Source organism: Coloeus monedula, assembly GCF_965178545.1.
Source record: "Coloeus monedula genome assembly, chromosome: 18".
NCBI lineage: Eukaryota > Metazoa > Chordata > Aves > Passeriformes > Corvidae > Coloeus > Coloeus monedula.
Genome location: NC_138798.1, coordinates 12702118 through 12843449, shown reverse-complemented (window position 1 = coordinate 12843449; position 141332 = coordinate 12702118). Strand labels below are relative to the sequence as shown.

Below are 141332 nucleotides of genomic sequence, written 5' to 3'. Positions count from 1 at the left end.
CAGAGCAGAGGGGCTCCAGCCCTTGCAGCATCTCTGTGGCCTCCTCTGGACTCTTCCAGCAGCTCCAGGTGCTTCCTGTGCTGGGCCCCAGGGCTGGGGCAGCTCTGCAGGTGGGGTCTCACCTGAGCAGGGCAGAGGGGCAGAATCCCCCCCTCCCCTGCTGCCCACGCTGGGGATCAGCCCAGGGCAGGGGGGGTCTCAGGGCTGGGGCAGGTCAAGCTCTCACCCACCAGCACCCACCTCCTCCCAGAGCTTCTCTCCAGCCATTCCCTGCTCCTTGTGGATTGCCCCAGCCAGGGCCCTGTGGCCGAGCAGAAGGAAAAGTCCTCCCAGAGGGGAACGAGTTTGGGGCTGACCCGCTGCAGGTACAGAGCAAACGCTGCTTTTTCTCTCTCTTGCTTTTGGCCCAGAGAAGGGCTCTTGAGTGGGCACAAGGGCACCTCTGCTGAGGATCTCATGGCTGGGTGATCAGTGCATTTCACTCCTGCCTGTCCAGACTCTGGCTTTTCCTACCACCTCCATTTATTTGTGGGCTCAACTTCCTTTCCTGAGTTATCCCCCCACACCACACCTTCCCCCACAGCGTTTGTTCCTCTGGACAGATCTGCCTCAATAAAAGCAACAGTCGGAGCGTTGAGCGCAGCCCCGGCAGCGGGAGAAGCTCCACACAAATTCCAAAATGTCACTTTGGAAGTTCGCACTTCATCTTTTTTAGCTGCGGAGGGGAAAGATCCTCCTCAATGCAAATTAGCACTGCAGCAAAGATGCCAAAGCTTCTTTGCCTCCCCCAGTCCTGGTGAGATTCAAGACTGCTGCATGATTAAGCCCTGGCAGCTTTGCCTCCCCTCCTTTTTCTAAAACAAACATTAAATTATGAAAATAAATGTAAAAAATCCCTTCTGCTCCCGCAATCTGGATGTTAGGGATCCAATGGACCGGAGTCAGAATATAGAAATTCAAAAGGTTACAGAGAAATATCAGCTCTTCATCCTTCATTTCACAGCCTTTAAATCAGGATTAAATGATTGCATTAAGGCAGCCGAATATTAGAGAGGGAATTGGCTGAAATTTTGCAGGAATACTTCTAGTCAGGGAAAATGGAAATGCGGGAGCAACAAAATGTTTTGCAAATCCGTATTTGTTTTGCAGCTCGTGCATTTATTAGAGACACTTGGGCAATGTCACATTCCTTGGGTTCCCATCATTGTGCTTTTGAGAGTTTGAGGTTAATTAAAAAAGGAGAGAGAAAAGAGGATGTCCCAGTTTTCAATTGAAATGTTTGTGGTTTGTCAAACTAATTTTCACTTTAGCCATAAGAAATTCTTCTTTGAGTTCCTGCTTTTCCAAAAATTTCAGTTTGGCTTTAGCTTGGAATTGAGTTCTGGGATTCTGTGAAAAATCTGGGTTTGTACAGAATTCAAGTTGCCACCAGATCCTCTCCTTTTGTGTTTTCCAGCTCCTCAATTTGCATCCCAACTTTGGGGAGCTTTTGTCTTTAATTGCTCCAGTCTATTTTAATAAATACTCACTCAGCAAATCCGTCCGAGGCTCTCCTCCTCCCCTTCTTCTTCCTTTCATCTGCAAAATCCAGATGAGATCTGCATCAGGGCTGGGAACTGAAGGACACAGGAAGGGACGTTCGCCATTCCCAGCTACTTTTTCCTGATGAAAGCCGTGGAAAATTGTCACGTTGGACATTTTGGCCTTTGCTGGGGATGGGCCATGGGTGGGTTGTTGTCCTCCCTCCCCAGAGGTGCTCAGCATCTCCCTGTGCTTGGAATGCTGCCCATGGATGGACCAGAGCTCCATGGGGATACCCTCCATGGAGACCTTCCTCGGAGAGCCGTGGGCGTGAAGGGAAATCCCAGTGGAAAATGGGAGAAGTCGGAGGTTTTGGAGGAGGGGGCCAAGGGGATGGACACAGAAATTCCCAGGAGCACTTTTCCATGTGCTGTTCAGTGAGGGAACACCACAACCAATCCATGGGAGAAGGCCAAGGGCCTCAGTTCTCCCTCCCAGGCAGGAAGGAAGGAAGGAGAGATCCCAGAGTGTGGAACACAGCAGGTGCCTCCCATCTCTTCTTAGAAGATCTCCATCACCCAGGAAGGCAGGAGAGTGTTTCCATTTCCTGGGCAGATGGTAATGGAAAAGAAAAAAAAAAAAAAACAATGGAAAAGAGAAGGAAGGAGGTGTGTAATGCCTGACTGGGTGAGCAAAGCCTCTGGAGCATATCCTACATTTATTGTGGGAATAAAGTAAATATTTCTCTTTCCCAGGAGAAGACAACCTTCATTCATGCTCCCATTTCCAGGTGGGAAACCCAGCAGCCATGGCTGGGATTTGGTGAATCAGCCACCAAGGGGTGGAGGAAGACAAAGAGCCCCCAAACCCTGGCTCCAGGTGGGATCCTCCAAACCCTGGGTCCAGGTGGGATCCTCCAAACCCTGGATCCAGGTGGGAGCTCCCAAACCCTGGCTCCAGGTGGGAGCTCCCCAACCCTGGCTCTAGGTGGGATCCTCCAAACCCTGGATCCAGGTGGGATTGTTTTGGGACTGGAGCTGCTCAGTGCCTTTGCTTTGTGCTCCCCACTCCTCTCTCAGCTCCAGCTTCGCTTTGCAGAGACCAAGGACAGCCTGGGAGGGTGGATTTGTGAACTGGACACCAAGGCCACTGCAGGCTTTGCCTTCCCGAAGAAATTTCCCTCCTTCCTGACCTCCAGCTGTGCTCAGTTCTTCTTTCTTCCGTCCTTTTCCAAGTTCAGCAATTCCCAAATGCCCAAGTGTTTGGTGAGGTTGGCACAACCCTATCCCAATGGCTGCCCACAGTGGCCATGTCCCAGGGCTGGGGAAAACATTGCTAAATCCATGGATTGTAGTAGCTGAGGGAAAATCTGCTTCCAAACGTGGATTGTGGAGCCGTGAGGAGCTGTAGGTGCAAAGCTGGAATGGGAGGACCTGGACGAGGAGCAGCTTCTGCCTGTGCAGAGCAGCCCCAGGGATGGCGGTGACCGTGCCCCTCACCCTCCACCCAGGGTGTTCCTCCAGTCCTGCACCCGCTCCTCCAGGAGGAAACTGGAAATTGTGGGAGGAGTGAGGAAAGGAGAAATTTATCAGCCCCAATTTATCCTTCAACAGCCTCAGCACATGGAGCCTGCTGGAGACAAATCCAGGTTTCAGCAGGAAAATCACTGCTTTTCCCTACGTGGAGATGTCCCTCCTGGCAGCGTGGATGGATTGGTGGATTCCTAGCAGGGAGGATCCCTCACTGCTGACCATGACGGGACTCTGGATCATTACGGGGATGGAGACTTCCCCACTCTGCCCCGGTGCCTGTGCAGACGGATCCTGCTGGGCTCCTGATCCCTCTGACACCTGCGGGCATCCAGGGGGAGCCCCATCCTCCCCCTGTTAGGAGAGTCACATCCCATCCTCCTTACTCCCCTGCTCCCCATCCGTGTTCCCAGAGCAGCTGGGGCTGCCCCTGGATCCCTGGCAGTGTCCAAGGCCAGGCTGGACATTGGGGCTTGGAGCAGCCTGGGACAGTGGAAGGTGTCCCTGCCCATGGCAGGGGCTGGGAATGGGGTGAGCTTTAAGGTCTCTTCCAACCCAAACCATTCCAGGATTCTGTGCCTCCTCCCCATATCTCAGAGCAGGCTGTGCCCCTGCAGCCTCTGGGTTCCCATCCCAGCTCCAGCATGAGCCACGTGAGCAGCTGGGGACTAAAACTCCCCCTTTCCTACAAATCATATTAAAACTAACTCCCCCAGTACAAAACAACCCAATTCTTGTCCGAGAAAATGTTTCGTTTGGCATTTTACCCCACCAGGGGCCGTTTCGCTTCACCAAAATTTCTGTAAAGCTGTAGTTTTGGGTCAGCCTCACACTACTGTTTTTTTCTGGATCACTGGCCAAATCCAGGGAACAATTCCTTGCAGATCCCTGCTCCTGACAATCCGACAAGGCAGCCTTGCCCCACACTTGCAAAGAGCAGAAGGAGGTGGAAGATCTGAGCTGTCACCACCACACCTGAACTGCTGCCAGCTCCAGCTCCCAGGGCCCACAAAACCAAGGGATTTTACAGGAAAGGGAATTATTTTCTGAGCTCCTTTGCCCGGAGCAGTGAGGGTGGGATGGGGCTGTGATTCAGAGAATGGATGTGGTTCGGAGATTCATGGAAAAGCTGGGGTGAGGGAAGGGGAATGAGATGCAGGCAGAGCCCACGTCAGAGGCAGCATTGATGTTTCCAGGAAAGGGAGAGCAGCCTCAATGAGAGCCCAGCACCTCCATTCAGGGCTGCTCCCAATTAGACTGATTACAGAGGGGATCTAATCATGACAGATTCTGGCCTAGAGCTATCGATAATTAAATATTTGCAGTTTCTTAGCGACATCCTGGGAATTTTTTTCCACTGCAGGACAGCTCTGTGCTTGTTGCTGCCATTGCTTTCAGCCAACAAGGGCACATAAATCTGGGAAATTCAGAAAACTGGAAGAAATTACATTGTGAGTTCAACATAACAAAAGAAAAACCTTTTCCAAGGATTTTTGTTGCAGGTCCCATCTTTTTTCTAGCAAATCCCACGTCCCTCTTTCCCATGGGGGGATTCCCAAGTGCAGAGAGCTCCGTGTCTCTTCAAGCCCTGTCCCCTGTACAGTGACAATGGGGATGCAGATTCCAGGCAGGATGGATGGAAGGTGGGTTTTCCTTTTCACGGCTCATTCTTGGATTGATTTCCAGTGTTTTCCACAGTGTCCCTTGGGGTTTTTAGTGTCATTTCCATCTCCATGGAAAGGGACAGTCTGAGGAACCAAAGCACGCCTTGGAAGGAGGGACTGACACCAGCATCTTCTTGTTTTTATATCCATGATCAGGAGCTAATTCCTCCTGGATTGTGGAATGCTCCCAGTGAGCAGGGAATATTTGGGATTCAGAGTTAGGGAAGCAGCCTGGCATCTGACACAGCATGACCTTGCTCCTTCTGCCTGAAATATGAATTTATGGTAGAATTCCCTCCTTCCTTGAGCAAACTGAAGGATTGGGGTCCACCCATGAACACGTGGGTGGCCCTGCCTCAGGCTGTAATTCAGGAATATCCAAAATTTCCTAAAACGCCATCTCAGGTTGCTGCCTAAAACATCTCTCACTCTGGGTTCTGTGTAGCCCCAGGGCTCTGGATTTCTCTGCAAGATCCAGCCCTTCCAACCTGGAGCCCACAGTGTGGAGTGTGTCTCGTTTTTAGAGGTTCTAACAAAAGATCCCGAGCTTTTTAAAGAGTTCCCATTATCAGGAATGGAGTCCCTGCGTCATTCCCAGCCTCAGCCTCTCATGCCTGCAATTTCCTACCCCTGGATCTTGATCTGTGCTTATCTGCAAAATTAGACATTGTTTTGCTATCAGGAATCTGCACCCTCTGGGGGGAGTTTTGTTCTGTGCTATTATTCACAAACTTCACTTTAATAAACTGGAGGATGGAGCTGCTTCTGTTTGGCACACTCAGGTTTTCCAAGGCTCGACTCATCCTTTCGAGGCTTTGTCTCCCTGTTTCCAGCGTGACAACCAACGTGCGTTAACAATGTGGATATCAGCTCGAGGGGCACAGTTTATCTCTCCCCATTGTTGGATGCAGAAATCACAGCACGTCTTTCTCTCCACTTGGCATTTCCCTATGAATAAATTCCCGGCTCCTGTTCACCATCCCCATTTCCTTATCTCAGCGTGAGCTCCCATTAAGTTGTTATCTCTTTTCATCTCCCAGTCATTTGTGGGGTCATGCCTTTATCATTCCTCATATCACAAATCTGATCGGTGCTGTCTGTGCCTTGATTGAGGCTCTTGTGTCTGGTGGGTTCGGATGCACATCGTTCATGGAATCACAGGATCATGGAATATCCTGAGCTGAAGGGACCCACAGGGACCATCCAGCCCAGCTCCCGGCCCTGCCCAGACACCCCAACAACCCCACCCTGGGCATCCCTGGCAGCGCTGCCCAAACGCTCCTGGAGCTCTGGCAGCCTCGGGGCCGTGCCCATTCCCTGGGGAGCCTGGGCAGTGCCCAGCAGCCTCTGGGGGAAGAACCTTTCCCTGCTCTGCAGCCTGAGCCTGCCCTGGCCCAGCTCCAGCCGTTCCCTGGCTGCTGTCCCTGGCCCAGGGAGCAGAGATCGGAGCTGCCCCTTGGGAGGAGCTGTGAAGTCACCCCTCACTCTCCTCCAGCTGGACCTTCCAAGTATCCTCAGCTGTCCCACAAGGATTTGACTCTTCCCACCTGACCTAGATCTCTCCAGTATTTCTCCTGTAGCTCCTTCCACGTCAGTTGGGAAGGAGTTGAAAGGTTTGGGGCTGGAAACATCCCCAAGGCAGCAGAGGGTGGGCGGCAGCTCCCAGCTGGGGCTGGGCAGCTCCGTGGGGATTTGCTTCAGCAGATTTCCTGTGTGGAATGACACCACGGGAAGGAAGTGACTCCTCTTCCTCAGTGAGAGCAGGATTTTAAGTGATTCCTGTGTGCATCGAGAAGAAGCTGCCAGTTACTCATATCACACTTCTGCCCTACCCTGCCCTGTGTTTTCCATCATGGCTTCTGCCAGGATATTCCATTCTTCCCCTGCCAATGGAAAAGAGTGAGTCCCAGAGCACCTGGCCACTTTCCTCATGGCCTCCCAGGCTTCTGGAGGAGGAAGGAGCCACTTGACAGCTCAGAAGTGACATCCAGCCCCTGGAGCTGCAATCTCGTGCCTGTGGGGCTCACAGGGAGCTGCTCTTTTCCAAGGATAAAGCCACGGGAGCCTCAGCGTGGGCTCTGCTCCTCGCCCAGACCAGGACAGGGCTCTGCGTGCACCACAACCCTGGGAATGCTGCGCAGAAAATCCACCCAGCAGCTGCAGAGGTTCCAGAGGAATTCCCAGCTTTGCTTCAGGTGGGATATCGGGACAGGCTGTGCAGCTTTGCTGAGAGCATCACCTCCGGGGTTTGATTCCCGCGAGTCCAGCTGTGCTGGGACACACACGGGGCTCAGGCGGGCACAAAAACACCCCAGCAGTGCCAAGAAATGCAAATCAGCCAGGCCTCCTGAATGACCACTTGGAAAGGGGCAACGAAACAGCGGCTACCTGGGAGAGGCTTGAGCAGGAACAACAAAGGGGAGGAGAGAAGATCTGGGGTAAGGGGTGCAGGCGGGGCAGCTCTGTCCCCTCCAGCTGCAGCAGCCCTGCAAACCCAGCTCCTGAGACCAGAACCACACTGGGACAATGTTTAAATCATAATCCCATAGCATCGGGGAAGAAATTTGCTTTTAAGCACAATTATGTGGTTTAAAATAGAGGAGAACTGGTTTGCAAGAGCCCCCGTGGCCAAGGCGCGGGTGGGGCAGCAGCTGGGGGCACAGTCCCAGGGCTTTGTCCCTCATCCCGTGGCTCCTCCTGCCTGGCATCTGCCAGAGGAGAGCCGTGACTGGAGCGCTTGTGCTCCCTGCCACAGACTCCTCCCCGCAGGGGACACTAATGCTGATCTTTCCCGGTCTCCTGCTGATCGCCAATGGCCATCCAGCCCCTTTTTATGGCTGAGGGAGAACAGATGTTCCAGCAGGATGCTAAATCTCCCCCTAAATGCTCTGTCTGACAGAATCCTGCACCTCTGGAGCCTGGGGGATGAACTTTGTGCCTTGTTATAGGGGGGAGCTCCTGCTGCCCTGCTCTTTGCTGCTTTGAGGGGCTTTCTGTGCCCCCACAGAGCTGTGCCCAGCATGGCAAAGACACCCCGACACCCCCAGGGCTCCTGTGCTCAGGAGAATTTAGTGCTGTGACCCATTCCCACTGGGCTTTCCTCACTTCCCGTGATTTCCAAGCGCTCTTCCTCCAAGGAACCCAAACCAAGAGGTTTCCTGCTGCCTTCCTGCTCCCCATCCCTCCCCACACAAGCAAGGCCTCACGAGCATGTCTAATCCCCATGAATAATTTATGCAAAGGAATAAGTTCCTGATAGCAATAAACAGAATAAATACAACTCCCAGAGACCACATTACTGAGCAGAATTCATTTTTACACAGATATAAAACTGTTATGATCGAGTAAGGGGAGAAATAATCTCCATCAATAACATTCCCTTATTTCCTCATTGTTTTATTTGCATGGGGCTCCATCTCCGTGGAGTGCCCCATCCATCCAGCTGTCCAGGGGATGCCTGCGAAGCTATTCCAGCCAGGATTGGATTAATCATTTCTCATCAGCACCCAGACGGTGGTGGAGGCTGGTCTTGTTTTCCTCTCAACATTAGATCACTTTGAGAACAAGCAGGGTGAGGCTTAAACTTATTTTCCAGGGACTGAAAACCAGCCTTATTTATAAAAATCCATATTTTCCCGGTTAATTCCACACTGGCACTCAGTGCACAAGACATAAAGCGTCATTACTGGACACCAGGAGTGTTTGAATTCCGAGCTAAAAGTCACTGGAAATGCTCAGTGTCACTTGTGGCTTGATTAGATTTTTGCAGATGGCTTTTTCCATTTGGGTCCAGATTATCTTTTCCCATTATTTCCCAGCTTTTTCCATTTTATAATTCACTAAAGGGTTTGAGAGGCTCAACAGACACCTTTTGAGGCAGCATTTACTGAGCAGTGGCTGCATCCTGTGGATAACTCTAATATCCTTCCTTTCCATAACAACTATTCCCTTCAAATGGATGTGGGGAAGGAGGCCTTCCCTGCTACCTGCTGCTTCTCCTCATTGCTCCCCTGATTTTCTAAACTCTGAAAAGCACAGACTGGGCAGCAATCGCCTGAAATTTATGCGTTTCATATTTTGACAGAGATTTGGGACTGGCAGGAGATAAAAAACCAAAACCAATTGAATACTTTGCAACTTTTTAGCCTGAGCTCAGATTCCAGCAAGGACAACATTTCCTCATCAGCACAAATGAGATCCCTCGGTGGGAATCTCTCTCCTGCTCAGCATGGAAAACATCAGGTCCCTCCGGAGGGGAAACACCTACCTCGGCAGCTCTTAATTGCCACTGTTAATTGCCGGGCGGGAAGCGCTGCCTGGCCGCGGCTGATAAAGGAGAGATGAAAAGAGAACAAAGGCAGCGGCAGAGTGCAGAGCCGGGGGGCTTTGGGGATGGAGCCATGGGGACACAGCCGGGGGGCTTTGGGGATGGAGCCATGGGGACACACAGCCTGGGGACACAGCAGCTGCTGGCAGAGCGGCCAGGCCCAGGAGGATCGGGAAAGGCAGGAGGAAGATGTGGAAGGGCTGTGTTTGGAGCAGAGGGTGAATCAGCGGGCTGGACCCAAAGCATCCGGGGGCTGCAATTCCTTGGCTCCCTGTCGTGTCCTTGGCTTCTCTTCCCACACTTTCAAGCAGCAGCTCAGGGATCAGCTCTGCTGAAGGTTGTTGTGGGAAGGTGAGGAACATGTTGGTGGCACAGCCCAGCTGGTTCTGACCCCACAAGGAATGGAATCACAGAACCGCGGAGTCATTAAGGCTGGAAACGACCTCCAAGGTCACCAAGCCCAACCTTCAACCCTGTCCCCGAGTGCCACCTCTGCTCCTTCCTTGGACACCTCCAGGGATGGGGACTCCAGCACTGCCCTGGGCAGCCCCTGCCAAGGTCTAACCACTTGTTGATGAAGGAATTGTTCCCAAATTCCACCCTGCCCCTCCCCAGCCCAGCCTGAGGCCGTTCCCTCTCCTCCTGTCCCTGTTCCCTGGGAGCACAGCCCGACCCCCCCGGCTGCCCCCTCCTGTCAGGGACTTGTGCAGAGCCACAAGGTCCCCCCGGAGCCTCCTTTGCTCCAGGCTGAGCCCTGGAATCGCCCAGCTCTGCTCCCTGGGTTATTCCCAGACCACCCTTCCAGGGTTTAATCCCACGTGGCAGCAGGGAGGTAAATGTGATTTAATGCCCAAAGCTGTGGTGCCAAAGCAGGCTTTTCCCAAAATCAGAGGATTCCACAGCAATTATCTGGGATGCCTATCAGGATCAATTCGCCACATTGTGCAGGTGTTGGGAATAAATTTTCCTTGGTTTGTCTCCACCAGGAGTCAGAGAAAAATCTTGGAAAATGGCTCAGAGAGATAAAAACACTAAAACTGGTAAGAAAACCGAGGTGGCCTCTGATTGGTTTTTTTTTTCAATTACAGCATTTTCAGGAAGCAAAGAAACCTCTTTATAGTTCCTTTCACAGGAAGATTTCATTTTCCCACCTGGAATTTCCCTCTCATGTGAACTTTGTCCAGTTCAAAACCATGGGCAAGCAGAGGAGAGCACCTCGTTTTTAAGAAGTGACATTTTGGGTTTAAATATTCAGGATTTCATAAAGCTACCCTTGGAAAAAAGCTGCTTTTATCAGGTGGGAGCCAATATCCATAGGAGCTGAGTTTTCTCCTTTCTCACAGGGTTTTCAGTGGCCAAAGAGAAGAAAAACCCCCACACTCAACAAAATGCACTTTCAAAGTCTTATGAAGTTTTGTTTCTTAAACATTTTGCTTAAAATAGAAGCAGAGAATGAAAAAAAAAGCAATTGAAAATTAGTGTCAGTCCCTCAAAGCAATTTCCTTCAGAGAAACACTGGCTCTTGAATTAAAAAGACATTTATTTTGGGAATATTTTCATGCTCCTCTGATTAGCACCATCTAAACAAACACTTGTTCCTGAGTGCAGGACAAACCAGGCAAACCCACAGATATTGGGGTTTTTACACCCCCATTTTACAGCACTGGATCTGGCTCCTCTCTGTCCTCAGCCACTGTTTGAAAATCCCAAGGGCATTTTCCTGGGGGAATTGTGTTCATGACCCACCTCAAACCAAAGTTCTGTTCTTCTGGGACATTTCCCGATGCCACAACTTTTCCGTGTGGAGCAGGGATGGATTTAACAGCTCCTGCCAGGAATCTGTTCCCAGCCCTTTGTACTTCCTTCCCTCCCATTTTGAGGAGCTCATCTGGGCACTGCTTTTACTGCCAAGGAAGCCTCGGCCACTTTGACCTTGGGTTCCTCCACACCAGGATTGGCTTCTGGATGGTTGTATCTCAAAATAGGGCCTAAGAGGATTGGTCTGTGTTCTCTTCTGGAGGTTGCCAGTGCTCTGGGTTCCTCTGAAGGAGCAGCTCAGGTTTGTGTGGCACCTTTAGTTCCTCACCTCGTTAGCAGCACTTCGAGGGTGTGACAGGTTGGGAGAGCTGGGGGTGCTCACCTGGAGAGGAGAAGGCTCCAGGGAGAGCTCAGAGCCCCTTCCAGGGCCTAAAGGGGCTCCAGGAGAGCTGGAGAGGGACTGGGGAAAAGGCATGGAGGGACAGGACACAGGGAATGGCTTCCCAGTGCCAGAGGGCAGCGATGGATGGGAACAGCCCTTCCTGGTTTTGGGAAGGAATTGTTCCCTGGGAGGGTGGGCAGGCCCTGGCACAGGGTGCCCAGAGCAGCTGGGGCTGCCCCTGGATCCCTGGCAGTGTCCAAGGCCAGGCTGGACACTGGGGCTTGGAGCAGCCTGGGACAGTGGGAGGTGTCCCTGCCCAGGGCACTGGATGAGCTTTAAGGTCCCTTCCCACCCCAACCATTCCATGGTTCTGTGCTCCCAAGGCTCCTCTGCCCTTGCAGGTCTGTCTGAAGGGCAGGATGGGAACAGGGCACGCTCCCTCTCCCCAGACAGTCCCACACCTGCCCAGGGGCTCTGCCCCAGGGTGAGCATCCCTCCCACAGCCCCTCCTGGGATGTGCTTTGCAGCAGAATTCAAAGTAGCTTTTTTCCCTCTCCGAAAGGATGATCAAAGCCTCTCTCCCCTGAGCTGATTCCAGCAATATTCCTCATCAAAAAGCAAGGGAAGAAAAAAGAACATATTTGCCTATGGTTGTCTTCTAAATAAATCCCCCTCTCTCAGGAGGCTTGGGGCTGCTGTCTCACCCCCAATCAGCTCCGGGGCTGCTGGTAAAATTCTTCTTTTCTCTTCAGCACCTCCAGAAAAAGAATCCCCCTATTGTAGGAATTGGAGATGTTTACATCTGCTTATCTTCCCTCTGATCTCAGGATTCCTGTAACATTCCAGCTCCCTCTTTAGCTGTATCATTAGTTCTGCACAGATGACTGAGAAAAGCCTCCTTGCAGAGCCAAAACCAGCCCAGCATCCCAGAGCATTCCCACCTTCCTCTCCTCTGGCCTCAGCTCCCTTTATTTATTTCTCTGGCCAGGCGGGGGAAGGATTCCTGACCTGGTTGGACTGAGCAGCTCTTGTGGCAGTGGCTGCAGCCAGACCCTGCTCCTCCTTGGTGAACCTCTAAGGCTGTATGGACAGATCCCACAAAACGTGTTATTCCTACTAAAATTCCTCTTCCAGAGGCACTTCACTGTTTCTTTTCCAGGCACCTGCCTGTGCTGGAGCCCTGCATCCATGGAAATGGCAGTTTCCTTCCGTCCCCGTGCTGATCAGGCAGAGGCAAGGGCCAGCTCTGGCCTCAGAGCTGAACAAGCCGTGCCTGATGTCACGTCAGCTCCCTCACAGGACATTTGTAACCCACCACGGAGCAGAAACAGGTTTGAAATCCAGAAATGCAGGGGCCCTTGGGGCACAGCTTCAGCCAGGGCTGTTCCTACTCAGGTGTAAAATTGAAATGATTTAAATGCGACAGAGCTGAGACAGAATAGATCCTCCCAAAGCCTCGTTCAGCTCCCTTGGACCCAAAGCCATTCCAGGACTCCGAGATGCACTGAGGGACATTTTTAGAGTCACCTGTGTCCACACCACCAGGCTGGAGCATTCCCAACTCCTGCTGGTCCTCAGGGATCCCACACTGGTGTCCACTGGGGTCCAACCTGGCACACATCCCTTGGGAAGAGACAAGGAGCTGGAAAGTTGTGTTTGACTCTTTTCTCTGTTGGCCCAGCAGGCCCAGAGAGACCCCAGAGCTGGGTCCCACAGAGTCACACCTGGGGGGGGTCTGGGAGAGGTGTCCTGGTGCATCCAAGCCTGGTGGAAACACCTTCAGTGATCCCATGTCCGTGTGGGACACCCTGAGCAGTCTCTGGCGCACGGCCCAGCCCCGAACACCCCTCCAGGGCCATCTGGCAGGAATTTGGGGATGGAATCTCCCTGTGTTTCCTGCCTGAGGGGAGCTGCATCACCCCAAGGGCACGGGGAGTTGTCCAGTGCCCCAGTCTGGCTGTGAGCTGACCACACACTGCCCACCAGTAACACCAGTTACACCACCAGGTAATCCCACAGCATGGATATTCCTCAGAACTCACTAAGCAGAGAGTGTCAAAGGAAAACCATCTTTCTACCAGTCCCACCAGTGCCTCATATAAAGCCAAAATCACCTTTTTTCCCCTGTCCTGGATGCTGCGAAATCCCACCCCAAGGTGCTGGCCTGGCAGTGACATCCAGCACCGTCACCTTCCCCTGCTCCCTGCCGGAGCTGGAGCCTCCAGCAGCTCCAGGTGCCCTGCCCCAAACCATCCAACACTCATCTGCTGGTGAGAAAACACATTTTAATGGAGCAGCCCCACTCCCGGGAATTATCTCCGGCGGCAGAGCTGCCTGCTTTTATCTGTACATCCATCCTGCCAGGCCTGATGCTATCTGCAAATTTCACGTTTATTTTTAGATAATTGATAGAAAAGTTGAAAAGTACAAAGGCTTCAGTGTTTCCTTGCGATCCCACCAGAAATGTCCCCATTCAGTGACAGTTTCGTGTTGATTACTCGTGTTCGAGAGTCTGTTGTCGCTTCCCAACCCATTTCACATGGATTAGGTAATGCCCAATATTAATGTTTAAAAACAGAGGATGATGTCAGGTCCCTTTCATGGTTATATCTGTCAGCTCCAAGCTGAGAGCGACTTCAGTGGCCTGGAGGCCACTACTGTGTCACTGTGTCCTGCTTTACTCACACCACACACAAAGGTCCTTGAACCTCACGACAGCACAGAAGTAAAAATCAAGGTCCTGGCAGTGTCCAAGGCCAGGCTGGACACTGGGGCTTGGAGCAGCCTGGGACAGTGGAAGGTGTTCCTGCCCTGGGGTGGGGTTGGAACGAGGTGAGCTTTAAGGCCCCTTCCAACCCAAACCACTTTGGGGATTCTCTGATCCAAGTCCAGCCAGGAATTCGCTCTGCCCTGAAGACTGGAGCTGTATTCCCACTGCTCCTCCTGAGGGAATTCTCCTGGTGCCCCTGCACCAGCACAACCTTTCTGCAAGACCTTGACCTGCCCCTGTGCTTCTTCCAGTTCGGTGAGGGGGTTATCCATGGGGAGCAGGGAATGGAGCCCTGCAGGGATTGTGCTTGGCAGCCCTGCTCCTGCCCTGCCCCAAAGTCACCCTGGCTCTTTCCTGTCCCCAAAGTGCCCCTGGCTCCTGCCCCATCCCCAAAATGCCCCTGGCTCCTGCCCCCTCCCCAAAGTCCCCCTGGGTCTTTCCTATCCCCAAAGTGCCCCTGGCTCCTGCCCCATCCCCAAAGTCGCCCTGGCTCTTTCCTGTCCCCAAAGTGCCCCTGGCTCCTGCCCTGTCCCCAAAGTCACCTTGTCCCTGTCCCCGATGGCGCTGCAGCACTGAGTGATGCCTGGCGCATCCCTGCATCCCTGGAATGATCCCCTCCCTCTGCTTGGCTCCCTCTCCCCATCCTGCCCACCCAGCAGGGAGCAGGGATGAGGCAGCTCTGCCGGGCTGCCTCTGACAGCCTCGTCTGCCTCACAGCAATTATTTCTCTCTCCTGTCCACCGGCTCCTGGAGGTGTAAACAGGGGCTGTGCCAGTGCCTGGCAGTGCTCCAGGACCAGCTCAGTGTCAGGATGCAACAGGGGATTTTTAGGTTTTTTTTCTTTATCGTCAAGCTCAGCTCCAAACAAGCCTTTAATTAATTCCTCCACAAAGTTCTGCTGAGCTCGTGGCCTCCAGTTCCTCGGGGCTGCTAATTAACCTGATCTCCCTCCCTGCTCCTTCCTCGTGATTGTCAGTTTGCACTTGTTGAATCCTAATGCCTTTCCCTGGTGCAACAATCTGCTCCTGTTCCCCAGACGCCTTCGCCCCCAGAGCACAGGCTCCACTTCTATTTTGCCTCTATGAGCTCATGCTCCAGCTGCCTGAGGAACAGCAACAGCTCCCACTCCTTCGCGGCAAAATTCCACTTTTTTCAACATTTCCCATTAGCCTTGGGAAAGGAAATCACCCAGGGATTGCAGTTTTCCACTAAAATTTTCATTTTTCAAAGCTGTTGTCTGTAGGGTTTTTTCAGTGACAGTTACAGTGCTGTGGAATCATGGAATCATGGGATGGTTTGGGTTGGAAAAGGCCTTAAAGCCCATCCAGTGCCACCCCTGCCATGGGCAGGGACACCTTCCACTGTCCCAGGCTGCTCCAAGCCCCAATGTCCAGCCTGGCCTTGGGCACTGCCAGGGATCCAGGGGCAGCCACAGCTGCTCTGGGCACCCTGTGCCAGGGCCTCCCACCCTCCCAGGGAACAATCCCTTCCCAACATCCAATTTAAATCTCCTCCCCTCCAGCTTAAAGCCATTCCCTCTGTCCTGTCAGTCTGTGCCCTTGTGAGAAATCCATCAGCATGTTCCTGTTGCAAATGTTTCCTGCAAAAACTTGAGGAGAAGGAATCCAGACTCTTGTCAGATTCACAGATGTCCACAGGCATTTTGTGCAAAAGCCCATTTTTTGGGGGGGTGGATAATTTCCCTCAGCTCCATCTTGACCAAAAGCCCATTGATTTCAGACAGGAGGCACCCAGGCTGTTCTCAGCATGCAAAACATTTCTTGAGGCTGAAAAAAAGAAGCTCCTGAAAGGAATTGAGATGTTTTGGAGACATTTTAGTCTTTGTGTGACTCAGTTCCCTGAGACTGATGTGGGAGCACAGAGCCTTCCAAGCTTCCACGTGTGGCGACAGCGGGCACAAAAATGTTTGTGAAGCTTCCAGCTTTCAGGGGAATATTTTCAGGTTGGAAATTTGGAAAATTTCTTCCCTGAAAGGGTGGTCAGGCATTGGCACAGGCTGGCTGGCCAGTGCTGGAGTCGCCATCCCTGGAAGTGTTCAAAAAATGGGCAGAAGTGGCACTTGGGGATTACTGGGAATGGTCAAAGGTTGGACTTGATGGTCCTGTAGGTCTTCTCCAGACTTAATGACTCTGTGGTTGTTTCCATGCTCCTACAACACCCATGGGCACCATGTGGCCAGGGAAATGCTGAAGGTGGAGCTGTAGGGGGGGTGAATTTGCAGCCCGGGACCAGGGAGGCGAGTGCGGGACGTGGCACCACGGGGACACCGAGGCACAAAGCCCGCTTTCGCTCCGTGTGGGAAACCAGGGCCCTGCAGCAAGGCAAGGCAAGGACAAGGCGCTGCAGAGGGCCCAGGGACAGGTGGGATTGCTCACGTGCATTCCCATGGGAACAGCCTGGCACAGCTGGGCACAGTGAGCCCAGGGGAGGAGGGAGCTGAGGGATTTCACCCCAAGCCCAGCGTGCACCGTGAGAAGAAGCAAAGGGGACGCCCTGGGCCCTGTCCTGGGCTCCAGTGCCCTCTCTCCTGGCTGGCCACTGCTGAGATCCCTCGGGGGGCAGAAGCAGAGCAGGGACCAGAGCTGTGCTCCCCACATTGGCAGAGCTCCCAGGGCTGGCCTGGGGGACAGGAGGTGGCCTCCGCCTGCCTCTCTCAGGGACTGGCACCTCACTGGAGGCCACTGTTACTGAGCTTCTGCTTCCACTGTCAAGCCTGAAATAGAACCAATCCCACAGCTTTTTTTTCTGTTGAATGCAGTTTTTGTCTTTCCAGTCCTCCTGAGGCAAAAAACTTAAATTTGGAAAAACGCTGATATTTCCATTGGGTCCAACTCTTCTGGCCTCAAGGATTACTGGGATGTTGAGTGGCTCAGCTCCCTGCTGAGACTCAGGCGGGAACACTGAGACTTCCAAACCGCCTCGGGAAGTGGCACTGGGAGCAAAAAAATGCTGGAAAAGTTTCAAGACACTGACGTGGCCATGAAAATGCGGAGGGTGGGGGTGGGGTCCAAATTCAGAGAATGAACCTGCACCCCAAAACACTGTCATTAGAGACAGCTGGGAAATTTGCCCAGAGCAGCTGGGGCTGCCCCTGGATCCCTGGCAGTGGCCAAGGCCAAGCTGGACATTGGGGCTTGGAGTGGCCCGGGACAGTGGGAGGTGTCCCTGCCCATGGCAGGGGTGGGAGCAGATGTCCTTTAAAGGCCCCTCGCAAGCCAACCCATTCCATGATTTTATAAATGCTGCCTGTTAGCTGAATGCTTGGGATGGAAGGAATATAAATGCCATAATTTTGAGGAGTTTTCTGTTATCCTTGTGGGTTTTGTTTGGGTTTTTTTTTAACTTGTATGTCACCCTCAGAGCAGTCCAATCAGGATCTTTCATTTGCTGAAAAGGAGGAGTTTGGGAGCAGCTTCCTGGCACTTTGCTGCTCTAACAACCAAACCCCAGGTGCGTTTTGGGCAGATGAGAGGTCACCAACCCCAGCCCTGCTCTCCAAGCACCTGGAAAAAACCACTGCCTACAATGCTGATAAAATAACCTCCCTATTTTCCAACACTTAAGAACCTTCCTGGCTGGCTGGGAAGCGCCTGGACACCACAGCAACGAGCAGCAGCCCATTTTTAGTGCTCTATCCAGAGCAGGGCTGGGGGAAAGAGGCCACGCATGAAGCAGTGCCTGTGGGAAGCAGAACAGAGCTGCTCTTCCACCCCCGGTGCTCTCGAGGTTGAGTGAGGTGAGGCCACGTTGGGGGGGAATGATGAGATCATTTCATTCCTCATCTGAAGAAATGTTTGCCAGGATCTGGCCCCATGGGGGGGCAGCCCTGGAATTCCTACCTCATCCCACCACAAGGTTGCTCCCCAAGCCAGGCTTTCCAGCTCCAGCTGCCCCTCCTGAGGGGGGAAATGTCTCGGACCTGATATAGTCCTCTGGTAGTGAAACACAAGAGGAAATGTGAAGGAGAAACCATATATAAGTGAATTTATGTATTTGGGAAAGATGCTGATTGTTGCTCAGTTCAAGATTTAAATTCTGAATATTATGTGAGCCCCGGATGAAAACACAGCAGTTCAAGCCCAAATCCCACTTCTGCTCCCACCCTTTGAGGCCACCTGGGGCATTTTACTCACCCAGAGCCTCCATTTCTCTAGGAGCAGCGACAACACAGGGCTGAGCCCTTCCTGCAGGGAATGAGGTGTGGAAGAGCAACTCTGCCTTTCTCTGTGACACTCCTGTCACACAGGGCTCTGGGGACTCTGCTTTGGCTGTTGAAGACAGGAAGAAAAGGTCACGGGAGCTCTAAAGGAACAGGGTGCAAACACCTTCCAGGGACTGCCCCCATTCCCTGGCGAACCTCCAGTGTCCAGCACAGCACCTGGGCTCCATCCCCCCCGGGGCAGCTGCCACATCCCAAGTGGGCCAACACAAGGCAAAGCAGGCCTGGAGCAGGGGAGAGGGGGAGGCCGGCCTTAAAATAAAATTCTTGGGGAAAGAAAAAAAAAAAGAAAAGGCAAAAAAAAAAAACCCCACCACGCCCCCTCTCCAACTGAAATGCTTTGGAAATGTGAGAGTTTCTCTGAGGCTGAGAGATGACAAAGAAGGAGCCCCAGGGAGAGGGGCTCAGTGGGAAGGAGAAAGCCCCAGGAACAGAAGGGCTTTGCCAGGGCCTGGGGGGTGCAGGGGGATGCCAGTTATCCCACCACAGCACATTTGTTTCCTTTCTGACTGTCCTGCTGTTGCTACAGCCATTAAAAGCAGCCCATAAATAGCTCGGTGTGGTGATTTCCTAATTGAGTTAACTGCTGCAGTGGCTGTGCTGCTGAGGGATGTGCCTGGTGATTAGATAAGAGCATTACCCCTTGCAAAACGAACACCACAGCGAGGGGTTTTTCTAGGTCAGGCCGGGCTGCTCAGCACAGCTCTGGCAGAGCCCAGAGCCCGTGGCCCCAGCCCATGGCAGACACTCATTACAGCTAATGAAGGGCTGTGCTCTCCTTCCCCCGGGGAGCGAGCATGGAAAACAGCAGCATCTTCAAGCTGGAGTTAAGTGTCCCCTGCCACAAAGTCCAGGGTGGCCAACTCAGGGTGCTTGGATTTGCCAGGTCCTGCTGGGCAGGCGGTGAGTGAGGTGTCCCCAAGCCCTCAGGGGCTCTGAATTCCCCCCAGGATCAATCCCTGGTCCTGCTGGGCAGGCGGTGAGTGAGCTGTCCCCGAGCTCTCAGGGGCTCTGAATTCCCCCCAGGATCAGTCGCTGGTCATGGACCTCAGTGCAGAGCACAACAGCTCTGGAGTGTGATGGTCCCTCAGCGCAAACCCCGCTGGAGCCTCCCCTGCAGATCTGCTTCTCCCCAGATGTGCCAGCCCCACGCTGACCCTGGCCAAACCTTATTCCAGGGGCAGCAAACTCTGGGTCAGATGGTTCCTCCCTGGCTCACATCTCAGGTGCATCTCCCAGGGTGCTGAGAGCCAGACCCACATCAGGAGAACCCACAGCCCCAGGTGCAGGGCTTGGTGCCCTGATTCCCTGGGATGCCCACAGGAGACTTGATGGAGTTGATGGATCACAGAATCATGGAATCAAGTAATGGTTTGGGTGGGAAGGGACCTTCAAGCCCATCCAGTGCCACCCCTGCCATGGGCAGGGACACCTCCCACTGTCCCAGGCTGCTCCAAGCCCCAGTGTCCAGCCTGGCCTTGGGCACTGCCAGGGATCCAGGGGCAGCCACAGCTGCTCTGGGCACCCTGTGCCAGGGCCTGCCCACCCTCCCAGGGAACAATTCCTCCCCGAAATGCCATCCGTCCCTGGGCTCAGTCATAGCACCAGCAGCCCAGCCTTGATGCAAAATGGGTGATGCTGAGGTGCCACCAATCCCCAAGAGTTTCACCCCTCCAGAGTCAGCCCAGAAGGACAATGAGATGCAGCAGAAGCCCTGGGGTTTCTCAGTCCCTCATGTCCTCCAGCTCGCAGTGACAAAGAGTTGGAGGCAAACCCTTCATTTCTGGTATCACAGAACTCAGAGCAAAAGGGTTCTTGTTCCCTTGGTGGTGCTGAGGCACCTAAACCTACACTATATCCCAAAGGAGTGGCCAAGGGAACAGCAGGGCTGGGGACAAGCCATGAGGAAAGACTACCACAGCCACATTCCTGGATTCACTCCTCCACCAAAGTGCTTCCAGCCTGGAGGAGACGTCCCACTGGAGAGCAGCTCCATGTCACACCCCCAACATCTGTGCTGCTCCAGGGCTGAATCCAGAGGCTGGTTCTGCCTGGCTGAAAGCCCAGAGGGAGCTGCAGGACATCTCAGCTGCCCCTGGAGCCTTCTCCGCTCCAGGTGAGCACCCCCAGCTCTCCCAGCCTGGCTCCAGAGCAGAGGGGCTCCAGCCCTGGAGCATCTCCATGGCCTCCTCTGGACTCCTCCAGCAGCTCCAGGTGCTTCCTGTGCTGGGCCCCAGGGCTGGGGCAGCTCTGCAGGTGGGGAATCACCTGAGTGGGGCAGAGGGGCAGAATCCCTCCTCCCTGGGAACAGCCCAGGCTTGGGAGGTTTCAGGGCTGGGGCAGGTCCAGCCCTCAGCCACCAACACTCAAACACCACCTGAACATGAAATACACCCCTTTTAACAAGAACTGAAAGTTTTAAGGAGTGAAATCCTGTTTTCCCTGTCAGCCCAGAGCTGGAATTGGCAGCACAAAAGCACCTGCCAGGGCTGGGCTGGAGTCATTAGCAGGATCAGAGCCCTGGCAGAGCAGCGGGAGCCTGGACTCGCTGACCTAATTTGCGTCCCTTCCAGCTCCAAGAGGCCTGTGATGTATTTTTAATGAAGCACACACAATAAACTGCTAACATAATATTAGAGGCTCACTTCAAAGCTCCATCAGGCAGGGAAATCAAGGTGAAAGTTTCTGGATTCATCATTATTATGTGTCACTCATCTTCACTATGACAACCCCTGGGCACTCCAGATGCTTCCTTTCCAGCCTTTGGAACGTGGTTTGGAGCCCACTCTCCTCCTCATTTTTTTCCAAGCAAACCAAAAATAACCTGGAAAGTAGAAATCTTGCCTAGATTCCCCTTATACACACATGCATTGTTCCCACACCACAAAAGCTTCTGCAAGCAGCAAAATTTAGCAGCTCTGGAGAAAGCTGAGGCCACCTTAGACAAGTTTTCGGCCACCTGGGTTGCTCTTGTTCTGCTCACCCCTTCGGAGCTGGCATCTGGGAGGTTTGGGATGTGTCAGGGAACAGCAAGAGCACTGCTGTTCCCTCAGGGAAGGCCAGGATTAGGATGCTACGACTGGAAAAGGCCCCTCCAGTCACAGCTTGGCCCAAAGGACCTGGGTGAGGGAGCAAGACCAAGGGATGGTGGCCAGGTCCAGCCAGGAGCCTGCACAGCTCCAAGGGGAAGCCAGGGAATCAATCCACAGGTCAGGACAAGGTCCAGGGATCATCCAGCAGGGTCACAGTGAGGTGACAGCTCCAAGGGCAAGCCATGGAATCACCCCATGGAGAAGCCAGGAAGGACACGGCAATGGCCAGTACAGACCAGCACCCCCCAGTATGGCCTGGAGGCACCAGGCTGGACAAAACTGGAGTTCCTGGGGCCAGGGTTTGGGTGGAAACACCAAACCAGGCTGGCCAGGACCAGGAGCACCCAGAGTTAGAGCAGGGCCCTGGTAGGGTGGGAGCTGCACCAACAACACAACAGAAAATGGGGGCTCTGAGGTCACTTTGCTCCTTCCCTGAACTCTCAGGCCACTTCTTCTCCCAAGTATTTTCTCCCACAAAGCCAGGCCCAGGGTGGGGTTGTTGGGGTGTCTGTGCAGGGCCAGGAGTTGGACTGATGATCCTTGTGGGCCCCTTCCAACTCAGGATATTCCATGATTCTACAAAACCCCCCTTCCTTCTGGGATGGCTCTGCATCCCCCAGTAGCTGGAAATCATCTCTTAGGTTGTTTAAAGCCCACAAATCTGCTGGAAATAAAGAATATTCCAAGGGTAGGAACAGATCAAAACCTCAAAGGTCCTCTGATTTCACCTAAATATTCCTGACCCCTCCAGCTGACAAGAGCTGGCCAAGAGCAATGTGGTCAAAGTCCAAAGCACCTCTCAGGTCCTACCAAACCGACAATGTAGAACTTACCCACACGGAGGAGTGTGGAAGAAGCTGGTATTGAACCCCTCTGGTGAGCTGGAATTGCTGGAAAATTCCTAGAGGTGACACACAAATTAAAACATAGAGAGCAAAGTTAAACATCCTGGGGGTTTTCCACTCCCACCCCTAATTCCCAGAAATCAGGTGTGTGTCTGGGAATGCATTCCCAGACTTCACATTGCTTCTCCTTCGTCCCCACATCCCAGCAAGGTCACTCTGGCAGCACGGCAGGAAAAGAGCAAAGAAAAGGCATTTAGTGAGATACAGAATGTAACAGCCTTGCTCGGGAACCTCGTTAGAATTCCAGCTTTTACTGCCCAAAGCGAACGGGAACATTTAGTCCCGGAGTCTCGAAGTGAAGCTGGCTGGGTGCGAGCGCCGGCCGGGGGTGAGGAGCCGCTGCTGCTGCCCAGGCTCCCGCAGCTCCCGCAGCCTCCCTGCGGGCAGGGCAGAGCCCAGGCGCGGTGCTGGCTGCGGAGCGGGGCTGGGGTGCTCCGGGCGGAGCGACAGTGACGGATGCCTGTGCCGGTGTCAGGACACGAGGCACGGGAATGTCACCGGGATTTGCGAAGCGCTTGTAACCACTACACACAGCACTCGGAGTAAGGATCACAGGAGATAATTTCCCGAGCCCGCTGCTCCGGGAGGGCGTTCGTACAACCGCTGGCTCTTCTTGACATTTCTGCAAACAGCTCATGAATATTCCATGGCAGCGGCTGCTCCCGCTGCTGTTGTGGTTTGAATGGAAATTCCGGGGAGAAGAGAGCAGCTCTGCCCTTACTGAGCAGCGTGCGGCTCAGTCCGAGTCCTCAGGCAGCCACTCCAGAGCTGGGCTCCGGTGAGAGCAGAGAGCAGCCGAGCATCCTGCCCCTCTCCTGCTGCGGGAGAAGCTTGGATGCGTCTGGAGACCCAGCCCACCGCACCCAGACGGGCCCCGGGAAGGACTGAAGGACGCACCCGCCGTGTCACCGTGTCGGAGGCTGCAGCATCTCCCCGGCTGTGCCCCAGGGCTCAGAGGCAAACAGAGCTCCTCGGGATGATGTCTGAGGGTCTGGGGGCAGCTCCACGTGGATTTGGGCACTGTGGAAGGAAGGTGCTGGGTCCCTCCTGGCAGCCACGGGCACGGGAGAGCCCAGCACAGACCCTGCCCAGGGCAGCGGGAGGGTCCCCAGCCTGTCGGGGCACCTGGTGAAAGGTGCTCCTGCTGCCCATCCCAGGAAACTCCTGCTCCTTCTCCAGAGGTGCTGGATCCACCTGCACTGGGAGGCTGGTGCAGAAAGCAGAGCAGGATGTCCCAGCTCAGCAGGGAGCTGCAGGAATTACAGTTGAAACCCCAGCAACCACTACCACCAGAGAGATGCAGCCTCACTGCTTCAAAACGTGAGCTGCCCACTCCCATGGAAAAGCCCAGCACTCCCTCCTCACACCAGACTTTGCAGTTGTTCCCTTCCTAGTTGAAATTCCAGGGATAACACTCCGGACCAGCCATGGAACAACAAATCCAAGTGGGATCCAGCCCCAACCACACCAGCAGAGAGGAGCTGAGCAGTCAGCAAAGCACTGCCCACAGACCCGACCCAAAACAAACCCCTGAAGGTGGAACCTGCCACAAATAAACCCCTGCAGGAGGACCCTGACACCAGTAAAGCCCTGCAGGTGGGCACTGGGACCAGTAGATCAGTGCAGATGGAGACTGGGACCAGTAAAGCCATGCAGATGGACCCCAACACCAGTAAGGCCCTGCAGATGGACCCTGACACCAATAAAGCCCTGAAGGTGGGCACTGACACCAGTAAGGCCCTGCAGATGGACCCTGACACCAGTAAATCGGTGCAGATGGAGACTGGGACCAGTAAATCAGTGCAGATGGACACTGGGATCAGTCAGGCCCTGCAGGAGGACCCTGACACCAGTAAATCAGTGCAGATGGACACTGGGATCAGTCAGGCCCTGCAGGAGGACCCTGACACCAGTAAATCAGTGCAGATGGACACTGGGATCAGTCAGGCCCTGCAGGAGGACCCTGACACCAGTAAATCAGTGCAGATGGAGCCGCCCACCAGTGAGAGGCTGCGAAGGAGCCCAGCCCGTGAGTCATGCGAGCAGCGCCCGTGTCGCTGCCATGTGGAGTGCAGCAGGCTATCAAAAGCGATGATTTCATCCCAAAAAACGGCCCTGTTTTTGTGCTTGATGACAGCTGGGCCTTTTTGGTACCTGCTGACCTAGAACAAGTCTCTCCACCAGCACTGAAGGTGGGTCACTCTGAGATTTGAAGTGCCTCATCCTTCAGTGAGTGGGCAGGGTGCACCGTTATTTCCATTGTGCCTCTTTTTGCCAAGGCTCTGTTATCCCTATTTATAGATACCTTGGGATGCAATTCCAATAAGTCTCACCTGCCTCAGCAGTTCCCCCTGCAGTGTCCTACTTATGACACAAATCAAGGGGGCTCTAATTAGAGTTTCTGGCCCAAGCCAGACTCAAATATTTTACTTTGGATTTATAAGAAAGCTTTTCACAGATTCCTTGCCCTCACTGTGGTCATAGGCAGAGTTCCTGCTGTCTCCAGAGCTTCCCACCAGCAATCCTGCACCGTGGCCCAACATCATCCCTAAAAAACTCCTGTCTCTCCTTGCCTGTTCTCTGCTCTCCTGCCCACCCCCAGCTCTCAACAACTCTGGGTTTTTTTATCCTTTCCTGATTTTGAGAAGGAGGCAGAACAGCAATAACTCTACTCCCTGACTGCCTAATGATGGGGAACTAATCCAGAAACACAGCTTGGAATTAAAAACCCTTCCAGCCTTTATTATTTCTATGCATCATGTTTGTTTGGAGCAAAACTCAGCAGCTCGGATAATCTGCTCCGTGTCAGAGCAGAGATGTGGAAACATGGCTTGCTCACAGGGTTATGGGGAGTCTCTTTAGGAGAAGAGATCTCATCCCTGTGGAGTCACAGCCAGCTGGGAATTTGCCCCAGGATCTTCTTTTGGGGAAGGATGGAGCAGAGAGGCCACCTGCCTGCAGCCCAGGTGTCCCCACGGACAGGTGAGGAGAACTGCTTCCTGACACAGCTCTCAGTGCTCTCCTCATTCTTGTGGCATTTGGGGTTTTCCCCTTGGTTCCCCAACTCCCGGGAGGAGTGGGGAGACTCCAGGCTCAGATGAGAAAAGCCTGGAAAAAGGATCCCCAGTCCCAGAATGCAGCTAACAGGACTCAGGTGAGCTTCGTTAAGGAGCTGATTTCAGCTCGGGAAGCTGAGCAGGGGGAGAGTCTCAGTGCTGCTGTCGGGAACAGCTTGGAAATGGGAGCTCCTTGTCCCAGGAGAAGGGCAGCAGAGGCAAAGGCAGCTCCTCCCACATCCAGTGAAAGAGGGGGAAGTGGGGAAATAAACACATTTGAGGCAACTGTCGATTCCTCAAGTCTGAAGTCAGGAGACACCACCAGAGCAGGCACCGAGGTGAGCAGGGACAGCAGCCAGGGAACGGCTGGAAAGCAGGGAAAGGTTCTTCCCCCAGAGGCTGCTGGGCACTGCCCAGGCTCCCCAGGGAATGGGCACGGCCCCGAGGCTGCCAGAGCTCCAGGAGCGTTTGGGCAGCGCTGCCAGGGATGCCCAGGGTGGGGTTGTTGGGGTGTCTGGGCAGGGCCGGGGGGGATTCTGTGATCCTTGTCCCATCCAGCTCAGCGTATTCTGTGATTCTGTCATTCTGCATTGAGCAAAATGCCTGGAACACTCCTGGGGACACAGCCTGGTGTGGACAGAGGATGTCCCCCAGTGCCTGCCATGGTCCCTTTGGCTGCCCCTGTCCTGCTCCCAGTCTCTCCCAGTCACCTGCTGGGGCGTTCCCAGCAGGGCTGACTCAGCAGCTGCAGCCATGAGCTCCAGTCCCAGCCCCATGGGGCACTGTCCCTGCCCAGACTCGGACTGTCTGTGTTCCAAAGGCTTGGAGGGGCTCTGGACAGGGACAGGGAGGAATCCTCAGGAGAACACAGCTTGTACTCGAACTGCTGAACCACAGTGTCCGAGCAGCTCAGTCCTTCCCGATCCATGGCCAGGATATCTGCTGAACCAGGCCATCAGTGGGGCTTCTTCCACACTGCATTCCCCCTCTCTTGCCTCCAGCTTTGATGGGAAAGGTCTTGCTGATGGAAATGACATCAGAGCCACAGCACCCCTCCATGAAGTTTTGATCCCGGTGAATCACAGTTATCCATTAGCAAAGGAAAAAAAAAATCTTTCAAAACCAGTTGGATGAAATTCCTCTTCCATAGAATCTGTCCACATCAGGTGTTGCAGCTTGGCAGCAGAGATGGGGTCCCCCGGAGTGAGGGTCACCACACCTGTGTGTCAGGGACCCATTTAGGATGGGACAAATCCCCACCTGCAGAGGCCTTCGGGATCCACTTCCCCATCCACGGGCAGAGGAGCAGCCCCATCCCCTGTGCAGGAGGGTGGGAAGGGGGAGGGAGGGGCAGAGGATCAACGCCCTCCCCGTGTGACCATGACAAGGAGGGGCACAATCATCTCATTGCCAGCTTGGGTTGTCCTTCCAGGTGGACCCGAAAACCTGCAAAAAGGGTTTCTCTTTTGGTTCTGTTCCTGCTTGAAGCTACCAGCCAGCAATCCCTGGAGACAAATTCTGGAATTAAGGATGAATGTGGTGTGTTCCCACCGCTGCTGGAGGGGCTGTGGTGCCGCTCCTCTTCAGCGCTGCCAGGGCTCTGCGTGGGGACGCTGCCAGGGGACAGTGGGTGCTGGGGGGTGCAGCTCTGTGCTGGTGATGGGGAGCCCATTCTTCCCAGGGATCCCATCCCTCATCCCTCCTGGCTCCTTGCTGCTGACTTGATTTCATTGCTGGCATCAATGTCAGGAGCAGGAAATTGAGTGTGACTTGCACAGGAGAAAGGAAGGGAGAGGGAGGATCCTGAGATGAGGAACAGCCAACAGGGTCCTGAGTCCTGCTGGGTGAATCCCACTCAACTCAGTGACATCCGAGTGTAAAATATGTCTGGGAATATCTGGAAGAGTTGTCCCAGTCCCAGCATGGCACAAAGCAGGAGCAAAACTCCCTTCATTTGAATTCCTCTCCTCCCTCACCAATACCAGAGCTCAGCCTTTGCCTCTTCCGAGCTCCTACGGGAATTCCTGCTGCCCACTGCATCCCCTTCTTCAATATTTGTCATTCCAATGGCCTTCTAATGCCTGTAAACACAGGAATTGGCATCTGGACAGCAGGAAATCTAGGAAATTAGCACGAGGGACTCTTCTGGGCTTGTGGCCAATGTCTAGTCCTAGAGCCACTGAAAGCATGGCAAAGTCGAGCTCTAGAAAGCAGGAACGGTGTCACTGGGTTGGCAGAGCACAGCTCCTGCTCCGTTCAGGATAATGACAGGAATTCCTTGTCTGCTTTGCATTATCCACAGGGAGCCAAACTCCTGAGACCCTGATCTGGGCAGGGCAAGCCCAGCTCCCAGCTCTGCCCTTCAGCTCCTGGGTGGAAATGCCACAATGGTCTCTTTTTTCTCAATTTTTCCTTTCAGGTCTATCCTACATTTTTGCCACCTGGTCTGGCTTCCTTGTGCCCATGGAGCAGGAATCTGGACCACAAGCCTCGCTGATTACTGTACAAGGGGGTCACACTGAGCCTATGACCCAAACAGGAGGTTCCATGGGAGCCTGTCACAGCAGAAATCTTCCAGCTTTTCCACGGGCTTTGGGGCGGTGCTGACCCCATGACCAAGCTGCTCTCTACTCCTGAGCTTCAGATTCCAGTGCAGCTTTGAATCCTTCAGGAGTCTCGATGATGCATTTTGGGATGAGTGGGAGAGGACAGGGAATGCAGGACCTTGGGAAATCCTTCAGCGCTGGCATGATGGGACAGATCCGAGCAGGAATGGCAGAAGTGGCTGGTGAGGTCCCAGTCAGCGGCCTGTGAGTGTGGACAAGTGCACACCAGGCTGGGCACACCCAGCAGGGCTGGCAGGGCTGGCTAGCTCATCCCGGCACTGTCCCAGCACATTCCCTGCTCCATCCTTCTGGCAGGACAAGGAATTTGCACCCAAACACACCTCGATCCTCTGCAGAGGCTGGATCGTGGAGCTGGGCTGGCAGGAATCAGATCTGCTGGGATCCCAGGGCTGTTCTGCACAGCAGCTCCTGCCTAGCTGGGACGGACAGACCTGTCCCCATCTCGGTGACACGAGGAAGATGTTCACTTCCGGGGCTCTGTGCCACACCTTTTTGGCAGCTCCAGGCGGGGATTTGGAGACAGATCACGAATGCAGCGCTTTGGACACTCCCTGTCACTCACTGAGGTGGGAACTGGCTGTGGCAGAGGTGGGAAGAGCCAGCCGCACCCCAGAGTGGGGCACAGCCCCTGCCACGCTGCCCTGCAGCATCCCGGGGGGAACATCGGCCATCCAAGCATCTTCCCATGGTCTCTGCTCCCTCCTCATGAGCCATCAGGCCCAGGACAAGGCTGGAGTAAGCCACGGCCCTGCTGATGCCCATCACTCCTGGCTGCCAGGGCCTCACTCCATCTGGGAAGCTCAGCACCAGCCCCAGTGCTGGAAACCCCAAGGGATGGTGCAGCCTGGAGCCCCCCCAGTCTGACTTCCACACATAATCCTGGAGTGCACGTTCCCTTGGGACTGTGGCACTGCCTTTCTCTGGCCTCCATCCCATGCCAGCTGCATGTGACAGGCTGCTCCTGCCCGCACAGAGCTCCAAACCCCAGCAGGACAGAGGGGCACAGGAGAATCTCTGTGGTTTGATGAGGAGAAGCAGCCTCCTGATAAGCTCTGTGCCCAGCCCTTCCTAGCCTGGCCCAGGAGGTGGCTGCAGTGCCAGGAAGGCACAGCCATGTCCACTTTATGGCCCACTGGGTCCTATGGGGTGGCATCCACTGTATGTGGACAGCAATGGTTTATTCTTTCAGCATCCCAAGGTGACCCTGGAGATGAAGCCACTGGCACGGTGACCCCAAGGATGGACACCTGAGCTGCCAGGCTGGGAGCTGTGTTTTTGAGGAGATACCTCCCCATTTCCTAAATCCCAGTGCTGCTCCACTCGGGATCTACCACAGAGCTGAGCCCATCTGTGCAGAGCAGGAGAAAAATGGCCCTGCCCAAATCTTGGGATTGTTGCTGACATTCCTCTACCCCAGCTCTGAGGGGCTGGGCCAATATTTCCTGCTCTTCTGAGCATCCTGGAATCTGAATGATGCCAGGAGAAGGTGGGACAGTTTGAAGAGAAACAGTAGCATGAGCAGGGCATGTTTCACATGACCAAACCCTTTGCTGGCACCAGTTAAAGGTTGCATAACCATCCAAAAATGCCTTATTTATCACTGTGGTGTTAAATGCTCAGATCACACTTCACATCCCTTTAAATTTTCAGCTTTTGAGCTGCTCCGAGTCCTTCACCCCTCGCAGATGACAAGCACTTAGGAAAAAGAAATCTTTATTTTATAGTTTTTTTGTATACTTGTACACAAGTAAAATAAAATGCATATCTATATATACTGCAATCTTGTGGAGGGGCAGGCAGCATTCTTTAACAAATGCTGCCCGTAAACATGGAAGGATGGAATGGAGATGGAAAAACTGCAAGAGTCATCAACATAGGATTAAAACAGCATCAAATCCATTACCTCTGCAAATGGGAACCTGCAACATTGTTCAGTGTGATGGTGAGTTACAAACAGATTTTGGACATTCTTTTCAGAGCATTTCTTACACTTCTTTTTTTTTTTTTTCCTGTAAATAAACCATATTTCTTTACCATCTGCTGTAGCAAAAGCTGCTTTGTGGGCAAGTGCAGTTCCGAAGACCAAAGGTATAATTCACAGGTTTCAGGACAAATAAATTATGTACATCTCAGTATTTGTCTTTTTGTTTTGTTTGTTTGTTTGTTTGTTTGTTTGTTTTAATAAAGGCATCCAGTTAAGTTTTGTGTAACAAAGCTTTCTCAGGGTGGATGGGAGTCCTGCTTTTGTTTGCAACATTTATGGAGGTCAGCAAAAGTCGAGTATTAAAGTGTCATCAACCCAGGAAAAGAGTTAATTTTAGCAGAACAACAGTAAGCTCCACACCAAGGGGGGGATCAAAAGGCTTAGGCTGAGCTGTAACGTGGAGCTGTTCCCCTGCTGGGTGAGGCGGCACTGGGCCTTTGATCTGTTCTTTTTAGAGCAGCCCTGCCTCTTTTTGGTTGGGACTGTGGAAGGTTCAATGGGCTCTAGAAATTCGGGTCTCAACTTGGTCAAAGGAGGGTCTACAATGCTGGGGAAGGTCCCAAAGGGGGAATCGTTTATCTGCTTGTTGCTGCCGTTTTTGGAAGGGTCCGTCTCCATGTACTTGGGCCTGGACATGTTCTCCTTCTCCTTGAGGTGGTTGTTGGACGAGCGGCTGCTGTGGGAGGAGGGTCCTGCCTTGCCTTTAGCTTCGTAAATAAAAGACTTGTCCATCTCAGGCTGGCAGCACTTGGAGGAGCCGTCGTGGGAGCCCAGCGGGGGGAGCCCCGTCGGGAGTTTCCCCGACCTGGTTTTGGTGCTAAAAACGCTGGTGCGGATCTGGTTGAAGGAGTCCACGCAGCCGTCCAGGTCGGAGCTCTGCAGCCGCTTGAGGTCCCGCCCTGCCAGGCGAGGGGGCAGGTGGCACTCCAGCTCCGAGGAGGAGCCCTTGAACTGCTTAAACCAATTCCAGAGCGAGCGGGCCTGGCAGTCACAGATCCACTGGTTGCCGTTGAGGCGCAGGTACTGCAGGGACACCAGGGGGGCCATGGTGTCCCCCGTGAGCACGGTCAGGTTGTTGTTGAACAGGTACAAGGTCATCACCTTCCCCAGGTCGTGGAAGGCACGCCGGTGCACCAGGCTCACCCTGTTCTGGTGCAGCAGCAGCCGGTCGAGGTTGATCAGCCCGCGGAAGACGTTCTCCGACAAGCTCTTGATTTTGTTCCCGTGCAAGAACAAGTACGTGAGGTTTGCCAGGTCGATGAAGGTGTCGTCCAGCAGGATCTGGAGGTTATTATCCTGAAGGTAGAGGTACTGCAAGGAGAACAACCCTCGGAAAAGCCCCGTGGAGAGCTCCAGGAGCCCGCAGCGGTCCAGGTGCAGGGTGTGGAGGTGCACAAGCCCCCGGAAGGTGACGGGGTTGATGGATTTCAGGTTTGTGTTGTCGCTGAGGTCCAGCTCCTCCAGTTTGGTGAGCCCGTAGAAGGCCCCAGGCTCGATGAGGCTGATGTTGTTGGAGTGGATCCACAGGATGGTCATGTTACGGCAGGAGGTGAAGCTGGTGGCCCTCACCAGGGTGATCCGGTTGTTGTGCAGGAAGATGCGCTGGCTCTGGATGGGGATCTCCGTGGGGATCGCTGTCAGCCCCTGCTGCTGGCAGCTGATGGTGATCTTGGGTTCACTGTAGCATACACACGCCCCGGGGCAGGACTCCACTTCTGATGGGATGTTCAAGCAAAGCACCAAAATCAGCAGTTTGCTTCCTGAGGAATGACAAGAAAAGGGTGGGAATTAGGCAGGGTCATGGAGAGAGCTTCTCCTTGCAGAGGAGCCTGCAATCCCCCTCTGAGTGCGGCACCACCAACCACAACCAGATGCCAGGGCAGCCAGTGATTAAAAGGTAGGATTAAAAATGGGATCCTACCACTCAACTCAAAAGCTTAAATCAATGTACACTTGTAGAGATGGAGTCCGAGTGTCTCCTCTGCCCTGCACCCTCGGGACGTGAAAGAGAGGGATCAGCACTTGGATTTGCGCATCCAACACCAGCCCTATTCCCAAGATCTTACCTGAGCAAAGGGACTGAATTTTAGGGCATTTCCCTCTGCCATGGGCACACCTGGCACAGCTCAGCCCCTGGAAAAGCACCTGGGATGGACCAGGAAACTCCAAATCCCATCCCAGCACTGCCACCAGCTCCTCGCTTTGCAAGGTCACAGAACAACTCTTCCAAACAAGCAGGTGTCCCCACACTGCTCTCAAAACAGAACTGTGGCTTTCCACAAATAATTTTGGATGGATTTGATCTTCCTGGGAGAAATAACTGTGAGACATTCCCAGAATAACTTTCAGGTCAGACCTGCCTGGAGAAGTCTCAGGGCCAAGAGGATCCTTTCCTTCTCCTGCTCAAACTTTCAGACACATATTCCTGCTTCCTCTCTCCCCATTTGTTTTTTCTTTGAACCTGTGCAGCCATGGAGGAAGAGGAGGAAACAGCAGGATCTTCCACGGTGCTGTTGTAGGAGAAAGGCACATGGCAGGCTTCATTCAGGGATCCCCCCCAAGTGTGCCAGGCAGGAACAGATTCCATGTGTCCCAAGCGTGCAGGCAGCCCCATGGGGCTGGAAAACTCCTGAGAGGAACAATTTTTCCTGGTGATGCCCACCTGCTTCCCCAGGAGCTGGGCTGCACTGGAATCACAAGGAAGCATTTTGGTTCACCAAATTCCCCAGCTGGGGAGCTGGGAATGAGCCTGGAGGGAGGGAAGGGATGGACAGAGCAGCAGCTGCTGCTCTTTCTTCTCCAAAGGGACCTCGAGGGTCCCTGAAGCTCCTGCTGAGACACCTGAGGAGAGCCGGCTGTTCCCTGCTCCCGGTGGGGAAGGGAAGCAGTGCCAGCAGTGCTTTCCCAGCAATTAGCAGCCAGTAATTAGTCTGATTCCTCCGAAAGGGAGCTGAAATGAATGGGCAGCAGCCGGAGAAGCGGGGGGCTCCATTTGGGAATGCCACGTGTGAGCAGGGACACCGTGTCCCCTTCCCAGCTCCTCACAGCACCTCTGGCAAAGGGACGCGGCCTCCCCGTGGCTGGGAGTCTCCAGCCCGGGGACAAGAGTAGCTTTGCCTCTCTTGTGGGAGGATTTTCCCTCTCTTGTGGGAGGGTTTTTCCTCCTCTGAACCACTCAAAACTTCGTTCAGGGATGTTGATGCCTCATTACCAAGAAAGGTGGAAAAGAAGAGTTCAAAAAGCCAGACAGGAGAGCCCAGCGGTGCAGAATGGGATGAACTGGGGACACTGGAGCTGCATCCAGCCTTGCAAATTCCCGAGGGGGAACCCAAAGGCAAAACCTGCTCCTCCCTTAGAGCCTGGCAGGTGCTCATGTGGCCAATGAAACCACATCAAACACCAACAATAACAGATTAAATCACACGGAAACCTCACCAAATGTTTACTGCAGGAATAACAATTGGAAAAGCTGAGGTGGGAAAGTCTCTTTCCTGCAAGAACAGGCCAGGATCCCAGGTGTGGGTGTCGGCCTGGTCAAAACGATTCCCCGTGTGCAGTTAATAAAGCTGGTGTGATCCAACAGTCCCATACAGGCAGGAGGCTTCCATATATCATATTCCACGAGGGATAAAAACCCCAGCTCAGCATGCAGAGATAATTGGGGCCTGATGTTATCAGCTGCTGAGCCGCCCTGCAAGGCAGAGTTTGAGCGCAGTGTTGTGACACATTTTGGCTGCCTTGTCATGTTTTGACGTGTCACGTCCCATTGCAGGAAGCACAGTAACACGAGACAGCTGAAGTTCCCCGCCGGAGCCGTGGCACACCAAGAGCAGCCTCCTGGGAAATTAAAACAGTGCTGGCGACTCTCCGGCCATCCCTCTGCAGCTGATAATGAAACCCCGTGGGCAGGGAAATGGGACTTTGTGGAGCCTCTCTCTTCAGCTCCGTGACTGGGGTGATGGGGATGGGGTGACACCGGAGCAGTGGGAGTCACCTCATTATGCAACACCTCCCACTCCAGCAAAACAGCTCGGACTGGGACACTGTCCCCAGCTGTCCCCAGCTGCTCCTCCCTGCCATGGCCTGGGGCAAATCCAGCCACAGCCCGGGTGCATCCCACAGGCCTTAGGAATACATGGAAACAGCGGTGGGAGTGCAAAGAGGAACCGCAGTGATGCCATCCCTGTCCCAGCTCCAGCCAAGGGCACGATAAATCCATGTAAATCCATGTATACACGGGGAGAGAGGAGAGGACAGGAGGCAGCTGGCAGAGGATGAGCCATGAGCATCACCCTGCCCGGTGCCACCCATCCTGGCAGCTGAGCGCGCACGGGTGATCCATAGGATCTCTCTCCCCATGGGAAGCTCCCGGGCCGGCAGCAGGGTCCTATCCCAGCTCCTGGGTGTGCCCAGAGCCGGAGCACTGCGGCTCCTGGCCGGCACAGAGGAGCAGCAGGGAAGGGGCACATCCTGCTCCGCTCCGAGCCTCGGCTCCCCCTGTCCCGCTCCGATGCCCCGGAGGCCGCCAGCAGCGGTGAGTCAGTGCCACTGAGAGCGCTGCCAGCCAGCAGCACGGGGAAATTAATTACAGCAGGGCCAGGCTATGTGCTTTAATTAGGGACCTGGTGTTCATGAGCTGCTCGGATTAGCTCCTTCCACCGAGACAGTTCCTGTCAATCATTCCCCAAAGCCTTTTTCCAGTGACTTTCCCGCCGTGCAGCTCAGCCGTGTTCTGACTGATCCATGACAAAGCCCAGCCGCTGTCAGTCCCAGCCAGGGCAGGGCCAGAGGGACGGGCAGGAGTGGATGAAGCCGTGGGAAGCCAAGGTGACACTTTCATCCCCAGCCAGGCTGGGTGTGCTGTGACAGAGACCCCAGGGACCCTGCCGTGGCTTTCCCTGCTCCTCCAAAATCCTCCTCCAGTGGCTGGTGTCCAACCAGCAGCTGTGCCTGCTCTCAGCATGTCCCAGACCCCAGTGGCCACCAAGTGCCATGAGCCACCTAGACTTTGCACTGGGATATTTTGATTTGTTTGTTTTCCTGGAGCACTGGGTTCAGCTCTGGCCATGGGGTCCTTCCTTTTCCAGCAAAAACACCCCCTGCCCTTAGGCCAGAAGTGCAGGAGACGTTCAAGGCCAGGTTGGACAGGGCTTGGGGCAACCTGGGACAGTGGAAGGAGTCAGGGGGTGGAACGAGATGAGCTTAAAGGTCCTTCCCAACCCAAACCATTCCAGGATTCTGTGATTCACAGGTGTTACAGGGAGGAGGGAGGTCAGAATGTTCCCTGTCTGCCCATTCCCAGAACATGCCACGCTCAGCTCCCAGGGAGGAACAGCATCCTCCCCTCACCGTCCAGATAAACCCATGCCGAGTTCTGTATGTGCAGTGAGCTCCCACCACCACTGGATGCTGGATCCTGCACCTCCAGCTGGACTCTTCCACCTCAGGACCCCTCTCAGTGCCCATCCCTGATGAAAAGCCTCTTGGAATGACACCCATCCGCTCCTCTCTTAGCCGAGAAACCATCCCTCCCTCTTGCAGAACATGATTAAAACTTAACTCGAGAGTTCCTGTCAAAAGCAAAAGATGAAAGAAATTCCAGAACCTGGAACCTTCAGTCCCTCCAAGACTTTGGCTTTGAGTTTAGCATTTGTTCCTCCAGAGCTTTCTTAAAAGCCAGAAAGCTCCTTCAGTGAAGCTGCAGCGCTTCTCCTTTGCCATCCCCGAGTGTTCTGACTCATGGAACTGGAAGCAATTAAAGTGGGTCCATTATCTGCCTCTCCACCGCTCCCCCGGGCCATCGCCTTGTCAAACGTGGCAATTAGAAAGAAAAGGCTCCAGAGACCTCCAACAGATGCTTTGCAAACTTTTTCCAGGAGGCCAAAGTGAGCAGCAATTTGGTGCCGTTTGCAGAGCCACGGCCTCTCCCTGCTGCTCTGCTCGCGCCTCGATTGATTCGGAGATATTCTAATGTGGCTTTCCTGCAGTGGAGGGTCAATAACCATCTGAGTTCTCTCCTGCTCGGACATAAAGGGAGTACTTCACAATACGAAGCCTTTTGCTGATGCACACAGCGTTTTGCCTTTGTTTATAGTAGGGACACACTGGAGCTGCCGAATTTCCGGCTCGGAGTGGGCATCGTTTGAAATTCCGTGGGCATCGTTTGAAATTGCGCACTTGGCTGCTCCCGGTGCCTCCAGCTTCGTCCTGCGGCCAAAGGTGGGGCTGTGCCTGTGCCACAGGGAAGGGGGCAGCGCTTTGATGCATTTCAAGTGAAGGTGAACCGAGAGGTCAATGAGGAAGGACAACTGGTTCGGAGTAGTCTGGAGTTTCCCTCCCTTCTGCTGTGGAGAGGAAGGATGGAGCACGATGATGCAGCTGGAGCGGCTCCAGCTGGGAGGAGAGGACGGGGTGAAGCTTTGGCACCATAAAACACCGGGGACAGGCACCAGAGTCACAGCTCCAGGGCACTGAGGCCCTGCGGCAGGGACAGAGCAGGTCCGTGCCGCCCTCAGGCAGCTGCAGCACAACATTTTGGGTCTGAGGCAGATCCTGGGACACCTCTGCATCTCTGTGGGGGTGTTGGGGTGTCAGACACCCCTCTGAGGTGGGACAGTCAGTGGGGTCACTGGGGTGAGGGAGCTCTGGAGTTCTGAACCACTCCCCAGGCTCTGCTGGGGATGCACCCTGTCCAGGGGCTGGAGCTCGAACCCCAACTCACACCAAAACACCGGTGATGATTCCCAGCAGCCTAAAAAAAGGGAGCTAATTCCCTTTTGGACACCCTTGGGGGCCTGAGGCAGCAGGAATGGTGCAGGCAGGTTGGGCACAGCTCCCGTGTGAGACCTGCACCAGCCCTGCCTGGAGCTGCTGGGATATGAGCGGCAGTAGGAGCAGCAATTTAGGCACCTGTCCCTGGTCCCACATCCTCTGGGACTGCATTCAGACCCACTAACCTTTGGGACTGTGGTGCTCGTCCTTGCCTTTGGCAGCACAGCCCTGCTGGAACATCCAGGCTGTGCCCTGGACAGGATTTGAGCAGGAAAATTCTCAGCTGTGGCCAGGGCTGAAAGGTCATTTCCGTAATGCATCCCGGCAGGGAGGCAGGCAATGGCTGTGCCATTTCCTCACTCCGGGGTGTTCATCTTTTCCTCTTAAATCACACTCCCTTAATGTGATTTTTGGACTTAATATTGCAGGGATATTTTGAAGGGAAGAAGGTAAAAACGAGTTATATCTTGTGCAATTCTTCCACTCCATCCTCCCAAACCTCCAGGGGGGTTTGAATGCTGATTCTTCAGCATCGCTCGGGGCTGAGCTCCACAGCTCATCCCAGGAGCTCAGGGCAGCACAAACCTTCCCTGGGACGGCTCCATCCTTTCCTGGGGTGTTCCAAAGCAGCTCCCACTTGTGGGGCTCCCCATCCCTCGCTCCCAAAATTTTGGCAGCAGCCTGGATTTAGCCTAAGAACATTTAGGTGGGGTTATGCTTTTGGTGCTTTGCCAGCATTTCCCTCGGCAGCAGCACGGAGAGGAAGGAGAAGGGGAGAGTGAACAGGTTGTATTTCAGCCCATTTGAATGAGAACTCGACAAGGAGCAGAAAAATTAAAGTTTCTTCTATAGCCAGAGGGTTTTCATCCTGCTGGATTCCCAAGGCCTGCTTGCAAGGCACCGAGGTGTGAGAGCCTCGCAGAGAAAAGGTCACCAGAGCCCTTCCGAGGGGAAAGATCAAGGGATTTAACCCCAGGAGTCATCAGGTCCCCGGTTAACAATAACAATTATCAATTATTACAGCCCAGGAGTGCCCTGGGAGGCCAGGGAATGGGAAAAGTCCTGATTCCAATCAAAGGAGGTGAGAAGAGCTGCAGGGAGACAGGCCAGGGACATCTGGGCTGGGCTGAGATGGGATCCAGCCGCAGACAGAGGTGGGAATGCAACTCTAAATAGTGAGAGCGTTTCCCAGGCAGCTTCTCCAAGCCCTGGGCACACAATGAGGCAGAGCTTCCCTGGCTCCCTAACAGCCATAAAACCTTCTTTCCCCTCTTCAGGATTCTTCCAGGCCCTAGGTCCTTGTGGGAATGCTGCTCCAGATGTTTTTGCTGTTCTTCACAGCTTTTCCTCTTCGCTGCAGGGGTGGGAGGGTGATACTTGGGATAGCAGGGCAGTGTGGGCCATGGCAGAGGTGCGGATGGAATTGGGCAGAGATTTAGACGGAATTTTGCAGAAATTTAGGTGGACTTGTGCAGAAGTTCAGATGGACCACTCCAGAGGTTCAAAAGGACTTTTGAAGTGTTTTAGATGGACTTTTGCAGAGATTTAGATGGACAATTCCAGAGCTTCAGATGGACTTTGCAGAGTTTCAGATGGAATTTTGCAGATGTTTACATGGACCGTTCCAGAGGTTCAGATGGACAATTCCAGAGGTTCAAAAGGACTTTTGCAGCATTTTAGATGGACTTTTTCAGAGGTTCAGGTGGACAATTGCAGAGGTTTCAGCTGGGCCATTGCACAGATTTAGCTGGACAATTGCAGGGGTTCAGATGGACTTTTGTAGAAGTTCAGATGTTCTGCTCTGTCCCGTAGTCCTGCACTCTTCTGCCACCGCAGGCCCCTGGCTGAGCGTTGCAAAGATCCCTCCCTGGAGTCCCCGGGTCCCTCTGGTGAGTGGCAGCAGCTCATTCCCAGCCCCTCTCTGTGTTTGTTCAGGGTGGCTCTGGGCTGGCTGCCAGGGTCCATTAAAGCTCAGCTGGGCTTGGGAATCTCTCCATGAACCCCTCATGCAACAAATCCTGTACCCAAACATGCACTGCCCTTCAAGCAGAGATGTTATCACAGCTCACAGTGCCCAGAGCTTCAGAGGTCAGCTGGCTGTGAGCAGGAACATCTCCCTGATCCTTCAGCCAAGCTACAGCAGGAGGTCACAGAAACAGCCATGGGATCACAGAATTATGGGATGGTGTGGGTTGGGAGGGACCTTCAAGCCCATCCAGTGCCACCCCTGCCATGGGCAGGGACACCTCCCACTGTCCCAGGCTGCTCCAAGCCCCAGTGTCCAGCCTGGCCTTGGGCACTGCCAGGGATCCAGGGGCAGCCACAGCTGCTCTGGGAATTCCATTTTAGTGCCTCTCCTACCACAGGGAACAATAAATAAGGACTTGGCCAATCCTACACAGGTTAAAGATGGTGTTTGAAGTGGTTTTCATGAAATCAGGAATAATCTTTGAGGTTCTTAAGCACTAAAAACCTGACCTAGCTATCCCTGTTTCCTACGGATAGGCATTGGAAAATCCTATGGATATACTGGCCCTCTTTCTAGTGAGTGCTCCTGCCTGTGCTGTGCTCTGCCCCTCAGCTGCTGGGGCTCTCTCTGACACGTCAATCAGCACAAGCAGAATTTTCAGCTCTTCTCGTGTAATATGGAACAAATCTGCATGGTTGACACCTGTTCTCTTTCCATTTGGGCCATATCTGGAAGGGGAAAGCTCCTGACCTTTTACAGGGAGAAGATGATGAGCTTAAAGTAAAACATGGGGAATTCCTGTGGAAAAGGCCTCTTAGGTGGGTTTATTCCAGCCCTGGGCTTGACAGAGTCCAACCCTGGTCCTTTCTGTGCAGACAGTGCAGGTCCCAGGTGCTGCTGGCCCACCCAGAATCCCAGTTCCCTTTTCCTTCCTCAGAGGTGGACTGGTTCCCCCACTGCATGCAGGAGTGTGGCCCTTTTTGGGATGTGATCACATCTGCAGCTGGAAAAACCATGGACATGTCCCATTCTCCTCAACACTTAATGCAAAGTCTTGTGCTGGTGTCCTCTCCACCAGTGTGACACCACAAAGCCCCTGCACCACACCAGCAGGCTCTGGACCCCGTGGAGCACGTGGGATTTGCAGGGATTTGGCTCAGAGCAGGTGAGTTGGACTTGATCCTTTGCCAGGTACCAAATTCCACAGCGACAGCAGGAGGAGAGGCCAAAATCTCCTGGAGACGCACAGAGCAGGGGACAGGCTGTGCCAGAGGCAGGGATCCAAGGCTGTGGGAGCTGGATGAGAGGCAGCAACAGCCCAGCGCCCAAAAGGAAGGTGAAAGCACATGGCCTGGAATGTGCCTTTGGAGAGCTTGGGGCACACCTGGGGAAAACGGGCACAAAAAGGGGAAGAGAATGGGCAGGAGGGCTGCAGGACAGGGGGACATCCCTGAAAGCCTGCATGTACTTGCTGGACTCTCCAAATCCACCTGAATTCACCTTGGACAGCAGCTCTGAGTAGCTGCTGTGATCCTGATCCACCTCCCAGGGCTGTGCCAGGCACCTGCCAGGCTGGGCCTGGCCACACCGAGCTCAGGGGCCAAGGAAGAGGGAGGCCTCCTCCCTCACAGCCTGGGAGAACCAGATGGGTTGGAAAGAGTTAATCATCAAGGTGTCTTCCCACTCAGACCATCCCAGGGTCATATGAAATGTCACAGCTGCATTGTCCCAAGTGACAGCCACCGATGGCCACGGTATTGTCCCAGCTATCACAGGACTGTGGGATGGTTTGGGTGGGAAGGGACCTTAAAGCCCATCCAGTGCCACCCCTGCCATGGGCAGGGACACCTCCCACTGTCCCAGGCTGCTCCAAGCCCCAATGTCCAGCCTGGCCTTGGGCACTGCCAGGGATCCAGGGGCAGCCCCAGCTGCTCTGGGCACCCTGTGCCAGGGCCTGCCCACCCTCCCAGGGAACAATTCCTTCCCCAAATCTGTCCCTGTCACGCTGCCTTTGCCAAGAGTCCCATGGCCGAACCCACACCCAGCCCAGTAAAGCCAAACCCAGCAGCTCCCTAAGAACAGAGCAGCAAAGCCGTGCCTGGTTCCAGTACTGTGCTAGGGCATCCTAAGCGGTCTGAATCCTTGTTCCCATCCTATCCAGATGGGATGCATCCAGCACACTGCACGAGCAGGATCATGTGTGATCCTGCCACCATTCCATCCCCACGCTGGGGAGAATGAAGTGACAAAATATTCATTGTGAATCACAAGCAGCTCCTCCAGAAGTCAGGATTATCTGTGCCATATCTGTAAAAAAGCAGGGACAAACAGGTGTCCAGAGGAAGGAAACTCAGGTTCCTGAGATGATTTAGGTCTCCCATGGAGCACAAAGTACCTCAGGAATGCTTCAAAACCCTCCTAGGAAGAAGGAGAGTTTCCTGCAGCTCCAAGCCTGGCGTTGGTGGCTGCTCTGTGTGTGAGTGACTCAGAGAGAGGAGAGGTGAAGCTCCAGATGGGATTTACACCTGCTCCCCCCCAGCCATCTGCGACTGCACCCCCTGCCAGCTGCAAATCCCACCCCCACAGCTTCTGGAAGAGCCCCCTTGCCCGAGGCAGCATTCACCTCTAAAATAACATTATCTCAGTTTTTGCTCGCAGCCCCAGCATCTGCATCATGTGGAGTGAGGGACGAAGTTTAGGAAAGAGCCTGGAAGGGAAAGTTGTTCCAAACATCCCCCACGGCCTCAGCTTGGTTGTGTGTGTGGATGCAGAGTGACCAAACAGCCCCGGGCAGCTCAGGCAGGACAGGGAGGGGGAGAACATTCCAACTCGAAGCTCGGACACAGCCACGTTCCCAAAGAACAGCTGGAAATGAAAACGTGGGAGAGCAGACACACGGGACTGGAGATGACGTTCTCTGGCCTGCTCACAACTTGTTGCTCCCCTTGCTGCTCCTGGAGGACCAGAGCTCTCCAGACATCCCAAGGTTTGTCACCTGGAGCAGGGGGGGAGCAGTGGAGGAGCAGAGCTGTGCAACCATCTGTGAGGTCTCCACCTCAATGTTCCTTTCAATGGCTCAGGTCATTTCTCATTCCCCCTGGGACACCCAGCCCCTCCAGTCTGGCCGTGATCCCCCTCTCCCTCCTTTCCCCTTTTCCCTCAGCATCTCTCCTGGCTCCTGGCACACATCCCTGGCTCGTCCTTTCATTCCCAGATACAGCTGGGAGTGGTGTTTGATAAGTGTGTGTGTCTCAGGTGAGTGCAGCTCACTCAGCCACGCTCCCCAGGTGAGGAGCACGACACCCACAGCTCCATCAATAAATATACTCCTCCGAACATAACTCTATAAATAAACATATTCCTCTGCAATGTGCAGCTCTGTGAAGCCAAGCTAAACACGGACTCAACAGGCTGCTAATGATACAACTTCCTGTTTTCCTGGAAATTGGGAAGGGAGCAGTGGGGAAGGGATCCTGCAGCTCATCAGGGCTTGAGCCCCCGTGCTGGGCTGAGCTCATCTCACACCCACCCTGAGATCCCACAGAATTCCACCAGGAATTCACACCAGATTTCCACGCCAGAGGCCCTCAGTTCAAGGTCTCATTACAGGCAGAGGGATGACAGCCCCTTCCTGCTTCTCATTCCCGCTGGATAAAAGCTCCCTGTTCCGCTGCAGCCTCCCCTTTTCCCCCATGCCCGTGCCCATCCATTTCCCCACTCCAGGGCCTTAAATGTCCATAACCACCTGTTCTCCAATGTGGTCTTAAATCAGTTTTAGACCCTGCGGCTCCCAGGCTGCCGGAGTGCCCCATTCCCTGTTCCCAGACGGATGGCCAAGCATCTGGCTGGACTCAGATTCCTCTTGTTTCCCGGTCGCCAGTCTCCCAAGCAGTTGCAGTTACTCTGCATTAGAGCCCTGCCTTCAGCTTTATTTATCAGGGCAAAATCTCAGCCAGCTGCCAACTTTACGGGCAGTAATTTATAGATATTTTCTGGATCATTCATGAAAAGAGGAAAATACAGCAGGGTGGAAGCTGAATCCCGCAAAGCTCCTGTGCAAGCAGCTTGTTCTGCACTGAGCCTCCACCAACAATCGCATTTGGAGGGCTTTAAGCTGCCTGGTTCTTAATCCATTTAATAACTGTCCATTGATTCCATAGACAGGATATTCTCCACCGCGGAAATCAAACGCCTGACATAAATCTGAATTTATTATGATAATCCAGATCCATGAGCAGAGGCTGGGGGAGTTTGTGCACATCTCATCCGCCAGGACATCGGTCCAGGCCTGGGGCTTGCTGGCACTGAGGGGATGCCATCAATAAATAATTGTGACAGCAGGACCTTCAAAAATAATATCAGAAAAAAAAAAAAAAAAGAAGACAACTGCGCTTAAGAAAAATTCCTGGGAAATCTAGCAGCAGAAATTATTGGCATTTCATGGAATCGTAGACTCAATAAGGTTGGAAAAGCTCTCTAAGATTTCCAAGCCCAGGTGTCAACCCAGTACCATTGAACCACATGCCCAGGTGCCACTGGAGCACTCCCAGGGATGGTGACTCCCTGGGCAGCCTGTTCCAGTGCTTTCCCATGTATTTGTCTCTGGATTTCCATGCCTCCATGGAAAACATCTCCTCCTTCTCCACAGCACTGATCCCGAGCTGAGCAGCCTCTCCTCACCTCTGGGGCTTTCCAACTTGCTGCTTCCAACCTTCCCTGGCCTTCCCTGCCTCTGGGAATCCTGTGGTTTTCAGGTTTATAAGGAATTAGAACCAGGATCTTGTCAGCAAGTCCTGGCCATGCTCCCACGCACACTCCTTAGAAAGGGCCTTGAGCATCCATCCGTGTGGGATTATTGTCCATAAATGAGCCTGCTGGGTGGGGTCTCATCCCAGCTGGGCATCCCTCTCCACAGACAAGTTGTTAAAGCATTCAAGATCATTTCAGAGGAAAGAAAAGATTTCCTTGAGCAAGAACAGCATTTTCTCCTTTCCATGGGAGTTGTTTTTCTGCAGGACTGGGCATTCCCATCACCCCAGCATGCCCTGGTGGTGAGGCCACCTGTCCTTCCTCTCCCACACCAAGCACACAGGGTCAGGCTGTCCCTGAGCTCAGCAGCCCCTGGAGCTCATTTCCTAATTAAGAGAACCAAGCCATGAACGTGACTGAAGACAATCACCATCCCGCAGCCGAGCCCTGCAAATCCCCTGGGGCACAGAGAATTCCCACCCTGCAGGTCCCTCCCTCCAGCAGAGCCCTTCCAGAGCAGCAGGGCTCACTTCCCGTAAGTGCCTGTTAATATTTCATGGGACTAAGTGAATTTCTTTCCATTTCATTTCCCATCTTTGTTTAATTCACCTCCTTCAGCGCCCTCCTTGGAAGGGAGACCAGGGACCAACTGCTGATGTGGGGGAAATATGAATCATCTCATCAAAGGAATGAACTCAAGTGAAAAAAGGAAGAAATCGGTCAAATTAGGAATAGAAATTACAGCAGAATCACAGAAATGCCACTGGAAAGCTCAAACCTGCAGGGGCAATAGCATCAGGCACCCAAATGGCACCTCATAGGAAATATATGCATTTCCAAGCAGAATATCCCATCTCTTCCAACCTGGAAAAGCCTCATCCCAGCATATTCACAGTTATTTTCTTCAGGATTTCTCATATGATGCAAGTCAAGGAAAAAGAAGAGTAAATTTTGTGGATTTGAAGACAGAAATAACCATCTCCTCACGTCCTCCTGCTCTTTTTCCCTGGCAAAGTGGAAGGCAACTCTCCTTTCCCTGGGGAAGTCATTTGTGCCGCTTCTGACAGGAGCAAGGACAGGGAGCACAAACCCTGCTGCTTCCAGCGGGAACTCTCCAGACATCACTTCCCAAAATGTGCTTGGTGCCAGCCTTGGTTCCCAAACCTGCTCAGTATTCCCACCTCCCAACCCCAAAGCTCCACAAAAACTGCCCAGCAAATCCCCTCCCAGCCTCTTGTGGGGCATCAGGCCTGGGACCTCTCACAGGAAAACCAGGAATACTTTGGAGTGAAGCTGGGAATTCCAAATCGTCCTTTTCCTCTGGTGCCTCTGTCTCTGCCTTCCCTTCCTTAAGACTTTTTCAGAGCCAGTCTCCCCTCAGTTCCAGAGTCCAAATCCTACATTACCACTCATGGAAATGTGTAGATACAAAAATGCTGCTAGAAAGGATTTTCTTGCTATTTTCTAAGTCCGTGAGAGACTTTTCTCTCTCACAGAAGAGGTAGCAGAGTTATGTAAACAACCAAGCCACCTGCAACCTTGAAAAGTTTTGTTTATGGTATAATAGAGAAATATTTTGACAAAGGATGTTTTAGGATTTTAGCCAATGACCCCAAGGGGTGGCTGATCCTTTGTCCAATTAGACTATGAAGAAAAAAGTCTATAAAAGAGTTTGTAAAATAATTAAATAAATCAATCTTGCTGCACAATTCCTGCCTGCTGGATCTTCTCTCCTCCTCCTCCCTATGGCTGCGGGACATGGTGATATACCCTAGGGCCCAGGCCTGCGGTAATAGAAATGTTTCCTCCCAGGATGTGATGCTGCTGGTTCTGCTTCACTGATGCCTTTTCCTGGTCTTAAAACCAAGAGTCAAACATGGTTAGAAGGGAAAAAGGGCTTTTACCTCGGCATTTATTTTAAGGACCCTTAGGTGCACACATCCAGGTGGAATGCACTGAAATGCACACCACAAAGCCCCCACACAATAGACCGGGTATGTCATTATAGGTCTTACTAATTAGCAGATCTATCAAGGATTCCCCAGTGAGAGCCTCGAGCGAGCCCCCCTCCCCAAGGAACCTTCCCCTGGATGGTCCTATCTAAGTTTACAGAATGTGTTCTGGAGAGGAGCTTGGGGTCTGGGGTGTTCTGATCCCTAGCTACGAGGCTTCTAAGATGTTTAGTCTCCTAGCTTAACAAAATAAGTCTAAGAATGTAGGCTTAAAAACCACTAAGAATACAAAAAGCTGTAAAAATGTATATAAAAGGGGTAGAAAAGAAAAGGCAAAAAATCATCATGGCATCATCACCACCCATGGCCTCTCTCTTGCTACTTTTCTGCTGAGACGTTATTTGGGGGAAAGCAGCCCAAACCCTCTTCCCTTGTGCACGGCCTGGTCAGACCCACACGGGGCAGCGCCAGCTCTGGGGGTTGGCGACAGCAAATCAGGGTGGCAACAAAGAAACCAGGGGCAAATTCTGCTCTTTTTTGTGCATGTCCTGGGCTGATCCCACAGAGTGGGGGACCAAGGGAGGGGATTCTGCCCCTCTGCCCTGCTCAGGTGAGACCCCACCTGCAGAGCTGCCCCAGCCCTGGGGCCCAGCACAGGAAGCACCTGGAGCTGCTGGAGAGAGTCCAGAGGAGGCCACAGAGATGCTGCAAGGGCTGGAGCCCCTCTGCTCTGGAGCCAGGCTGGGAGAGCTGGGGGTGCTCACCTGGAGAGGAGAAGGCTCCAGGGAGAGCTCAGAGCCCCTTGCAGGGCCTAAAGGGGCTCCAGGAGAGCTGGAGAGGGACTGGGGACAAGGCATGGAGGGACAGGACACAGGGAATGGCTTCCCACTGCCAGAGGGCAGGGCTGGATGGGATCTTGGGAAGGAATTGTTCCCTGGGAGGGTGGGGAGGGGCTGGGATGGAATTCCCAGAGCAGCTGTGGCTGCCCCTGGATCCCTGGCAGTGTCCAAGGCCAGGCTGGAGATTGGGGCTTGGAGCAGCTTGGGACAGTGGGAGGTGTCCCTGCCCATGGACTACCTGACATTTAAGAGGTCCCTTCCAACCCCAGCTGTTCTGTGGTTCCATGAGTGAAGCAGCAGCAGTGACCTGTCCTTGGGACAAGGGAGCCTCTTGCAGTGGCAAATGTCCCCAGGAGCTGCCAGCACCTGCACTGCAGCTGCCACGGCACCTCTCAAACTCAGCCCAGCTCCCTGGCACGTTTAGGTGTGAAATTTAGATGAAATCTCAGGCACTTTTCTGGCACGGGAATTCTGTTGCCACGCAGCAGCATGAGGGTGCGCATTTCCATCCCCAGGGCTGATGGAACACGCAGCGTTTGCTTGGCCAGCCGGGCACGGGGGGGCTTCCAGAGGTCTGCAGGGGTGTGTGACCATTCCTTAACCACTCCTAAGACACCCGGGAGCACAGTGGAGGGAGATCTGCTTGTTTGATCCTTCCAAAGCCTGGCTTGAGGCAGAGCCCTGCACCCTCACCCCACAGGCAGGACCACACCACGCTGCAGCATCAAGCTGCTCATTCCTGCTGGACTGGGGGAATGACTTCTCCACGTCATTCCATGGAGGAATCCCTCCTTCTGGCTGGGAGATCCCAACTCAGTGTTAAATGGCTGATGTATGGAGAGGAGGACACTGCTGTGACAGGCCACTGGGACCACCATCACACCCAGCCTCATTAGAACTCTCATTAACGATCTAATGAGAAGGGGAGAAAATAGCAGGTTAATTAAATCTGCCCTTCCTGAGCCGGGGAAGGTTTCAGCTTTAGTGGGGATGGATGAATGACAGGGAGGGCTGTGGCAAGAGCTGGCAGATTGTTCTAGGCTGGAAAACTGCTCCTTGTGGGGAAATTGAGGCTCCTTCCACCTCATCAGGAAGGGGAGAGGCTGCAGATGAAAGAGTCGTGTGTGAGGAGCTGCCAGGAGCTGAGAGGTGATGCCTGATAATGAGAGGGAAGGTGGGGGCCTTGGGAGGGAATTTTTTGCTCTGAGCTTGTATTGCCAAATGTTACTCCTTGCCTGGGGCTTCTGGAGCCGATCAGAAAGAACCCAATTGTTATTGATCCCTGTTCCAACAGCTCTTAGGGGCTGATGTTCTTCCTTAGCCAAAACACCAAGAAACTCAGAGAAAGGGGGAGAGAAAGAGCTTTATCCACAGGTGAACTTGGAGCAGCACAAGGGGAAATGTCAAAGCTGGAGAGTCCTGGAAATACAGGAGGAAGCGGTGTGGGACAGTGAACTAACTGAGCTGGAGGAGGACAAGCTCCAGGACTTCCAGGGCTCATCAGCAAGAAGATATGGAAAGAGTGCAGGGAAGAATGCTGTGTGATCTCTCTGGTTCAAACTGACCTCCTAACTGAGCTGTGCCGTGATGGGAACCCCCGTGTAGGAGGGTACCACAAGGCCCCAGGGCAAGGGCACACCAGGACAACACCTGGCAGCTCGCAAAGAGCTGGCAAAACAAAAGCACCCAGGAAATTATGGGCAAAATAGCCCCAGCTCAATGTCTGTGTTACCCAGGGACATGGCAACTGGAAGGCTTGGAGCAGCCTGGGACAGTGGAAGGTGTCCCTGCCATGGCAGGGGGTGGAATTCCATGATCTTTAAGGCCCCTTCCCACCCAAACCATTCTGGGATTCTGTGATTTGGTGTAAAATCATCCCTCAGACCAGCACAGCACCACAGGTCAGCGCTGTTTGGCCTCCTTTCTGTCATCCCTATCCAAGGGAAAGGAAGAGAAGGACATTTGGTGCTCCACAAAAAGAAATATTTTAGGAGAAAATGCCTGCAGAAAAGGAGACAACAAAATGTCGCCTTTCCAAGGCAGAAACGTGTGCAGATTGTGTCTGTCCCAAGTTCTGCTCTCTCCAGAGTCAGAACTTCCCTGGAATCCTCCAACCTTAAACCAGCTGCAGTCCAAGTGCTCTCTGAAACCACATTTAGTCACAGCAGTGAAAGACTAAATGACTTAAACCCTTTTCTAAAGGCAGGGACTTCAAACAAGAGGGAGAAGATAGTCAAGGCAAATGTGGAAGTCTGACTACTTGAAACAGCTCCTGAAGAGCAGAGACGAGGCAACAAAGCAAGCTCGGAAAAAAAAGGTGTTAAGGCTTGAGAGCAGCATTAATGCACAAAATCAAAGCAATTTCTCTAAGCTGTCAAAATAATCCCTGGATGTTGGGAGGAGCAGACCCACAATTGGAGAAGGAAGGGATCCCTCCTGCCTGGGGGGTGGGAATTCAGCCATTCCTGACAATCACAATAGGAGCAAAGCCCATGGCTGAGTGGCATTTACAGGAGACTGAGAGGAAAATCTAAATGAGAAAGAGAGAATTGAAAAGCCCTGGCAAGCAGGGACACAAAAGGTTTCTGTTGAGATGCTTGTAAGCCTTGGTGCATCTGAGACGTGCAGAAATTAATAAATCAGTGGTGTAGGGCTCTGATTAAAAAAATAAACCCATATATAAATAAGAGGTTTTCAGCTCTCAAATCCACGTTGTGTCACTGCCAATCAGATCTCACCCAGCATGAGCAGCTCAGCACCAGAGTGAAATTAAAGACAAAAGGCACAAAATCAGCATTTCTGACTTATGAGCTTGTTCTAAACTCCCTCACTCGAGAGGAGAAACCCTCCAGGATCAGAGGGATAGACCAGGAGGCTTCAGCTGAGTTCTGGGTTGGGGTGGAGCTCCTGGAGGCTGCGCAGCTGAGGAAGGGCCTGGAGCAGCTCCGTGCCCAGCACAGGCTGAGGGAGCCGGGGCTGCTCAGGCTCGAGAGGAGCCCCAGCTGAGAGGGGCCCTCAGCCCTGGCTGTCCCTGGCTGCAGGGAGGGCTCAGGGCAGGGCCCGGGCTCTGCTCCGGGGCCCAGCAGCGGCACCAGAGCACCGGGCAGGGCCTGAGCCCGGCAATTGCCCTGCCCAGGAGGCAGAACTGCTGCCCTGGGCAGGGCCAGCCCTGAGCAGAGCCCAGAGAGGCTCTGGGGTCTCCTCGCTGGGGATATTGCAGAGCTGTGGGCACACACTGCTGTGCCCTGGGCTCTGGGATGGCCCTGCTGGAGCAGGGAGTGGCACCAGTCACCCTCTGTGCTCCCTTCCAGGCTGACCCATCCCGGGACCCTGTAACTGTGATATTGGAGACTCTGAGAACCTGTGGCACTTTAAAGAACATTTGAAAGGGCTCTGATGGAGCAGAGGATCCCACCCAGCTTTCCCAGAGAGCTGGATATCAGCTGAAAGGGCACATCCCCACCTCTGCCTCTTCTGCATTTCCCTCTCCCACCTGAGGTGTGGAGATCAGCTGGAGCCCAGGATAAGTTTTCCATCCCTCACCCTGTCCCTGGGACTGCCTAGAATGACAGGCAGGGGGAGGGAAGGGGCCACAGCTCTGCCTGAGATCTTTACCAACATTTGCACGAAGGCCCAACCTTTAAGAGGAGTGGTCTGAGCTGACCTTCAGCTGAAATCCCTGCCCCAGTACCCCCGGAGGAAGCACAATCCATGTGACATTTTGGAGCATGGCCTCTGTGGCGACTCTGACATTACAGAGAGAGAAAACAATGTCAGACTGCAAAGAAAGTTAACATCAGCTCCAGAAACCTCGGCTGACAGGAAACACCCAGGGCTGGTGCCAGCCCAGTCACAGCCCCAGCACTGGTGTGACAGTCTGGGCTCGGGAAGAGCTGAGCTGGGGACCGTGGCCAAGCACAGCACAGCACAAACAAACCCAGATGCTGATGGGTTCTGTCCCTAAGCAAAAATGGAGATGTCAATTGAGAAATTCTTGCTTATGAAGAGATCTAAACATTTTAGACCCCTTTAACAGCAGTGAGTCCGTGGGCACAGCACGGCACAGATCCTAGGAAAATGGAATTCAAAGGGTGGGAAGCAAAGCCCCTGGGTGTAAATTGTGACCTTTTAACAACCAAGCCCCTCTTGGATGATCAGCTGCAGCTCTGTCCCAGCACCACAGGATGAAGCTCTGCTCACACACTGGCGACACTCTCACACCTGCCCAGAGAGGAGAGCCATCCCTCAGGTGCTCTCCAAGCACATAAATCCTGGGAGCAGAGCTCAGATCCCACGTGCAGGTTAAAAATCACCAGCTTCTTGCAAAAGGCAGCACCAGCATTGATTCACGGTGATAATGTTGATACAGGGGTGTCACAGCATGAGGAGAAGCTCCTCCACAGACCTGGTGTCCCATGAAACTCCATGTCTACCTGCACTTCCCAGGCAAATTCCCAAGCTCAAAGCTGTGCCTGTGCATCCCAGAGCATCTCAGTGCTTGGTGGGAGGTTCCAGAGAAGGGGTGGGGGGGGCACTCAGGCATGGAATTCTCCAGCTCACAGCCACATCCAAGTGGATTCGAGAGGAGTGATCGGGCTGGGTCACGAACCTTGTCAAGAAGGACTGGAAATTGAAACAGTTCTGCCATGACAAATACAGCCAGAGCTTGCACAAAATGAGGCAGGAGATGAACTGGAGAGCAGGACAGAGACCAGAAGGAGAAGGTTTATTTCAGGCCCTGCTCTGAGGGCTGTTCCTGTATCTGACATGACACAGCTGGGAATTAAAAACCAGCAATGCTCTGCTGAGAAGGGAGGAGGGGAAAGGGCTCCTTCCCTCCTGCGTGTTCCTGCTGTCCTCTGCATGCTCCCTCGGGATCCCTGCACTGCTGGATGCATCGGGGATGGGAAGGAAAAGCTGCAGAGCACCACTTCCCTCCCCCTCCCTTCCCGGTTGTCCATCACTTGGGGTGGCCGCTGGCAGCAGCCTGGACCAGGGATCTCAGCCTCTGCCTTGGCTCCCCCATCTCAGAGCCTGACGGTGAAGCACGGGCAGGTGTCACCCTCAGGCTGCCATGAAGTATTTGGAATTCATTCCTTGCTGACTCCTGCTCCACCTGGAGCACTGCATCCAGCCCTGGGTCCAACAGCAGAAGCACCTGGAGCTGCTGGAGCCACTCCAGAGGAAGCCACAGAGCTGCTCCAAGGGCTGGAGCCCCTCTGCTCTGGAGCCAGGCTGGGAGAGCTGGGGGTGCTCACCTGGAGAGGAGAAGGCTCCAGGGAGAGCTCAGAGCCCCTTGCAGGGCCTAAAGGGGCTCCAGGAGAGCTGCAGAGGGACTGGGGACAAGGCATGGAGGGACAGGACACAGGGAATGGCTTCCCAGTGCCAGAGGGCAGGGCTGGATGGGATATTGGGAAGGAATTGTTCCCTGGGAGGGTGGGCAGGCCCTGGCACAGGGTGCCCAGAGCAGCTGTGGCTGCCCCTGGATCCCTGGCAGTGTCCAAGGCCAAGCTGGACACTGGGGCTTGGAGCAGCCTGGGACAGTGGGAGGTGTCCCTGCCCAGGGCAGGGGTGGGATGGGATGAGCTTTAAGGTCCCTTCCCACCCAAACCATTCCGTGATTTTCAGAGCTCTCCCAAGCCCTGGGCTGCAGGCAGTGCCAGTGGCACTGACAGAGGTGATGAAGATCATCCGTTGCAGCCCAAGCTGTGCCTGAAGCACCCAGCAGAAACCCCCCCAGACACCCAACAGCAGCCCAGGTGCTGCATCCCTGCAGGTTCCTGTGCCTGGGGATACCCCCCTCACGCAGGGCTGAGGAAAGGGATGAGATTCACTGACTTCTGCACTTCTCACGTTGACTTTATTCCTCAGGAGCTCTAACACTGCATCCCGAGGGTGCCACATCCCCTGAGCACAGCAGGAATGGAGCTGTGCATTATCCAGCAGAGTCGTGTGGCTCAGCACTCTGGAGCTGAGGAGCTGGGGTTGGCTGGGTGACCATGACCAGGTGTGGGCACCCAATAGGGCACATTTGGTGTGTAAAAATAATAAATACTTGAGTGAGAAGTTGTCAGGCCCTGGAGAGAGCGAGGTCACCGAGGGTTTGCCATCCTAAGATACCCTCTTCCCAAGAGCTGCCACTCAGCTCTGCTCTCCCACTGCTCCTGCAGCCTCTCCCTGTGCTGAACTCCAGCTCTTGCTCCCCTTTCTGCACCCCAAAAACGCCCCAGCCTGTCAGAAACCCACAGCTGGGTGCAGGTACAACATCCTGGGGGAGGGATGACATTCACCACCACTCCCCCGACACAACAGACAAGAGGCAGCTCTGAAATGCCTTTAAAGCAGGAGAGCTCAGAGAAGTGTGGATACAAAAATGCTGCTAGCAAAAATGTTCTTGCTATTTTCTAAGTCCGTGGGAGACTTTTCTCTCTCACAGAAGAGGTAGCAGAGTTCTATAAACAATGAAACACCTGCAACCTTGAAAAGTCTTGTTTATGGTAGAGTAGAAAAATATTTTGACAATTAACCCAGGGGGTGGCGGATCCTTTGTCCAATTAGACTATGAAGAAAAAAGTCTGTAAAAGAGTTTGTAAAATAATTAAATGAATCAATCTTGCTGCACAAGTCCTGCCTGCTGGATCTTCTCTCCTCCTCCCCATGGCTGCAGGACACGGTGATATTTTACGGCGTTAATAGAGAAGGAGCTCCAAACATCACCTGTGGTTTCCTCGAGACAGGCTGACCCAGGGGAGGTTACAGAGCTGTCACCCACTGCCAGCACCAAGGGGAAAGGATGGGATCAGGCTGCTGGGGAGTGTCTGTGACCCCGTTAAACACAGGCTGCCCCATCTCTGGCCGCCCAGGGATGGCAGGGAGGGGGCAGGAGCCCCCTGAGCTCAGCCCAAGGCACTCCCACGCTGCAGCTCTCGCCACATCGCAGGGTTTGGCACTCATCTTGAGCAAATCTTTTGAGGTGCCAGCTTCTGGATTCGGGGGCTCCTCACATCTTTCTCTACAATGCTATTTTATTTTTCTGGCAAAGGAGATACAAACATGAACTCTACCAACCCTCAGAGAGAAGGAGGGATATGAAATATCCCAAACCGTGTTCTCTGGGAATCTCCTTCCCTGTTCCTGAGGTTTGAAGCTGCTGTTTGCAAGCAGAGTGCATGAGGAAAGGCTCAGGGACAGGTTCCCAAATCACATCACCCCTGGAGAGAGCAACACCCCTCTCCCCAGGAACACGGCACCATTCTCCACGATTTTCTGATTTCAGAAGGGCTCCAAGCAGGGCTGGGTGGAAAGATCTGGAGAAGGGGTCACAACCAGAGCCCGAGCACTGAAGAGGATGGTGTGAAAGGACAGGGGATGGTGTGGAAGGACAGAGGACCGTTTGAAAAGCCAGCAGGGAGGGAGGACAATGCTGACAATCCTCCAGCACAGGCTGAGCTCCAGGCTCGGCTCAGCCCGGCCCGCGGGCTCTGATTTACAGGGTTGTGCCTTCTGGAGCGCAGATGACCAATAAGTGCTCGTCGCTTTTAAGAAAGCCCTTGTGCCTCGCAATAACTCAGCGCTGATTGCCCGCATTTCCTTAAAAGAGCTCATTTAAGGTTGATTTAAGCACTCCTGGGGAGGGCAGGCAGGCGGGGGGAGGTGATTTATAGGGCTGGTGTAGCCGCAGAGGCAGCTCGGGCTTGCCTGCCTGAAATGTGGGACTGGCTGGAGAATGGGAGAGCCGAGGACTCCCCAGAAAGGGTCCTGGAGCTGAGCCATGGAAGGATAAATTCTTCTCCCCCGTTTTAAGGGCCAGCTCTGCTTCCAGCACGGATTTGCTGTGCACCACAGGTGCCAGAGGTCGGGTGGTGTTTGTAATTGCATTTCACCGCTCGCATTTGGGGGAGGGCATCAGTCTGGGCTGGCTCTGGGAAACCGGGGAGTTCAGGAGGAAACACCACGCCCTGGACTCCACTGAGCACAAAGGTGACCTGCAGGGACTTTCAAATGACCAAGTAAACGTCACTGGACAAGGAGATTGGACGCACACATCCCCACGGGGCTGGTCCCTCTGTTCTTGCAGCGACACCCCTGCAGGAGCCTCCAGTGAGGCCCTGTGTGCCCTGAGGGGAGGAGGTTTTGCCCTCCTGTGTTACAAAGCCTCCTCCCCGTGTTCTCCTGGCTCTGCAGGGAACTGCTCCCCTCGGGACAGCCCTGGGAGCAGAGGCTGGGGTATGTTCCCCCATTCCTGAGCACTGCAGGACATTCCTGCTGTGGCAGAGGTGTCTGGGAATGACAGGAAAGTGATCCCCAGGACTGTCCAGCTCTTCCTGCTCGGCCACAGCCTCTGACATTCCCAGGAGCTGCCTGGCAGGTGCCTGCCATGCTCCTGGCAAAAGCAGAAAAGCAGGAATAATCCAAACTTTTAATGACACATCTCCTAGTCCTGTAAGTGCGCTGCCTCTTTAAAACACTGCCTGATATTTCTGTGCAGTCTGGAAGGGCTGGAAAAGATTGAGAAGAGGAATGAGGAGGAGAAAAGGATCAGTTCAGAAATGAGCAGAATGGGGCGATTTCTGCTGTCCTGCCCTCCCTGTGCCGAGTCCCCCTCTCCATCCCTGCCCACCCAAATTGGGAGCAAGGCCAGAAAACCAAGGAGCTGCCCCATGTGTGCCCCAGCGAGGTGCAGCAGAGGCTCAGAGTCTCTCTCCTGCTCACTGCTCCCCACCCTGGAGCCTTGTCTGTGATTCCTGGCTGGCTGAGGGCTGGAGCTGTCAGAGCAGGGCCTGGTTTCCATAGCAAACGCGGTGTTAGCAGAGGGAGAGGCTCAGCCCCGCACTCAGCAGAGCTGAGAAGAAAAGCCTTTATTTCCCCACGAGCATGAAGGGCATGGAGAACTCCCGTGCCACGTGTGGTTTAGTTTCCATGAGCTTCTTTAAAGCAGGAGGAGCCTGTGAGCCAGGTCCTGCTGGCAGCTTTTCTCTCCAGCTCGAGCCAGGGGTTGAAACCTTTGTGGTTCTGAGCTGAGTTTTGCTCCCAATTTAGGGATTTGTTGTTCTCCCGAAGGATCCAAGGCTGTGTCCAGGGGGAGGATGGGCTGCTCCTGCCTCACGACGCACAGAGGGAAACCTGCCCCAGGGCAAAGGGCAGTGAAGGCACCAGGACCTCCGGACAGGACAGAAGGGAGATGGAGATGGCCAAGAATGCTGAGTCCTGTGGGAGGCAGGGAAAAACCAGGTCCAGGCAGGCCGGATGAAGGCCCTGGGCTACCCCCAGGGAGGGGCTGGGCATTGCCAGGGCCACAAGAGGTGAGAGCCCCTGGATCAGGCGGGGTGGGACACTCCCGTTATGGCTCTGCTCTGTCCCACCCCGCTCCTGGGGACACTGAGGCTGCACCCAGGGTGTTCCCCCTCCCACAGCAGCCAGGAGAGCAGCACGGGGACAAACTGTGCTCCCCCCAGCACGGCCGGGTCACTGCCACCCTCCAGCACCTCTGCTGCTCGTGCCAAACTGCCTGCACAGGGACACACCCGTGGGCTTGGCTCTGGCTCCATGGAAAACAGGAGAGGACACTTCCCACATCCACCTCCCCAAGCACCATCCAGATCATGGCATCTCCTGTGGCTCACCAGCGCTGTGGGGCTGGTGAGCTGTGGTTCTGTGTGTGCATCCAAAGGGCTGGGTTATCTCATCTCTCCTCTCTGCCATCAGGATCACAAACTGCTCCCAGAACCGCAGCCCTGCTCCCAGAACCGCAGCCCTGCTCCCAGCAGCTCCAGCTTTCCTCAGGGATGGGGCTGCAGAGGGCTGGGAGGGGACACTTGTTTAGCTGACAGAGGAGAGGCAGAGGGATCCACTCCCAAAGAGACAAAGGGTTGCAGAACCCTTTATGGGAGTTATTTCTCTGCTCCCCTGTGGCTGGGGATCCCCAGCTCACTTGGCACAGGCCGTGTGCCAGGCAGTCCCTGCGGTGTCCCCTGCGAGGCTTTGGGGACTGGGAAGGGCTGGGGGGTGGTGGGGACATCTTTGCCTGCATGGGGGCTGGTTCCACATTCCCAGGGGCACACGGGAATCCATCCTCTCCTGGACTGCTCCTTGGCAGTCCCCCAGGAGCAGAGGGATCCCCCTCTGGTGAGGGTGTCACAGGGCAGCTGTGACAGTCCTATCCTGCCCCCTGGCAGGACCTGAGGGCTGTGTCCGTGCCCTCCTGAGCAGGTTCCTGAGCAGAGCAGGCAGAGCAGGCCTCCACCCCTGCTCCAGGAGCAGAGATCTGCATTTGCAGTGGACATTAAATCCACAGCGATGATAAAAAAGAAAAACTGTGCTGCAGCCACAAAGCTCCTTCCCTCAGCCAGAGCCCTGGGAGTGCCTGCGGTGGCAGGGACACTGTCCAGGCCAGGAGAGGCAGGAGGGGACACGGGTGACCTCTGAGAGGTCTCACCTTTCTCACAGCTACCCAAGGGCAGGACAAGCATCCAGCTCTTCCCCTGCTGGATTCCCATGCAGGAATGCACCAGAACACTGGGAATGTGCTGGCAGGAATTCCCTCAGCCCCAGCTGCCCCGGGGCTTTTCCCTGGCTCTGGGATGGTCAGGCATAGCTCGGGGCTGAGCATTCTGCAGGTGGAAGGGAACACTCCTTTTCCCAGCTGGATGTTGGACACAGGCTCTTCCTGCTCCCTTGCCCCATGAATTCCCTTTCCCGTGGGAGGTGGGAACAGCCCATCCTGCAGCCCTGTGCTGGGAACAGACCCCCAGCCCTGGTGCAGAAGGAGAACTCCAAACTCGTTTCCAAAGGGCTGGTTAAGGAAAGGCAGTGAAGGAGGGAAGATGCTCTTTATGTATTAATTAGACATTAACTAATTTGCTCTAGAGCTACACCAGGAGCACAGGAAGAATTACTGCATTAATTAGGGAGTAAATGACCCTGAACTCCTCCCTGCCAGGCTCCCAGCCCTGGCAGCCGTTTGTCACCAGCAAGGAAAAGCCCCAGGTCTCACTGCAGAGCAGAACAACGAGCGACCACACACTCAGCACTTCAGCGTTCCCCTGCTGGAGCACAGGGAACTCGGCTGTCCCGCTGGAATCAGCCGGAGCCGCTCCATACAACGCTCCCAGCATCTCACACCTTTGATTTTGGGACCAAGAGATTTTTCCTCCAGCTGAAAATCTCTGCAGCAGCACATCAGAGCAATGACCAGGGGCAGCTTTCAGTCCTGCACAGCTCATCCCCTGCCAGAGCCCCAGCAGCCTGTGCATTCTTAATTGACAGAATTAGGAAGCTTATTTGAAGAATACTTGAGTCCTCAGAGTCTAATTTCCTGCTGTATAAATAATACATCAGCAACAGCAGGCTCCGGGAAAACCAAATAAATAAATAAATAAATAAAAATAAAGAACCAAAGGAGCCCAGATGAATATTCCAGCTTCCATCACACCGTGAGAAATCCTTTGCAGAGGCTTTTCACAATAGCCCCCAACTGCATTGTACCATTTCTCGCCTTGTCTGCTGCAACCAAGGGGATGGGAGCTGAAAATTATTCTTGGGGGCCTCTCTCTGCAGGCGTGATCACACCTTGTGATGAGCACAGCACCGCTGGGCTGGCCAAAATAACCATTCCAGCCTCCCAGAGCCCGGCCTTCGGCTCTACATCCAGGGAAACCACCAGCATTCCCAGGAGACCGCCCAGCCCTGCTGCCACGGCCACAAAGGCTCATTACAAAAAAACCACCATGAATTTCCCAGCCAGTGCCAGCTCCCAGTTCAGCCAGTGAAGCCCAGACTGGTTTGGGTGGGAAAGGATCTTAAAGCTCATCTCATTCCACCTCCCTGCCATGGGCAGGGACACCTCCCACTGTCCCAGGCTGCTCCAAGCCCCAATGTCCAGCCTGGCCTTGGGCACTGCCAGGGATCCAGGGGCATTCCTGCCCATGGCAGTCCCGGGGCTGGCACAGTGCCAGGAGCTCACATAGCAGGTGCCTGTGGGATTGAATCCCGGGCAGGGAGGGGATGAGAACTGCACAGGCATCTGGAGTTTGGGCACATTGCAACCTGTTAGGGCTGCGTTTGAAGCTGCCAGCTCCCTCAGCAGGTCCAGCCCCAGGGTGACAGGGCAGTCTGGGCTATGGGGCCGATGTCCCTGGAGCTCTCCATGTCCCAGCACCCTCCCTTGCTCCCGGCTTCCGTCCCAGGAGCTGCACCACTGCCAAGCAAAGCTGCACTCAGCAGCTGCCCCCCAGATTTACCTGGAATTACTCAGCCCTGGCCCCTCTACATTCTGATTTCATTCTTGCTTCAGTTCCACACTGCTGAGAGATCCAGGGAACCAGAGAAATCATAGAATGGTTTGGGTGGGAAAGGACCTTAAAGCCCATCCAGTGCCACCCCTGCCATGGGCAGGGACACCTCCCACTGTCCCAGGCTGCTCCAAGCCCCAATGTCCAGCCTGGCCTTGGGCACTGCCAGGGATCCAGGGGCAGCCCCAGCTGCTCTGGGCACCCTCTGCCAGGGCCTGCCCACCCTTCCAGGTTAATTCCTTCTTAACATCTGATCTAAATCTCTCCTATTTCAATTCAAAACCATTTCCCCCTTTTCCTGTCCCTGCAAAAGCAGCTCCATGTCCTACAGCCCGGGAAGCACAACAGGCCTGTGAAAGGCTAAAAGGAATTGAGCAGGAGAGCTCCAGGACTTCATGGGAAGTGTTTCTGCAGCACAAATATTTGTACTCCTCTGCTGTGGGATTTACAAGCACACACTTGACTCCAGCAGGGAGAGCCTGCAAACACAGGCGAGGTTTCTGTGTACTCACCACTTGCTCCTGCCTTTCTCCCTCCCTCTGGCTTCTCCCTCATGTTATCTCTATTTTTTCCTGTGCCTGACCCAGGGAATTGTGGTTTCTCACAGGAGAAAATCGTCACTGGGTGCTCTCACCAGAGGCAAAGCAGCCCCTGAGAAGGGGAGCACACACTGCCTGGCTGCAGAGTGACCACCCAGACTGTCCCTTTCCTTCCTGGAATCATGGAATCACAGGGTTGGAAAAGCCCTCTAAGGTCATTGAGTCCAACTGTCAGCATAACACTGCCAGGGCCACCACTGACCCCTGTCCCCCAGTACCACGTCCACACGGCTGTTCAATCCCTCCAGGGATGGGAACTCCAGCACTGCCCTGGGCAGTCTGTTCCAATGCTTGAGCACCCTTTCCAAGAAGAAGTTTTCCCCAATATCCACCCTGCCCCTCCCCAGCCCAGCCTGAGGCCGTTCCCTCTCCTCCTGTCCCTGTTCCCTGGGAGCAGAGCCCGACCCCCCCGGCTGCCCCCTCCTGTCAGGGACTTGTGCAGAGCCACAAGGTCCCCCCTGAGCCTCCTTTGCTCCAGGCTGAGCCCCTTTCCCAGCTCCCTCAGCCGCTCCTGGGGCTCCAGCCCCTTCCCAGCTCCGTTCCCTTCCCTGGACACACTCCAGCCCCTCCAGGTCTCTCGTGTCAGGAGGGTCCCAGAGCTGCCCCAGCACTGGAGGTGCCCCAGCAGTGCCAGCACAGGGGGATGTGGAGGGACGTTCCCAGCCCTCGGGGCCCGTGCAGGGATTGGGTGGGACACAGGGGCAGAGGTGCCAGGCACCCTGAGCTGATGCACCCCGGGCCTGAAGCAGGGCGGGGACAGCCCTGGGGCTGCCCTGCTTCAGACACCTCCATCTCCACAGGAACCTCACTTACAGGATCCCTACGGCTGGAAAACAGCTCCAGGATCACCGAGTCCAGCCTTGGACCCAACACCTTCAGCTCCCTCTCCACCGGCAGCCCCACAGCTTCCAGGCATTCCCGTTGTTCCCACCTGGCAGAGTGGAACGGGCAAGGCTGTGGGACGTGGAGCTGTTCCTGTCCCCAGCTCTGCCTCGGAGGAGTGGCCTCGTCTCCACCTGGGAGCATCGAAATGTGGAGCAAACGGCGCAGACAAAGGGCCCTGTTAGAACCAGCACTGCCGATAAATAATTCATGGCAGAGAAGTGGGGAGTCTCCAGGGAGCCAGCGCAGGGATCTGTGAATCCGGATGAGTTTGCAGTGCTTTAATTATGCAAATTGACAAATGTCTCTACACTGAGAAATTCTGCTAGCCCTGCAAAAGAGCAAGAGCTGGAAAACAGCAAGAATTTCCCAAGGCCGCGTGCCCAGCCAGCTGCCAGCCACAGCTGGCAGGGGAGCATCCCCCAGGCCTCTCTGGAGCTGGCTCTGCTCCTTGGAAGGGCAGCCAGGAGCATCAGCCATGCTGGAACAGGGGGGCAGTGCCTCGACAGCCCCACCTGCCCTGCACAGCCATGGCCTCAGAGCCTCCCTGGCTCCAGCACCTTTGCTCCCTGCCGGCTCAGGGAGAGGGGGTGAACACCCAGCTCAGGGCTGCTGTCGGATCACAGGTTATGAGTTTGTGGAATCACAGGATTTCCTGACTTGAGAAGAACCCACAAGGACCATCCAGTCCAACCCCTGGCCCTGCCCAGACACCCCAACAACCCCAGCCTGGGCATCCCTGGCAGCGCTGCCCAAACGCTCCTGGAGCTCTGGCAGCCTCGGGGCCGTGCCCATTCCCTGGGGAGCCTGGGCAGTGCCCAGCAGCCTCTGGGGGAAGAACCTTTCCCTGCTCTGCAGCCTGAGCCTGCCCTGGCCCAGCTCCAGCCGTTCCCTGGCTGCTGTCCCTGGCCCAGGGAGCAGAGATCGGAGCTGCCCTTGGGAGGAGCTGCCACCCCTGGTGAAGTCTGAGCTCAGTGTCCCCTGCTCCAGCTGAACATTCCAAGTGCCCTTGGAGTCCCCCCCCGCTGGCCCTGAGCCCTGCACCAGTGCAGCCCAGCACCCAAAGCACGGAGAACCCGCAGGTGATGCCCTCTTGTTCCCAGACACATCCAGGGATGATCCACCATGGCTTGGAGAAGCAAAGCCTTTGCCTGTGGAATACTTTTGGAAAGCTGAGCCTGCCTTGGCACCTCGATGGGCCAGGCAGAAGTAGGGCAGAGGAAGCCAAATCCAGGGCACCAGGGGCTGGCACGGCCCCAGCAGCAGCCAGCCCATATGGGGCCTGTGGGAATGTGCTCCGTTCCAGAGCTGGTGTCCCCTGGGACCCAGACAGTGTCCAACACCATCTGCCACCAGAGCGGATTAATTAGGTGCCTTAATTAGGTGCCTCATCCAGCTTCATTAGGATCAAACCAAGGAAGGGGCAGAGAGCAGGAGATGGGCACAGGGAATCCCGGCACAGGGAAGGCATTGTGGGCTCCGGATCATGAGGAGCAGGATGGAGCCGAGGGCAGGGACACTGCTGTCCTCCCTGTGCTCAGGGCTGCAGGGCTGAGAAACGCAGCATCCCCCGTTCCTCTCTGCAAACCCTTCCCCAGGTCGTTCTGGTACCCCCACTCCATTGCCTGTTAATGGTTTAATTTCTGACAACTGAGTTTTCCTCGGTTTGGAGGGAAAATATTTGATTTGCTCTCAAAATATGCAGTCCTCTGTTACCCAAAGCCAGACACTTTCACTGAAAAATTAACACTCCCTCTGAATTATTTTTGGGCTTGTCTCTTTGGAAGACAGTGGGAGAAGGAAGGAAGGGAAGTGTATCATTGAAAAAAAATGGAGAAATGTCAATGCAAACAATATTTCATGCAGAAACGCCTGCTTTGATTGAAAATCCATTTTCTTGCAAAATAAATTTTTCATGAAAACCCTGTCAGTGCCAGCTCCAAAGAGGGACAACCTGGAGTGGAGACGAGTCACCGTGTTCCTCTGCTTCTGATTTATGCCAGGCTGGGAGCAGGAGCTGGTGGCAGCTGCCTTGACCTGCCACATGCTGAAAAAGTGGTTGAACCTCCCCATCCCAAGGCTCTGGATGTTGTTCAGGTTCTTTCCAGCACCTTGGCATTGTATCGCTGGCTGCACCGATGCCTCCTGAAGCAAATCATCCTCTTCCCTCACATTTTTGGGATGCTTCGGGTGGGGCAGGATGAGGGCAATGAGATGGAAGGCCTGTTCAGGGTGATGTGCTCTGGACTGGCGGGGCACAGCCCTGCCCCTCATGGTCCCCGCTGTTCCTCGGAGGGCTCTGGGACACATGGAAAAGGAGGCGCCCCAAAATTATCGTGCTCCACACGGCTGCAGAGCGACTCCTCTGAGGTTGGTCCCGATCCCGATGCTCCCATCTCTGTGGGGATGGAAAAAGCTGCTCCTGACGTCCCTCGGGGCTGCAGCAGCGTGTGTGACACATCCCGCTCCGCCAGTGCCTCTGGAAATGTTCAGTCCCAGCAGGACGGGCACCCAGGGCACTTCAGGGCACTGGGGATGCTCTGGGATCAGCTCCGTGCTGGGGGCAGGGTGCTGGCAGCTGGAATCTCCATTTCCCAGGCACTCTGCCCTGAAGGGTTTTCCAACAGCAGCGGTGGAGATCCATCACTGTGCCCTGCAGGTTGGGCTCACAGCCGCATCAGGTCACGGGATGGAATTTGGGAGGGGGTTGGGAGGAGTTTTGGAGGAGCAGGGTCTGCTGACTGCCCTGCCCCTCCCACAGGAGCTCCGGCCAGGGACGGAGCCGGGTAGAAGCACAATCATCCCAACACTCCAGGCACAGTCACTGGAGCTGCTGCCACGTGGAGAACAGGGAATGAAGATCTCGAGGCACCGCTGGGGCACCTCCAGTGCTGGGGACAGTTCTGGGCCCCTCAATTCAAGAAGGACCTGGAGGGGCTGGAGCGTGTCCAGGGAAGGGAACGGAGCTGGGAAGGGGCTGGAGCCCCAGGAGCGGCTGAGGGAGCTGGGAAAGGGGCTCAGCCTGGAGCAAAGGAGGCTCAGGGGGGACCTTGTGGCTCTGCACAAGTCCCTGACAGGAGGGGGCAGCCGGGGGGGTCGGGCTCTGCTGGCAGGGAACAGGGACAGGAGGAGAGGGAACGGCCTCAGGCTGGGCTGGAGAGGGGCAGGGTGGACACCAGGAGGAATTTCTCTATGGGAAGGGTGCTCAGGCCTTGGCAGGAGCTGCCCAGGGAGGTTTGGAGTCCCCACCCTGGAGGTGTCCAAGGAAGGCCTGGATGTGGCACTCAGAGTGCTGGGCTGGGGACAAGGTGGGGATTGGGCATAGTTTGGACTCGATGGTCTGGGAGGGATTTTCCAGCTTCAGAGATCCTGGGATTCTGTGACCAAGAACTTCATGTGAGAAAGGTGATCTGGCCACAGCCCCTCCCTGGTGACGAGCTGCCATGCCTTGGTTGTTCCCAGCACCTCCAGATGTACCATGAGAGCCGGACATTGGTTATCCCCTGACCCCCAAGCAAAGGCCACCAGCCCCAGGACAGACTGCAGGAGCCTCGACTGGATTGGGGCAATTCCTGAATGGATTTTTGGGAGTGTCTTCAGGTCTCTGCACTGCCATTCATCTACCAGAGCCATTAGCTCTGCGAATGCATCATCTCCAGCCACCCTTCCTGCTGCCCTTGGCGGGGAGCTGAGAGCTCCGCTGTGCCAGCACAGCTCCCCTGTGCTCTCTCCCTGAGAGCTCCCCTGTCCCTGAGAGCACAAAGGGACCCGGGCTTCTCCCCAGGGCCTGTCCAGCCCCAGACCTGCCACGAGAGTGGAGGGACACAGCATGGTACTACTGCAGAGCCAGCGTTTGTCCTCTGCAGGACAGGGCTGCTCCTTTCCCTGGAACCAGAGAGGCTCCTGACCCATTGCAGCATCAGCTCCATGGAAACACAGAACCATGGAATAGTTTGGGTGAGAAGGGACCTCAAAGCTCATCCAGTGTCACCCCTGCCATGGGCAGGGACACCTCCCACTGTCCCAGGCTGCTCCAAGCCCCAATGTCCAGCCTGGCCTTGGACACTGCCAGGGATCCAGGGGCAGCCACAGCTGCTCTGGGCACCGTGTGCAAGGGCCTCCCACCCTCCCAGGGAACAATTCCTTCCCAATATCCCATCTAAATCTACTCCATCCCAGTTCCAGCCATTCCCCCCTGTTCCATCACTCTGTGCTCTTGTCAGAAGTCAGTGGCCACATTTCCTGGGGACCCTGAAGCTTTTGCAGGGCAGCTCTGGCTCTTCTGCCTGTTCCCTGCTCCTCCTCCCCCGGGAGGGTCCGCAGGGATCTGTGCCAGGCCCTGGGGGGAGCACGGCCTTGTTGTGCAGTTCTGCCTGGGCAGCTTGGCCAGGTGCTCAGAGAAAGCAGGGGTCAGAGGTCGGTGCCACCTGGTGCACTGGGCATGGCCAAAGAGGAGAAGGCCCCGTTATTTTCTGCCTCAGCACTGGAGACAGACAGCAGCGCCTTAAAACAGGATCCTCTCATCAATCATTTATTGGATTTATGCAGCTTCACTTAAGAACCTGATTTATATTTCCTCTCAATTTACTGCGTTTGAATTGTTTGCAAATAGGCACGTGAATCATCGGATGGAGAGGGAAAAAAAGCTATTTTCAAGCTTCATTTAGGCCTTTCCAAGCATTAATTTTTAGTTGCAAAGGCTATTTTTTGCTAAATTGGTTTTTAGATGTTGTCTTTCTTGTGCTGGGTTATAAATTTAGTGCTGCTGGAGCAAAAATGAGCAGAATTGGATTCTTTTCAGCCTTCTGAGGCAGGTGCAAGGGCCCAGCCCTGTGCTGGGTTGTGCAGCAGGACGAGAGGATGGAATTTGACAGAAATACCCACCCTGCCCCCAGCACAATTCAGCACGAGGGCTTCAGAACAAGCCCTGTGCACACTCCCTTGTCTTTCCTTGGTATCAGGATTGGATCTTTCCTTCAAGAAGATTACAAATCCTTCAGCTGCACTCCAAGGGTGCCTTTGCTCCTGGAGCATCACCTCAGAATGCAGCAGGAGAAAAGCCTCCAGCTCAGCTGTTTTAGAGGTGAACTCATTCCAGGGCCACAGCCTCCAGCAGCTTGTGTGGGTGGCTGGTGGCTGATGTTTTATTTAAACACAAAGCCATGAGATTCCAGCTCAGTTAAACAAATCCTTTGCTGGGAAAATATGCACATATTTTTGACACAAATCTGTCCGCGGCTCTATTAATTCTCCACCAAAGTGCTTTACCTGCTGGAGCAGATGATAATTCAGCAATGTAAACAGAGCCTTTTAATTTCATTTTGGGATCGTGAAGAGAAACAAACTGATTAACAAAAGCAGGGTAAACAATGGTTCTGCCTCCTCCTGTTAGGATTAATATTCGCCTGGAATTGATGCTGCTCTCCCGGGAGCCAGTGCCACGCGATGCCATGCCCTGCTCGGGGCCTGGCACATCCAAGGACATGGGACAGGGCCAGCAGGGTGGGTTTGGCTGCCTGGACACAGGGACAGTGCCTTCTCCACACCGGGATCCACCAGCACAGAGGGAATGCATCCCCTCGGCTTCTGCAGTGCCCCAGTGCCCCTCTGTCCCTGCTGCCAGGGCTGCCCCACCACCCACAGGGTCAGCTCATGAAATCATCACATGGAATGGTTTAGGTGGGAAGGGGCCTCAAAACCCATCCAGTGCCACCCCTGCCATGGGCAGGGACACCTCCCACTGTCCCAGGCTGCTCCAAGCCCCAGTGTCCCGCCTGGCCTTGGACACTGCCAGGGATCCAGGGGCAGCCACAGCTGCTCTGGGCACCCTGTGCCAGGGCCTGCCCACCCTCCCAGGGAACAATTCCTTCCCGATACCCCTTTATATATATATATATATATGATAAAGTGTGAGATATTTATTTATTTATATATTTATTTATATATGTATATATCACACTTTATCAGTGTGAATCCCTTCCCCCCTTGTCCTTGGCACTCCAGGGCCTTTAAATTGTCTCCCTCCATCTTTCTTGTCATCTCCTCCAGGCACTGGAAAGCCACTTCCTTGCACACCCAATGCCAACACTGCCAGGGAGGGGACATGAAAGTCCAGGGTGGGATTGTTGGGGTGTCTGTGCAGGGCCAGGAGTTGGACTGGGTGATCCTGGTGGGGCCCTTCCAGCTCAGGAGATTCCATGGTTTATATGATTCACTGGGCAGGTGAGCCTTCAGGCAGCCCAAAAGAGTTTTGTTCAGGAGCAAGGGGAAGGGATAAATCTCTACCCGCGGAGGTTTTGTCCCTGAGAGCAGCATGGAGTGGCAGCCCCAGCCCCAGCCCGGCTGATCCAGGAACGCTCCGGAGCTGCAGGAAGCGCTGGGAGTGCCACTGCCCCTCTCCAGGTGTCAGGAATGCCTGTGGGTTCAGTGCAAACACGGGGGAGGGACAAAATGGTACCCCAGCTGCAGCAAGGACACAGGGATGTGCCCAGAGCTCTTTTTCTTGACCCTCATCCCACGCTGCAAACCCAACATCCAGGGAAGGGCTGGGTACCCCAGGGGTGGCAGGGCACCGTGGGGCTGGGGCAGGGAACATCACGGCTGCTCCGTCTCCTCAACACCTGAGCAATAAAAAACAGTTCAAGCAATAAAAGAGAGCAAGATGTGGCTCCTGGCTGGTCAACAGCTCCATCCCATCCAGCTAGCTGGATCTGATCCATGCTGAGACGCAGGCAGGGAGGCAGATGGAGAAGGGAAAGGGCCTCAGGACAAGTACAGAGATCATGTTCAAGCCACAGGCTGAATTAAATCTTGATGATCTCGTTCATGCTGCAGCTGCCAGAGGAGGGAAACCCAGAAGGCAGCAAAGATTTGGGGCTACAAACACAGGTTTTTCTTGCTTGATTTCGATGCTGCTGTTTGAGTCTTTGCTCTGGAGAATGCCAGGCTGGGCCTCTGCAAGACAGAGCAGGATGATGACTTAGGATTTTAGCTTTTGTATTTTTCATATCCTGCAATTCTTTAGTGTTTACCTCTGAACTCCACACAGCCTGTTAGCTGCTGGTCTCCCATCTTGGTCAGACAAAACAATTCCTCTCCAGGCCTGGGAATCAAGGACACCTCACTGCCTCAGCCCCCGAGAAATGTAAACAACAGTGAGTTGGGGGAGCAAACTTGGGGTGAATGACTTCATTACCTGAAGCTGTAATTGGAGGATTAACCCCTGATATCCAAATGGACCAAACCTATAAAAGTATGGAAACCTGTGACCCCTGTGCTCCATTCTGGGTATAGCTCCGGGGGGCTTCATTTGCCCTGAATGTACCTGAAGGCCCTCCAATAAATATCACTGCTTTTATCCTCTTGATTCAGTCTGGCCTCTGTTTTTAGGTAGTCCCATCAAGGTGTCAAGGGGAGCATCTCCTCACACACCTGTGAACCCAGAGTGGGCCATGGGCACCACGGTGGCAGAGCTGGGCTGGAGAACAGACACTGGCATCAGGGAGTACCATGCCCATGGGGAAGGGATCCCTGGGGAAGCCCCAAAGGAAGTGTTTGTGTGTGGGGACAAGGAGAAGAGGGAGAGAAGCCAGCTGGGCTCATATGAGGTGCTCACAGGAGACCAGGGAGGTGAAGGGAAGGCACAGCATCCACACCTGGCTTTGCTGGGCCTGAGCTTAAGGAGGGGATATCCAGACCAGGAACTCACTAAGATGGCTCAGACAGGTATCCTGAACCTTTGGATGCTAATAACAGATCTCCCTGGCTGTGGCAGAGTTGTTAGCCTCATCCTGGGGCACTCCAAGATGCTGGAGATGTCAAATCAGAAACCTGGGAGAGATCAGCAGGACATCTGATGCTGCAAAGGCTGGAGCCTCTCTGCTCTGGAGGCAGGCTGGGAGAGCTGGGGGTGCTCACCTGGAGAGGAGAAGGCTCCAGGGAGAGCTCAGAGCCCCTTCCAAGGACTAAAGGGGCTCCAGGAGAGCTGGAGAGGGACTGGGAACAAGGCATGGAGGGACAGGACACAGGGAATGGCTTCCCAGTGCCAGAGGGCAGAGATGGATGGGATCTTGGGAAGGAATTGTTCCCTGGGAGGGTGGGCAGGCCCTGGCACAGGGTGCCCAGAGCAGCTGGGGCTGCCCCTGGATCCCTGGCAGTGTCCAAGGCCAGGCTGGACATTGGGGCTTGGAGTGGCCTGGGACAGTGGAAGGGGTGGAACAGGATGGGTTTTCCCACCCAAACCCATCCATGATTCCATTGTCTTCCTGCTCAAACTGTGGCAAGTCCAGGTCAGGGGGAGAACTCCCACTGCTGCTGGAGGAACTGAGGAAAGGGATGGAAGGAAATTCACGGAGAGTGGTGAAGTACAGAGCTCCCAGGCACCATCAGAGCGTTGCAAGGAAACTATGAAAAATAAGGGTTCCAGGAAAGTAATTCAGGAATTGTGTGGGAACAAAGTACCCACCTGTGTGCTTGTTTGTTGCAACTTCATTTGCATTCCAAGGGTGTCATAGGTATTGAATAAACAATGATTTCGGAAATGCTCTTATTGCAGGTTCTTTGTGAAGGAGTGAAAAGGTTCCCATGGAAAGGGAAGGAGGAGAAAAATGAGCTCAGATGAGTGGGGACACCGAGGGCCTGGTGTAGTGCGGGAGCTGCAAAGTGCTGCAAAACCTTCTTCCCACTGCAGTTCAACTGCCTCTTGCAAGAAGAGGCAAACAGGCACAAAACCATCACTTGAGGGTCTCATTTTCTTATCCAAGAGATTCCTTCTCAAATCCCCTGAAGAGCATTTCCTCAGCAGGCCCTCAGGCGCTCGAGGGGCAGCAGCAGCAGGATGCCAATATAAGGAAGCCCCAACAGCAGTAGAATGAAAAGCTCCCTGTGATGGTGTCTGGGATGGGTGTGGATGTGATTCCAGAGGCACCAGGACATCTCTGGACCCTGCACATGAGCTCTGTGGTTCTCCCTGCCAAGGGCACACACGAGAAGTCACAGAACCATGGAATCATGGAATGGTTTGGGTGGGAAGGAACCCTACACATCATCCAGTGCCACCCCTGCCATGGGCAGGGACACCTCCCACTGTCCCAGGCTGCTCCAAGCCCCATCTAACCTGGCCTTGGACCCTTCCAGGGATCCAGGGGCAGCCACAGCTTCTCTGAGAATTCCATCCCAGCCCCTCCCCACCCTCCTGGGGAGGAATTCCTTCCCAATATCCCATCCATCGCTGCCCTCTGGCAGTGGGAAGCCATTCCCTGTGTCCTGTCCCTCCATGCCTTGTCCCCAGTCCCTCTCCAGCTCTGCTGGAGCCCCTTCAGGCACTGAACAATCACAGAGCTAAGGTTGGAAAAGCCCTCCAAGGCCATCAAGTCCAAGCACTGACCTCATTAACCAGACCTTGCCCAGGCCACCACCGAACTCTATCCCTCCATCGCCACATCTGCATGTGCAGGGATGGTGACTGCACCCCTCCCCTGGTTCATACACCAGACAGGACCTTCTGTGGTGTGGAACAGAAGTTCTGTTCCCTCTGGCCAGGGCGGGTCAGCTCTCCTGGCCATGTTCCATCCCAGCTCACAGGCAGAGCCTGGGAGCCTGAAAACTCCTGGATTTGGAGTAAGCACAGCTTGGCACCAACCACAGCCTCAGTGTGTTCTCAACATTATCCTCACACCAAATCCCAAACACTGCCCTGCATCAGCTCCAGGAAGGAAGGGATCCTAACCCAGCCCAAACCAGGACAGCAGGACAGTGGTGACAGCAGGACAGTGGTGGCAGAGGGACAGTGGTGATGGCATCTTGCTAAAGGTGCCACGAGGTCCAGCCAGAGCAACTCCGACCCCAGCACACACACAGAGGGGATGGAAAGCTGGGACAGATTTGTCACCACCCTGAATTTGTGGACTGGTGACATCAAGAGTCCTGAGCACAGAAACGTCCTCGGGAGGTGACAGCCAGGCCCTGGCTCAGAGCGAGCTTAGGGAAGGAGAGTTCCTGTTCTCATCCCACTCCCAGCAAAGCTTCCAGCCGAGAGAGCAGAGCATGGAGAACTGGGAAGGTCAATGATGTTATTTGGGATCTTCCATTTAAAAAGAATTCCAGCTCTTTCAGAACACCTGCAGTGATTTAGGGAATTTGTGTTTGCCATGTGATCCCTGCGACTGGCACAGAGCAGCTGTGGCTGCCCCTGGATCCCTGGCAGTGCCCAAGGCCAGGCTGGACATTGGGGCTTGGAGCAGCCTGGGACAGTGGGAGGTGTCCCTGCCCATGGCAAGGGTGGCACTGGATGGGCTTTCAGGTCCCTTCCCACCCAACCCATCCCACAATTCTGTGATACTCATTTCACCAATCAGCTGCAGGGTCTGTGTGTCTCTGGAGACCAAGCAGGGTGCATCAGTGTGCTGTGGATTTTCACACTCACACACAATAAACCAATCAGAAATCCACCATCTGTGGGTGCTTTTTGGTAATTTTAGAAAACCATAAAAAAACCCCATAAAACGACAGACGAGAGCCAGGACGAAATCTGCAGCTTCTAAAAGTTAAATCCCTGTTTCTGCATCACCCAAGCAGCTCGGAATCTGGGTCTTGGCTGCTCCTGTGAACCCTTTTAAAATGCTTTTTTTGTACAAGCCCTGGAATATTGAAGCCCTACAAAGACCATGGGGCTTTCATCCTGCTCTGGCACAGGCAGAGGCTCCACGTGGGTCTGAGCAGGTGACAGGGCAGAGCGTGACAGCCCTGCCCTGCCTCTCTGCCAGAGGGAACAGGCAGCACTTGGACACTTCCAGATTTGGGATTATTCACATGCACCACCCGCTCCACAGCCACAATGGATCCCAGGCAGCCACTCTGCCTTTCCTCTCTTCAAACTCACTCTGTCCTTTGGCTCCCACAGCATCCTGGAGCAAAGCCCTCCACGAGCGATGGATGTGTGGTGAGGCTGGAACCTGAGTTCCTGAGTGCCACCAGGGTGAAAAATGTGACCAGTTCCTCAGTGCCCCCCTGCCCTGCCCTGCACACCTTTGGCAAAAAGGTCTCCAAAAGTGTAAAACCTCCCTGAGCGTCCTTCCTTACCCCAGCCCTCTGCTCACCCTGGCTGCCCTTCTCAGCAGCTTTTCCTTTACTCCAGCATCTTTTCTGAGACAGGACAATGAGAAATCCATGGATTATTCAAACCATGGACATAGCATATGGCTTATTATATCCATATTAAAAACCCTTCTCTCTTAGTGGCATAAAATCTTTGCACATTCAAAACAAATTGATTCCTTGTTAGCATTAAAAAGGGATCTCGGCTTGCAAGGCACCAAGTGGCTGTAAAATTCCTGTGCACACGGGCTGACATTTCCAAAGGGAGCAGGATAAAATCAGCCTCGTGCTCCAGGCAAAGGAAAAAGGGAAGGGTTTGCTGAAGAATTTCAATGCCTGAGGTGCTCAAGTCCCAATTAGTTCAACCTGGAAACTCTGATCAGGTAAAAAATCACAGAATGGTTTGGGTTGGAAGGGACCTTAAAGCCCATCCAGTGCCAGCCCTGCCATGGGCAGGGACACCTCCCACTGTCCCAGGCCGCTCCAAGCCCCAATGTCCAGCCTGGCCTTGGACACTGCCAGGGATCCAGGGGCAGCCACAGCTGCTCTGGGCACCCTGTGCCAGGGCCTGCCCACCCTCCCAGGGAACAATTCCTTCCCAATATCCCATCCAGCCCTGCCCTCTGGCAGTGGGAAGCCATTCCCTGTGTCCTGTCCCTCCATGCCTTGTCCCCAGTCCCTCTCCAGCTCTGCTGGAGCCCCTTCAGGCCCTGGAAGGGGCTCTGAGCCCTTTCCAGAGCCTTCTCTTATCCAGGCTGAGTAATCCCAATCTCTCAGCCTTTCCTAATAGGAAGAGTGCTCCAGCCCTCTGATCATCTTTGTGATGATTGATGATTGATGATTGATGATGATCAATCTTTGTGACCTCTAAGGTCAAATCACAGCCCCTGGATGTCTCCCAGTGCATTAGAACTGGACACTGAGGCTCAGCAAATGTGCCTGCATCATTCCTACAGCCAAGCCTTCCCTTTCACTTCATGTCTTTCCGTATGGATGAGCTTTTTTAAGCCTAACCTTAAGAAATCAACTTCAGAAGAAGAACAAGTCTCCATAGGAAAGCTGGGAAGCTGCTAAGAAACTAATTAAAGGAACAAGCACAAAACAACCACTTCAGCAGTACCAGCCTCTAAGAGGAGCAGAAAATGAGGGAAAGAAAATGCAGCCCTGCAACATGAAAAGAAATAAAACTCATTTAAATTTTAAAAACTTCTTAAAAAATTATTTATTTTTTAATTTTTTTTTCCCAGTTGCTTTGTGCTTACCCTGGTTTCTCTGCACACAACAACCCTGGGCCACAGCTCAGCCACTGCCACCTCACACCCAGGGAATTCTGAGCAAAGCTGCACTGTGAAGCTCGTTTGGATCACCAGATCCTCCAGCAGGGTCAGGAACAGTGTCCAAGGCAAGGTGTGTGCCTTCAGGGAGGATGTCCCTCCTCTTGACATGCAGTCATGGAACCTGGTTGGAAAAGCCCTCCGAGACCACCAGGTCCAACCATTCCCAGCCCTCCAGGGATGGAGCCATGGGCTGGGCACTGTCCTGCAGCTCCTGTGTGTGCCAGGGCGAGCAGGGGGCTGGGAATGCAGGTGACAACACCCTGTCCCTGCAGCAGCATTCCTGCCTGGAATCACTGGACAGAAAATTGTTTCTCTGACCTCCTCAAAAGCAGACACAACAAAACTCCCTGGGTTTAATTCTGTCCCACAGCGGGTCAGGAGGGAAATGCCAACTCTGCCAGTTGCCCCAGACCTGCCCCCTTCCCTGTGGCAGCAGCCTCCTCCTGCTCCTCAAACAGGGGTTTTAGCTCCAGCTGCTGACACCAACCCCTGCCTGACCAAAGGAGCTCTTTGCACTCTGGTGTCTCAGTGCTTGAGCCACTCCAAAGTCCTCCAGCCCCAAGGCAGGAGCTGAGCTGGGGCAGGCATGGCCATGGTGGGATGGAACCCACAGCTCTGGGCAAGACCTGCTGGGAAGAGATCCTGCCCCACACAGCCCCTGCCTCTGCACGGTGCTGGTGTGAGCTGCTCCTGCAGTGTGGAATCACAGAATCATGGAATCATTCAGGTTGGAAAAGAGCTCCAGGGTCACTGAGCCCAACCTGTGCCCGATCCCCACCTTGTCCCCAGCCCAGAGCTCTGAGTGCCATGTCCAGGACACCTCCAGGCATGGGAACTCCAAGCTTCCCTGGGCAGCTCCTGCCAGTGCCTGACCACCCTTCCCATGGAGAAATTCCTGCTGCTGTCCACCCTGCCCCTCCCCAGCCCAGCCTGAGGCCGTTCCCTCTCCTCCTGTCCCTGTTCCCTGCGAGCAGAGCCCGACCCCCCCGGCTGCCCCCTCCTGTCAGGGACTTGTGCAGTTCCCAGCTCTGCCCTTGCATGGATCCCAGGGGCCTCCTGCCTCCTCCAGCTCCCAGTGCCACATTCCTGGGATCACTGGGCTGCCCTGACTTCATCAGGGAAACTCAGAGACCCAAACCAGCAGCAGGACCCACTACAACCCAGCACAACCCAGTACAACCCAGCACAACCTTGCATGACCCAGCAAAATCCCGTACGACCCAGCAAAACCCAGTACAACCCAGTAAAACCCAGTACGATCCAGCACAACCCAGTACAACCCACTATGACCCAGTACAACCCAGCACAACCCAGTATGACCCAGTAAAACCCAGTACGATCCAGCACAACCCAGTACGACCCAGTACAACCCACTATGACCCAGCAAAACCCAGTACAACCCAGTACAACCCAGTATGACCCAGCAAAACCCAGTACAACCCAGTAAAACCCAGTATGATCCAGCACAACCCAGTATCACCCAGTACAACCTAGTATGACCCAGCACAACCCAGTATGACCCAGTACAACCCAGTATGACCCAGCACAACCCAGTATGACCCAGTACAACCCAGTATGACCCAGTACAACCCAGTATGACCCACCACGTTGTCCTCCCAGAGCAGCACCAGCCCCGCACCCGTGGCAGAGCCACGTGTGGAAGTCTGCCAGCACCTTTCACCACCAGCCCTGCAAAGGGTGGCCCAGGTGTCCCCAGCCACCCTCAGAAGCAGCAGCTGGGGACACCAGGGCAGGTCCCTCAGGGTCCAGCTGCAGCTCTGCTCTCTGCCAAGCACAGGCTGTGTGGGGTCGGAAGGGTTCCCAGGCACTTCCCAGCCTGAGCCTCGCACTCAGGAATTGCAGGGAGATGGGAAAGGTCGAGCATTAAGAGCCCTTGATGTGATTCTTTGCTGAACCACTCTGGAACCTGGAAACGCTCAGCCTGCTATTTACAGAGGGGGCTTTCCCAGGAGACGGGCCTGGAGCAGACAGTGGGAGAGGATGGAGTTATTACCCTCCCTACACTTTGTCTAGGAGAGCTTCCCCAGCCTAAACCCCATGGAAACACCTGAAATGGATGTTGCAGAAGCTGTGGGGGAGGGGATTCCTGCAGGGAACACGGCCAAGTGTGGGAAAGGAGGGAAGCAAGCAGTGCCTGCTCGGAGGTTTGTGCAGAGCCCAGTGTCACTGCCAGTCTGTCACCTGTAGCAGGACAAGCCCCAGCTGAGGGAGCTGTGGATGTGATCAGGCTGGATCCTCGGGAGATGTGGAGCTCCCTGCAGCTGAGGGAAGTTCTCCTTGCTGGTGGGAACAGATCATCCATGGAGGGAAACAGGGAACAGGGCAGGGGAAGCTCAGAGCCACCAAGGACACAGACACCAAACAGCTCAGCACAGGAGGACACAGGACCAGGCACCCTTGGGTGAACCATGGGTCAGTGGGTGCTGTCCCTCCTGGGATGGAGGTTTTGTAGGATTTGAGACAGTTCTGCCTAAAATCAGACTGTCCTGCCCAGCTCCCAGAGCTCTGTGTCCTCTCAGACACGAGCAAAGCCACCGGCTCTGCACCCTCCCTGCAGACAGGGACCTGATCCTGGGATTCACGGTTGTCCTGGCTGTCCTGGAAGCCCCAAGGAAAGCCATCCCATGTTGAAAGTCTGCCCCAGGCAGTGCTGGCAGCCTCAGGAAAGGGTCCTGTACCAAAGAAGAGGGGCTGGCTCCTATTCCCAAGGCTCCTGGTTCACCCCCCTGCCCTGGGTGAGGTGAAAATACTGATTTTTCACTTTCATGGAATCACAGAATCCCAGAATGGTTTCAATTGAAAGGGACCTTAAAGCCCATCCCATCCCACCCCCTGCCATGGGCAGGGACACCTTCCATGGGCAGGGACACCTTCCATTATCCCAGGCTGCTCCAAGCCCTGTCCAGCCTGGCCTTGGACATTGCCAGGGGTGGGGAATGTGGTTTTTTTCAGGGAAAGGGAGTATTTCTGTGAAATACCTGGAGCTCAGTGTGAACACAGGAGGAGAATCAGTGAGCCAGAGGGATTTCACTGGAGAGATTGGCAGGGCAGGGGAAGAACCTGGAGCAGCTCTGTGCAGGTTCACACCTGCCTTGGTTACACCTGCAGTGCTCACTCCCCCTGCACTTCCCACCACATCCCTGACATTCAGGCACCAGCCATCGTCCCCCCCAAACTTAAAACTGGGAACTAAAACTGTCACTGCCCTGAAGGCACTGCTGAAGGACCCTGATGGTTTTAGCTCCACATCCCAGGATAACCACATCCTGGGAATTTCTCATGGAACTACCACAGCTGCTAGGAGTGGAACAGTCAGAGGGACCTGAGAACCTACTGATCCAATCCTGGCTGCAGCCTACATGGAGAGGAAAGGGCTCTGAGAGCACAACTGAGCAGTGATGTCCAGACTGGGAGGAGCAGGAGGTGGCTGAGTGTGCCCAGGGCAATGCCTCATCCCTGCAAGTTGGTCCCAAGTGAATTCTGGTGCAAGGCTTGGTGCTGCTTTCCCTCGCCATCAGTGCACTATCCTCGCTCTCTGCAGCAGGAGAAGGGAGCCGGGATGATGGGGTGCTGAGGGCAGGACCTCCAGGGGTGCACAGGGATGGGCCTGGGCTGCACAAGCAGTTCCCTGCTTTGACCGTGGTCCCCAGCTCTCTCGGGTGGGCAAAGGCCCTGGAATGCCTTCTCTCTCCAGCTGAGCTGGCATTCCTGGCTTCTCCAGGAGGATGACATTTCCCTCCCTTCTAACAGGAGGCCTCAGGATGCAGCTCCCTCCAGCTGCCACAACCAGGCCAGGATCCAGCCCATGGGTTTGGGTCTCAGGGAGATTGGGAGTCACTCCTTGGTGCAGGGATGGGGATGGAGCTCAGCCCTGCCTCTGCCACCCACCATTGGATGTTCCTGGATGAGCCTCGAGCCAAGATTCAGCTTCACAGAGAGGGGAATAAAGTAAAATAAAACTTCATTTTCTGTGTCCAAACACAGCAGATCCAGCTCTTCCTGCTCCACACATCCATGAGTGTGGCACGGTATGTCCAAAACCAGCAACTGCTCATAAAAAGTGCAGCTTCCAGCCAGTGTCAGCTCAAGCCACAGTGCTGGGACTGAACTCCAAAATTAATCCCACCTGGGTGGCCTTCTGCATGTCCAGAAGGGAATTGGCCCACGGTGCACCAAAGGGAAGGCAGGATTAGAGTATTGCTGCAGTGGAAAACTATCCCAAGGGAGTTCAGAGAAAGGCACAAGACTGAGACCAGTTGTGAAGAAGAGCCTAAAATGATGCCAAGAGCCAGGACAAATGGTGCAAAGTAAAGGCACCTGATCTGACTGTCCCTGAAGAAAAGCTAAAAGGTGATGTGATACCAGCCCTTGAGCACTTCCAGGGAAGGAAACCACTGAGCACTCAAAGGCTCTTTAGTCCAGCAGAAGATGGCAAACCAAGACCCAGGTTCCAGGCAGGGAATTTAGTTCAGGAGTGAGCCACAGTGATCAACCACAGCCACAAAAGCTGGGGGGGAGCAGCAGCTGCTGCATCGGCTGGTGCCTTCCAGGGCAGACTGCCCAAGATCCAACCTGCATTCCTGCACCCAGCCCCTGTTAGCTGTGCCTGCCTGCTGAGCCCCATTCATGGCCCTGCTCCCAGCCTTATCAACGGGAACCAGGCAGCCTTGCCCTCCCAGACAGCGTTTGCTGATGCACAGCCCTGGCACAGAGGCAAGGGAGGCTCTGGACCTGCCTCTGTAAGAGTGTTCCCATTCTCCCGTGGCACAGAATCACAGAATCACGGAATGGTTTGGGTTGGAAAGGTCCTTAAAGCCCATCCCATTCCACCCCTGCCATGGGCAGGGACACCTTCCACTGTCCCAGGCTGCTCCAAGCCCCAATGTCCAGCCTGGCCTTGGACACTGCCAGGGATCCAGGGGCAGCCCCAGCTGCTCTGGGCACCCTGTGCCAGGGCCTGCCCACCCTCCCAGGGAACAATTCCTTCCCAATATCCCATCCAGCCCTGCCCTCTGACAGTTCCAATCCACTGCCCCTTGTCCTGTCCCTCCACTGGGACACTCCACTGCTGGGGCCCTGCTCTGTCCCTCTTCCAGCAGAGCCCCTCAGGAGTGATGTGAGGCTGCAGCAGCCAGGCCCAGGCTGGACCCAGCACCTGCAGTTCCCCATCAGAGGTCCCTGTCTGGGTCCTCGATGAGATGTCACAGCCCTGTTTCTATTCCAGCCAGTGCCTGACACCCCAAAACTGCCCCTTTCAAGGTGGGACTCTGAATGCTCATGGTGCCTTTAGCTCCTAAAATCGGGTGATGACACGCAGGGCAGGCAGCAAAGCCCAGCACTGCTCACAGCTCCTTCTGCAGTGATGGGACAAGGGCCCTGCTGGCGCTTGCTGCTCTCTCCACTCCCAGGTTTCCAGGATTTTGCTGGAATTCCAGTGCAGCTAGTGGGAGAGTGACGCCGGGGGTGTGCAGCACATGGATCACACGAACCCTCCACCGCCCTCCGAGCACACCCAGCAGCAGCACCAGGTTCTGTGGCCAGCTTTGCCCCGGGCCATTTGCTGCCGAGCCGAGCACGACCCCATCGTCCCGGGTTTTCCAGCCTCTCCCGGGGCTCCCATCACCCATGGAGCTGTTTCGACACCTTTCAGCTCCGCTCCATCTGCGGTGCCAGCGCCGGGCGCCCCGCCGCTCGCTAATGAAGCTGTTAATGAGAGCGCGTCCCCTGCGCACCCCCTGCCCACAGCCCCCGGGCAGTCTCTGCTCGTTGTGACAGCGCTTCCAAACCCATCCCGAGACACAGATTCCCTGAGAATCCACTCCAAATATTTTGGCAATCTCGCCTTGCCCGGCCTCTTCATTTTATGATTCCAGTCCCGAGGGTGGAGCCAGAGGAGGGGCTTTTGGCAGGGCCTTTGGAAAGGGACATACTGAGCCATCACATCTCTTTCAGCAGAGCCCCCCAAACAAACACCTCAACACAGTTTGCTTTGTTTCCCTGGTTTCCTGAACATCAATTCCAAAATGGATCCCGTGGCTGTGTTTTTATTGGTGCAAAGCCTGCTCGGGAAGCGCAGAGAGAGAGATGCTCCCGTGTTTGCAAAGCAGCCAAGATCGCATTTCCATGGGAAAACTTCACAGTTATTTTTATTCTTCCTTGGGAAATCTGGAGTGGGGAGAAGAGGGGCTAACACTGGAATCTCCCAAACAATACAAATGCTGGGTTTTCAGCATCTCTCCTGAACAGCAATCCCGTTTTGTTAGCAGGATTAATTTCTGATAATCCTAGAGTCGAGATTGCCCTGGGACCAGCTCTTTGCTCGGCCCTCGTTCCTGAGTTTGGCAGTGTCAGAGGGGCAGTGCCACGAGGTGTCCCCGCAGCAGAACAGGGTCCCAGGGTACCAAGAGCTCTTTTTCTCCGCTTATCCTGCGTCTGCCGGAGCTGCTGTGCAGGGAAGGGGCCCATTCCTGCTGGGAGAAGCACACACCTGGGCTCCAGTCCCACTGAGCTGCAGGCACCGTGCTTCCCTCTCCCACAAAACTCCTGTGGGATGAAGCTCCAGGTTGTTGGAGCTGGACCAAAGGAGCAGCTCCCAGCAGGCTCCGGGAATGACAGCCCTGTTTGAATTCCCTGGGCAGCTCCCTGTTTCAAGGACACAGCTCTGTCCTCCCACCCCAGGGAATCATTCAGGGCATTTGGGTCTCAGCTTCAGCAGCAGCTTCCCTGGAGGAGCTCAAAGCTCCACTGCAGGAAATGTCCTCTGGGACCTCGTACCACCATCCCTGTCTGTCACGGAGCAGCTCCATGCTCGGAGCCCAGCACATCCAGGTTCTCCCCCGTTCCCTGGTTCACCAGGGGTAGAAGTTGGCACCGGGCTCTCACTGCTGCCCTGGGCCACCTCGGGTGCCCGGCCAGACCAGCACCGCCTTTCCCTGCCCCAGCCTCGGAGGGATGCCTCCATCAGGAAAAGTTCATCCCCTTCACCTGAGCACAGCAAGGTGCCAGGGCAGGTAAAAGCACACCTGGGGCTGAGGAAACCACCCTAGCTCCCTGCTGGCTGAGCAGGGAAAGGGGATACTGCAGTTTTCTCCGTGGCCAGGGCTCTGCAGGATTAGGGACGTGAAGGTCCAGGACTGGCCATGGCCAGCTCGGATTCCCGGAGTGGGGGAGCTCCAGGACACAACCAGAGAGGAGCTCTGTGCCTGGAGAGGGAAGGTGAATTCACAGCTCAGCAGAACACAACAGCATCCAACTGACTGGAGCACATCTTCTGTTTGTCAAAATAAAATGTAGATGCTTAATAATTAATCAGCTCATATGCAAAATAGGTATCATAGCAGAAGGGGGGAGGGGGGAACGCATTGTTCCTTTAGAATAAATATTTAACATGATACAGAACAGCATGAATTTTTAAAGACGAGTTTTTGTAACTGCTGAGGCTCCGTTAAAGAAGCAGAACATCTTCAAGCAGCAGTGCCAGCTTCTTGAGTGGGCACAGCCATTTCCACACAGGGACTGCAGAGGAGGAGGAGGAGGAAGGACAGGAGAGCCTGGGCCCCAGGAATAGCAGATTTTCAACCCCTCCTCCTACAGCCACAGTAACTCTGAAAGTGCAGCTCCAGCTGGGAGGGGCAGCTGGATGGGAGAGGGCTCAGCCTGCCCTGGTGGGTCCGTGAAGAAATCCAAGGAATTCCTGCTGATTTCAGGCTTTTCAAGATTTCAATGAGAGCGAAGGCTCAGGGAGCTGAGATGCTCCAGCCATTTCTGCTTTCTGGGATGTGAGGAAGGTTTGTGCCCTACTGGGGCTGGTGGGTGCAGCACCCAGGGCCTGGGACCCTGCTTACACCCACCTTTCCCTCAGCCTACCCCTTGCAGTGCCTCTGCACCATCAGCCACTCCAGGCCCTGCCTGCAGCCTCAGAGTCAGAAAGGGATTTATCCTGCAGGGAATGCAGCCTTCTCCAGCCCAGCTCAGCCCTCACAGCTCTCCAGCCCCAGCACTGCCAGCACCAAACCCAGCAGAGCCTTTGCCAGCCCTGGGCTGCTCCAGGCTCACCCAGCAGCTCCCACTGGGATTCTGCTGTGGTGCCCAGCAGCTGCTGGCATCCCCAGCTCCAGTCCAGCAGCTCCCACTGGGATGTGGTGCTTCATCCAGCAGCTCCCAGAGGAATTCCTGCTATCCCTATCTGCTGAACACTGGATGTCCCCGGCACCCTGTTCCCAGATGGTCCCTGCCCCTTCCAGCTCAGCTCTCCTGCCTGGCACCTCCCCAGCCAGGGCAGCCTCTGGGGCTTCCCTATGGGGGTGGGTGACGGGCACAGCACCACGGGGCAGGGAGAGGACAGAGGTCACCCCCACAGCTCCATCCCCCCCCCCCCCCCCCAAGGCCTCCAGGATGCTCAGGAGAGCTTTGGGAATGGGAAGTGAAACAGGAGCCAATCTGCCCCTTGCTGCCTGTCCCACGAACCAAGGGACCCTGGGCCGTTTTCACAGGCAGGAGCACCGGGAGGTGGCAGTACCTGAAGGGACACCTTGGGACAGGTCCCCAGGGCTGGGCCAGGAGGCAGAGAGGGGCCGGAAGGCAGAGAGAGCCCAGCAGCAGCACCAGCTCTGGGTACCAGCAGGGAGGGCCAGGAAGGACAAACTGCCCGTGGCGGGGTCAGGAGCACAGAGAGAGGGTGGGCACGGACAGGACACTGCAGGAGGGTCCTGCAGGAAGAGCAGCGAGTTGGCTTGGTTGAGCTTTGGGAAATCTCCCCTTCTTCCATTTCCCATTCACTGCCAGAAGCCAAAGGGCTTTGGATCTCACTGCCAGCTTCCTCCCAGCACAGGATCAGCACCTTGGGCACTCTGGGATAGTGGCAGGATTGTCCTTTCCCTGCTGCTGAGGTGAAGGAGTTACAGCAGCAACACCGGTGAGTGTTCCCACAGCTGTCCCTGCTCCCAGAGACTCCAGGATGTCCCCCCCGGAGACGGGCCACAGGAAAGCTATTACACTGTGCCTTGATATATACCTCCCATAAATCCAGGGCCCATAAATTAGGGTAACCTTCTGCTTTAAGGGCTGTCTGAGTCTGCAAAGACATCCCAAAGTCAGGCACATCCTCGCTGGAGACACGGGAACTCTGTTCTCACTTCCCTTGGGAACATGGCCCTGGGACAAGGGACAAACGCGCCCCAGCCCAGGGGTGCAGAAGAGCTGTGCCAACAGCTGAGGGCCTGGGAAAACCCCCAATTTCTGTCCTCAGAGGCGACCAGTGCTGAGCTGGTGTCTGAGCTACTCCTGCTGTTCGCAGGGCCTGTCACCCCTCGGGATGCAGCTCCTCTGTCCCCATGCCCCTGGTTCGGTCTCACCGAGTGCACAGAATGAGCTCTGAGTCCTCGCCAACCTCTCAGAGGTCAAGGAAAGGGCCATAAAAAGGATGCAGCACTTCCCTGCTCCTCTGGAAGCACCTCACCCTCCCATGACACTCAGGCGTGCCCTGGCAGGAGCAGGGGCAGTGCTGGGCCAGCACAGAGCCTCTCCTCATCCCCCACCAGAGCTAAGTGGTCACTGCGGCCTCGTGCCATGTCCGTGCTCAGCATCCAGCCCCAGGCTGACTCTCGCTGCACCAAGGATGCCTGGGCTCCCTCTGCCCTGTCCCATCCTCCCCTCCACCCCACATCCCAAACACCATCCCAGGCTGTGCTGGGAGCCCCAGGGATGAGAGCAACACAAATGGAAACAGACCCAAACTGGGATTTACCCTCCTGGATCCAGCTCCAGGCTGATGCCAGGAATAACAACCTTGACCACAGCCCCATGGGAACAGGATCCACCAGTCCCCACTGCCCTGGGGCAGCTGAAACCCCTCATGGAGTTACAGCCCTTTGACTTTCACCTCATTCCTTCCCATTCTTCTCTTGCCTCTCCTTGGGAATTTCTCCTGCACAAGCAATTAGTCCTAGAATCATGGATTTTGGGTTGGAAGGGGCCTTAAAGGTTCCAAGCCCTCTGCCAGGCACAGGGGCACCTTCCACTACCCCCGGTTGCAGGAGCTGGGAAGTGACAGCCAGGAGCATGAGGGCATTGCTGTGGGGCAGCACTTGCCAGCCATGATCCAGCTTTCATCCCTGAGGAAATCTTGTTTTCCCAGCACCAGGATCGTGCAGGAGCTCCAAACACAGGAGAGCACAGCCAGGGCATGAGGGAGCAGATCCCCATCACCCTGGGCTGCCAGAAACTCAGAGGGTCCAGACAATCCAGCCCAGATCCCTGTGGGATTGACCCCTTCACATTCCCAGGCTGTGGGGAAGCAGCTGCAGGGGTGAAGGGGCCAAGCCCGACCTGGAGCATGCCGGTGTGAAGCACTGCATGTCCCAGCCTGGGTCCAGGGCTGGCACCTGGCCTGGCAGCGTTTACCACACACCAGCAGTCACAGCTGAAACTAAGTAGGATCAGCTTCCCAGCAGAAAACACTCCCCAAACCCAGCCTGCTCATCTGCTCCGGGATGAGGAATCCAATAAAGTCATCGAGGTGAGTTCGGGCTGGGCACCATTATTCTGCCCCAATTTGAGCTGTCAGCCCTGTGTAAAACATGACATATGGCCCTGAAAATTCATCTTGGGCACCAAACTGGATTTATTCTGCTGTAAAAAAGAAAGAGACAGTGAACAGTGGCCCAGGGACCTCCACACCACTGCAAACACACCCACACTGATCTCAGCAAACAATTTATTTGATTCCCCACCGCCGCCATCCGTCTCCGCTCCATCCATTGCCTGACCAGGCTGGCAGGAGAAGATGACTTTTAAAGGTCACTACTTAATGATGTTAAGGAGCCATCCTCCCTCCCAGATAAAATACGGATCAATCTGTAATATTTCTGACGGGACTCTGCTCGTGGAGAAGATACAGGCAGGGTTCTCTTCTCCTTTATGTTTCCTATAAACTCAAAGCTTTGCTGACACCAGGCTGGGCCCAGACCCAGCTGCAAGTGGCACATCCCGGGAGCAGGGAGCAGGCAGGAGGGGGATGAAGCTGGGATTGCACTGCAGCATAAAGTGCCATTAAATCCTTACATCATTTAATGTAGAAACCTATGGCTCTTGCCTCTCCTGTCACCTGTGGGGAAAGAGAACAGTTGGAGCAGCTCTGGCTCCACTTTTCCCCTGGATTTCTGCACTTTGGGTGCCCAGAAGGAGCTCACACCCAGCTCAGAGGTGCTGCTGCGGCTGCTCAGTGTTCAGCAGACCTGGAGCAGCATCTCCCACGTGGATTTGGGATGGCTGGGATGCTGAGCAGGCACAGGGACAGCAGCACCCCCCTCTGAGTGTGGCATCCCAGGGACTTCCTGTCACTGCCACAGGGCTGGGCTGCAAAGTGTCCCCCAGCAAGGCTCCTTGGGGACCACTCTGGCGAGACCTTCCCGAATCTTTGCTGAGCCACTTCTGGCTGCTCCCAAAGCACAGCAGCCACCAAGGGTCTGTGTGACAGCTCCATCTCCCTATAGCCTATCCCTGCTCCGAGGAGACCCAGCAGCACCCTGGACCCCATCCCAAGGGATTCCCAGGAGCCCTCCCACAGCCCAGCCCAGGCACCTGCGCTCTCCTGGCTTTGGAAAGGCTCCTGAGCCCTCTCTCTGGAGAGCATCACACACCCTGTCCCACCCACCCCTCCCCAGCCGGGCTCCCAGGCAGAGATTCCCCTCCTGAGCAGCCTGAGAAAAAGGTAAATACTCTGAATCCACAATCATCAAACTGAAGCAAACGTCTCCATTCGATATTGCACTGAAGAGGATTTAATTTGCTTTTGGCTGTGCAGCCTCTGCCCGAGGATGGGGTTTATAATTTATTCAGCAGCCAGAGCATTTCTGAGTCTGTCAGAAGTTCCTCACAAAGAAAGCCGAGGGGAGGGGGGGTGTGCAGCAGAATTTTATTTATATTTTAATTTTTTTAAAACAAAGCAAGCAGGGTCAGCTCTGAATTTCTAAAGCATCTGCGAGGTGTGCAGGCTTTTAAAGCTCTCCTGAGAGAGCACTCACATCTTTTCTTCCATCCTGGCTCGTTTTGCTCTGCAAAGTCGATCCCTGAAACTTTGTTTTGCAAACAAACCAACACAAACCTGCCTGCCTTGCTCAGGGAGCAGCCAGGCTCCAACCCCCCGTGGTTCCTTTAGCAAAAACAAAGAGCAAATTAACACCCCGGACCTCTCTTTACTCTCAAACAGTTCCACAGAAAAACAATTTAGCTTTTACTAATCGAGGCCAGGAGCTTAAAGCAGCCAAGGAGCCTGGGCTGTGCACAGCAAACAAAAACGGGTCAGGTTTTTGCCTCTTTTCCCTCGGGCTGGGTTTCAGAGCAGCTCCCAGACGCTGATGCAGCTGCAGCTGAGGCTGCATCAGAGAGGGCTGGAAAGATGCTGAGCCCCAGAGGCCTCTGTGGATGCCCCACGGAGGGTGGGATGTGTGGCGCAGCCTCCTGAATCCTCTGTCTCCTGTGTCCTTGTTCCCCAGACCTTCCAGAGCCACCCTGGGGATGCAGCCAAACCTCCAATCCCCACCTTTCTCCTGCCCCAGCAGAGGCAAAAACGAGAGAGAGCATTTCAAGGATGCCTTAATTCAGGGATACCCCAAAAGGCTTTTCCCAGGAATGCCTGGCAGGGACATGGAATTATCAGGGCAGCCTGGGACCTGTCTGGGATGCAGCTGAGCTCTGTTCCAACTCCCTCAGTCACTGTCAGGGCCTTGTTTAACACCATCAGCAGTGACTGGGGGCAGCAGGGGAGGGGGGGATTCTGACCCGCTGCCCCAGCCCTGGGGCCCAGCACAGGAAGCACCTGGAGCTGCTGGAAGAGTCCAGAGGAGGCCACAGAGATGCTGCAAGGGCTGGAGCCCCTCTGCTCTGGAGCCAGGCTGGGAGAGCTGGGGGTGCTCACCTGGAGAGGAGAAGGCTCCAGGGAGAGCTCAGAGCCCCTTCCAGGGCCTAAAGGGGCTCCAGGAGAGCTGGAGAGGGACTGGGGACAAGGCATGGAGGGACAGGACACAGGGAATGGCTTCCCAGTGCCAGAGGGCAGGGCTGGATGGGATATTGGGAAGGAATTGTTCCCTGGGAGGGTGGGCAGGCCCTGGCACAGGGTGCCCAGAGCAGCTGTGGCTGCCCCTGGATCCCTGGCAGTGTCCAAGGCCAGGCTGGACATTGGGGCTTGGAGCAGCCTGGGAGGTGTCCCTGCCCATGGCAGGGGTGGCACTGGATGGGCTTTAAGGTCCATCCCAACCCAAACCATTCCATGATTTTATGATTTTACAAGCAGATGGAATCCCAGGCCAAAGTCAGATTCCATCCTGTGCAGTGCTCCTATGGACACAATGCCTATGGAAAAGGGCAGGACTAATGCAGGGCTGGGGGTGTGCAGGCCGCCCCATGGCTGGCAGGGGCTGAACCACAACAACCCCTCCCAGGGCAGCTGCTGCAGCTCGGCGACAACGGGGTGAGGCTGCCCCAGCTGTCACAGGCTCAGGAGAAACAAGGCCTGTGGTTTGGGAATGAACAGGAGCTGTAATTCCTGTCTATTTTACCCCTGAAAGCTCTCAGGGTTACAGCCCTGGCTTCAGCCCTTCCCTCTTCTGGAACAAAGCCTGCAGAGAGCCCAGGACTGGCTGCAGGTGTGCACAGAACCACTCCAGGGACTGCCTCAGCACCCCCAGGGGAATCCCAGGGCTCTGGGGGAAAGCTGGGGATGGTCTTGGGATTTGTAAAGGGAAAAAATCTCCCAGATAACTTTGTGACCCAAAAGCTGCAATCCACGGGGTACCCACCTGCCAGCCATGGAGCCTGCTGGGCCTTCAGCAGCCGTGGGATTCCTACGGTTGGGACACTTGGAATGTTTCACCCCAGCAATTTGTAGCTCAGGCAGGAAAGGGCCCCCGTGGAGGTGAGACAGGCACAGACACTGCTGCCACACCACAGGGGGTAGAAAACAAACCATCATGGAATCAGAAAGGCTGGAAAAGCCCTCTGAGATCCCCAATTCCAACTCCTCAGGCCATCATTACCCCATGTCCCCAAGTGCCACATCCACAGGGATGGGGACCCCACCCTGCTTTGGGCAGCTGTGCCAGGGCTTGATTTCCTCTTCCTCAGGTGTTCCCCCGGATCCTCCCCAAACTCAGGGCCCAGATCCCACTGGCTGCATCTCAGAGCTCAAATAATCAGGAATAAGCAGCAGTTCTGGTTGCTGACATTCCTGGATCCCAGCACAGGCACGGAGCATCCTCCCTCTCCAGCGGGATCCCGCTGCTGCCCACCTGACCCTGAAAGCGGCTTAGGGGTGAGCATGGAGCTGAGTGGTGGGGCAGGGCCGGCACTCCCGGATTAGCTGCCCAAAGGAGGGGGATTACACACTGCAGCCTGTCCTGGGAGCACGCAGCACTCGGGGCTGGCTCAGAGGAGCTGCCAGGGAATGGGAAGAAGGGAAAAGTCAGAGCTGGGCTGGCTGGGAATGGGGACAGTGACATGAGGCTGCAGGCCCTGTCCCCAGGAAGGCCTGTCCCTGCTGATGGTGCTCCCATCCCCAAGCACTGTCCCAGCCCTGCTCCATTCTCCTCACAACACCAGGATGCTGAGCACGGGATGTGAGGAGGTAAAGGTGCTCATGCCATGGCCCCAGGAGCAGAACAGGAGATCCAGGTGAACATGGAAGAGCTGCATTTCCCAGCAATATCCCAACTCCAGAGCAGTGTGAAGAGAAAAGAAATAAAGGCCTTAAATATGACAGATTAATGGGCTAGAGCTGAAATATGAGATTAGAAATTTCAGAATATGCCTGCATATTCCAGGTGCTCTTTAAATTTGTACAATCCAGTTACTCTATTATGTGCAATTTAATTGCCTAAGAAATCCATATCACTCCATGCTCTCAGCCGCCAGAGCAGGGGCTCCTTACTTCTGCAATCTTTATTCAGGTTGGTTTTAAAGATTGAAATGTGAGCTCTCCTGGGTGCAGGGAGTTTACTAAATCAAGTGCCAGCCTTAGGCTGGAGCACAAAAGGACGTGTCCAACAGCACAGGGAGGCAGGGTCTGCATGGCCAGGCTGCCCATCAGCTCCTGGGGTTAACGAAATCCATGGAATCACAGAATCATGGGATGGTTTGAGCTGGAAGGGACCTTGCAGCTCATCCAGTGCCACCCCTGCCATGGGCAGGGACACCTCCCACTGTCCCAGGCTGCTCCAAGCCCCAATGTCCAACCTGGCCTTGGGCACTACCAGGGATCCAGGGGCAGCCACAGCTGCTCTGGGCACCCTGTGCCAGGGCCTGCCCACCCTCCCAGGGAACAATTCCTTCCCAATATCCCATCCAGCCCTGCCCTCTGGCAGTGGAAATCCATTCCCCCTTGTCCTGTCTGTATATTCCCTTGTCAATTGTCCCTCTCCAGCTCTCCTGGAGCCCCTTTAGTCCCTGGAAGGGGCTCTGAGCTCTCCCTGGAGCCTTCTCCTCTCCAGGCTCTCCCAGCCTGGCTCCAGCCCTGGGAGCATCCCGTGGCCTACCCCGGTCCCAAAATGAGAGGGTTTGGCACAGCCCAGGCAGCAGAGCGGGGCTGGCACAGCAGCAGGACCCCGGACACAGGAGGGTTTAAAGGATGCTGAGCAGATACTGGGGGGGGCACAGGTCAGGGCCAGCACCCCCCTGCTCCCCCCTGAGCTCTGCCCCATGAGCAGAGGGATGGAGAGAGGGCTCAGAGCCACTGCGATCATGGGATGCCCTGACACGGGCTCTGAGCTCTGGCAGCCCTTTCTGAGAAAATCCCAGCTCCTGTGCCTGAGGATGCACGAGGACGGGAGGATCAGGGCTGATCCCAGCCTGGGCAAGGAGCCCACGTGGAAGGGAAGGAGCCTCTCAGCAGGGGCTGAATGCATCAGGCTGTGAGCCATGTCCAAGGACAGCAATCATCCTGGAATCTCACCCACAGCCTCCCTTCTCCGGGACTCACCCTGTCTGGCTGGGCTTGGGACAAGGCATGGAGGGACAGGACACAGGGAATGGCTTCCCAGTGCCAGAGGGCAGGGCTGGATGGGATATTGGGAAGGAATTGTTCCCCCTCTGAGGGTGAGGAGGCCCTGGCACAGGGTGCCCAGAGCAGCTGTGGCTGCCCCTGGATCCCTGGCAGTGGCCAAGGCCAGGCTGGACAGGGTTGAACACTCTCCCTTCTTGTCCCTGCGAGTATCCCGTGGTTCTGGGGGATATCAGGCACTGAACAGCAATCCCTGAGCTAAAAATCACACCTGCAAATCCACTCAGGCCCCTCTCAGAGCCGCTGGGCAGAGCCAGGCCCTGTGCAGAGAGCTCTCTCTGAATAATCCACCCGGCAGACACTCAGCCTTGCAGAAGCAGAGCAACCAGCGGAGGGATATTTAAGGTTGCTCCTGAGCACTTAATATAGTTTATATTTACAGCTTAATGGCTTTTCAGCATCACTAACTTCCACTCCAGCAAAAAGACCTCTACTGTATTGCCTCGGCTTAAGTGCTAACGACATCTTCACATTAATAAATATTTTAAAACAGTGGAACTCTAAACTCCTCTGACACCGAGCCAGCATCCGCTCAGCTGGAGCCAGCATCTGCACATGAAGGAGAACAGACGGAAAACCCCTTCCAGACCCTCGGGGCATGGCAGCCAGGGGCCTCTCCAGCTGCAGCACAGCACCCCTGCCTGGGGGAGCTGCCTTCTTCCCTCTCCACATCGCAGGGCATGGCCACACGGATCCCCGGCTCCTGCAGGCCCTGCTCCTGATGCCAGACTGCCATGGGTGCTCCCAGGCTCTGCCGACACATCTGTTCCCAGGGATTTCCTGGGGTTCCTTCCTGGAAGATGGGGCCAAGCCCTCAGCTCAGGCCCCCACTGCTCCTCAAAATTCCCCTTCCCTGCACCCACTCATCCCTTTTGTGTCTGAGCTCTGGGGCTGGGAACAGTAGGAGGGGCCTTCTGTGTGTGCTCCCACACCTCAGACACCCCAAAACCTCCACACACACCCCAAACCTTCACATACACCCCCAAACCCTCACATACCCCCTAAACCTCCACACAGACCCCAAAGCCTCTGTGTATGCCCCAAACCTTGACATAAACCCCAAATCTTGACATACACACCAAAGCTTCCACGTACACCTCAAACCGTCCACATACACCCCAAAGCCCCCATATACACCCCAAATGTCCACATACACCCCAATTGCCCCCCGAGGCCCCAGAAGGCAGAGCCACAGAGCCTTCTCCTGGCAGCCCCAGCAGGCGCTGCTGCCTCCAGTGCCAGGGCCTGTGGTGTCCTCAGACTGTCCCCAAGGTCTCAGATATCCCCAAGATCCAAACAGAGCCATGGAGAAGGGCAAATGTCCAGGCTGGCTGAGCTGAGCTGAGCCGAGCCAGGAGCTCAGCAGTTCCCAGGAGATCCCTTGATCTGTGGTTCTCCCACAGGGATGGAGCTGCCATGGAGTGGGACAAGGACTAGGAGGGCTCCTGGCACACCAAGGGCTCTGCTGCTCCACAGAATCCTCGCTCCCCCTGCAGAAATCCGGATGCTGTGCTCCTCCAGAGCTCCTGGATCATCCACTCTCTCCCAGACCCGGGTCCTGAGGCCCACGGAGCTGGGCAGTGCTGAGGAGTTGCCCCTCTCCTTGCTGGAAACCCGGGATTCCTGCTCAGCTCCTCAGCCTGGAGGAGGCTGCCCCGTGCTAACCACACCAGCCTTTCCAAATCCAGAGGTCCTGCTGGAAACTCCCCCTTGGGATCAGCCCTGGGGGATCCCTCTGGCAAGGGAAGGGCTCAGGAAGCAATGGGATGGGGCTCTGTGTCCCTTCAAGGGGGACAGTGGCACCAGAGCCTCACCCACACCCTCCTCTGCCACTGAGAGCGATGAACACATCAAGGACACGCTGGGGAAGCTCTGCTTTGAATTCTCGAGGTGGTTTCCTCCAGGAGGAACAGAAAAACCCCACCCCACCTGGCTGTGGAGGATCCAGCTCTGTAGCAGTGTTCGGATTGCACAGGAAATTTTACAAAGCTCAGCTGAAGGAAAGCCTTGCCTTGTACAGGGAGAGATAAAAATCCTCCGCGCTCACAAATGAACGTTCACATCTGCTGTGCACAGCATTATCTCGCTCAAAGAGGGCAGAAAAGAAAGAAAGGGAAAGGCATAAAAGAAGAAAGTGAATGGAGTGTTGGATGCTTTTCATTTCCCAACAATGTGCAGCAAACTGTGATTCCTATTCATTAAGAGGGAAGATTGACATTCATTAGAGGGAGCATTAAATTCCTCATTCTTCTTCTCCCCTCAAAATTAATCCGCAGAGGGTCGTACGCAGTCATTTCGATATTGAATTTCTAGGAACTACAGTGGGTTTTTTCCAAATAAGCCGGGCAATTACACCAGGACACACTTCTCCCTGGAATGGGAATACAGGCAGTGCCATCTGAACCTTCTGCTGTTCCCTTTCCAGCTGCAGCTCCAATGTGCACCAGCAGCTCAAGTTTGCTCCTGAAGGAATTTAGGAAGCAACAGCTCTGCCCCAGAGCTCAGAAGCTCAAAATCCCAGAATCCCAGACTGGTTTGAGTTGGGAAGGACCTCAAAGCCCATCCAGTGCCAGCCCTGCCATGGCAGGGACACCTCCCACCGTCCCAGGCTGCTCCAAGCCCCAATGTCCAGCCTGGCCTTGGACACTGCCAGGGATCCAGGGGCAGCCACAGCTGCTCTGGGCACCCTGTGCCAGGGCCTCCCCACCCTCAGAGGGAACAATTCCTTCCCAATATCCCATCCAGCCCTGCCCTCTGGCACTGGGAAGCCATTCCCTGTGTTGTGTCTCTACATTCCCTTGTAAATTGTCCCTCTCCAATGTCTGCCAGGTTTGGATTTGTGTAATCACAACGTGTCATCAGATATGGGAACCCCACCATCCTCCATGCACATGTGGCTGGCTGGGAATCAGATATTCCCATTCCTGCACCACGGAATGCTGCACAGGGAGATCTGATCCCTGTGGAGGTGCCTCTGCATGAACAAGACAGGAATTGGCTCCCCCATCATTTGTCCTTCCTCAGCTGAATGCCAGAGAATTGGTCCATCCATTATGGAATCTCAGGGTGCCCAGAGCAGCTGTGGCTGCCCCTGGATCCCTGGCAGTGTCCAAGGCCAGGCTGGACATTGGGGCTTGGAGCACTCTGGGACAGTGGGAGGTGTCCCTGCTCATGGCAGGGGTGGCACTGGATGGGCTTTGAGGTCCCTTCCAACCCAAACCATTCCATGGCTCTGTGACAGTGGTGGCTGGAAAGCTTTAGCACAGGTGCCCACAGAGGTGGGCTGGGGTGACCCCCTGGGACCCCCTTGCTGGGACAGGGACATGGCACTTGGTGTGTCACACAGCTGTGGGGAGCAGCTGGGGACAGCCAGGGCAGCACAGCTGGGGAGGAACCTGTGAGTGCCTTCAGCACTCAGCCCCTGCTCCTTCAGACACCCATGGAGACAGGGAAGCCTCAGAGCAGACAGAGCCTTTTTACAAAAGCACAGCAATTTGGGTATTTTGCTATTTCCAGGCCACGTTCCAAGGTCCAAGCTCTGTCCTTAAGGAACAAACTCACAGCCACTGAACCTCCTTGCACGGGACCTGGAAGCACCACGAGCTCCCCCAGGACAGGCTCAGGAGAGGGTGCAAGGACAGGAATGGGCATTGATGGACACGGGGGTTCCTGAGGGGCACAGGCAGCAGGGGACAGAGCAGTTTCCTGCCCCAGGACAGGTGAAGAGGAGAATCTGTTCTAGAAACTGCCGGTCTGGAGCTGCCAGGGCCCTCAGATGTTACCTGGGGATTGTTTAGATTTTGTCTCTGTGCCTGGCAAGGTCTCCTTTAGCCCTGCTGGTCCCTGAGCTGTGATAATGTTTTCATAGCATGAGCAAGAAGAGACTTCTCTTTCTAAATGGACTGAACAAGGTTATTATGGAAGTGGTAAACAGACTGAACATCTTAAGGGTTGTTTTTTCACATTGTCAGTGGGAGAAGGGAGGAAGGTGGGGGGAGGAGGAGAGTTCTGAAGGTGGTATAATTTTTTTTCTTCCCTCTTTTAGGTCTGTTAATAAACTTTATATTCTTTCAAGTTTGGTGCCTGCTTTGCATTTCTCCTAATTCTTATCTCACAGCAGATAAACAGTAATGAGTATTTTGGACCAAACCACTACACTAAATTGGTGTTTCTGCCCGGTTGCAAACCGAACCCGCGACAGCACCAGACCCTTGTCACACAGCAGGGACACAGCCTGGGGGCACACAGGGAGCCTGGACAGGAGCGCTGCACAGGGAGCTCCAAAATCACCTTGTCAGGGTCAGCCACCTCATCAGGGACATCCAGGCCTCTGAGCCCACCGAGCAAGGGAACAACTCCCTTCTTGCTCTGAAGGAGCTGCACCACCAGTACCAACACGAGAATTGGGAGAGCTTGAGTAAAATCAGGATACTCCCCTGGCACAGCATTCCAGGGACATGATCCCACCACAGCTGGGGACCTGAGTGTCCCACCCAGGCACCCACCTCCTTCTGGCAGCTGTGGATTGACCACACCTGCAGCTCAAACACCTTGAGGGTCCTCTCTTTTTAAGGAATGAGGAGTACCTTTCACAGAGGGGAGCTTTAATCAGGAGATGTGGATACGGTGGCAACTCTGTGTGCCACTGCTGGTTTCAGGAAAACTTGACCAGGAAGGGGTGTCCCACACCAGGGAGACACTTCTGGTCAAGGCCCATACAAAGTCCAAAGCTGCTCCAGGGGTCAAGGAACTGATCCAGTGCTTGGGCCAGTTCAGATCCCAGTTAGCCAGTGAGGAGAGAAACATGGAATCACAGAAAGGTTTGGTGGGAAGGGACCTTAAAGCCCATCCAGTGCCACCCCTGCCATGGGCAGGGACACCTCCCACTGTCTCAGGCTGTTCCAAGCCCCAATGTCCAGCCTGGCCTGGGATACTTCCAGGGATCCAGGGGCAGCCACAGCTGCTCTTGGCACCCTGTGCCAGGGCCTGCCCACCCTCTGAGTAAAGAATAAATCAGGCCTTGGCCATCCCCGGCCATAATCACAGCTTAAAGGTGCTCCTTAAAAGGGTTTGCATGAAGAGAGGGATGAACTTTGCTCACATCTTTGGGATGAGGTTCTTCTCTCAGGCATTAAAAAGCTGACCTGGTTCTCACGGTTTCCTATGGATAGGCCCAGGATAATCCTATGGATGTTGCAGGCCATGCTCCCAGCTGGGTAGGGAATGTTCCACACCAGCCACTGCTGTGAGCAGCAAATGCTCCAATCCCCAGCTGCATTTGGGGCCATTCCCCTTTGTGTAAATAATCCAACACCTTACAGAGCCTGCCTGGCCTGGGCCGGGCTGTCCCTGCTCTGGTGCAGGGCCCCTTGTCCCCCAGGCACCACCACTGGCCAGGCATTCTCAGGTTGCACAGGAAGGGAAACCCATCCCTGCCCTGTTCCCATCTTCCCCTCCCCACTGCCGGGACAAAGCCTGGGATGTTTTCCCGGCCCCAGGGTGGGCTCAGCTGGTGCTGATAACACCAAGGTTCAATGCCAGCATGGCCCCTTCACTTCAGAGCTGGACTCAATGATCCTTGTGGGTCCCTTCCAGCTCAGAATATTCCATGATCTGGCAGATCCAAGGGCTCTGGAAGTCGCTGATGAACCGTGAGAGCAGCAGCTCTGCCATGTGGATCCTGCCCTACTCCCTTTGTTTCACTGCCTTGCTTACACCTTGTGATGGATTTGTGATTGCTCTTATCTGACCGTACAGAACTGCAGCACACACAGCACAGCTCCGACCTTCTCCTAATTAGCAGCCAAAGACCAGGAGCACAGCAGATCCAGGGATCCACAGGGCCCCACGCTCCTCCCAGAGCCTCTGGAGGTGTGAGTGCAATCCCAAACAGCTCAGGCTGCTCGGAAGGGCACCTCCAAGGCATCTGTCATTTCTTCCAATCCCTTATTTACTCTCTACTGCTTCCCAAATCCCCTCTGGGAGCTGGGAAATGAATCTGTTCTCCTGTTGGAACCCACCACGTGGACCTCCTGCCTTGCTCATTTTGGCACCTGCTCTGGTTTTTCAGGATCCTGCTCTGCTTTTCCAGGGTGCTGTTGGCCCAGAGCTGCCCATGCTGCTCCTAGGGGAGAGTCTTGGCCTGTCCTTGGAGAGCTCCGGCCCTGCTGACCCCAAGCATTTGTCCCACACAGAGACAGACCCGAAGTGGCAGCTGAAGTTGCTCTGCAGAGGACACGGCACCAGGGCCACCCACCCTGAGCTCTCCAGGTGTGCTCTGCCTGCCCAAAGCCACAGCTGGAGCTGGCACAGCCCACTGGGAATCACAGAATTGTCTGGGTTGGAAAAAACCTCTGAGATTGTTGAGTCTGACCCCTAACGCAGCAGCACCACACTCACCACTAACCCATGTCCCCAGGTGCCACATTCACACAGCTTTCTGAGCTTTTTCAGGGATGGGGACTCCAGCAGTGCCCTGGGCAGCTGTGCCAGGGCCTGAGCACCCTTTCCATAAAGAAATGTTCCCAATATCCACCCTGCCCCTCCCCAGCCCAGCCTGAGGCCGTTCCCTCTCCTCCTGTCCCTGTTCCCTGCCAGCAGAGCCCGACCCCCCCGGCTGCCCCCTCCTGTCAGGGACTTGTGCAGAGCCACAAGGTCCCCCCTGAGCCTCCTTTGCTCCAGGCTCAGCCCCTTTCCCAGCTCCCTCAGCCGCTCCTCAGTGGAATCATGGAATTATTCCATGAGAATGGTGGGAATGCTGTGGACATCAGCACATCCACCCTGGCGGGAGCTGCCAGGAGCCACAGAGCTGATGTGGCAGGAGAGGCTTTGGGATGGTCCTGCAGCCAGAGCAAAGCCCTCCAGGGGTGTTGATAAAGGCTTTGGTTATTCCGGTGCTGAAATTCCTCTCTTTCCCACAATCACTCCTGCCCTCACCTCAATCACGCCTTTGTTTGTCCCATAGGTGCCTCCCAGGAAACTCAACCCTTCATCTCAGTCTGGGCTGGGCTGGGATGGTCCCATCAGCCACGGCCAGCTCTGCCAGCTGCGATTCCCCTCCTCTCTCCACACAGACAGGGAGCTCCCTCTGCCGCAGCAGCACCCTCTGGATCCATCCATGGAGCACAGGAGCCTCCCCAGCACGGCACTGGGCTCCCAAGCCTCTCCCAGCAGCAGCAGATGTGTCACTGCCCCCAGCCATGGGGACACGAGGACACAGCCCTCCCTCTGCCACTCAGGAGCTGGCTCCGGTCACCAGAGTGTTCATCCCATCCCATCCCATCCCATCCCATCCCATCCCATCCCTGCTGACAGCAGGGCAGGGCAGGGCAGGGCAGGGCAGGGCAGGGCAGGGCAGGGCAGCTCCCAGTGCTCCCAGAGCACTGAAGGCTCCCTGGAGGAGCCAGCTCTGTGCCGGATCATCCCCAGGAACCAGGCACACTCCACCGATGCTCATTCCCCCAGTCCCAGGAGCAGGCGATCCCAGCTTGGTGCCCCCAGTGACATTTCCCAGGAAAAGAACAGCGCAGTAAATTCAAAGGTTAAATTTGCATATTCCCTGTGCTGCTCCAAAGAGCCAGGCAGACATCCAGGAGGAACTGCTGCCAGCCTGGGGCACGGGGGCACCAACAGCCTGTGCCAGCAGGGCTCAGGGACCTGTTCAGGTGGCACCAGGCACCTTCCTGGGCAAGAGGGAAAGGGGAAACGGCCTCAAGCTGCACCAAGGGAGGTTCAGGTTGGAAATCAGGGAAAATTTCTCCACTGAAAGAGGGGTCAGGCCCTGGAACAGGCTGGAGTCACCATCCCTGGAGGTGTTCAAGAAAAGAGCAGACGTGGCACTTCACAATATGATTTGGTGGCCATGGGGGTGTTGGTCACAGGCTGGGTTTGATGGTCCTGGGGACCTTTCCCAGCCCTAAGGATTCCATGATTCCGTGGCTCTCCACAGCAGCCTTTGGCTCTGGGAGGGAGCAAAGCAAAGGAGGGGACACAGCTGTGACCCTGCCTCTGTAGAGCAGCCCAGGGCAGGGAGGGGGAAGCCACCATCACCTCCTTGTCCCCCTGTGAGGGACAGTGCGGCTGCACCCTGGGAAGGGCCGTGGAGCCACCTCTGCATTTGCTAACACAGCATCTGCTTCCAGCTCTGTCCCTGGGACTGCAGCACCCCAGGGTGCCCAGGGAGGCCACAGAAACCTCCCCAGCAGAGCTCCAAGGGCCCCAGGCTCAGCACGAGGCTCCCATTCAACACCTCCCGGAGTGATTACAAATCCAGGTGAACGATCCACGAGTGAATCACCCAGCAGGGAAGGAAGGGTGGGAAGGGCTGGCTCTGGCTAAGCAAGGAGGGCTCTCCAGGACAGGACTCAGGCTCAGCAAGAGCCCCTTGGGGGAGGTGCAGAGGGTCCCCAGCTCAGCACCAGTCACGGAACCACGGGGTCACTGAGGTTGGAAAAGACCTCCAGGTTCATGGAGCCCATCCTTCAATCCTTTGGCACCACCAAACTGTTAAAAGAGCATTCCAGATCCATCATTTCCTATCACCATTGCTTCCCAAGCCTTGGCTGCTCCTCCAGGCGTTTGTGTTATGCCCTGAGGGATCCCCCTTCCCGGTCTCAGCTCCTTGGAAGCTCCTCTGGAACACAAACTGAGGTGGCAGTGCTTGAGAGGGAGCAGGTTTGGGGATACCCCTGAGCCCAGAACTGTCACCTGAGGAGAAAACAGGGTCCCCAGAGGGGCAGAGGGCACCAGCTGCTGGTTTTGCAGGAGGAGCTGCTCTGGTGGGCACTCGTGATGACCCTTGCTTGCATTCCCTCAGGGAGCAGGGCTCTCTCCAAGCCCGGCCAGAGGTGGGAAAGCTGCAGGCTGGATGCTGGATGGTCTCCTGAAAATACAAACATGTGGCCCTTGCTGCACCTGCCATGGACTTGGAGCTCAGGAGGCTTCTCCTGCTCACGGAACGCCCTCCTGTGCCATTTGTCACCAGCCTGCCTCCTGTACACTGTCCCCTTGTTCCATCTCCCTTTGCGGCCCCTGTGAGCCCTGCCCATGCCAAACTCCCCGTGTGTCCTCAGCATTTTGGGTCTGTTGGGAGAGAAGGGAATGGAAGGAACCATAATTCTCCACGGGAGAGGCACCACTTTACATGTACACCTTCCATTTCCTCCTCACACACATTGGAGAGGAGGAGGAGGAGAAGGAGGAGGAGAAGGAGAAGGAGAAGGAGAAGGAGAAGGAGAAGGAGAAGGAGAAGGAGAAGGAGAAGGAGAAGGAGAAGGAGAAGGAGAAGGAGAAGGAGAAGGAGAAGGAGAAGGAGAAGGAGAAGGAGAAGGAGGAGGAGGAGGAGGAGAAGGAGAAGGAGGAGGAGGAGGAGGAGAAGGAGGGAGGACAAGGAGAGGCCTTTCACCAGCTCCAAACCCTTGAGTTCACATGCTGCCCATGCAGTGCTGACCACAGCCCAGGTGCCTGGCAGAGCCTGTCCTTGCCCTGTGTTCAGCATTTGTTTCATTGTTTCAGAGCCATGTCCCTGATTTTCCTGTCCCTCCTGGGTGACAGACAAGCCATGGCCCATTCCCCTTCACGAGCTGTGTGCCCATCCCATGCTGATTTTCACCCCTGTCACACACAGGGGAGGGGGTGGGAGGGCTGCTGGCCCGTGGCCCCTGTGTGCCCCTCACTAAAGGATTGTCCGGACAGCAGGACCAGACCTCCTGCCCCTCCCAGTGACCCCACTGCCAGCACAGCCACGCTGCACACATCCCCCACCAGCACGGGGGGAACACTCCCAGGCTCATCCCGCAGAGCTTTTAGGAGCTTTCACATCGCTGTTCCCACACAGAGCCTTCAGAGTGGCTTCAGCAGCAGGGAAGGGCAAGGGAGTCGTGCTCAGATGGGCCACAGTGAAGGTTTAATTTTAGGAGGAGAGGAGCAAGTCAGAAACACTCAGAAACCCAGGTGAGACCAACAGAGCCCCAACAGTGCCAGAGGGTCCATCCCAGCTGCAGCGAGAGGAGGGATCAGAGGGCACAGCACCCAGGAGCTGCCTCGGCCAGCACCCTGTGCATGTTTGCCAATGGAACAAGCTCAAAAGGCAGGCAGGGAATGTGTCAGAGGGCACATCCAGCACCAAAGCAGAGCCCATGCAGGGCAGGGAGTCCCAGGGATGCCAGCACAGCTCCTGCCAGTCCTGCAGCTGATCCATCAGGGCTCACTCCCAAAGCATGTCACCTGAAGCCGTGCAGGGAGCAGCGCTGGAGCAGGCACAGGCTGAGCTGGGGGGTTCTCATGACAATAAAAACAGGATCACAGAACCATGGAATGGTTTGGGCTGGCAGGGACCTCAAAGCCCATCCAGTGCCACCCCTGCCACGGCAGGGACACCTCCCACTGTCCCAGGCTGCTCCAAGCCCCAATGTCCAGCCTGGCCTTGGGCACTGCCAGGGATCCAGAGGCAGCCACAGCTGCTCTGGGCACCCTGTGCCAGGGCCTGCCCACCCTCTGCATGAAGAACTTTGTACCATCCAATCTAAACCACTCTCTTTGTTTAAAACCATCCCCCTTGTCCTGTCACCATCCACTGGTGTAGGAACCTGCCAGGTGTCCCTGGCAAGGGGCAGGCCCAGCTCTGACACATGCACACCTCCCTACCAAGGTGCCACCAGCCCGGGCACCCAGTGACTCACATTTGGATCCCTTCTCTCCCAGCAGCAATGGCCCAGCCGCTGCCTCTCCCAGGGCAGAGCACATTCCCTGTCCAGCTGATGGGGGAGAGCCAAGGGGCTTCTCCACTGCCTTCTCTGTGCAGGCTGCAGCCACAGAGACCTCTTCTCATGGAATCACAGAGCCCCAGAAACATGGAATCATAGAACCACAGAGTCATGGAATCACAGAGCCCCAGAAACATGGAATCATAGAACCATGGAATCATAGAACCACAGAGTCATGGAATCATAGAACCACAGAGTCATGGAATCACAGAGTCACTGAATGGTTTAGGTTGGAAGGTACCCAAAGACCTGCCCATTCCAACCCTCCTGCCATGGGCAGGGACACCTTCCCCTGTCCCAGCTGTCTCTCCATCCAAAGCACTCTGCACGTGCCCCAGGTGTCCCCAGGTTAAGCTATTCCAAGCTCCCAGTAAATCTGAGGTCCCCAGGAAATGACCAAACCCGGTGTTCTGAGGCAGACTTTGTCCCCGCAGCCCAGCTGGCCACCCCAAAGCTCAGGATTAATTGTAAGCCTTGAGAAACTCCAGGAAAGCCAAAAATAAACACAACGAAAGCAAAGCATTTCCCACTGAAAGCCATGGCCAAGGAAAGGCTCTCCTGAGCTCCTCCCTGGAGGCAGCTCGGGCTCATTTATTGTGCCACTGGTACAAATGTCTCTCCTTGGCCGTGCTGCTGCCTTGGAGCTCCTTTCCAGCCTGGGAGAGAAGGGGACAGGGACTGGACATGATCCCGGGCCAGCAGCACCCCCAGCCCCTCACAGAGCCCCTTCCCAGGGCTTGGGGCACCCAGCAGAGGGTGCAGCCTCAGGAAAACAGGAATAGTGCTGGAATAGTGGGGATGATGTTTAAACAAGCACTGTCTGATGTCCAGACCCCACACTGCCCTCAGAGCCTCAGCAGCAAAATGTGTGTCATGGTAGAAACTGGGTCTTGGTAAAAGCCGGGGAGAAATGGCTCCTTGGGCTTGTGGGTGACATGAAACCCAAGGATGTCACCTTGGATGTCACCTGAAGATGAAGCCACAGCCCCCAGCCAGGCTCTGCCTGCAAGCCCAGCTGAAGTCTCCTCTCACTTCACCTCCAGATGTTGGAACTTGAGGTTCAAACCTGACACATCAAGGCCTGCAGGAGCAGAGCCTGTGGCCCCAGGGAGGGCAGAATCCCTTTGCTTCCCACCCAGAAGGGCTAAAATCCATTTTGTGGCCTGAAATGGACCCAGCCAAGGGGGGATTCAGCAGCTCTGCACGGAGTTATGTAAAGGCAGGGGAGCAGGGTGGGGTGAGTGATGCAGCCCATGAACCCAGCCCGGGCAGCTGCCCCAGCCCTGAAGTGTCCAAGGCCAGGCTGGAAGGGGCTTGGAGCAGCCTGGGATAGTGGAAGGTGTCCTTGCCCATGGCAGGGGTGGCACTGGCTTTAGGGTCCCTCCCAACCCATTCCATGTTTCTGTGATTCCTGAACTGCCCTGCCTGGCTGGCACATGGGCAGGGCACAGCAGCTCTGTGCCAGGAGGGTTCAGGTGGTGCCCTCCTGCCTGCCCAGAGCCAGCAATGCCCTGGGTGACAGGGACAGGGACAGCCAGGCGATGCTGCCTGCAGCAGTGACCCCTGAGCAGCAGAGGGGCCCGTCTCGGACCCTCAGCCCGGGGACATCGCTGTCCTGAGCCCAGGTGACAGCAGGTCCCAGCTGCTCCCACTGCTGCTCCTGCTCCTGTCCCAGCCATGGGTGGGGTGGATGCAGAGCAGGTCCAACACTGGATCCCTCTCGCCATGGCCCAGCAGTGTCCCACCACCATCACTGGGGTCAGTGCCACCACTCAGAGCCACTGCCACCACCATCATTAACCCCTCTCCTTCAGGACACATTGGGGGTAAATTGAGGGAGGGAGAGAAGTGCCTGGAGTTCATAAATCGACTTGTGCCAAAGAACCATCCTCTGCACTTCGGTGTGTGCTGGACACGGCCCCAGAGCGCTCCCGGTGCCACCAGTGCCTCCCCTCCACTTGCTCCTGGCCACCCCAGCTGGTTCCCCCACTCCCACCAGCCCTGCTCACTGGGGCAGACCCTTGGGCAGGGTTCAGGGACTTGGCTGCTCTCAATTATCGCCACTTCTGCCCAAACTGAGCCAAACCTTGACTGCTCAGGCATCCAGGAACAGGAAAAACCGTGTCACAAGTGCAGTTGGCACGAGGCACATGGGAGTCACTGAGGGGTTGTGTTTGGGGCTGGAATTCTCCAGGCAGCCAGCCTGGTTTAATGACAGGCCTCAATTCAAACCAGGTGTGTCAGGCAAAGGCAACCTCAGTTGGTTCCATCTTTACCTGAGCTAAAAATGAGTGGGGATAGAATTAAACAAATCAGTTAAATCAAACCAGCAGGAAGCTGGGCCAGGGCAGGCTCAGGCCGGAGAGCAGGGAAAGGTTCTTCCCCCAGAGGCTGCTGGGCACTGCCCAGGCTCCCCAGGGAATGGGCACGGCCCCGAGGCTGCCAGAGCTCCAGGAGCGTTTGGACAGCGCTGCCAGGGATGCCCAGGCTGGGGTTGTTGGGGTGTCTGGGCAGGGCCAGGAGCTGGGCTGGATGGTCCCTGTGGGTCCTTTCCAGCTCAGGATATTCTGTGATACCTTGAAAGCTGTCGACCAAAGCAAGTGTCCTTCATGGTGGCAATGTCCCCACAGAGGTCCCAGTCCTGCAGGTGACAGGAGAGCCAGAGGAGCTGTCCCAGCTGAACTTTCAGGCAGTAGCTCCCAAATCTCTTTCAGCCCAGAGCATCCCTGTGCTAGCACTGAGTGCTCTACTCCTGACAGCAAAAGGGGCCTGGAAAAACAGCAGGGGAAGGAAACCTGTTTGGAAACTGCTGCTTCCTGCTGAGCTGGCCAGGGGGACAGAGCCAGAGAGCCCCACTTCACGCGGGCAAACAGCTCCAAAGTGCCTCCAGCCCAGGGCAGGGATGTTCTGAGCAGCACAGAGAGCAGGGCTGAGCAGCAAACACCAGCCTGCAGCACATGCCCCAGGACAGGACGGGATGCTGTCAAACTGAGGGATCCTGTGGATAGGAACATTCCCAGCACACGGACTGCGATCCAAAGGGAAAGGGACAGACAGCCCTCTAGTGTAAAGCCAATGCTAACCATGTTTGCACGGCCATGGAGAGCATTGATCAGGGCCAGGTCCATGAGGATGTGTGCCTGGGAAGGAACCTGGGCACAGGAAGAGGGATTTGCTCCCCCCACAGCTCCCACTGCTTCTGAAAACATGCCAGTGCCACAGGGATGTGCAGTCCCAGAATCCCTGAACGGTTTGGGTTGGGAGGAACCTTAAAGCCCATCCAGTGCCACCCCTGCCATGGGCAGGGACACCTCCCACTGTCCCAGGCTGCTCCAAGCCCCAATGTCCAGCCTGGCCTTGGACACTGCCAGGGATCCAGGGGCAGCCACAGCTGCTCTGGGCACCCTGTGCCAGGGCCTGCCCACCCTCCCAGGGAACAATTCCTTCCCAATATCCCATCCAGCCCTGCCCTGGGGCAGTGGGGAGCCATTCCCTGTGTCCTGTCCCTCCAGATCCTTGTAGTGCAAGTCCTACAGGTCCTGGTGGTTTCCAGGTGACCATTTCTCTCTGCAGAGACAAATCCCACGTTCCCAAAGTCTGGATTTGCTCTTAGGCTTTCCAAAGGCCCCTCTGGTCCAGGGGAGGGTGTGGAGCCCTCCCAGCCTTATCCCAGCACCCCCAAAAGGCTTCTGAGAGCCCAACTTGCCCAGCAGCTCATGGCACATCCCTGACAGCCCCCACAGGAGCAGGGAAAGCTGAATTGGGGCCTCCAAAGATATTTTCCTTTCCTCTCCCTACCCTCTGCTGAAGAGCCAGGCTGAGTTCCCAGCTCCTGGTGCACGTGGCTGTGTTGTGCACAGGGCTTATTGTCCGTGGCTCCCACCATCACTCACAGCCTTAAGAAAGACGCACAATTAAAATCAGTATTTAAAGTCATCAAACAAGCAGAGGCAAATTTGAACAGCCCCACAATTCACCGTGACATAACAACCCAGGGTGCAGGGCTGAGTGCTGAGCTGCAGCGCCGAGAGCACAGTTCTGCCCACAGTCTTCAAAATTTAATGAAAACACACCAGTTTTAAACACTTCCCCAAATCCAGCTCACAAAATCTGTCACTTTGATGTGAATGGTCCCAGTCTCAGACTAATCAGTCACTTTTACTTCCTCTTTAGTAGCTGAAGACGCAAATGAACTCCCAGCAAACCGCACAGCTCCGGGAGGAGAATTTAGCAGCCAGATGGTTCTTGCAAAAGATTGGTTTTTAACAAAAAAATAAAAGTGAACCCGTTTCCCCCACGAGCAGCTCACGGGAGTTGAGGTGACACATCACAAGTCACTGCGGAGTGTGACATTAGGGCATCGCTTCTGCCACAGAAATGCCCCTTCCTAAAGCATGGTGTAAATCAGAATTATCGCTAATAACAGATCAATTAGTGCAAGGCACTGTAATTATCCCCTGCACTCAGGGAAGAAAGGGAAGCGTCACACTGGAATGCAAACATCCCTTTGTTTCCAGAGGAAGGCACAGCACGGAGAGAAAAACAAAGCACAAAGTGCTGGAAAGGCACCAGGACTCCCAGAGCCATCGGAGGAAATGTGTCCAGATCCCATGGGATGGAGAAAAGCTAGGATGGGCTGGAAACTCCCATCCAGGCAGTGAACCTCCCTCTCTCCTGCTGTATCCATTTCTTTCTCCAGACTGTTCCCACCTCCGTGTGGAATTGCAGCTGGGGATGGGGATCAGAGCACAGCTGAAAATGAGGACTCTGCAGACCTCCATGGATCAAGGACAGAAGTGCTGGACAAGGAAGTTTCTGTGAGTCAGCTCCAGGAGTGAACACCAAAACAAGCACCATGGGGCAAAAGGGTTTGGGTCCCCTCAGGATGCAGATCCTGGAAGGAAGAAGGAGTCCTTATCCAGTGCTTGTCCTTGGCTGTCTGGGCTGGAACTGGGGCAGCAGCACAGGGAACAAATCCCATCCCACAGGTGATTTGGAGATCTGCAGGGTGGGAACCCTACACTCCTTCAGATGTTTCTGACCCAATGCAAAATAACTCCTCAGCACCATGAAGAGAGAAATCATGTGCTGGGCACCCAAATGTCAGAGCTTTTTCAATGTCTGAGTGAAAGGGGACAAGATTAAGAAGCAATATCATCATTAATGGGACAGGAAGTGCAGGAAGTTCTGCTCCTGGGGCTCCAGCCCCTTCCCAGCTCCCTTCCCTTCCCTGGACACGCTCCAGCCCCTCCAGGTCTCTCTTGTCAGGAGGGTCCCAGAGCTGCCCCAGCACTGGAGGTGCCCCAGCAGTGCCAGCACAGGGGACGGGCCCTGCCCTGCTCCTGCTGCCACCCCAGGGCTGCCACAGCCCAGGATGACCAGAGATGACCAGAAGCCGATAGAATGTCATAGAACCAGAGAACCAGAGTCCCAGACTGGTTTGGGTGGAAAGGGACCTTAAAGCCCATCCAGTGCCACCCCTGCCATGGGCAGGGACACCTCCCACTGTCCCAGGCTGCTCCAAGCCCCAATGTCCAGCCTGGCCTTGGGCACTGCCAGGGATCCAGGGGCAGCCACAGCTGCTCTGGGCACCCTGTGCCAGGGCCTGCCCACCCTCCCAGGGAACAATTCCTTCCTAATATATATCCTAGTATGTCCTACAGGGTCAGGCAGAGGGAATTATGATAGCTGGGTCTGGCAAAGAGAAGGTGAAGGGAGATTTAACTCCAGCCTCCAGTTACTCCAAGGCAGTTGAAAGGATGGCAGAGCCAAGCACACCTTTGTGTGGCCAGGTGACACAGCAAGGAGCCACAGCCAAGAACTACCGCTTGGGAGGTTCAGTTCAGCCATCAGGAAAAGCTTTTTAATCAGCTCCAGAACTGGGAAAGGCCAGCAAGGCTCCAGCATTGGAGGTTTCCAAAGCTTGGATAGAGAAATCCATGGCAGACCTGAGCTGAGGTGCAATAGTCCTGTTCTGGACCCTCCCACCAGCACCTCCAGGGTTCTGGGATTTGTCCAGGTCTGTGTGCCCCCAGAGAAGTCCCTGCCCCTGCAGGGTGTCAGGAAAGGCTTCCAGCACAGGGTGCATCTGAGGACTCCAGAGCTCCAGGGAAGCTCTGCTTTAATTACCATCGATGTGGGACACCAGGCTGGGGCGGCTGGAACCAGTCCACACAAAACGTGCCCAGGGGCTTCGACCCCAGGAGCAGCCAGCAAAGCAAGCACAGGCACAGGACAACGTCTACAAGGGTGCACTGCCATCCTGAGTGTCCCTGCCACCATCCCTGGCTGTGACCCCAGCACCTGCTCTGAACTCACAGGGAGCCAGCACAATGCTCACCATCGCTCCGGCCTCAGCCCTGCCACGCCCAGGGACAGAGCCAGGTACCCCCCCCCACCCGTGGTGCTGATCCAGGCCAGGTGACAAAGGGCTTGGGCTGCCTCGGCCAGACAGGCCATGGAGCTGTGGAGGAGGACAGGGTATCTCCATCCTTGGGAAGACACCCATCCTTGGGAAGACATCCATCCTTGGGAAAACATTGATCCTTGGGAAGATCTCCATGCTGGACAGGACAAACCCCTGAGCAATCAGACCCAGCTTTGAAATCAGCTGTGCTTTGAGCAAGAGGTTCTTTAGATCCCTCCAGAGGTACTCCAGGTGTATCCAGGTGATTCCTCCAAAATATTCCATGATTTCTTGAAAGCAAATATTCTGAGCCATGCCTTGCCTGACCCATGCAGACAGGACCCAACACTGACCCACTTGAGAGTCATCAGGGTGATGTCTTGAACTACTGAGCCCTCCAGAAACTGAACTAAAAATCCCAGCACTGGAGTGTTTGTTTTTTCTTGTTTCCAGACTCCTTGATGCTTTGCACGTGCTTGTGGAGTGTTTCTGCTTTCCTTGACAACCAGGGAGGATTCCAAATAAAACTCAAGTGCTTTTCTAATCCCCTGGTTCCAGGAGAGGGACGATAAATGGTGTAAAATCTGCTGGTGCTGTTGATCAGCTCCAGTGTGAAGGCTGGGAGGAAGGTGGGCCAGCCCAGAGACACGAACCTGCTGTGAATGCAGCAACACCCCTCAGGAGATCATCAGTCTTGTCACCTGACACTGTGTCACTGCTAAAGAGGTGATCAGTGACTGCTCAGACCTCCACATTTCAGCTCTGGGCTGAATTTAAGCATATCCTGGGTCCCCTGGGAGATAACTCAGCACCACTCTCCGAGGGACAGAGCTGGAAAAGCTGAGACTACATCACAGAAAGGCTCATTGACCTGGTCAAGGATACACAGAAGGCAGACGCAGGACCAAGACCAGACTGCAGAGGCCTTCTAGGAGCACTCTGAAAGCAAAGCAAGCATGGTCAGAGTCTGTGCCACACCACGAGATGTGCTCTGCCCACACAGGCAGGGCCTGGCTGTGAGTTGCACACAGCCCAAGGGGAACACCCGTGTCACCTGGTGTCACTGCCCTGAGCCCACACCCCCACCCTGAACACCACCCAAAGGGTAACCAGCCACTCCGAACTCCCACTCCAGTGTGTCCCAGCAGCCTCAGTCAGACCCAGCTCAGGCTGAGGTGAGTTTGCATATTTGAGCAAACTCTGCACGAATTCCTTCGGCATCTCTGCGCAAGCACGGCAGGATCCACCCTCGGCCTCTTTTAGCTGATTAAGACTTTTCAGTACAACTGTCCCCTTTTCCCTCAGCCTCTGGAAACCTCCAGGGGTTGCAACCACAGCAGGAAAGGGGAGGAGAAGCTGGGCTTTGTGTGTCACCAGCCTCACTCCTCCCTCCCACACCTCTGTGTGTCTGTGATGGAGGAGTCCTGACTACTCACAAATCCCAGACGGATCCATCCGGCTCCGGGACACAGCACAGAGCTTTCCACACGGCCAGGAAGGACAAGCCCTCCCAGAAACTCCCAGCCCTCACAGGCCCCACGCTGAGATGCTGCCTCTGCCAGCCCCTCTGTGCAGCGGTGCAGGATACTCCTGTCCCACTGGGGCCGTGCCTCCTGCATAAAGAGAAAACCTCTTTAGGAACATCAAAAGAGGCACCTGGCACTCGGAAATTCGTCTTAATGAAGGTGACAGCAGCAGAGAGCACTGCAAATCCAAGGGGAAGAGGACACACACCTAACCAGACCGGCTCCTTTCCTGTGCCCTGCACTCCAGCCCTTCCAGCAGGATGGGCTCCCAGCACGGCGGGGCTGAGCCGCCCGAGCCGCGGCACAGGGCCGGGGGCAGGCTCCGAGCAGAGATTAGCGCTCAGCTCTGTGCAATCTTCCTTGTCCTGCTTTGTGTGCCGGCTCAGGCGATTTTCCCTCTCCTTCCGCACGTCTCGGGAGGGTGGGAAGGGAAGGAGGCCCAGCCCTTCCCAGGGCAGGCCCCGGTGCCCTCAGCCAGCAGCGCTGTGCATGCAGGGGTGCAGCAGCCTCGGAGCATCTGTCCCTTCCATGCCCCCAGCTCACAGGCTCCTCGCTGCTTCCGAGAAGGAAAACATGGAAAATTCACATCTGTGCTGCTGGATTTTGTGGATTTTGGTTATTCCTCTGGAAGGCTCAATGGCCAAAGTCGTCATTGGGGTCAGAAGATTACACAGCACAGGGCCTGTGTCAGCAGCCACAGACTGGCACAAGGAATGTGGAATCTCAGCCATGCACCCCAGGTCCCTTGCCAGCTTCCAGCTCCACAGGAAGAGTGGATGCAGCAACAACCATTCCCCTGCCCTCTCATTCCAGGCCCCTGGAGCAGGGCAGGGAGCAGGGGAGAGCAGAGGGAGACACGCTGTGTAACAAACTGTCCCCTTGCTGCTTCCCACCAGTGGCTCCCGCTCCTTCCCACTCCTTTATGGACACAACAGGCTCCCAGGAGGTTTTCCCAAGCCAGGCCCGGAGCTCCTGAGCTCGGGATGGAGGGAACTAATGAGGGGCCCAGCTGGTTCAGCTCCTTGTGCTAGTGGAGCTCAGCACGTGCTGCTCACAGCCCTCAGCACTTTCTCACTGCTTCTCATTAACTCATCCTCTGGCCCAGCTTTGTCTGGGAAAACATCCCAGATCCAGCAGGGAACAACGACGTCTGCACCAGTTCAATGCCCAGGCACCGAGTGGTGCAACAGCACCTCCACCTTTTTGCCCTAAACTTCCTCTTTAAGCACATTCCTCTTTAGAAAACCTCTCCAAACACAGCTTCTGGTGGGCCCATGGAATACAGGTCTGAGGGCTGGGCTGCTTGCTGGGAAAGGGGGGACAAAGCCCAGAAAATGCAGCAGCCCCTCGCTAAAAAATTTACATTATAAAGACAGGAAATACAGAATAATGCAATGAATGGTGTTTTCTCTCAAGAGGAAAAAAAAGAGCTGCTCTCATATCAGTGATGTTGATGTAGGTTCTCATATTACAGGGATTTGTATTCAGGTTTAAAAAAAAATGAATAAGCATAGAAAGCCCTTTTTCAGTAAAAATGAATTGTGTTAATAAAGCAGCAAGTGCTGAGAACAGGGAAAGCTCTGACTGTCCAACTGCCCCTGGTGGCTATTTCTGGCTTACAAGGCACTTGAAGCATCCTGGCAGCCCACAGTGGGAAATGTAGTCCAGATCCAGCAGGATGGACACTCAGCTAAACAGAATCTCCCAGGTTCATAAGGACTTTCCAGCCAGACCTGCCAGCAAGCCAGGCTCCCCAGCCTCTCACAGGAGCAATTCATAAACTGCAGCAAAAACCCAAATAATTCAACCCCAAACCCCTCCAAGCCTTGTTCTATAAATAAAGCTGTTGTAACACGGTTTTTATATTTCATTATCCTCTATGTTGTTCCACACGATGCTGGCGGCAGCTGGGAATGTCACAGTGTGGGGAGAGCAGTGCTGCAGCATCGGGGATGGGAGCAGAGGGGATCGGGGTGGCCGTACCACACCCAGCACCTGGACGCTGCTCTGCCAGCACCGCCAGCCCCACGGGTGACAAAGAGCCCCCGGCACAGCCTGGCACCGGCGGGCTGAGCACGGGCACGGAGCCGCCGGGCTCAGATCGATGGTAACTCCTGCACCCGGCAAATGGAGGCTCGGATATCAGGACCCCCCCAGGGCCCGGGGAGAAGCTGGCACCGGAGCCTGCTCCCAAGGTGCTCCCCAAACAGGAATAAATTGGCCATTTCACGTTTCAGATCGACACAAAGCCTCTCAAGGAGGCGGTGTGCGGTGTGGATCACAGCTTGGATGTGTCCTTTGATAGTCACAAATAAATCAGCCAGAGTGTCCTCCAAAATAGAAAGGAAAAGAGAATTATATCTGTGTCGCTGACGGGAACGGGAAGCCAGCTGGAGATGGCACAGCTGGGAACAGAGTCCTTGCAGCCAGAGGCTCCGCATGCCCAAATCTCCCCTGCCCAGCAGCCCGGCCAGCCCTGGAGCTCCCACGATGGGCTGATCCCTCCAGTTAAAAACTGCAATCCGTGGGCTGGGCTCCCAGGAAGCACACCTGGGTGGCACTCGCTTCTCCGAGCGGGCTGAGCCTGCAGCCTGGCCGCCAGTGTCCCTTCCGAGCTGGGGCCGCATCCCGGTCCCCCCGCAGCCTCCGCAAGCGGCACGGCGGGATCGGGGGGTTCCGAGAGCCGCCGCAGCCCCCGGCTCCTGTGCCAGCCCTGCCCCAGCCCGCACACGGGGGGCCAGGAAGCAAAGATTATCGCCGGAGTCCCTGGAAAAGGGCTGGTTCCACGGCTGTGCCAGGCTGAATGCTCCGTGCCTCTCCCGCGGCGCAGCGAGCGGAAAGGGGGTCCAGCCCCTGCACCCCCCGCCCTTCCCAGCCCCTGGCTCCCGGGCACGAAGCGGGGGCACCCTGAGGGGGGGCTCTGCGGGAAGCCCGCACCGCACCCCGGGACCCGCTGTCCCTGCGGGGAGCCCGGACCCTCCGCGAACTTCCCCGTCCGGAGGCACCGCGAGCGGGACGGGCTCGGGCAGCGGGGCCGGAGCTCCCCCGGCGGCCGGGCTGGGAGCGGGAGAAGCCGGGCTGCCCCATCCCCTCTGCCGCCCGTCCCGGCCCCCTCCGCCGCGGGATGCGGGCTGGGGATGCGCTTCCCCCGGAGGCACCAACTTCGCCCGGTCACCCCAAGGCCGAGCCGAGCCAAGCCGAGGATGGGCGGCGGCTGGAGGGGGCTCAGCCCGTTGCTCCCCTTCCGTCGCGCTGCTCCCCTTCTATCCCTCTGTCCTCCTTCCATCCTGCTGCTCCCCTTCCATCCCTCTGTCCTCCTTCCATCCTGCTGCTCCACTTCCATCCCGCTGCTCCCTTTCCACCCCGCTGTCCTCCTTCCATCCCGTTGCCGTGCTCCGCGGCTGGAGACGAGCCGTGCCCGGTGCTCGCTCCCCCTCCGGCATCGCCTCCGCTCCGCTCCGCTCCCGCAGCCGCGGCGCTCCCGCTCCCCCCGCGCCCTCCTCGCCGCCTCTCCCGGCCCCAGCGCCCGCTCCCGGCCCGGCGCCCGGCCCCTCTTCCCCTCGTGGGACCTCGGCCGCTCCCGAAGACGCCACGGGGAAAAAAAGTTGCAGCGAGGGAAGTTCCCGGCGCAGGGCGAAGTTGGGGCCGCGGCCGCCGTGCCCAGCCCGGGGGAGCTGCGGCGGTGGAGGGGGCCGGGGCGCACCTACCTTCAGCTATCGCCCTCTTCATCTTAGGGGTCGGGGAAGGCACGTCTGGAGGCGCAAAGTGGAGCGGCAGCGGTACAATCCTTGGGAAAGCGGGACAGATCCCGGTGCCAAACTTCAGCCCGAGCGGGGAGCGGCGGCGCACGGGGAGGGGGGGGCGCTCCCGGTGCCGGCGCCCTCGCTCATCGGGGGAATGAGCAGCCCCCGAGCTGGAGTCAGCATCCAGGCGAGGCTCCCCCTCCCTGCCTCGCCTCGCCTCGCCTCGCCTCTCCTCGCCTCGCCTCGCCTGCCTCCTCCTCCCTCCGCCCGCCCGCCCGCCGCACGCACGGGGTCGGGGCTGCGGCGGATCCCGCGGCGGAGAGCGGAGCCGGCTGCGCTGTATCCCGGGAGCGAGCGGCGAGCGAGCGGGGATGGAGAGGCGATGAATGTTTTATGGGATCATGTGGTTTGACGTGAGAGGAATCAGCCTAGATCGGATTTACTGGCTGGAGGAGTGAGCGGGAGGACGGGGGAGCCGGGCACGGGCTGGCGGGGGGGAGGAGGGGCCGCTCCGACGGCGGCGGCTCCGCGGCGGAGCCCCCGCGGTGCGCGGCCGCGGCCCGGGCAGGGCTGCGCGGGGCCGGGAGCCTCATTCCTGGAGGAGAGGTGCCACCTAAAGGAAGCGACGGAGAGGGACGCCCGGGCGGCGGCGGGCACCGGGCCCGCTCCCTCCTCCCCACCTCCCGCCGCAGCCTCGCCCGCACCGCCCCGGGGGCCGCGGGGACCACGGCTCGGAGCCCCTCGGGAGGCAGCCACCGGAGACCTCGGCGGGTGTTTTCCCCTGCTCTGGATCTGCGCACCGGGGAGGCGGCGAGAGACACCCGAACCCGCGGTGCCTCCTCTTCCTCACCAGATACGGCTGCTGCAGGTGCGGAGCTGCTGCTTTCCCGAGGGAAGGATGTCTACGAGCCCCTTGGGTACAGCCCGAAGGAGAACTCTTCCCTGTTCTCTGTGGCTGAGCCCTCCCGCCATCCCTGCCCCTTGGGATCACTCTCCCGCGGGCAGGAGGGACAGCAGCTTGCCTCAGTTTACCCAAAGAGCACGAGTTACACTGTAGATGAAGCAGGGCTGGATTTCCACCCTGCTGAGCTCTCCGGCAGCCTTCCCTGTCCTGGAGGGACAAGGGCTCCCGCCCGGGAAGATCCCACCTGCAGCTGTCCTGGGAAGCAGAAAGATGGATTTTTATTAAGTGAACTCCTTCGCTCAGTGGGGAAAGGAGGAGGGAAGGATGGTGCCAGGGAAAGCTGAACATCCGCAATACAGAGAGGCAGTGGCTCTGTCCCTGCTAGTCAGAGGTCCAGCTGCCACCAGATCCATGTGCAGTGTGTGTGTGTACGTCTGTATCCATGTGAAACCCCACTTGGAATTCTGCATACAGTCCTGGTGCCCCCAACATACGGGACATGGAACTGTGGGAGCAAGTCCGGAGGATGCCATGAAGTGCTCAGGGGACTGGAGCCCCTCCCCTATGGAGACAGGGTGGGAGTTGGGATTGCGCAGCCTGGAGAAGAGAAGGTTGTGTGGGGACCTCACAGCACCTTCCAGGGTCTGAAGGGGCTACAAGGAAGCCAGGGAGGGACTTTTCATCAAGAACTGGAGTGCCAGGACAAGGGGAATGGCTTCCCACTGCCAGAGGGCAGGGCTGGATGGGATATTGGGAAAGAATTGTTCCCTGGGAGGGTGGGCAGGCCCTGGCACAGGGTGCCCAGAGCAGCTGTGGCTGCCCCTGGATCCCTGGCAGTGTCCCAGGCCAGGCTGGACATTGGGGCTGGGAGCAGCCTGGGACAGTGGGAGGTGTCCCTGCCATGGCAGGGGTGGCACTGGATGGGCTTTGAGGTCCCTTCCCACCCAAACCAATCTGGCATTCTACAGTGTGTGTATTTGTCTTTACCTACGTACCCCAGGTATAGAAATGCTGTTGAACCTTCATTCCTCACTTACACTTTGTCACCCCAGTATTGGCCACCTCTTCCAGCTTGCCCTCAGGGCTGGTGTCACAACCGCATCCTCCAAGGCCTGCGCAGTTTCCACCTTTCCACGCAGGCATCACTCCAAGGTGAGCCAGGGTTCAGTTTCTCCTGTGTGTGATAACCCTCTCGCCTCACCCACAGGCTGTGGGAGCCTCACACTGACCCACCCCACAATCATCTGTGGGAAAAGGAAACACAACCAAAGGCACCCAACTGGACACCTGAGGCAGATGGAGGTGATTTATTACGTGTGGGCTTTATTTGTGCCAACAGCCTCAGCTGGCCCAAGCTCCTGGGCTCAGAATCACAGAATCACAGGATGGGTTGGGTTAGAAGGGACCTTAAAGCTCATCTGGTTCCAATCCTACTGCCACAGGCAGGGATACCTTCACTAGATCCTTGAAATCCCATCTGAAAATGATCCAGGAGAACTGTCCAGACACCCTCTAACTGTGCAGATGTGAAGTTCTGTACAGCCTAGGGCCTGCAGCCCCTTCCTCCAGCCCCCTGCAGAGGGCAGGTGGCACCTGGGGAGGGAAGGGGGCTCCCTCTGGCCACTCACTTTCTGCTCCTCCAGAATGCAAAAGTGCAGAGATGATTCCCTAATCCTCTTCCTTCCCACACCTCCAGCCCAGCTCAGGCATCCACTGACCTTCTCTACCTCTTCTGCCTTGCCTGCCCCCTTCCCTCTATTTGCTCTGAGTGACTCCCAGCTGTATCCTGCCCATCCTGGATTTTCCAGGAGCCCTGTACACGTGTAATGAACAGGATAACACTTAATGACCATGCTGCCAGAGGAGCACTGTGCCCACAGGGCCCCAGCTGGGACACTTGGGTCACTCTTGGGTGCTTGGGCCATGGCAGGTCTGCTCTGAAGGAACAGAAGGGTTTTCTGGGAATGCCAGGATAGGTGAGTTCTGGGAAGAGACAAGGAACATTCCTGTGCAATCTGCTGCAGCACACTCTGTTGTTGATTTATGGACATCTTCTGGGACGGAGGATGATCCCACCCTGCCCTGCTACTCCTGCAGTGGCAGCCCAGCTGCCACAGGTTAGGAATGTGCTGTTCCTCCCTTTTGAGCACACCTTCAAGCACTCCTGTTTCAGCAGTGCCCTTTGACTCCACCATCCCAACTGGTGCAGCAGGAGAGAGAGGTCACTGACGTGCAGGGCATCGAAAGAGCTGCAGAAGAAAGGACCCTGGAGCTGGAATTTCCTGGGAGAGGGCTGGAAGGTGAGCAGGAGCACTGAAGGAGTTAATTGAAGCTGTAGTCACAGGCCCAAAAATTCCATGTTGTACCAGGGAGGCGGCGGCTGTTTGGCTGACATTTCTGAAAGGTTAATCTGGAAACAGAGAGAGCACATCTGCACAGGCTGGGCCTGACTCCTCCTGCAGGTCCCTGCACCTCCTTGGGCTGGTTTGACGTGGCAGCTGTTACACTGAGGTCACCATGAGGCAGCGTGGGGCTGTGACCTTGGCTTGCTCTGATGCTCTACAGTGTCCTCGGGCCAGCTCTGCTCCCAAGCCCGTGTGACAAGGCACAGGAAACCGGCTCTGCTTTGTGCCTCGTGTTGGACATCTGCGCTTCCCATTTCTCCACGTGGCAAGGGGTTGTCCAGCAAGAACTGGGTGAAGGAGGGGGTCTCCAAGCAGGAGATCTCCAGCGGAGCTGGGGTGCTGGCAGTTGCAGTGGGAGCAACTCCGTGCAGCTCTGGAGAGGAGCCAGCGATCCCCGGGATGAGGACACCTTGCTTTGACTGGATAATTATATGTTTGTCTCTACCTACTGCCTGATCACACTTGGATCAATTCTCTTCCTTCGCACTGGGAGTCTTGTTTGCAAAGTGCCAGCCCCTCCCTGCTCTCTGGAACCCGGGGTGTGAGCACATGGGCCCCAAAGGATTTAGGGCACATTCCTGGGCCTTGTGGGCACTGAAGGGAGAGCTGGATGTGAGGGTACATAAAATAGGAATTCATTGCCCTTTGCTGTGCTCACACCCACCTCTTTCTTTTTCAATAGAGCCTAAAGGAATCGACTCCTGAATCCCAGTATTGAATAAAGTGTATCTTGTGCTGGTCCACGATAGGCTTTTCACCTTTCTTCTCCACAGCCTTGTGGCTGCACCTGTCCTGTGTCTGATGTGGCTGGGAGCATCTGAAACCATCTCTGAGAGGAGCAAGGAGGCAGAAGAAGGACACCAAAAGACCAGGTTTTTTTCTCTTTCTAGTGGAAGGGGAAAAAGATGATCTTTTAAGGTGCCTTCCAACCCAGACCATCCTGGGACTCTGTGTTGTGTCTCTGCCGAGTTCTGGCACTACCTATGCTCACAGGAGACAGGAGCAGATGTGGGCACGTGGTGCAGCCTGGGCAATCAGCAGCTGAGGGAACATCACCTGCTCCAGTGGATAACGATCCTTCTGGCCCTCTGGAAGAGTCACCCTTCAGAGACACCAGAAGAGCTGCTCGAAGTAGCCTCCACCCGCTCTGAGGCCAGGCACGGGCACACCATGGGGCAGACTCTCAGATACAGAACTGAAAGGGCTCCCCAGACCCACCAACACCGGACTACTGACAAAGTTTATGTTTGACACCTTCTACCTGTTGACTTGTGTGAAGGGCACCAAGACCACAGCCACAAGACCACAAATGTCTCTCCTGGACATTTCCAGCAGCTGGAACAGAGCCCCTGCAGACTGGGAGGCACCGGGAGGCTCTGCATGAGCAGGGCTCCTCGGCCAGGGGAGCACACGAGGATGATCTGTGCTGACAGGATTTATCCAGTCACCCAGCGTAGCTCCTGCTCCATTTTCAGGACCTGAACTGATGCACTCCAGTGGGCAGAGACGTTCTGTGCAGAGTGGCTCTTCCAGCAGAACAGAGTGCTAAGACTGGATCAGCCTACCAGCACTCCAAATACATAGAAATTTAAAATAGATATTTTACATGTAGCTATATTAGACATTGACATGAAGTTGTGGCAGGTGGGACTGGGATCGTTCTCCAGAACTCCTCAGCTTCCACAGGAAGTGCAGCACAGAGAGAAGGGGCCAGGTGTCCACAGGAGGAATTTCCTGGGAAAGAGGAGGGGCAGCTCCAGTCTCTGCTCCCTGGGCCAGGGACAGCAGCCAGGGAACGGCTGGAGCTGGGCCAGGGCAGGCTCAGGCTGCAGAGCAGGGAAAGGTTCTTCCCCCAGAGGCTGCTGGGCACTGCCCAGGCTCCCCAGGGAATGGGCACGGCCCCGAGGCTGCCAGAGCTCCAGGAGCGTTTGGGCAGCGCTGCCAGGGATGCCCAGGCTGGGGTTGTTGGGGTGGCTGGGCAGGGCCAGGGGCTGGGCTGGATGGTCCCTGTGGGCCCCTCCCAGCTCACGGGTGATGTGCCAGGTCTGGTTTCTGCCCTGCAGGTGGGTGTGCCCTGGGTACCAGAGCACCTCAGAAGCTGCACGGGGCCAGCACCTGGCAGGCCCAGCCCAGTGACCAGAGGACGGAGGCATGGCTGGCCACCCCTGGATCCTTTGCAGGGACACAGGACATGGCAGGGAGCTGCTGGCTGACCCTGGGCCCTGGTGTGAGTTGTGCCTGGCTCCAGCCCCGGCAGGCAGGGCACTCCATCTCTGCCAGCTGCTCAGCTCCTAACCAGAGCTCGTTAGTTCAGGGAAAGGCACTGAGTGTCTGTGTGGTTCCATGGGCTGCTTTGCTCCTCCTGCCATGAAAAACTGCGCCAGAGCCTGGCTGGGCAGGGCAGAGAGAGAAAAGCTCCCCCTCTGTCAGTGCATCCACCCCTGCACCGCCAGCGGTGCGGTTCCCCCGGATGCTGCTTCTCCCGGGAGTGAATTATGGCCCTCGCAGCTCCTGCTCCGTGATTTCGCTCACATTTCAGGCCTCTCCTGCCTGAGCAATGGGGTCGGCGTGGACGAGTTGTTCCTGTAAATCATCCCAGCGCCGTTCCAGCCTGACACATCAATCCCCTCTGCAAAAGGTTCCCACCTGGTCCTGGCGGTGCTGCTGAGATTGGGATGTGCCAGGAATCCTTCAGAGGCCTCTGCAGGAAGGGCTGCAGATTTATTCAGGTGTCTCTTGCAGAAAGCTGCTCCCTTTCCAGCCCTGGGGAAACTCACCTGGCTGAGGGCTGGCACTGGGCTTGGAGCTGCCCTAAGCTTGTCCTGCACTGGCTGTGAAGCAGCTGGGATCAATCAGAGAATCCCAGACTGGTTTGGGTGGAAGGGACCTTCAAGCCCATCCCATTCCACCCCTGCCATGGCCAGGGACACCTTCCACTATCCCAGGCTGCTCCAAGCCCCAATGTCCAGCCTGGCCTGGGACACTGCCAGGGATCCAGGGACAGCCACAACTGCTCTGGGCACCCTGTGCCAGGGCCTGCCCACCCTCCCAGGCAACAATTCCTTCCCAATATCCCATCCAGCCCTGCCCTCTGGCACTGGGAAGCCATTCCCTGTGTCCTGTCCCTCCATGCCTTGTCCCAAGTCCCTCTCCAGCTCCCCTGAAGCCCCTTTAGTCCCTGGAAGGGGCTCTGAGCTCTCCCTGGAGCTTTCTCCTCTCCAGGTGAGCACCCCCAGCTCTCCCAGCCTGGCTCCAGAGCAGAGAGCCCAGGAAGGAGGGAGTGGTGGAGGAAAGGTGTTTTTAATATTTATTTTATTCTCATTATCCTGCTCTGATTTTTTGGCAATAAATTCAATCAATATCTCCGGGTTCAGTCTGCTGTGCCCGTGATGGTGACCAGGGAGGGATTTCTCCCGGTGTTTATCTCAACTCATTCACCTCTCACTTTATCTTCTCTCCCCTTTCCAAGTGCAGAGGGCACTGATAAAGCAGCTTTGGTGGGCACCCAACATCCAGCTGGGGCCAGCCCACCCCAGAGATTCTTCACGTGCAGGGGGAGCCAAGGGGAGTGGGAGAAGTGCAGCAAAATCTGAATAAGGACCGAGCAGTAAAAGCTGCTCCTCCAGGGAGCTGGGCCAGGGCAGTGCTGTGCATTCCGTGGGTGTTGGCGGTGGAGTGAAGGAGGCTGGGCTGAACTGGGAATGCTGTGTCCCACAGGCCATCCCAGGGACCTCGGCCATGGTGATGCCTTTTGGGACTACCTAAAAACAGAGGCCAGACTGAATCAAGAGGATAAAAGCAGTGATATTTATTGGAGGGCCTTCAGGTACATTCAGGGCAAATGAAGCCCCCCGGAGCTATACCCAGAATGGAGCACAGGGGTCACAGGTTTCCATACTTTTATAGGTTTGGTCCATTTGGATATCAGGGGTTAATCCTCCAATTACAGCTTCAGGTAATGAAGTCATTCACCCCAAGTTTGCTCCCCCAACTCACTGTTGTTTACATTTCTCGGGGGCTGAGGCAGTGAGGTGTCCTTGATTCCCAGGCCTGGAGAGGAATTGTTTTGTCTGACCAAGATGGGAGACCAGCAGCTAACAGGCTGTGTGGAGTTCAGAGGTAAACACTAAAGAATTGCAGGATATGAAAAATATATGAAAAATATAAAAGCTAAAACCTTAAGTCATCACTGGGAACCCAACATGGCCACAACCTCTCCATTTCTGCACCGGCAGCTCCCATCCCCACCTGAATGCCAAACCTCCAGGTGGACACAGGACCCAAACCGAGCCGGTTTTTGGGATGAAAAGCCCTCCCAGCACCCTTCGGTCAGAGCAGGTGGGCACATCCTGCACAGTCTGGGGTGTCCCTGCACCACAAGCACGTGTTTGTACACGGTGCCAAGGAGCAGGAGGAGCCCAGCTGAAGAATGGCTGCTCCATCCCAGGTGATGCCTGAAGATTTTTGCTTTTTATGTATTTTTCATGTATTTGTGGCTTTGTAGACCATTAATATGTGGTTATACAGCTCCTGGTATTTTTCTTACCCTTTCTCTTAGATTTTGGAGTAATAAATGAACCTTCTAACACATTCCTGAAATACTGCTTAGTCTTATTTTCAAGCAGAGGACCTACAAGAAGAACATTCCATTTTCTAATCAGAATTTGAGAAGACATAACAAGAAGTGGGGCAAAGAAGCCCTGGACCAACTCCAGTGGGGCAGTACCTGGGGGACAAATTCCCTAGCCCACTGCTCTTCTAACTGGACAATGTTTGTTAGATTTGCTGATTCATTAAATTTATAAAAATTGTAGAAATCCAATACTGGGTGTGCCCATGACCAGCGGGACACCTGGAAGCTTCCGAACAAAGGTCAGCTTTTTATTTTACTATTTTAACACTGTTGCGAGAGTTCCCCCTTTTGATCCCACCCCAGTAGGATCCAGCTGGGGTCCCCTTCCAGGTCCTGTCCCTGCTCCGAGCTCTGCGTTCCAGGGGCTCTGCTCTTCCCGGGGCAGCACGTGGTGGGGTGGGCTGCGATCCATGTGCTATCCGTGTGTTCTCTGAGGGCTCAGCTTTGTGTTTCCCTCCAATCCAACGGTGTCTCCACTGGGATGGAGCTTGGGATGGACATTGCTGCCCAGACTTCCTCTGCCTTGAGTTTCTGGGACGTGGCTTCTCCTCCTCAGTTTGTTTGTTTGTTTGTTTGTTTTCCATTTCCTTGGGTATTTTTAAGGCTGACTCCTCCTCTCCCAAGGCCCCTGGCTGTCCTGGCAGAGGCAGCTGTTGGGCTTTGCAGGAAGGCTGCTGGAAGCACTGGTGGAGAATGAACACGGAATTTGTGACTGGGAGCAGCCGCCCTTGCAGCCCCATCCCGAGCGTCACCGAGATCTCATGGAGGAACGGGAGCATGGCAGCACCACCTGACCAGTCACAACAGCTCTGATTTCAGATCTGCAGTGCTCCCAGCAGAGTTAGCAAATGAGTTGCAGACCGGGAACTATCTGCAAATAGTTTCCAATAATGAATTGAGGTGCGAAAGCTGCAATCTGCTCCGAGACAATCTGTAAACAGAGGGAAGGAAAATTCACCAAAATAAATTATTCATTTCAGATTACTCCTCTAGCTCATGTCTTAACTTGAAAATCTCCAGGGCCTGCAGAGATTTCCAGGGATGCTCCTGCACCTCAAGCAGAGCTGTGTTGGAGCAGGCACAGGGATGTGAGACAGACCAGGGCATCCTATCAACACCTGGCCAGCTCTGCTCCCCCAGCTGATGGGGATTTGCTACCAAACACGGACCAGCTCCATGGGTGGTCCAAGGGCAGTGAAGGTAAATCTATTCCAGGCCAAAAACTGGACTCTTCCCCTCTCACTGCTGCCATCAGCAGAGAGGACAAGGAGCCACCCTGGAGCAGGAACCAAAGCAGAGGCGGGATGGGGAATGGGGGAAGGAGAGCGCACGGGGGTAGGGGAGCAGGGCTGGCTGGAGGCAAATCACAGCTTCAAGCTGGACCAGACCATGTGGGACACACAGATGTGCCCACCATGGCGTGGCAGTCCTGGGCAAGGGCACAGGGGGTGCCGGGTGCTGTGTGAGGCACCAGGAGCTATGCTCAGCCACCCTTTGGAAACCTTCCAAACAGCCCGAGGAGGAGAAACCGGCCCTGAGGAAGAAGGAGATCCCCAAGATCAGCCTGAGGGGCACAACAGGACAAGCTGTTGCCCCAGGCAAGGGGAGCCGTGATTGGGCTCTGCCTGAGGGATGTCAGGGACTCAGTGTCCCATCCCTGCACAGCTTCCTGATGAGTCTGGGACTGGCGTGGCACTTGGCGTGGCACTTGGTGTGGCACTTGGCGTACCTTGGTGCTGGAGAAAGTGGCTAAAGAGCAGAAAAACTGCACATGGAAAAGAGAAACATATGGAGCTGGAGGAAGGTGCAAGATGGGAAGCTGGGGTAGAGCAGTGATTACTTGTTCTGTTGTCTGCAAAGATTGGCTTGAGCTGCTCCTGGGTCCTCCTAGGCATGATCTTCAGCTGGGACAGGCCAGGTTTAAGCAGCTCTGTCGTTCTGCCCCATGGATCTCCAGGTCCCACTGTCTGGCTCTTTAGTTTTTAACCCTTTTAGTGCAGTCCCAAGTCTTCCACCTCACCATGGAAAGCAGCAGAGTGGACTGGAGCACACCCAGGTGCTTCACAGAGAGGTGTGAGGCAATATTGTCTTCTTTAGTTAGAATTAAACAAGTAAACAAAATTCTAGTGTGTGTTTTCCTGAAATTGTAATGTGGGGACTGCAGGGAAGGGCAAAGTTCAGAGAAGAATTCTCCAGTCCTGATTGTGCCAAACTGGGCAGAAGACTGGAGAGCCAAAGTATTGCTTGCACTCCAAGGGGGTTTTAGACTAAACCTGACCCCAGACATCACCAGGAGGGAGCCTGCGGCAAGCTGGACTTTTTCAGACCTTTTTTTCTGCCCTGAAACTCGCTCTATATTCAGGGGAGTGCAGGAATACTCAAACAGTGAGCTCAAATCTGGTGGATTTGTCTTTGATCCAGTTTGGCAATTATTGTTCCAAACTCCCATGATCCCAGCAAATGCCAGGGTTTGGCCTTTTGGAGCTGCTGGTGTTAGAGCCCAGCTAACCCTGCTCACCAGCCACAGAATTACCGGGGCATTATTGCTGCTCTGGACCACAGAGGTTTTCCAGAGGATGTGCTGGAACTTCCAGGGCTTTACAAGAAGTGTTTCAGCTTTAAGTAACCCCAAGAAAATGCTGTCAGCACTGTTCAACCAGCTCCTAATGAAGGCTTTAGAAATATCCCTGCCAAGGCCATGCTCTGCTGGCAAAGGGCAGGGGAGCATTTGGGTGCCCAATTCCACAGGGCAAGTGGCAAATGAAAATCATAATGTTGAGTATTTTGGCAAAAAAACCCACTGAGTACAGTGAGAGGGAGGTGTGGTTTTGGCAGTGGCCTGAGTCTAGATGAGCTCCTGGGATTAGGCCACCTCCTGAACCCCCTGGTCTGGTGGCCCCTCCATCATCCACCCTTCCACAGAGCAGTGCAGACACGGGAGTGACAGATGAGAGCTGTTCCTGCAGAGTGCCCCCAGGAAAAGCGAAGTGCCCACGTAGCTTCCTAAAGCAAGCGGTTTTCAGGAGAAGACAGAAGGCTGCAGGAAAACAGAATGCAGCTCTGTGGGAAGGCTCAGCGGCCCGTGGAAATCAGCTCCTCTCATTGAAAACTTGACTCTCTGCAGAGCAGCTGCTTGGTTCAGAGCCCTGGCAGCAGCACCAAGAGCTGGGAATCCAACGTCCTTGTTCCCATCTCCTGCAGGACCGGCACTCCCAAGGCTGTGCTGGCCAGTCCATGAGGAGGGGATGGCACCCAGGACACTCAGGCCATGCTGCTCCTCCAGGGTGAATGTCATACATGTGTGGAGCTGAGATGCCACCAGGAGTGCTGGAGGATGTTGTGGGAATGACACACAAACCACATCTCCAGCAAACCCTTCCACATTCCTGAACTGGAGGAACCTCCATGAGGCTCCTGCTTGCCCTGGGGGCTGCTGTTTGTGCCACCTCTTGGCGAAGGATGTAAAACGGGCAGCACAAGGATGCTGGTTTGGGGGTTTTTTTTGTTCCAGAGATCTCAAAGCCCTGAAGAGCACCTCAGGATTGCCCCCAGTGCAGGCTCAGGAGCTCAGGGAACTGGTGCAGGTGTTGCAGATGTGCCTGAGTGTGAGCTGGAGGGATTTCTGGCACTGAAGGTGCTGCTTGGACCGGTACTGACGGGGCTGCGGTGCTGCCTCGCTGAGCAACATGTCCCTGTTAGTGGGACCCCTGAAGCCATCAGAGAGTGCTGGCACCGGGGCTGTGCTCAGGTGTGAGCTTGGCTTTGAACCGTGCTGCCAAATCGGTGCCGAGCCAGCGCTGCCCATTCCTTCACAACGAAATAATCTTCTATTTTCTGGCTGCTTGCAATTAGCCTCCTGCAGCAGATGAATAATCTGTTCTTGTTGGTTCGACAGAGACGCTTGGAAAGGGGACAAACAGCGTGTTCCGCCTCGCCCGGCAATCGCAGGCAGTGAGGGAGGAAAATATGGACACACCACTAATTCCCAGCAACAATCCCGTAGATTTAGCAGTGCTGGCACAAAGCAGGCGAGAAATGCAACAAACAGGGATTGGAGGAGCAGCAGAACTGCTGCCACCAGGCAAAGCAGCCCCCGGGCACCCGAGCGTCGCTGGAGAGAGGGGTCAGGGAGGGCAAGGGCAGCCCCTGGCCGGGCTGCTCGGAGCCGGGGGGTACCAGCCCACGGCCCCACAACCCCCGTGGGAGAGCTGCTTTCTCGCCGTCAGAAAATCAAAGCCATTTTCAGAAGGAGAACAGATTTTGGTTGGGAGGTGAGGGAAGCAGAGGGCCAAGAATAGAAGGGAACAGTGGGTGGAATTCTGACTCCCTGCTGCATTCAAAGTAAAGTACAGGACAAGTTTCAAGGAAGCAGCGGGGCAGCCCTCGGGGGAGCTGGCGGGGACAGAGGAGCCCGGCAGGGTGCTGGGAGCCGGCCCTGCTGCCCCGGGGGCCGCGGGAGGGCAGCGCTGCAGGGACATCACAAAGCGGAGCTGCACCACTGCAATTCCCTCAAGCAGGGTCCAGGGGCCCCAGTCACAGCCCCCCCACCGGGGATTTTAAGGGGGACAGGGATTTTACAGCAGGACATGATGCTGCTGGGTGGCAGCGCTGAAGGGGACTTTGAGCGCGACAGCGCTGAGCGTGAAACGGAGAGAAATCACTCAGGTCAGAGCGCTGAGCGCTGTCCAAACACGGCGGTTTTGGGTATTTATCTCCGTGTCCACGCACCTGGCCGGCCCTGCAGGGCCTCGCTCACACGGCCGGGCCCAAGGCGCGGCTCCGCGGCCGCGCAGCCCAACGCCATCTGTGCGGCCACGGCAGGAACTGCACCGGACCGCCGGGAGCTGCACCGGACCGGCAGGAACTGCACCGGACCGCCGGGAGCTGCACCGGACCGCCGGGAGCTGCACCGGACCGGCAGGAACTGCACCGGACCCGCGGGAACTGCACCGGACCCGCTGGGAGCTGCACCGGACCGGCAGGAACTGCACCGGACCCGCGGGAACTGCACCGGACCGCCGGGAGCTGCACCGGACCGGCAGGAACTGCACCGGACCCGCTGGGAGTTGCACCGGACCGGCCGGGAGCTGCACCGGACCGCCGGGAGCTGCACCGGACCAGCAGGAACTGTACCGGACCGCCGGCAGGAACTGCACCGGACCGCCGGGAGCTGCACCGGACCGGCCGGGAACTGCACCGGACCGGCAGGAGCTGCACCGGACCGGCCGGGAACTGCACCGGACCGCCGGGAGCTGCACCGGACCGGCCGGGAACTGCACCGGACCGCCGGGAACTGCACCGGACCGGCCGGGAACTGCACCGGACCAGCAGGAACTGTACCGGACCGCCGGCAGGAACTGCACCGGACCGGCCGGGAACTGCACCGGACCAGCAGGAACTGCACCGGACCGCCAGGAACTGCTCCGGACCGCCGGGAACTCGGGGTGGAGGGATGAGCGGAAGGCATCACTTTGTGCTCCGCTGTCATCTCTGCCCCCTCCAAGGGCAGCACTGTCAGGGCTTGGCACGAGACTGCTCCCATGGGCTCTTTGTGTTGGTCCATGAGGTTCTGGGAACATCAGGCAAAGCCAGCACAAGGCTGAGACTGCTGCAGGTGCCAGGCAAGACAGCCTTGAGCATTTCCGTGCTGCAGGAACTGCAATTTTGGTTTCTTTTCTCTGAGAGAGATTCCTGCAGGGCTGGGGGCTTTGCCCAGAGTCTGCTGGAAGTGAGGACCTTGGCTTTATTCACACAATCCCAGAATCACTGAGGTTGGAAAAGCCCTCCAAGGTCATTGATCCCCACCCTGTCCCCAGCCCAGAGCTCTGAGTGCCACATCCAGCCCTTCCTTGGACACCTCCAGGGACGGGGACTCCAAACCTCCCTGGGCAGCCCCTTCCAAGGCCTGACCTCCCTTTCCATGGGGAAATTCCTGCTGATGTCCAGCCTGACATTTTTGCTGAGCACTGCAGTGCTGGGGTTGTTTGCAGATGAGCTGGAGGCAGAGGCAGTGTGGAAGATGTGCTGCTGCCCTGGGCATCCCAGGGAGGATGGGCAGGGCTGAAGTGGCCTTTTCCCTGTGGAACGGGGCCATGGTGCTGAGGCCACATCCCAGCTCCATCTCTGCATCAGGAGTGATGCTCAGGGAGCAGAGCAGGAACAGGGTATGGAGGAGACAACCCCTGGCAGCCCCTGCAGATGGATGCTGGCATGGCAAGGACAGCAGGGATTCCTTATCCCTCCTCCTGGGGTTTCTCCCACCCCAGAGCCCAGCTGGCTAATGCCCCCCCTCCGTGCCTTTCCCACCTTTCACAGTCCAGCTCTTCCTTTCCTGACACTCCCATTTCCCCCTGGGCTGCAGTCCCAAGGACGGGGAGCCAAGGAGAACCATTACACCACGAAGGAGCCTGGCCAAGGCTCAGTCCACCCTGCTGCAGCTCCTCCCCTGCGATTACTGCCCTCAGAACGGGCAGAGGGCAGGAAGATGGGACTGAGCAAGTGCACAGGTGTGTGTGTCTGGTTGGCCCCACCTGTGACTGTCTGAGTTCCCACGAGAGCAGCAGGAGGAGGCCCCTGGGAATGCCTCCATCTCCCACAGCTGTTCATGGACCGTGCTCAGCTCTGCTCCAACAGAGCCCTGTGGAGAGGGGCTGTGCCCTGGAAAACTGCAGCCTGGGAAGCTCTTGCACCACTGCCTGTGTGGAAGGAGTTTTGGTGTCTGGGGCTGCTCTTCCTCCAGCTCCGGAGGGTCTGTGAATCACACGGGCAACTTGATGTCACTGTAAAGCAGCAGAGAAGCCATCTCTGAAGGGCACGTTCCTGTGTGCGTGTGACAAAGTGCTCTGAAATATATAAAACATTTTCAGAGTGGGGAAGATCACTGAGAGCTTTACCAAAGCTGACTTGAGAAGCTGTTTCAAAGCATTCCGAATGGAGCTTGCAAATATCTGGCCGTGTTTGCTGTTCTCTGGGAGGAGTGGGTGGTGGGTGCCTTCTGCAGCGCTCCCGAGGAGCTGCTGGGAATATCCGAGCTCTGCAAAGCACGCTGGTGCAGCATCCCTGCGATGCCAGCAGTGTGTGTGTCACTGGAGAGGGAAGATGGGCTCCAGGAGCACAGGGAAGTCTTTAAGTCAGGCTGAGCATCCCAGCAGCCCCTCAGCCCATGGTGGAATCACTTTTTCCCCTTTCAGTTGGATGGAATATCTGATGCTCACGGCTGGGTTGGCCCCCAGACCAGGATGGTGATGCACTGGAAAATAGAAAACCAGGAGGGAACTTCCCTGTACCTCCAGTGTGGGATCTTGTGGCAGCGCCCTGGCGCTGTTGCCCTTCCCGGGGAGCTGGGACAGACCGAGGGGGTTTTCCTGTTGAACCAGGGCTGAGCTGAGCACCTGTGAAGGAGGAGTGGGATCGGGAAAGTTCCCAAAGCTGCTGACAGCTCATGTTGTCCCCTGTCCCCCCAGGGTTTCCCTGGCAGTCCTGTCCAGGTGTCCCGACTGCAGCAGGTCCTGAACTGGGCTCTGATCACTCAGGACTTTGGAGAGCCCAGCAGCATGTCCAGAACATCTCCCGGCGTGTTCCCCGCCCCACACGGGTGGTGAGCGGCCTGCCTGCCTGCCTCACAGCTCCTGGCAAACACAGCTCCCCACTCACTCCTGATAACAACAGCCTGAAAAAAAGGAAAGAAAATGGATTTTCCCCCTTCCTTTTTCAGGAATTCTGGCAAGATGTCAAAATGCTCCTCTGCCACTTAGAGTGGAGAGCGTTGCCCAGCTCTTCCCCGTGCTCGTCTGCCAGGCCTGGAGCGATTGCAGAGCTTATTTTCGGCAGCTGAAGCGGCAGCAGGAGCGGGAGGGGAAGGCTGGGCTATCAGTCACCGGGAGAGGCTGCTCACTCCCACGGAGGAGTTTACAGGAGGGGCGTGAGTGCGACTGGGAGCCAGCTGCCATTAGCATTGCAGATCGGGCACTTGTTAGCTGAGTGCTTCGCCCCTGCTTTACAATTTGCTAATAATAAAGCATTTGTTCCCGGCAAACAAACGCCCAGATTTATGTCTTGCTCACAAAGGACTTCAATAGATATATTGATACCTTGTGAAGCTGCAGCGGGGAGAGGGATTAAAAAGCTGCTGTTTGCTTGACTCCATCCAGCTCCTCTATTGATGACTGGGAGGCATTTATTTCACCGAGGATAGAGCACTCAGCACTGGGAACTCTCTGTTGCCAATAGTGCCATATTTAGGGTTATTATATCACCATAAAACAGCTTTATGGGGCCGTGAATATCGGGGCACGTCGATACCCACTACTGCACCATAGCTGGGCCTTCTGCCTGGCAGGGCTGGCAGAGCCCAGGCAGCCCTGGAGCCCAGAAAGCAGGGAAGAAGAGGTTTTGGGGGAGAAATAGGCACAGGAAGAGCTCTTGGAGCTTTCACCTGCCCTGCTGCTGAGCCCAGTGAGCAGAGGCGATGTGCAGACCTGTGCTGGCACTGGGGACTCAGTTTCCCAGCACGTCGAGCCAAGGCAGGGATGCCATTGCTCTGGGAATGGCTGGCAATGTGGCAGGCACCAAAAAACAAGGGCAGGAGCTCCAGTCCTCCTCCCCAGCCGTGGCTGCAGGGTCACGGTGAGGGCCGGCGCGTGCTGTGGTGCTGCCAGGCCAGCACAGATGGGACCTGTCAGAGCAGTGTCCCCTGTCCTCCTGCTTGGCAGGAACCTTGTTCTGGAATCGTTCTCCAGAACTCCTCAGCTCCCAGGGGCAGCACAGCCTGGAGGGAAGGAGCTCAGGTGTCCACAGGAGGAATTTCCTGGGGAAGAGGAGGGGCAGCTCTGATCTCTGCTCCCTGGGCCAGGGACAGCAGCCAGGGAACGGCTGGAGCTGGGCCAGGGCAGGCTCAGGCTGCAGAGCAGGGAAAGGTTCTTCCCCCAGAGGCTGCTGGGCACTGCCCAGGCTCCCCAGGGAATGGGCACGGCCCCGAGGCTGCCAGAGCTCCAGGAGCGTTTGGGCAGCGCTGCCAGGGATGCCCAGGCTGGGGTTGTTGGGGTGTCTGGGCAGGGCCGGGAGCTGGGCTGGATGCTGGTCCCTGTGGGTCCCTCCCAGCTCAGGATATTCCACGATCCTGTGATTCTTCTATGGGAGGAGTCCCAGCCCCAGGAAGGACAGGCAGGCCCTGCTGGGATCCCACTGGAGGGGTTGTACCATCCACTGCTGAAACCTCCCACAGCCCAGACACCCCTGTGGGTCTGGGCTCTCCCTTCCCACCCCATTCCTGTGTTCAACCACGGCATCCACACTCCCAGGTGAGCCCTCATTCCTGGTGATCCATTAAACCTGGAGTGAGCTCTGCGGGTGCAGGAGGAAGCACAGCCCTGTACCCGCTCCAGAGCAGGCTCTCCCTGTCAGCTCCCATCCTCTCTTACATTTTAGCTGCTAAATAATGCACTAATGGAAAAGGAAACCTTAGCCAGGGCAGTCAGATTAAGATGCAGAGCAGCCACAGCTTTTAGCTTTCATTTTCTGGCTCCAAATGCTGCATTTTTTAGCTTTATTTCTGTGCATTTTTGTCGGTGGAGGAGTTTTTTTGCATGGGCTTTCCAAGAAGAGGAGACAGATTTTGACTGCAGCACTTGAACTTCTGTTACCAACGTTCTCCTTGCAATAAATTTTGGCTTTGACAGGAAGCTGCTAGATCTAAGAAATCACAAACAGGGGAGCCAAAGCACAGAAAGGACTGAGAGGTGCCTTCAGCCTTTTGCGAAGACTCTGTTAAGACACTCTAACTCTTGGATTGTGTTTTAGCCTATCTTTCTGCTCACTGCTGTATTCACCTTCAAGAGGGAGAGGCCTTTCTCTTTACAACCTGAGAGAGTTTTATTCTGACTATTAAATTAGTAATTAGCACTTCATTTAGCCGGGATCTCCAGTGCCCAGACAGTATTGATTTGTCAGAGATGGAAAGATGGAGCCTCTTTCACTGCGGTTTTGGGCACAGAGTCAAGGGGGCTTCTCAGCTATTTAAAGGTGCATTTCCCATGCAGAGCACAGGCAGGATGGGACAGAGGGGCCAGGGAGGGTTTGTCACTGCAGGTGTCTCCTCCCTGCACGGTTCTGCCCAAATCCCACCTGGCAAAGGGCCCCTGGGCAGGACACAGGAGCTGGGGCACCCCAAGGCTCCAGGGGACATCCCCTTCCCAACAAGGCACAGTCACCCGTGTCTTTCCTGCCCTTCCAATCCCCATGGACAGACCATTCTCAGAATCCTCAGGATGTAAAAAACCTTTCCTGTAAGGCTGTGCTGCCTAGGGGGGACTCCAGGCTCAGGGCTCACCTCAGCTCGGCCAGGAATTGACAGAGTCACCTGTGTGTTTTAACAAGAGCTTGTGATTCCTCTGGAGAGTTCTCAGCTGGGTCTGGAGAGAGAAATGAGTGTAGGAACTTGGCCAAGGAAAGCCAGGGCAGTGGTGGAGTCCCCATCCCTGGAAATGGTCGAAGAACAAGCAGAAGTGGCCCCTGGGGACATGGGTTAGTGACCGTGGTGGGATTAGGTCGAAGGTTGGACTTGATGATCTTGGAGGCCTTTTCCACGTTAATGATTCCATGGATTTAGGGAAGGAGCCTGACTGATGTTTTGTGTGTCAGATTCGCTCTTCTTCCACCCGAAGTTGAAACCAGAGCATAACTCAGCACTGCCCCACAGCTGAGTCCAATCCCAAGCGTTCAGCAAATGTTTCATTTGAAGCAGCCATTCATGAACTGATAAAGCTTCGCTGAGGAATCGTGGCAAACTCAGGAGAGGAGACTGCCAGAGAGCAGGGCAAGAGGCAGGAGCTTACAGAGCTCCAGGTGAGGGTCTGCAAACCAGCACAGGAGTTCTCCTGTCACAGTGACCAGGGAATGGGCACGGCCCCGAGGCTGCCAGAGCTCCAGGAGCGTTTGGACAGCGCTGCCAGGGATGCCCAGGCTGGGGTTGTTGGGGTGTCTGGGCAGGGCCAGGAGCTGGGCTGGATGATCCTGGTGGGTCCTTCCATGCAGGACATTCTGTGATTGTGTGACTCTGTAATCTGAATCCAAAAGGGATTCATGGAATCACAGAATATCCTGAGCTGGAAGAGACCCACAGGGACCATCCAGCCCAGCTCCTGGCCCTGCCCAGACACCCCAACAACCCCAGCCTGGGCATCCCTGGCAGCGCTGCCCAAACGCTCCTGGAGCTCTGGCAGCCTCGGGGCCGTGCCCATTCCCTGGGGAGCCTGGGCAGTGCCCAGCAGCCTCTGGGGGAAGGACCCTAACACACCTGGGGCACACCTGGAGTCCAAGCCCATGGGAGGGGACCAAGGGCGTGGAAACGGTGGAGGCTCAGCAGGAGGCTCTGCTGGAGTTCAAATGCAGGAAGGAGGATCCTGTGAACTGCCAGGGCTGCCCAGCCAGGCAGGAGCAGCACATCAGCCTGCACAGCTGTGCAGGGGATTAGCAGCTCAGAGAGGCTTTGCCCACAGCTGTGCAGCACAAGGGCAAACATCAAACATATGTAAAGAAAAAGCCTTTACAAATAATCCTAATCTAATCTGGGGCTGCAGACTCTCTACATTTACCCACAGTCTCACATCACAGCAGGGAAGCAGTGTGGTCCAGGGCTCTGTGCTATTCACAGGCTGGCTCAGGGGTTGTCCAGTGCCACAGCCACGTCCTCTTGAGTCACAGGGACTGGCCATTGTCACACTGGGCATCTGCCTCTCATCTGCAGCATCACCCACCCCTGGCACTGCCCAAGAGCAGCTTAGTGAGGATCCAAACAGCACAAATTTACAAGATGCCATCTCGAGATAAAGCCTGGAGACATTTAAGGGATTAAGGGACTTAATTTATCTGCAACAGCTGATGATCTTTCCATGGCAGAGCAGTTCCATGGTCCCTCCAGTGGAGTGCAGGGAGCTGAGAAACTGCTCTGGGCTCTCCAGCTTTGTGGGGTTTTTAACTTTACAGAATCACAGATAATTTTGGGTGGGAAGGGACCTTAAAGCCCATCCAGTGCCACCCCTGCCATGGGCAGGGACACCTCCCACTTATCCCAGGCTGCTCCAAGCCCCAATGTCCAGCCTGGCCTTGGGCACTGCCAGGGATCCAGGGGCAGCCACAGCTGCTCTATGCCAGCGCCTCATAAACCTTCTCCCATCAGAGGTTTTCCCACAGCTCCCAGCAGGGGAGGGTCTCTGCTCCCCCCACTGCCTGAAGGCTTCTGTCACACCGCTATCTAGAAATACGTTATAACAACACCTGCTGCTATTACTGCCACCAGCAGTGGCTCAGGTATCTGGATTTTCCATTCTGCCCCTCGGGGATGCCTTGTGAGCCTGGATTCCCAGCTGGGAAAGCATCCTGCTTTTCCCTGCTGGGCTCCCCCACTTTGCCAGGCCCCAGCCCTGCCCTGCCACTCCATCCTGCACCCTAAATCTGACCAGCTGTGACATCCTGAGCAGAAGGACAGGAGGGATCAGCTGGCTCTGGGAATAAACAGCCCACGGGAGGTCGGCCAGAGCACACAGCAGGAACAGGGCTGGGTTTGGGGCCGTCCCAGACACTGGAGTCAAGGGATGGCACCTAAAACTTTTGGGGAAGGTTGGTGTGTAGAACAAGGATTGAAACCCTGGAGACCTGACCATCCAATGGCCTAACGGCAGAGGGCAAGGGACACAGAGGCCCTGGCTTCGAGCCCCCTGGACAGGAGCAGGGAGCTGCAGGAAGGGTCAAACCAGGGAAAGCTGGAGTGACCACCAGCATTGTTTGTTAGACAAGGACAGGACGGGCCTGAGCAGCTCAGAAACCCAGGGAGCACCAGGCTGGGCTGGGAGCACTGGTCAGTCTGGAGTGCAGCAGGGGACGTGTTCTCTGCTGGGCTGTTCTGCTCTCCTGGGTGACCTTGAACCCCAGTCCCGGTGCTGCAAGCACCGGGAGGGTTTTCCCTGGCACTGGGTTGAGCTGGGGCTGTCATGGGGTGGTCACTGGGCAATCAGGGGAGGAAGGGACCCCAGGCGCCTCCCAGGAGTTCACAGAGTTGTGGGCAAACTGTGCCACTGGAAACGCCCAGAAAATCCATAAAATGACCCAAAAAAACCCCAGATTTTTGTGTTTCAAGCTAATTAACTCAATATGAATTGAACCAAATTTGCAAACACAGGCCCAGTGCCCATCTCCTGCCCTTGGGGGGCTGCTGGGGTGCAAGAAGGAGCAAGGAGTCGCCCAGCCGGGGCAGAGCTGAGCAGCAGCCAGGATGGGCTCCAAGCAGGAAGCTTCTACGGTCTGGCCTCAGCATCCCAGATGGACTCAGGACCTCCCCAGGCTCCCACAGAAGCTGCTCCCCAGCTGGTGCGTGGTGCTCACAGGCTGCTCGTTTCCTGCTCAGGGCCCCTGGCTGCTGCCATCAGCAGAGTCAACAGGAGTCCTACAAATAGTTCAAACAGCTTGGAGTTAAATTTGTGGATATTTGTGGCTACTGGGAAGTGGCTTTATCTTTTGTGAAGGCAGCAGGGCTCAGGAGCAGGGGAGGAAGGAGGGAAAGAGGGCAGAAGGAAAAAAAAAATCTGTAAAACTCAAGGATATTTGGAAAAATCTCTGAAAAAATCCAGTTATTTTTAAATCAGCCTCCTCGTTTTTAAGGACTTTTTTAAAAGATAATTTTTGAACTCTCAGGTTGCCTGGGCTTTCACAGGAGGAACAGAAAAACCTTGGTATTCTGGGTAAGTAGGAAAGAAAAACTGGATTTATCCATCAAAATCTGCACATCTTGTTCCTCTGTGCCAGCACCTAAAAGTAGGTTCTAAAAGTGATCCTGTTAATCCTGCTCTCCTGAATACAGGGAAATATTCCGGATAATGCCAGACTTGACAAAAAACAGTTCTGTAAGGAGAACAAGAGAATGTCCTAAATTGGGAGGGACCCACAGGGATCATCCAGCCCAGCTCCCGGCCCTGCCCAGACACCCCAACAACCCCAGCCTGGGCATCCCTGGCAGCGCTGCCCAAACGCTCCTGGAGCTCTGGCAGCCTCGGGGCCGTGCCCATTCCCTGGGGAGCCTGGGCAGTGCCCAGCAGCCTCTGGGGGAAGAACCTTTCCCTGCTCTGCAGCCTGAGCCTGCCCTGGCCCAGCTCCAGCCGTTCCCTGGCTGCTGTCCCTGGCCCAGGGAGCAGAGATCGGAGCTGCCCCTCGGGATGAGCTGCCCCAGCCTAGGGGACAGCTGTCAGTGACTGTGGTGACATGGCCTGATGTGCAATCCAGGCTGTGGGGGCAGAGGTGGAATGAACCCTGCTGAGAAGAGCCATGGGGTGTCTGGAGGTGATTGCCACCTAAAAACAGACACTAGACAAGAATAAGGGAATAAAAGGAGGTACTGATTTGAAGGACCTTCGAGGTACACCCTGGGCAGGCCAAAGGCTCCACCCAACACAGACCCCGGCTCACGGGTTCTTCACACTTCTGTAAATGTGGGGTTAATTCTCCAATTATAACCCCAGTTAATGATGTCATTACCCCAGGTTTGCCCCCTCTTCAGAGGCTTTAGTTGACACATTTTGGGGCCCAGGACAATCGAGGTGTCCTTGGAGAGCAAAGCTAGAGAGGTTTGTTATGTCTGACCAGCAGGAGAGAACAGCAGCACAGGGCCCACGGAACTTCAGAGTCACACACCCGGCAGTGCAGGATTTGGAAAATATCAAAGTTAAAACCTAAGGCATCAGAGAGGATGACCCAGGCTGAGGTCAGTGGAACAAACTGGGTGATACCTGACCCCCTAAAGGACAAGAGGAAGATCCCAGGGACACCGGAAGCAGAGCAGTGGGACACTGGCAGTGGCTGAGGGGTCCTGTCAGACACTGCCATGGCACAAGAGCAGAGATGGAATCTGGAGGCTGCACAGTTGTCAGGCTGAGTTGGGTGTTGGGTGTGGACCTAGAAAGCGAAGGATGGAGCTGGGGGTTCCCTGCTTGGTCACTATAAGGTGATATTCTACAAACACACATCCAATTGCTGCTGAAAACCCAGGCTTTAAAGCCAAGGCGTTTTTTCACAAATAAATCCCCCAGAAGTCTCTGGCATTGGCTTTTCCCTCCTGGATGGGCTCAGTGTGTTGGGTGCTCACCGACATTTTCACACAATCCCAGAATCGCTGAGGCTGGGAAAGCCCTCCCAGACCATCGAGTCCAAGCTGTGCCCGATGCCCACCTTGTCCCCAGCCCAGCGCTCTGAGTGCCACATCCAGGCCTTCCTTGAACACCTCCAGGGATGGGGACTCCAAACCTCCCTGGGCAGCTCCTGCCAAGGCCTGAGCACCCTTCCCATAGAGAAATTCCTCCTGGTGTCCACCCTGCCCCTCCTCAGCCCAGCCTGAGGCCGTTCCCTCTCCTCCTGTCCCTGTTCCCTGCGAGCAGAGCCCGACCCCCCCGGCTGCCCCCTCCTGTCAGGGACTTGTGCAGAGCCACAAGGTCCCCCCTGAGCCTCCTTTGCTCCAGGCTGAGCCCCTTTCCCAGCTCCCTCAGCCGCTCCTGGGGCTCCAGACCCTATTTTGTAACGTGGAGATTGAGGAAATCCACACACAGCCCAGAATTTGGGGCTGAACTTTCCCCAGCTGAGCTCTGGCTTCATGACATGAGTTATGTACCAGCGGCTCTGCAGGTTCGCAGTGACACAAACCAGGAGTGTTTGGCCCATTCAGGTCAATTCCTGGAGGGTTTCCATGGGATGTCTGGGCCTGGAAATAAAATCTTTGTAAATACACCTGCCTGGAGCTGCTGTCAGCACTCTGGGGAATGAAGCAGTTAGGGACATTGAAAATAAATGTCAAGAAATTGCAAGGAGAGGCACCTGCTCATTATTTTTATCAGTCCTTGCTGAAAGAATGCAGCTTCAGGTAACACATGACGGTGCTGTGAGAGGCTTTAACTGTCACATCTTTTTTCCTTAATTCACACCAGGCAAAGGCAGCTGCCTGTTACAAGTTCCTGCTAATGAAGGACACATGTAAGAGTGGCCACCCAGAGCTCTGCTTAACACGCTCAGCCTTCCCTGGGCGTTCGTCACAAAGCCAACCCTGCCTGCTGCAAGCTCCTCCATTGCTGCTCTGCCGTGTATTTGGGATCACTGAGCCACTGCAGAGCTTTGGGCTGGGAGGGAACAGCTTTGCCCTCCGAGCACTTGTGCATTCGTCACAAGCAGTGCTGGGGCAGGAGGGCCGGGGCTGCAGTCAGTAGGATGTGTCTGGCCTGGGGAAACAGGAGGGAAGAGCAGCCCAAGGGCCCGATGCCATGAGCGCCACATCCAGCCCTTCCTTGGACACCTCCAGGGACGGGCACTCCAAACCTCCCTGGGCAGCTCCTGCCAAGGCCTGACCTCCCTTTCCATGGAGAAATTCCTCCTGGTGTCCAACCTGCCCCTCCCCAGCCCAGCCTGACGCCGTTTCCTCTCCTCCTGTCCCTGTTCCCTGGGAGCAGAGCCTGACCCTCCCCCAGCTGACATCTGAGGAATTTATTTGTGAAAAAATGCCTTGGCTTAAAGCCTGGGTTTTCAGCAGCAAATTGATGTAGTTTTATAGTATCACCTTGTAGATGACCAAGTACCCAGTGCCGAGTTCCTGCAGCCTGAATGGGGCATTGGGAAAGATGTGGTACCCTTCTGCTCTATGCATAAAGAGGCCTCTCCCAGCCTTGTGAGCAGCCAGACAGGGACGAGGGAGGGAAAGGGGGATCAGGGAAAGGGGAATCAGGACCTGAGTGTCACAAAATCACAGAATCAAGTAATGGTTTGGGTTGGAATGGACCTTAAAGCCCATCCAGTGCCACCCCTGCCATGGGCAGGGACACCTTCCACTGTCTCAGGCTGCTCCAAGCCCCAATGTCCAGCCTGGCCTTGAGCACTGCCAGGGATCCAGGGGCAGCCACAGCTGCTCTGGGCACCCTGTGCCAGGGCCTCCCACCCTGCTCATCACCCTGCCATGGCCAGCAGCTCCTCTTCTCTCTGCCACCCTCCATAAGCTCCTGGTATCCTCCACCTGTCACCAGACTGATCTCCATCCTTCAGGTCACCAAGGTCATGTTTGCCCCTGGACTGCCTGGGGACACGTTGATTCATAGTGGAGTTGGAAAGGAAAATTTCCCTTGTCCTGGGGGGTTGCAGGACTGGCATGGCAGGCCCCAGGTGTGTGCGGTGTATAAAAATCCTAGAAATGTCTGTTTATTCCTCTCTGTGTCGCCAGGCTGGGAGAGCTGGGGGTGTTCACCTGGAGAAGAGAAGGCTCCAGGGAGAGCTCAGAGCCCCTTCCAGTGCCTAAAGGCTGCGCAGCTGAGGAAGGGCCTGGAGCAGCTCCGTGCCCAGCACAGGCTGAGGGAGCCGGGGCTGCTCAGCCTCGAGAGGAGCCCCAGCTGAGAGGGGCCCTCAGCCCTGGCTGTCCCTGGCTGCAGGGAGGGCTCAGGGCAGGGCCCGGGCTCTGCTCCGGGGCCCAGCAGCGGCACCAGAGCACCGGGCAGGGCCTGAGCCCGGCAATTGCCCTGCCCAGGAGGCAGAACTGCTGCCCTGGGCAGGGCCAGCCCTGAGCAGAGCCCAGAGAGGCTCTGGGGTCTCCTCGCTGGGGATATTGCAGAGCTGTGGGCACACACTGCTGTGCCCTGGGCTCTGGGATGGCCCTGCTGGAGCAGGGAGTGGCACCAGTCACCCTCTGTGCTCCCTTCCAGGCTGACCCATCCCGGGATTCTGTCACCCAGAGTGGCCAAAGCTGTGAAGTGGCTGCTGTGCCTGCTCTGGTTTCTGCTGGCTCCTGCACGGGGCCATTCCCCACACACCCATGTGCCTCCAGCAGTGCACCAGGCATTGCCTCCCCGCCCCTTCCACACAGGAATTGTCCCTCTTGGGGATGACAGCAGGGGAGAAGCCAATGGGATGTTTCCTGTTAATCCAGCTCCTTCTCTTGAGCAGCAGAGACTCGAGGCAGCCGTGTGTCATTGCCTGCATCCCTGGGATGGAGCCTGGAGGTGGGAAAACGTTCAGTGGGTAGGAAAACTTCCACAGTGTCTTTTTTTCCAGCAGAAAACACCAACAACTGCAGCCCTGCTGCCTCCTGACACTGTCAGGTGCTCACTTGCTTTGAGGCCTTTGTCTGATTTCATAGCTGGGGACATTTCCTGGCAGTGCCCCCTGTGTCCACAGTGATGTGACCTGAGCAGGAGCCACCACAGCTGAGAAATGCCCTGGCACCCACCAGCATGAGTATGGCCTGATCTGCTCCAGAGGAACCCAGGCTGGCTTTCAGCACCCAGGGCCTGATGCAGCAGGACTCTGATGCCCACGGTTATTTCAGCAGCAACACTCAGCAGACACTTCTGGAAGAGGTGAAACTGGGCCAGGAGCCAGCCTGGAGGGGCTGCAGGGACCTGTCAGGGTGGCCAGAGCCCTCTGTGCCCCAGGAGGGTGGGGGATGTTCCCCCTGCCCTTGCCAGGCTTGCGGGGTGCAGATAATGCCTGAGTCAGCAAGGGAGACAAACCCCTGCTGCCAATGCTCCCTGACCTTATCAGCCCCTCAGGCCTCACGGGGACTCTGTGCAGGTGGAATGTCCTGTCTCCATCCCCACCAAGGACTGGGATGAGCAGGTCCCTCCCTGGTGAGCTCTTAGGGAAGTTCTCCCCACTGGGACTCAGGGTCACCCCGCTCTGAAGGACATCCAACCCTGTACTGGCAGCATTGGGCACCAGTGCCAGCACTGAGCCGCCTGGGATCTCACTGACCCCAGTATGGAGGGCTAATAGCTGTGCTCCCTGATCTTATCAGCCCCCTCAGGCCCTACTGGGACACCCCGTGCACAGGGAATGTCCTGTCCCCATCCCCACAAAGGCCTGGGATGGGCAGGGAGCCAGGGCAGAGCTGGGGAGCTCCCTCTGCCCATCCCATCCCAGCTCTGCTCAGGCTGCCATCCTGCTCCTCTCACAGCGCTGATTCCACAGGGGATGGAGCCCAGCTGCAGCTTTTGTCCACGGATGAGCTGGGGTTGGCTCAGCAGGTCAGAGAGTGGTGCTGATAATGCCACAGTGGGTTCCATCCCCACATGGGCCATTCACCGTCAGACTCGATGCTCCTTTGGGTCCCTTCCAACCAGAACATTCTGTGAGTCTGTGAAAATCATCTCAAACTTCCCCCTCCAAACACACATTCCCTTTCCAAGCTCCCCAATCGCCCATCTGTGCCTGGTTTGAGGATGCTGCTCCCACACCGTTCCCATCCCAGCACTGACTGGGACACGCTGGCGCCCAGCTGCTGGGCCAGGATCATTCCCAGGCTCGGCACTGCCAGACGGTCATGGCTCAACATTTAATCAAGCACTGGCATCCTGCACCCGGCCAGAGCTCCTGATAGCTCTCAAGAAGATGGAAATGTAACATTTGAATGAATGGCTCTTTAATGACGCCGTGCCCGCCCTGCTCTGTCCCTGCCCTGCAGAAGCCCAGGGAATGTTAATGGAGGAGGGCGCTCCCACCCACACCTGCTGCTGGGGGCCTGCACTGGCAGTGATTGAGTAATTAAGGCAAGGGAGGTGACTCCTGCACCGCAGCCCCAGTGAAATGCTCCCTCCCAGCACTGGGGACCCTCTCAGAGCACCTGTCCTTGGTGGAAATCCAGTTTAAGCTCCTGAATCCCTGCAAAAGTCCAGCAGGAGAGGCCGTGTCTTAGTCAGGCAAATGCAGCATTTGAGCTGCACAATGAGCCCGGCTCTTCCAGGGATTTCATCCAAGCGCAGGCTTGGCCTGACCTTTTCTTCCTTGTTTTTTGGGGGGGTGGGGGGGGTGCTCCTGGGGTGGAGCTCGCTCTGCTCAGAGAGAGAAGCACCATCGGAGCAGAATACAAAAGCTTTAAAAATACTGCCAGAGCCAAACAGTTCTAAAACTCCTTTGTAACCCTCAGCTGGGAAGCAAATTCACTGTGCCCTGGCCAGCTGAGCTGTCCCTGGAGTCCTGGAGGGGACATAGCACACAGCTCTCATTGCCAGGCTGGCAGGGGGTGATGCTGCAGCTCTGCTCCTTCGGGAGAACACCAGCACCTAAAGGGGCTCCAGGAGAGCTGGAGAGGGACTGGGGACAAGGGATGGAGGGACAGGACACAGGCAATGGCTTCCCAGTGCCAGAGGACAGGGATGGATGGGAGATTGGGAAGGAATTGTTCCCTGGGAGGGTGGGCAGGCCCTGGCACAGGGTGCCCAGAGCAGCTGGGGCTGCCCCTGGATCCCTGGCAGTGCCCAAGGCCAGGCTGGACATTGGGGCTTGGAGCAGCCTGGGACAGTGGAAGGTGTCCCTGCCCATGGCAGGGGTGGCACTGGATGGGCTTTAAGGTCCCTTCCAGCAGAAAGCATTTCATGGTTCTGAGAATATGGGAGAGGCTGTGTAAATCCAGGATTTATCTCACTGCTTTTTAGTGGAGGAAGGAAATGGAGATAAAGCATGAGGCAGGGTTTGACTCGAGACCTTGGAGAGTTTGCTATTGTCCTTTTAGCCAAATGAAAAGATGAAAAGAGCCAAGACCTTTGACAGGGATTTGTTAATTGGGGCAGAGTGTCTCCAACAGCCAACCTGGAGCTGTGTGAGCAGGATGGGAGGCAGGGATGGATTCCTGGAGGGGTCAGGCTCTTTGCCTCTTGCGAAGACGAGTCAGAGCATTTTGTATCAGCCCTCGACACGGAGGTCAGTGAGATCCCAGGCAGCTCGGTGCTGTCATAGAGCCGGGCATCGATGTCCAATCCTGCCACTAGAAGTGCGATGTCCCTCAGTGCAGGTGACCCTGAGTCCTAACGTGGATAACTTTCCTAAGAGCTCACCAGGAATTCATCTGCCCTCTGCTCCAGGCAAATATGAACAGAAATAGGGTGATGGAAGGTGGAGCCCTGGGAGGAGGCGTCTGGCTGCCCCTCCAGACCTGCCACACCTGAGCACAGCACTGAGCCATCACATCCCACCTCCCCTCAGCCCCTTCTCCCACCTCCAGGGCTGCTTCCATGCTCTCCAGCCCAAAGCCAAGTGCAGCTGGTTGATCCCCTGTTTCTCTGACCCTCCTGCTGAGGTTCACAGAGCCTTTCCAATCTCCTCTCCTCTCCTCTCCTCTCCTCTCCTCTCCCCCTCCCCCTCTCCTTCCCCTTCCCCTTCCCCTTCCCATCCTGGGCACTGTGGAAAGAAAGATAAAATATCTACCTGAGAGATACCTGTACCTTAGTGAAATTTTCTTTATTTAGTCCCAGGGAGAAGCACGGCTGCGGGGGAATCCTTGCTATGCAGCTGCATGCAGCCTGAGAAAAGAGGAATCTGGGGATACAGCTCCATGTGTCCAAAAATATTAGGATATTTGTCATGCAAATAGTGAAAACCACTTAAAACCTGCACTGGTGTGAAAACCAGGTGCAGTGGCCCAGAAAACATCTCCTGCTGGGATAAGGAATTCACTCAGTCACCCATGGCCTTCCAAAGCAGGGGTGCTGTTAGAAATGCTGGAGAGGGTTGGTCAAAGAGCAGGGACCAGGATCTCATCCCTCGGGAAGGGAACACAGTCCTGCAGCCAGTGTGCTTGGCCTGAGGGATTGTTCCTTTCTGGGGGCGCTGGATTTCCTCTCTCAGCTCTTCTGAAGTTTCTTTGCCTTCTGCACAGCTGCTCCTTCTATCTTGAGCTACTCAGACCCTACATCATGGAATCGTGGAGTCCTGGAGTGGTTTGGGTGGGAAGGGACCTTAACCCCCATCCAGTGCCACCCCTGCTGTGGGCAGGGACACCTCCCACTGTCCCAAAGTGCTCCAAACCCCAATGTCCAACCTGGCCCAGAACAGCTGGGGGTGGCAAATGCCCAGTTGAGTTGTTGTCATAAAATAATAGAAAGATTTTGGTTGCCAGGGACCTCTGGAGGTCCCTCCTTCCCTCTTCTGCTCTAAGCAGGGCTAACTCTAGACCTGGCCAAGGTTTCTCAGTGTCTGTTTGGAAAATTTCCAGGGACTGAGATTTTCCCTACCTCTCTGGTCCTGAAAGTGAAGAACATTTCCCTGGAAATTTTCCCAGTTGCAGCTCATGCCCATTCTCTGTTAAACCTCATTATGCAGCCCTGGGAAGAGTTTGGCTCCATCCTCTCCACAGCCCCTTTTAGGTGACTGTTTTTAGAGCACTTGCATTTCATCCAAGCCACTCTAGTTTGAATCCTGCCCTTCATTCCAGCTGGGCATTCTTCACAGGGCTGGAAGCAGCCTCCCAATTCCATCCTGTAAACCAGGAATTAAAACTGGAAACAGGATCAGTCTCAGGCCAGCCCTGTCTGAACAGCCCTCCTGCTTGGTCACAGCTTTGGAGGAGCTCTCTGGGAACAGCCTTCACCTGCTTGCACCCCCATCCTCTCACGAAATCTTGGTCTGTTTCCCTGCTTTGCTCAGGGAACATCCTCTTGTGCTCTGTTAACAGCCGTAGAGTCAAGAGATTTCGCATCTATTGCTTCTCTTTATCCACTGGGCCAGTTAACGTCAAAAAAAATGGCTCTGATTTGAAATG

General features: G+C 55.6%; 1 protein-coding gene across 1 annotated transcript; it reads right to left on the bottom strand.

The window, feature by feature from the left end:
* Positions 1-30188: 30188 nt before the first annotated feature.
* Positions 30189-113676, bottom strand: RTN4R (reticulon 4 receptor; the record flags this gene model as incomplete). The annotated part of the gene is made up of 3 exons (XM_082293435.1): positions 30189-31615; positions 110812-110856; positions 113571-113676. 3 exons carry the CDS (start codon positions 113674-113676, stop codon positions 30189-30191), a joined length of 1578 nt encoding a protein of 525 aa, XP_082149561.1.
* Positions 113677-141332: the final 27656 nt, after the last annotated feature.